General features: G+C 34.5%; 1 protein-coding gene across 4 annotated transcripts; it reads left to right on the top strand.

The window, feature by feature from the left end:
- Positions 1–13,017: 13,017 nt before the first annotated feature.
- Positions 13,018–81,407, top strand: LOC149543589 (myosin-binding protein 7-like). Of its 4 annotated transcripts, none has more exons than XM_089798378.1 (2): positions 13,018–13,706; positions 80,956–81,407. In XM_089798378.1, exons 1-2 carry the CDS (start codon positions 13,251–13,253, stop codon positions 81,010–81,012), a joined length of 513 nt encoding a protein of 170 aa, XP_089654504.1. In that variant the 5' UTR covers positions 13,018–13,250; the 3' UTR covers positions 81,013–81,407. The 4 variants fall into 4 exon arrangements, with proteins under 4 accessions (XP_089654504.1, XP_089654505.1, XP_089654503.1 ...); XM_089798379.1 differs by lacking the exon at positions 80,956–81,407 and adding an exon at positions 77,958–78,512 and having other exon boundaries at positions 13,101–13,706; XM_089798377.1 differs by having other exon boundaries at positions 13,103–13,706; positions 80,841–81,407.
- The last annotated feature ends 62,772 nt before the right edge of the window (positions 81,408–144,179 follow it).

Consider the following 144,179-nt stretch of genomic DNA (forward strand, 5'->3'; position numbering starts at 1 on the left):
TTTATCCATTCAGTCTTGAATACAGTAGGAAAATCTAGGGCATGCATCCAACCCTTCATTTCAACAATTTTGAATTATTCTTTTAAGATGTCATTTTCACATAATTTGTCATAGGATTCTCTTATCTCCATATCACCTATCCCTCCTATCTTACAATTGTAGCATTTTATGACATCTTGGACCATAATGACTTTTGCGGGAATCATGGACAATGTGCCTGAGGGATCTTGTTTGTAAGAAACATCTAGAATTGCTTTGAAATCTGGTTGTTTTACCTTGTTAGTAACTAATAGAACATTCAAGAACTCTTTTTGTTCTACATTTCTTGAGCTAGATACCATTGTGACAAACTAAGGTTTTATAAATGTAAACTGCGTAGCTCAGCTTGTGAATAAATACCTTTAAAATCTTGTAGAACTGGTGTGAAATCGTTGTTCAGATATTTGCAAATGCATTGAATGAGTTTTTGAATTGCCTTTTCGCTCTGCTTGCTCTTGCTCGAATTCAAAATGATGAGAAATGAGTAAAAATTGACCATATACCCTTTGAAAACCTAACATTTGATGCTAAGTGCTTACACAACTATAAGCTCGACATCCACCATTTCTAGATTTATCTGGCATCTATAGATATTTCCATCACTCGACAGCTACTACGAGTTTGGCATCTACTAGCCAGTTTGTTAGCTCAGCATCAACTATCATTCCACTTGGAATCTATTGAAAACATTTCATGCTTGGCAACAACATCTTGCATCTTTATTCATGCTAATGTAGTATTTTCAGTACTAACTCCTTTTTGGAATTGATGTATGATATAACACTTAAATATTAGTCCCACATACCTCTTGATTGCTTAGTTTGATGAGGTGTGATCACTTGACCCATTGGGTGAAGTGATCCCTTCTCCATTTGATGTACTGCAATCTTCTCTCTTTTTCCATGTCTTGTTCATTTCATTCCTGATATGTTCAACATCTGCCTTGCCTTTGCCTTTATCAAATTTACAACTTGGTGCCTTTGACCTAGTTGGACAATGCTTACTAATATGACCAATATTTAAATAGCTAAAGCATGTGGTTTGACTCAACCACCTTTTGTAGTTGTCTCTGAAATGAGTCCTAATGCAATTCTCAAGGATATGTCCATATTCTTGACAATAATGATAGCTATGTCTTGTGTTGTAATCCCAATTATAAAAGTATCCATGGTTTCTTACCTTAGCTAGCTTGTTTTATGACCACATGGACTTGGATCTGCATTTAAAGGTTATATGTCCATACTTCTGACAGTTGTAGCAATATCCTTCAAATCTTGGTGCATGCATGGTTCTAGTTCTGCATTCATGTGCCTAATGACATTGTTTGTTGCACTTATGACAATGAGTCATGTTCTTAGGCTTAGCATTTTGATTTGTATTCTTGCTCCTGCAGACATTAGCAGTATGTCCTTTCTTACCACAACTATGACAAGTAGGTTTAGAATTCTTACCTCTGATGTTCCTTTCTTCAACAACTTTGGATGATTCTCCTTCTTCAGTGCTTGTGTAGCCTAATCCTATTTCATCATTGTTGAATCTAGGGGATTTCAACAATTGTTCAAAGTACTTGATAGCTTCATTTGGCTTGTTGAAATTTTTAGCAATTTCTCTTTCTCTTTTCAAGTCATTCTGCAGTGGTTCATTCTGCAACTTCAACGTAGTTATTTCAATGTCTTTGACATTTAGTTCATGATGAGCATTCATCATTTGGCTTAATGTATCCAATTGCATGTTTGAGATCTTGGTTAGCTCTATTGACTTCTCTTCTAGTCTATTGCTCAAGATTCTTTTGTCTTCTTCAATCATGGTCTTGTCTTCCATGGCTTTCTTGTTTTGTTCTATTACCTCACATAGCATCATGGCTTGAGATTCCTATTCTAGCTTGAGATTTCTGATTTCCTCAACTTGTGCCTTGTTCTTTTCCATTAGATCTACACCTGCTACATCAAATTCATTGGAGTTACCATCTGCAAATAGCTTTGTGGTGTCGATTTCTTTGTATTGTATGTCAATTTTTGCTATAGCAATCTCTTTCCTTCTCTTCAAGAAACTCTTCAAAGCATATCTAGCTTCATTCAGTTGATGTAGTATGAGATGTATTTCAATCTCTTGGTTCTCAATGGTCTTTCCCAATTTGTAGAGTTCCAATTCAAGATATTTCCTCTAAGCTGCAAAGCTTCTCCTTTTGAGAGACTGGCTCTGATACCAATTGTTGGAATTACAAGTAGGAAAGGTAAAAGCAGTTAAAACATGAACCCATAAAACTTTTCACCACACATCCATCTCATGCATTCAATAGATAAACTAAAATAACTTGTAAAGCACATACATCTAAATCATGTAAACATCTAAGCAATCACACATTTGACACCATATATGATTACCCAGTAACCCTCCAAAGAGAAGGTAAAACTAGGGTGAGGATGAAACCCACAAATATTCACTACTATAGTTGTAAAGTGTAGCTAATTAAGGTCATAATGGTTTGACCATAAATCATGAACTGCCCTGTGAAAGGCCTGCCCTGTTAAAGGCTTACAAAGACTGTTAAGTCCCACCTTGTTAGAGGATTTCAACACCCTGTTAGAAGTGTGTCTGGTTAGAGGACTTCTGGTCATTTACTTGGAATGCCACCCTGTTAAAGCATTTAGTAAAGCCTATTAGGGCTACTCCACCTAGGAGATTTAACTCAAATCACCTGCTCAAATATCTCAACATAGATCTTGTAATTAGGACTTACCTACCTAATAATAGATCAACTCTACACAAAGTCCTTAATCCTTTACGATCAGATATAACAATGTTTTATCCTCTATCCTCTATTCTTTTTAAACTTATTTTGCAATTCACTCTCTATAACCTCTAAGTCTCCATGAATGCTTTGTTTGCACATGCAAACTTCTCTATTCACTTAATTCAATCCCTTGCACACTCATCATATGAAGTTTAGGGTTTCATCCTCCCTAAGAAGACTTGAAGACTTAGGGTTAGTTATGAATCAATGATTGAGATTCATCGATATTGCCACTTAAACCTTCCCTTTTAATGATTGGCTACGTGTAATTGCATAGGGAATCCACATACAGATTCGTCCTTATCTTCAAAATATTGTATTCTATACTTCGGTCGGCTTGGAAATAGTTTTAAAATAGTTGTTTGTGTAATTACAAACAAATATGTCCAATATGTGTTACTCAACATATGAAGTTACTGATGCTTAGCATATACTACAATTCTGCTTCTGACTCGACACCTGAACTGCTCGGCATCTATTGTTCACTCGGCACTTGAATCACTCGGCATGGTCTATGTTGCTTGGCACTTGAGTGACTTTGCACATGAGTGACTCAGCACTCATTGAAACTCAACATGGTCTAATATTTACATGTTGTACTTGGCATGTATTACTAGTTCGACATGAACTAAGTAAATGTGTTAAGTGTGTTTGAAACTCAATTGTCAAAACCAATTTGAGATCAACAAGAAGATATTCTTAGATTGTAAAACAAGGGCATTCTTAACAAAATTTCTTGTTTTCTTCCACAAAGTCCCATATTTAGTTTTGGAGCAAACCATCAAGTGAGTTTTTTGTAAACTTGGCAGGGATGTCCGAAGCAATGATATATTGCTATTGGAGTTGTTTAGTGGGATTTTTGGAAAACTTTTAGCAACATATTTGGTATTTCTTCTAGAGGCGGTTTCTCATCATTTTGAACATATTTTTTAAGTTATTGAAACCAAATGATTATATTTGATCCAATTTTTAGTTGAGGAGAAAGGAGATAGGCTTTGGCTTCAATGTAGATGAAGGATGAAGATGACAAGTGGCAGTTACAAATCAAATTTGACCCATCTCCATTTTTCAACTTATTCTTTCTCTTTTTCATTGTATAGGGTTGGTTTCAACACGTTGAGCAAGTTCTCAAGCTGTGATTCCACCATTCTTCAACATTTCTCTCTGTATGAACAAATAATAAGTCATAATTATAGTTCTGGTCTATTTTGTGTTTATCCTAAGTTATTACATGCATCTTGATGTATTTATTTCAGAGAAATGAATACAAGGTAGCCTTGAAAACATTTTTATTCTAAATCTTGTCTCCTATCTCTGAGTTTTACATAATTTATGTATTATGTGGGAAAATAATACATTTCTCAATTGCAACTTGTTTAGGGTTGTATGTTATTGTATCTTTTTTTGTTGATTCAAAGAATCAATTAAATGCTTAGTATATTTTGATAGGGTTGCATGTCTCGTAGAAGAATTTTGATGAGTAGAAGATGCAGTGTGAAAGTTGATATCTCATTTACAAAGTTAATGGATAGATGTCTATGATCATGATGTATGTATTGATTTGAGTAAACACCCAATGGATTATGCATTGATTTGAGCTAGGAGATCACATGTTCTTGTTGTTTCATATTTGGTTCTTGCTGATTCTATTTATAATCAAATATCCATTTCCATTTATGTTTAGGAGCTGAAAGGATAACCCTCACTTAAGCTTGTTAATGAATAGTTTTGGTAACTTGCTATTGCTAACTTTTTATTGCATAAGTATAGAAGAATTTGGGGTTTTAATCTACTTTGTTTAGATTCAGATCTATATTTTAGCACTGGTGATATGGATGAATCTAAGGTCTCCCTGCCTAGGTTTTGTAGAGCCTGGAGTGAAGGAGTATATCCTTATAGTTGGCCCATGTATTGTCCAAGTGCATCCATCATAGGAATTATCTACCCTTAGATGTATTTTGTCTTGGTTACTTGGTCATTCAAACATTGTTAAATCAGGAACCAACACCTAGGAAGCTTTCTAATAAAATTGTTGACCCTATTTAATACATTTGGCTATGAAAGTGAATAAAGTGAAGATGAGATGCCTATTTTTTACTCGATGCTTGTAATTTGTATTTCTAAACAAATTTTAAAAAAAGACACAAACCTAAACAAGGATCTGTAAACAAAGCTCACTATACAAAAAAACTCAAAGTGAATAAAACAAATGTCAATGATGAATACTACCCAAATCTAAAGTGCCCTATAATTAGGGAAGTTATAAAATCTTTGGAGAATAGAAGAGTTTGTATGCAACAACTTTATGTATAAATAAGATTATAAATAGATGTTTAACTTTTAGAACTCATTATGTGATACCAATTAAGAAGAATTAACAAAAATAAAGTTAACATGGACACAATTAAAGATATGGACATTATTGAGAAAAGTTTTGATTATAAATTGAATATTGAAAATAAGTGTCATTTACTAGTTGCTAATCATTCTTTTCATGTGATATACACTCATTACTTTTGCATGTGTTTTAAATTTTATGAATGGATTTGATGAAAAATGGTGTTGCATTACCAAAATGGGCAAAAAATGGGCTCCCATTTCTATGTATACATAAATACATTCAATTTCCCATTGTGGTTGGCAACGTTTTCAGAATTATCATTATAGTTTGGATATGAAAAAAATTCATTGGAGGGTAACACATAAAGTTGGTTCATAGATATAACCAACTCTTGTGATACCATTAGTTCATCTAGGCTACCCATTTATTATTTTATACACTATAAAACAAATGTTGGAGGAATGTTCTATAGTAGGCATATTTTACAATTATCTACTATCAATAAAATATTTCTTTCAATATTTAGTTTATAGCTAAAAATTTCTTGCATACCTTGCATTTCCTTCAACTTTGTTAGTGCTAACTTACTTTATTTTGATTCTTCTTTAATATCTATCACCTATTGAGGTTGAAAAGCTTAACAACTATTCATAACCCGATTTGTATTTTCATATCAATGGCAAGTAGCGACTTATTCTTCTTTCTATTTTCTAGTTATTTTACAACATCCATAATTATTGGGTATCTTTGATTAATTCTAATAAATTGCAATGTTTGTTTTAACATTTCATTTCTACCATTTTTTTCCTTTTTACCTATGAAACTATTGTGATGCCCATTAATGATGCCAACAATTCAACCTCTACAATTGTAGGTATAAATATATGTATGTATGTGCTCTATATAATTGTAAAGTATAATCTCCTAGGACCCTAAAAGTCTTTCTATTCAAACCATCAATCCTATTTAATACAATTGGTTGTGAAAGTTAATTTTTAACTTTGTGTTTAGGGTTTTTCATAGTGTCATCCTTAGGCAATTAGATGTTTTCCTTGGTCTATGTCTATCATTTGTCATCTTTGGTACCCATATCATTGTTTATTTGGGAGTGGTTGTGTTGTAGATGTTCAATTTGTGCACTAAATATTGGAGCCTAAACACTCTAGATTCCAACTTCCATGTAAAAATGCATGATTTTCTTTGGCTCCTTTTCAAAATTTCCAACTCATTTTAATATGTGTGTGTGTGTGTGTGTGTGGTATGAAAATTCAATTGTATGGACCAAATGTTTTCTATATCCTACTACTACTACATTTTATGTCATCTTTTCCCCAAAAAACCTTTTCCCTTAAATGTAATTAGATATAGACATAAACAAAACAAAGCTACATATCATTAACTAAGTATGGATCCCAACTGGTTTGATCCCATGGATATGAATATTTAGGTATCCTGGAAGGTGAAGCAAACCTCCATGGCACAAGAAATCAAGATATAATTTGGTTGTTTATTCTCGTGTTGGTACACTTCTTACCTTGGAAAACGTGCAAGATCCTTGCATAGCACTGAGCTTTCAATATTTGATTTAAATTTGAAACCTTCCTTAACATGTTCCATTTACTTCAACATTGTTGGTGTCAACTTCATATCGATTGATTCTTTCAAAAATCTACATTAAACATCACAATAAGATTTCTTCAAACATACACCATAACAATTTTTTTTACTATGCATTTGCACTTTCTTTATTTATCATTAGTAAAGCCTAAAAATACAAATAGATGTTACAAAATATTTCACAGGGTTTGAAGAATACAACAATTTGATTCCTACTTGTAGACACTTTACCCACATAAAAAAATACCAAAGGATATTACAATTTTTTCTATAGTGTTTGAATGCTATAAACATTTTGACACCTTTTTAAAATTACTTCATTATTTAATGTGACATTAGGAAAACCATATATTACTATAAGATAATTAAAACACAAGCATCTTCCCCTTGAACTTTTTTTTTTTTTTTTACCCTGATAGACATCTTGTTTGGTAATTTAACCTCGAAAAGTTGTCAAACATCAACCTTATTGCCATTCCCTTTATAATTTTTTGAAAAAGAAATACCAAACCATGGAATTTATTATAATAATTCAAACAAAAGTGTAAATATTCTTTCACTTGACAACAATGTGGCCAATGGCCTAAGTAATTGCCAAACAATTTCATGTAAAAAATGTATCATTTGTTTCATATGATAGTTGCAATCTTTGCTGCCAACATATTTAGTTTTACTATAGTACATTTCAAATTATAACTATCAGTTGAAACATGTGGTACCTATTCTTATTTCAATTCATTGTTTTCTTGTCGTATCAGTTTGTTGTAATGTCAAATAACATAATAACTTTTACAGATGTATTTAAGCAAAATTTAGATTGTGGTTTCTTCAATAGCACCTAGAATGGTATTACTTTTTGGTAATTATTTCCTTGTGCCTGTTTTGAAAGTATTAATAAGTGTCCAAATGATTTATAAACTCTTCCCATGTTTCTAAAAATCCCATTTTATTTATGGAAGGCACTAATTGTAGCACAAGAATATTATAAGAGTATGGCATATCATATGTTGGGAAATATTTGTAAATCATCTAGACCTATACTAATCTTCATCTTACCATAAGTACATTACCTCCTTTAGTGATAAGAATTTTAGTTTACTTTCATCAACCCAACAAATCATCACCATAACTAGTAATGACACCAATAGTACAAAAAAACACAATATTTTGAAAGAGTAATTATTGGACACTATTGAAGAACCCAAAAAAAACCTCTACAACATCCTTAAAATTTTGTAATAAATTTTAATGGAAGTATTTATAGGTAATTTTGAAAGTAATGATTTTGACTATAATCTCTTTAACCTAAAAAGTCAAAGTTTGACAAACAACTGCATCAAAACGTAACAAAAATAAAACTACATATTGAACACAGAGTGTGTCTACAATACACCTTGATCCTATGGATATGATGTGTATGTAGGCAACTTGGAATACAATCAAACTTTCCATAGAGTAGGTGCCTTGGATATTAATTACAACAAATTATATCTTATTAATCAACATTAATATTTTTGCATTTTGGTTTCCCAACTTTTCCTTACTATGCACAATCCCCCTAGCAAGTAGTAATATGATTTTCTCCTTATAGAGTATAGTCCTTATTAATCAAAGACAAACTAAGTTTGTTGTATATGCTGTCAATTGATTGTTAGGTATCTTGCTTTTGCAAGAACATTATCGTGATCAAGTAGATATTCCAATGTTTGCTTCAAACATCCCCTTTATAACAACCACAAACCTAATCCATGACCATATATTTAGTATACTTATAATAGAAAGTTGATTACTTTTGGCTAATTACTAATTGCAATATTAGATGATGACATGATTTTCACATTTTCTAACACTCTTCCTTATTACTTCAAGCAATCCTCCAAAATTGCTTGAACTCTTACGTTGTGATGCATATTTTACCAACAAATATAGTCCTTTCATACTCATACTCTCCACTATACGATGACAAAAAACATAAGAAACCTCAAAATATTTCATGTTTTTTCTTAAGGTATGCATCAAAGATTACAATCCTCTTTTAACACTAACCACTTAATGGGTTGTAAACTCTCGATCCTATCAAACTAACAATTTCTATACTTTGTACCATTGGAGCATAACAATCTCTATTTCTATGAAAAGTGCACCCAAAAATGCACAAATTCATGTTGAAAAGTATTTCAGGTAACCAACAACATTTATTCAAAATGTTTTCCATTTTAGAAGCATTTTCTTTGCTCTCATACTTGTTTACTTTCAGATATCAATATCACTCTTCTTAGCATTATGATTTTAGCTTCCAATACTAAAGGCTATGACTAATTTTGGTAGATGGCATTTAATTGCTCGTCCAAACTTAAATTTACTATCTATGAAAATATTAACACATAGAGTCCATTGGCTGCAATATTGCTCTAGGTAACATTTGCAAGTTATCTTAATACTAACATTAGTTCAACTATTTTAAAAAAATTGAATGCAAAATATGGCCAGGGTATGACCATTTACATAAATAAAATGTTTCATCAACACAACGACCTTCAATGACGAATGTAGCCAAATCCTTCAAGAGCCTTGATACAAATTTCATTTAATTGCACCTTCTTGCAATTTAACATCTATTTATGCCACCTCCTACACAATACCAAGTAACATCTACATATGGAACCTCCTCCACAACAACATTCAAATATTATAATCAATGTCGTTTTCCAATATCAAACTTCTTGCACAATATCCATACTATACCAACATTCCAATATGATAATCAAAGTTGTCTTTTTTGGTTATTGGTAAGAGATGGAAGCCATGATTAACCATTATTATTTATTAAATTTGAGTAGATTTGAACCCAAGACCTCCCAGATAGGAGGCTCACAAACTTAGCGTTGTGTTGTAGGCTCTTCCCTCAAAGTTGTCTTTTCAACATATTAGTTGGACAAAACATATTATTATAAATACAAACTTCCCCAGAAATCATTTCAAAATACAAACTTATTGAGATAGTGTAAAGTCTGTAACATAATATTCTATTTATATTGCTACATCTAATGATGTGAACAAACATAAGTGACATTTTTACCATATATCATAATTGTAATTACTCTACCAGATATGTAATCTTCCATTTGTCCATTCAATTCTACTTGACTCTTTCAAAACATTGTCTTTAGAATTTTTTAGACTCCCATTTTTATGGAGTTAAGACTATTGCAACAATTTGTTTCAATTCTTCGAAACAATCAATTACTTACTATTTCAAAACATCGTGTTAAATTTTTTCCATACATTATCATATTTATATCCTAAAATCTTCATTTTAAATGTGATTCTTCATTGTACTCTACAAAGCAATATGATTTTTCATCAACTTGTATGCTAAAAATTATATAATTATATGTTAAAAATATGTGTCTATTCTATATTTCAAAATGAATGCAATATTAGATTATAACATTGATGCCTTTATTTTAAAATGTGATATTTAAAATTTAAAATTTATACTAGATTCTAATAGTAATGCCTTCATTTTAAAATGTTTTATATAAAATTTTAAACCTTATCTCATTTATATATACTTATCTTTAAATATATTTAGCAACATTAAATGTAATACAAAACTTAAGTTAGATATACACAAATTGTACATCATATGTTTTTTTTATATATTGACAAATAATACATAACGGTAATGTTAAAATTTAGTTCTAAATGTCACTATTCACTAATCTATGCATAAGAGTATATTTTTTTCCATTACTACTATTTTTAAAGGACATTTATATTTAACAATGCAAAATATAAATATGAAATTATAATTAGATGCACACAAAATTATTTAAGATATTTAATTTTATATAATCTCAAATAAAACAAGATATTAATGTCAAAGCTTTATCTTAAATGTAATTCTTCATTTCATAATGTACACAAATACCAAATTACAATTAATATTATGTTATACATTTATTTCGATTATATATTTCAATATCATAAGAAAAAAATATTAATTCTAATATTAATGATTCATTCTTTATTTTCATTTTTTTCACATTTTATTATCTTTCACTATATTAAACATAGCAAAACATATGTTTACTTAGGAGTTGTGTTTTTGGACTAAGATTGTGTATAAAATTTTAAAATGATGGGATCATTAAGAATGCCATGAATACTTTTAAATTATATATATACTTTTTACCAAAAAAATTTAATAACTAGTAAACAATCTCTCTTAAAATTTTTTAAATTATACAAACATATAATATTATTTTATAACTTATTTTTCTTCATAAACAAATTTAACATATTTTTAAATATTATTATTATTATAAAGTACTATAAATTATCATTAAATATACCTCAACTTATATGTTTGCACTCATCCAAAAGTATACAATTGCTATTTAATAATTTCAACATATGTATATTGTAAGTGCTTCATAGACCTTGCCCACACATTATTTAGCGAATCATATTTAAGTTATATAATTTCAACAAATGATACATTATTGGTGCTTTATATAAGTTTCCCCACATACATTATTTAGTGAATCATATTTAAATTTAATAATTTTAATAAATGATACATTGTTGGTATTTTATAGACGTTTCCTCACACATTATTATTAGTTCTTGCCTTTGGCAAGAAACTAATGGAATCATGTGGTTCCATATTAGTTATATAATCTAAAATTTTCATTGATATACTAATGTTTGCAAAAATTTTATTAATTTGCATGCTTTTTTGGAATTGAAAAATATAATTTAAAAAAAATTGTATTGGCTTATGATGAAAAAGGCAATGAAAAAATTCAATTTACTTCAACAAAAATACAACTATTTTTTACACCTCTATTAATGCATGCATTAATTGCAACTTTATCTTTTCCACATTTATGACAAGTGGATAAACTTTAAAAAAAAAATCATTTTTCTAACACCTCTATTAACTCTATTAATGAATGCATTAATTTCAATTTTATCTTTTCCACATTTGTGACAATTGGATAAACTTAAAAAAAAAGGACAATCGATTTTAATTGATGTTTATTTTTGTAATTTGTAAAGTGTTATTCAAATATAGATATTTTAATCAAATAGATAGTTAAATATATTTCTTATTTTAAACACATTTATTATTTAAGATAATTAATGAGAACTCATATGAATTTAAGTGGTAGAAATTTAGTTCATACATTATTATTTATATTATTCATATGCGATATAATTAAATAAAAAATAATAATAAATATTACTTTTTAAAAAAATCTACAAATATTTATCAATTTATTGATAATTCAAAATTTTAATCATGTTATTAGACTTATCCAGTCATATAAAAAAATTCACTAATCTCATATTTTCAAATGGTTGGACATTTTTTTGAAAAATTTAACTTTAGAAATTTAAAATATCACTCCATTAGTGAAAATATAGGTAAAAGTATCAAATTCATATTATTAAACTTAAGAATACAGTTAAAAAAAACAATTGCTATCATGAAAATTAATTTTTTTGCCTTCACATCACTGCATTTAATTGTATCATTAATACCATTTAATGTTATTGAATGAGTCTGTTGTCCTTAATACCTTGATGAAATCTATTTGTTGGCATCAGTGTCACAATTTCCACTTAAACAGAGGGGTTTATTTGCAGGTTATCTGATATATCAGTGTTGAGTTTGAGCGCATTTGAATTTGGGTCTTTTGTGTTCTGATAGTTTAATCCTTTGATCTCTAGAGTTTTGTCTTTCATGTCTTACCAAACTGTAATCACAGAACATGAACTCAATAAAAACATCTATGAAAAACTCTAAGGTAATTTTATCTATATTTTATATATAATTAGTTGATAAATATCTTTGATATGATAAATGTTCTTTAGGATGTCATCTAATTTTAATTTAGCATGAAACTATAATGTTTATTTATATATTTTTTTACTGCTTTAATTAATATATATCATTGCAATTATATAATTTAATAATATACTAACTATACTCTCTAATTTAATTTAGTTTAGCACTATAATATTATATTTTTCATTACTATTTATTTGTTATATTTATTAAACTAAATACATTATATTTTAACCAAAATTTACTTTAATCAATTCATAAAGGCAAGAAGCCCCTTGTTTAATAAATCATATCTAAGATATTGTTTTTTATTGAAAATTTGTATATTTCTTTGTTATGATTTTAATATTGGTCTGTTAGATTGATGGAGTAGGAACAGAAATTGAAATACGTTTTTCAGAAATGTCCCTTCCCCTACACAGTCACAAGTCTTCAAGACAAGGTATCTTAAATTAATTGCGATGGCAGCACATGTAATAATAATAAGGAAAAGGACAAACTCCGCTCCATCGGACCGTTAGCTTTGGATAAATTCGCATTAAATGCAGATCCAAAGTTGGCAGCAAGAATGCTGGTTTTGGGAATGAGCACGATAGGAAATGGGATTTCTGGCTGCCAAAACACTGTTGGATACGTATCAGATGGAGTGCGTAAGTAAAACAACAACAATATTCACTCCAGTTCTTCAAGTCGTGCTTTCCCTCATCTTCCTTCTACAAGCTCTGATAACATTGATAACGGGCAAATTACAAAGGCGCTGCCCTTGTCACAGGCACCTTGAAGAGGAGCTTGAGAAAGAGAGAAATGCTTCAGCCATTGCAGCAGAGCAGGCCATGGCCATGATTTCTCGTCTTCAGAAGGAGAAGGCCTCTCTTGAGATGGATAGCCGCCTGTTCCGCAGAACTGCAGAGCAGAGACAACTCTATGACCTACAGAAGATCAGTTTTCTCAAGGAGCTTGTGCTCAAGCTTGAGATGGAAAGATATGCTTCTCAACGACAGATTGCTTTTACTTTTCCTTGTACTCAAGTTGAAGACCATATGCCTCTGCCCAAGGTAAACCCTCCAAAAAGTAATTAGCAGAGGATGGGATTTTTGTTTAGAATGCTTTTGATGAAATTTGCATTAATCCATGTTCAAAGTCTTCTGTCAATTTCCTTCCGTTAAGCCTTTTGTCAGTTTTTTCTGGATTGACCCATGGCTTCAACACGTCAGGCATTATCATCTTGTTAAAAATATTACAGGTTGTTGAGGCATCGAGTCGTTGTGAGATTGTAACTTTGTTTATGAAACCTGAATAAATTTACTGGTTTCTGTAAATAAAATAAGATGATCTATAATTGTGGGTTCTATTGCATTTAATGAGTATTTGTCTTTTTCTCTGGGATTTACCAAGAAGTAGTGATATTGACGTTCTTGTGTTCCAGACGTATTCTTTATAAGTTTATACCTGGTCTGGTCCATTTTTGCTAACGAGAGTAGGTTTTGTCACTTGTTTTCCAGACCTAGACGACAGAATTTGTGATATGGCTTTAATAATTTAATCTTGTACCTTATGACATTGCTATAGAAAATAAAACAATCTATGGAAACTCTGTACCCTCAATCATCTCATCACAAAAGTGATGCCCTCAAATTTAATAAAGAAATAATACTGCTAGATTGTGTTTTGATAAATGAGTTACCTAGAAAAAAAGGAAAGAAAAAAAGGAAAGGAAAGGGGGTTTTATAGTCCATGACACTATGCCATAGTTTTTGGGTTTACGTAAGGTGACAGTGATATGGGACTACCTTGTACTCTTTTTTGAGAGGCGGTTGGCGCTACAAATGAGGCGTACATACCATTTGGGATTCCATTTCCTTTGTTTTCATCTCAATTCTATTTGAATGTTTGGTGGATATGCGATTTCAGTAAATCTAGGTCAAGAATTATTGAGAGTTTGAGCAAGCAGTAGTGCATTCAAAACATTCAAGTTTTCAACCGCAGCGTGCTGGCGTGGAGCATCTCTTTGTATAACATATTTGAGTGCTACTATCAGTGCTAGCTGTGTAGCCCTCATATGTCTATGTTATGTAGTTAACAGTAGTATGTGTCATTGAGCAACGCATTTGGCCGTAAATGACAAAAGAGCATGATAGTAACCGTGACAGAATGCACATTATCAAAAGGTCTAAGAGATCCCCACTTAACACAGAGATCAGTAAGCATTGTTAATGTCAGCGAGAGGCATGATGCTAAGGCAGGGGTCCCATGGGAGGGGCTTGGGCTCTATTTTTGTGGAGCGGGTGACCCCATGATAACTCTATAAGGGGGCTGAAGGTTTATTTGGAATCTTTTCCTATAAAATAGGAGGCCTGACTTTTTAGCCCTTTCAATTCAAGGGGTGAAAATGGGGTGGGGCTGGAAATAGCCCCACCAGCTTAGGGAAGGATTTTGTCATTTGTCAAAAAGCTCGTCAACTTCCCACTAAAATGAAATAATCACTTTATTTTTATAATTTATGAGACATCCAGATTCCTTTATTTTAGGAGCTGAGATTTTTAATGAGGATTCAATATAAAATTCATGGAACCATTTCCCTTTGAATATTCCTAAAAAATCTCAGCCGCAGATGCTCTATTTTTAAGGAAGCGGGTGCCCGTGAGACCCCAGCCTAATAAGTTTGACCAACACAATTAGTGGAGTGGACCTAATTCTTTATTATGTTTATTTATGCAACTGGTATTTATGGAGTTTGCTGTCCTTGAATGTATGTATGTATGTTGACTTAGTCATTTTCTGTTTACTAGCACATTGACACTACTTTACAGAACATAATGAGAATGGATTTTGTACCATAATACCGTCATTTTCCAAACCTGGAAGGTACACCGTTAACACTGAATTCAATTAAACAATGTTAGTAGTCCAAGACTCCAAAGGTCTAATACACACCGATGCGTAGGATGCATTATTTTTTGACTGCAGGGTTCTGATATTGACTTTGTTTACCTTTACTTTCTATGATTGGGTGATGAATTTCAGAATTCTAGTCGAATAGCATTCTGGTACTAGTTCAAAAAGTTACATGAATGAGAAACTCTGTACGAGAATTTATCATAACACAGACAAAGGGGTGGCCCACTTGCCACAGAAAAGCTAATCTGGATCACAGACAAAGAGGATTCCAGAATGGTATTAATTATTAGCATTCCATTTTTTTGTTGCTTCATATGCCATGTAATAGAATCTAGATCAAGTTATGGTCATTAAGCTGTACAGTTTTATTTTTTAGTTTTGTTTGGCGAAAGATGAGAACACGTTGATAAGGAAAGAGAGAGTAGGATCTGGATCAAATATGGACGTTGATCTATACAGTTTTATACTGCATTTTTGTTTGGCCTAGTGTAAAAGTCTCAATAAGGAAAAAGAGAATGATAGCAGAATGAACCGTACAAGCAAAACTCTTTCTCAGGGATAACCTGACAAATCAGAAGATAAAATTGGAAAAATCAATAATTACAAAAAAATCCAAAAGGATGAGAAAAAAATTTCCTTAAATTTTTATTTTTGAAGATGGCAACTGATCAAGTTATCACAGCGTGCACTGCGTAGTTTGACTGTGAAGCTCAATCCTCAGTTAGAATTACAGACTACAGAATATAAATGTCAATCTACAAATTATAAGTATAGAGCAACACAAAGTGGATGGAATCCATGATGCTAGCTGCTACAATGTATGACCCACTAGTGGGCTGCACGCCATGATAATATAGGGGCCTCTTTAAAAAATGGTTAATAAGGCACAATATGTACTGAAGGTTTTGCGAATTGGGTAGCAAGCTAAGTGGGCTTGATGTTGATAAAGATTGACTCAAAATTTCACAATCGATTCTTGGTAAAGCATCAGATATTTTAAATTTTAATACTCTAAAAAACACTAAGTAAGTGTAAATAAGGCACAACACTTGCTGAAGGTCTTGCAGATGTAGCTGCAATCAAAGTGGGTTTGATCTTGGGGAAAACTCTTTGGTTAAGTGTGTTTGAGTCAAGGTAGTATTAGGATGGGTCACCTTTGGGAAGTGCTAATGCTTCACCCCGTGAGCATCTCAAGCGATGTGTTCTTGTGAAATATAACTCATGAAATATGGGCTGATAAAGATTAACATAAAATTACTTAGTTATATCTTGACAAATAGTCACAATATTTGATAAAGTTAAAAAACATGTCCTAAATGTAAATGATTTAGGGAGTTCTATAATAAAAAGTAGGCAGAACACTGTTGATGGTTTTGCAAATCGAGTAGCAATTTAAGCGTGCCTGGTTTAAAGGGAAACTCCATTGCTAAGCATGCTTGAGTTGGAGCAATATTGGTATGGGCAACTCGTTGGGAAGTCCATTGAGACTTCTCAACAAGTCACCCTTATGAGCATAACCTAGGTGCAACAAGTGCAAAATGGGCAATTCATGTGCATGAGAGATGGATTTTTTTGAATTATACTCTTGAAATTTAGGTTAATAAAGATTGACTCAAAGTTACATATATGAAAAACATCATGTGATAGGGAATAAACTAAAAACATCATGTGATAGGGAATAAACTTCTAGCTATGTCTTTAAATATGGTATTGGTGTTATCGCATGGAGTAGTGAGGAATCAATTGTTGCTATCTCCTCTATAGAAGCCAAATATAGAAGTGCAATGGAAATAGCAAAGGAATTGGTGTGGTGTAGGAGGGTGTTGGATTGGCTTTATATGGGAACTATTTAGAATACCACCTTATCGTTTGATAATGAAATTTTTATTGTTCTTGCTAAAATTCCTATTCAACATCAAAGAGAAAAGCATATTGAATCCATGCACACTTAGAGAAATGCTCTCTCTTCTTACGATAATGGTGGAGAAATGCCCAAATCGTAATGCCCTAGAAGAATCACGGACTTGGAAAACTATAAAATGGTGTTTATTCCAATTCACAAACAGTGGAATTGGAATTCATTTTCCAATTCTAGGTATTTAGATGGAAGATTTATATTTTGGATTTGAGGTGAAGATAGAATTCAGAAATTCCAATTTCCATTTTGTCTTTTTCAAAACAAACTTAGAATATGACAATTCCGGTATATGAAAATGCCAATTCTAGGAAACAGGGCCCTTTTGGTTGCCGGAATTGGACAGGAATTGGCATCAGGAAAATTTATAATGCATAGTTTGAATGCGCCAAATTGGAATTGGAATTTGGATTCGTTTGGATATGGTATCCCCATTTACCCCCCAAAATTGGAATTCAACCTTCCATCTAAATAGGTGGAATTGGACAAATTCCCATTCTAATTCCAATTCCATGAAAATGAGCATTAGAGAAAAAATCAAATGTAAGTTTTTTCAAGTCCGCCCAGTTGAAATTGCCACTTTCTACACTACTTGCTGCCAATTTTCTTGTCGACACTATGTGTTTTATATTTTCCTTTGCTAAGCATGTAACAACTTTCATTCTGGAATGTATACATTTGAAATGCCACACAAATTTTATCAATCCTCAATTTGATTGGATAGTACATAAAGATTGTGAACAATATTTATTTTATTATCAATTGGTTGGGCTTGTGTAGAACTATACTCGCAATAGGACATGATTTTGTAGATATAAATTGAAATTTATAATACAAGTGATCATAGAAAAAATATTTTATAATATAGCTAGCTCATTAAACTTGAAACCTTCACCTCAAGGTTGTTCACTCTGAGTTGTTGCCTCATCAATTCTCACGACTTCTGCTAACAAACATTTTGAATGAAAATATATTATCCAATTCCATTGGAGGGGTCTTTTCGATCCCATTGGAGATGCCATTTGTCCGATCACACAGTCCAATAGTTATAAGAACTGTAAGTAGAACAGACATTATTTTCCAATTCGCAAAACATATACCTTTAAAAGCCTCAACTGTTATGTTTGACTAGTATGTGATAGAAAAAAGTTCCATGACAGTTGAGGTAATTCATAAGTTCCTACCATTAATGACAACTGTAAATCAAGAGCGGTTCCTTCATAAAACGTTAATTTTTTTGAAGGGGTAAGCCATAAGTCACAAAAATGGCCAAAAGAATAGATACACATATAGCATGATCGGGGAAAGCACAATTTGGTTTGAGTGGTAAGAAGTTACCTCTTGTTGTTTATGGTGTTCACTAAACTAGGAAACATTGAATGAGAAAGTATGGACATAGTGATGGAAACTTAAGTAACCAGAACAACCTGCTGTAACAAGCTAAATTTCATACTAATTAAATAAATAGGAAATATCCAAAAAGAACATTTCTTTTCAAAGAAACACGAAAGATAGTTAGAACAACCTATGCATGATTATTGTTTCCTTTCTATTTTTACATAAACAAGTAAGAAATAACTGAAATAAGTACTTTAATCCAATGTAAGGAGAAACTAACCATATCTATCTAAATACTTAATTGAAAATGCAAAACACAAATATAAAGTACCCAAATTTCAAGTGATTGCATAAAGACTTTGAACTTGAGTTGTGCAAGCCTTGGCTATCGGAGGAGGGGAGAAGCATTACCATGGGCCCAACCTCTCAACCGCGGACCCTTAAGTATCCCCACACAATCTCTGTTGAGAATTAGGCCTGGGGCACCGCTATCCAGCCACAAAGCATCTTGGTGTTGTGTTGACTAAACAACCGACTAGGCTTCGTATACCTTCCATAGACCTATGTGCCAACCATTAGCACTCTGACCTCTAGTGATCATAGCAACAAGCATGCCACTAACCTACCTTGGCCAAGGATTTGTGAGGGCACTATGTATCCGATCACCCACCACTCGACTTGATAATAAGACTACACTAAGGACTATCACGAGCTGACATTGGTTTTTTAAACAAATCATATTACTTGCTTGAGTTATTTATGGTTCTTTTCTTTTTATCATGCAGGAGTAACCATAGTTCAATCATCTTGACCATGCTGGTCTTCCTGGATGATTCATCAGGTGGATGCATGAACAATTGTAATCACAACCAATGTATATGCTAAACTGGCCAAACATTATAAAGGAATCCTGAATGTTAAAGCATTTATATGCACAACCAATACATTTTCCATTCTGGCGTTGGCATTACAAAAGATATTTGAATGTTTAAGCATCCATATGCCCAACCAATACATTTGCTATTCTGGTGTTGGCAATGTAAAGATAGTTTTTAAATATCTAAGCGCTTATATTTGCAGCCATTACATCTGCCATTCTAGCTCTGTCATTATACAATGGTTTTGAATATAAAAACATATATCAATCTTGACTCACAAGGTGCATTTTTCTTATCTTAGGGAGTATATTTCAAATACCCCTGTATAAGTCGCACTTCCGTTAATTATGATTCTGAAAGAGATTTTCTTAGATGAGAGATGCCACAGTTCAGATAGATTCCTACAGTGTGTGCATAAAGAGTGAACATATATGCATTTCATGTTTGATACAATTAGCATTACATGATATTTCCAATAGCTTCTGCTAAGCCTCACGATTCATTTGAACATATATATACAAGCAAGAGAGAGATGATAACATGACCTGATTGATGGTTGTGCTTGCACAGTATGAACAACTCTTGTACGATGCTTAGAATGCCCAACTTTGAAGGTTGTAGAAGCAATGATCGGCTACTGCTGCTTTGGTTATGTATTGCAATATGGAATTATGTTTGAAGCAACGCCTATAGAAGGGTGTATAAAGATCGCAGGGATATTTGTGAAGAAAAATGAGAGTGAGAGAAGGTAGTAACTCTATTCACGGTGGTATGCTTTTGCTAGAGATGAGAATATTGTTTATGCTCAAAAGATTTAGCCTTCGCGGCTACATGCTCAGTTATAGCCTTCTTGGCTGCATGCTCAGTTATAGCATTCTTAGCTGCATGCTTAATTATGAGCGAGATGCAAAGTTGGCAAGAGTTACAAGATACAACAAGGCCATCGTTTCAATGTTGCAAATAAAATAAATATTAATGTGGCCACCCAAACAAAATTGTGCTCAGTTATGAGCAAGATGCAAAGGTGGCAAGAGTTACAAGATACAAGGCCATCGGTTCAATGTTGCAAATAAAATAAATATTAATGTGGCCACCCAAACAAAATTATATAAGGCCGATGGAAAACATTAGAGAAATATAGTTGCTCAAGATGAAAGATAAACTATTGCCAAGGAATAACATTAACCCATGATATTTACCTTAGTATAATAACATCATACACCACCTACTTATTCTTGTGTATGTATGTACACGCATATATATATTTATATATGTGTAGTATTTTAACAATGTATTTAACATATATTTCTTATGTTAAGTGGACATATACATACATCTAATTCACGCATATATACATATATATGTGTGTGTGTGTGTATATGTGCAAGCATACGTGGATAATAAGATATTATTGTCCTAAGGCATGACAAAATCACACGAAGCTCTGAGATCATCAAATTCAAAAGGTAACATATTTTAATTGAATGTATGGTGATCTTCTTTAATAATGTATATTTATTTTGATTGGGCAGCTCATGGTAGTCCTTAGTATACTCTTGCTTGCCTAGCCGTTTACCCCTTAGCCTTGGTGGTTAGAACCCATGCCTGTCGACTCATAGGTGAAGTGGTGTCCCTTGCCCAATTCCCTTCTTCGCAATGCTTCCCCCTTTCGACATGCTCTTGCAAGAAGAAATTCCCCACTATAATTTTATATTCCTCAAATAATCATAATTTAGTATCACAAGTTATTGATCATAAACCATCATAACAGCTAACTACTATTTCACTTCTCATAAAAGAATAACCAACTTTTCAATACTTCTCGATAACATCATAATGATCAACTAACATGTCATCTTCACATGAAATCATAATGATTAACCATTTAATCATTTCACATGATGATAGCTAATTTTAACTGTCAACTAATTTCATATGAAACTCAATGCCTATATGAGAAATTTCAAATTAAGCAAAAATTGGGATGTAACACCTGCAAGCTTAGATTTCCATACTCTCTTCATTCAGTTGCTACAAATGGGTATTATGAGATAGTCTCATTCTCGTACCTTGCATTGCAACAATTATCATGAAATTTCGTCCTCCAATCTTATTACTTTGGGTTAACAGTGTGGAACATTTTTCCCTGATTTTTTACTTGGTCTAATTCTAGGTGGAACAACTTAGCAGTTATGTTTGTCAAGTCATTAGAAACTAATTGAACCAATTTCAGAAATGTGCAACCAAATGCAGGAAATGTCTCCTCATTATAGATTCTTGGTGAACCAAATGGTCCCAAACCATATTCTGAAAACCACAATCTGGATTTCAAATTCCAGAATTGTTCAAATTTTGGATTTGGACAATTTTGGCGTCACTAATTTTGGCAACCAAAAGGGCCCCAAAGGAATAAAAAAGCAACTCTATTCTTTTTTGCATTATTAGGAGATACTACGATATAAATTGTGACAAAAGGATTATCGTGTAGTCTACTATGATGGTCTTCATTTTGACATATTTTTGCATGAGAGGATATTGTTTTACTTATGGGGCCATAGTTAGTGGTACTAAATAACATTTATAAGGCTCTAATATTATAAAGTTTAGCCGTACGATTTATTGATATGTCTGTTGTCATATAAAGTGGTGATAATGATGGTTATATACTGAATCTTGTTTTAATGAAGGGTATGACTCTACCTCCCTTGGATTCATCATTGATCTCCACCTTAAAGTCCATAAGCTTTCACCATTAGAGATTGTTGTACTGATTGTGTGCTAATAGTTGTTGGAAGACATAACTTTTCTTGTATATAATGGTGCCAACCAAAGAAGCATTAATTGGGAATAAATCATGATTAGTTTGCAATTAGTCACAACTTGTGGTAGATGGCAATTTTTTCTTGGTTGAAATCCAAGTAAAAATATTCTCGCGGTCAACAATTTTCCATTTTTTTGCAAAAAAGTCCCACTTAGTTGGCTTTGTGGTTCACCTATATAAATTTCCATACTCAAAGCTTGCATACAAATCCTCCTTTTTCTTGGCTCGTTATAGGCATTTTTAGCAGAATTTTAATTAGTAGAAATGCAAGCCAGAGATTTGCAATGCAGTAGCAGGAATATTTTCCACATAGCAGCAAAAGGTACGCATTGGTTTGATGGTATGAATTGGGTGATTTCCTTTTATATTCTTCTCAAATTTTCTTATAATCTTACGTAGGCAAAATAATTTGATTAGAGTCACTGTGATTTTTGCTCCATTATTAGCCATATATGCACCGTTACAAAGTATGCACAATGCAGTACAATTGAGGAAACTGCCTTATTCATTCTTTTGATGGACAGATTTTCTGGCCTCTCCAAGAATACTTACTTTTCTAATAATTGTTAATCTACAGCTGAAACTCCAAGGATGATGTAAAGAAAATAACTTCATCAAATTCACACTAGAGAGATTTTTTATAGTGAATGAGGTTTTGCAAGCGAGGAATTTTGTCACAAGTACAAATTTAAGTACTACTTCAATGAAACACAATAGTTTTTGTACTTAAGTAGTCAATACTTATCATTCTATTTAAGTATCTCTTTTAATCTGGACAGATTAAGGAGATGGATGACCATTGTATGAAACTAAAAAATAATCTTGAGGGAATTTTTGTAAGCATTTCTAGTGGAAATAGGCAAAACTGTAAAGTGCCTAGGTTTCAACAAACCTTCAAGGTTTCGCCTAAAAGCATTTCTAAGTGCTATCATTGGTAGACTACAATTTTTTTAAAAGATTAAATAATATGCATTATAAGCTGTGTGCTAGGTGTGTTGAGGGCACATGGAGTGAAGTAGGGTGGAGAAGTGCTAGTGTTGGATATAGTAGTGTCGTATAGACCTCAAGTGTCATGTCGAGTTTTAGGATTGCTCATTCTACTCCAACTTACCCATATTTTTATGTTAAACATTTCTTTTTCTAAGATGTCATATGCTAAGGAATAATAGGAGGGTTGGTTGATTCAGCTCATCCATTAAAGGTTATCCATATAGTCAAACTTTCAAAGACCATGCAGAAGTGACTGATAAGTAATTTTATTAAAGCACAGAGAGACTTCTTATATTAAATTCCCATTAGACTTTTAACCCAACCTTGCCTAAATTAGAATCTAGGAACAAGGCATTAATAACTTGTTCCCCAGTGTACCACAAGGTTCTATGGAAGCAAGAAGGCTAAAATCTCACACTAGTATCAAAACAGTTAGAGGACTATATAGTTGTAGATGTGATAATAAAAGGGCCAGTTTCTTTGTAGGATGTACTACAAAAATAGGGACACCAATGTCATAGTACATGTTTGGTTTTCTTGACCACATTGTAAGAGTGTGATGTTAGGGATGTTCAAGGAGTGCTATAGATGTAGGAACTCATATGTTAGCTAGATTGTATTTAGAGCAGTCAATATATTGGTGGACAAGTTGTGTATGGTGGTCTTCCTTGGCTTTGGTTGTACAACAACATTATCTGGGAATGCGTCCCTAGCCTAAAACCCTTGTTCCTATAGTGGAAATATTTTTGAGACTTTGGGATGGTTGGGGGACATCCCCACTCCATTCCTCCTTTTTTGAAAATTCACAGGAAATGTACCAAAAACTTGGGGACTTCTGATTTGTTTTTGGGGGTGCCTGTATGTCCCGAAGACGGTTGGGGACGATGCCTTGGAAGTCCTTCACTAGTTGTATGGTGGTGTTGCCTTGGCTTTGGTTGTACACCAAATATTATGTGACGTATGGTAGTAGTTTCTTTAGTAGAATGTATGGTGAAAATTAAAAACCTAATAATAACTTATGAAGGCCACATAATAGATTGTATGGTGGGAGTTTTCATAGTAGACTATGGTGAAAATTAAAAACTTAATAACAATTTGCGAAGGCCACACAATGAACTCAAATGTTCAAGGAGTACTATAAATGTAGGAACTCATAGTTTAGCTAGCTCATATTTAGAGTACTCAATATATTGGTGGATACATTGTATGGTGGTGTTGCCTTGGTTTTCGTTATACATCCATAATTTATGGGGACATGTTCCTAGCCTAAAACCCGTCCCCATACCAGAAATGTTTCTAGGACCCTAGGATGGCTAGGGGATTTTTGAAAATTCATAGGAAATGTCCCAAAACCTTGGGGATCAGTTTCTGACAACAATACAGTAAGAATCGTGAAATTAGGAATGTTGCTACAGTTATGCTTCATGCTCAATCATATAGCTGACTGTTTGCAAGGTGTTGTGAAAGTCTGAAAAGTGAATAACTAACCTAGAACATGTATTATTATGTCATTTTGTGGCCCTAGGTTGATTAGGGTTCTTTGTGGAAGATATGGTGAATATTGGAGGTCACATTATGGTACCATCTCACTGTAACAGACTCATATCATGATCAGAACTATATAGTAGACCTTTTTGCTAGGTTGCATGGGTATGTGTAACCACACCCTGGGATGCGTACACATGTACCCAAGTATTGGGTACACGTGCCCCAAGTGCCGGGTACATGTTCCCCAAGTATTGGGTACTTAGAGGAGAACTTCATTTCTAAGGACCTTGATTAAGATTTCTGATTTTTGTTTGTGTATCGGCTTGTTGTTTATCAAGCTTAATTTAATACTTAATCAGTTTGAAACTTTGATACGATACTGATTAACAATAAACTATCTCACTGTTTAAGTCAGAAGTTTATCATTTGGAATGTGTCATTGATATATGATTTATGATTTTCTTGTTCACGTTTAAAGTCTGCTTTCTCTGTTAAGTATCTAAACATTAATCATATATTATTACTAATGTTTACAAACATATTGCAAATCTGAAACTGAAAATAATATATTAAATCTGCAAATTTTATCATTGTTCTTGTTTTGAGAAACCATTGGCATGACTCATATTTTTAGATTTTCTATAAATATTAAATTATATTTAAAAAAAAAGTTTTCCATACTCAAGTACCCTCGTCCCCTGTTTTTGGAAAAAAGTCACCAGTACCAGAAGTACCCCCCTCCCCATGCAACCTTGCCTTATTGTATTAACCAGCCCACTTACAATGAGTTGGAGGTGTAGTTTTAGAGTTAAATGATAGTATCGTGTTTCAATTTAGAAGGTGGGTTATTATTCATGTTGCTATTGACAATGAATTCTGAATTATGTTGTTCAGTGCATTTCAATTTTTTAATTTTAATTTTGATATTACATGTACATAAATAATAATTCCAAGTTATGAACCATATTGAACATTGAGTTTGACTATTGAAATGTTGTATGTTAAGGTTCTTTGATGTTTAATTGCATGCTTTTTCCTTGTTTTCATATGAATGTATTTTATATATGTAAATTTGCCCATATATTTATATTTTCCCTTTATTTATATAGTAGTCCCCAAACTCGGCGGAAAAAATTGCCTCTAAATTATTTTGGGGGGTGCTTGTATGGCCTAGAGATGGTTGGGGAGGCCTTGGGGATGACGCCTTGGAAGTCCCTGAGACGGATGGGCATCTGGATGAGATAGACAAAAGCAGCACTTAATTTTTTTTGTTTTACAAAACTCTTTCTTTTTTAATTTTAAAGTGGGTCCCTCCTTTCAAGTTCACCCTAACATGCTTATCATTGTTTGGTAGTTAAATCCTACTCTTTGGGGTACTTTGATTAGTTTTTTACTACAATACGTTAAGAATCATGCAATTAGGAATGTTGCTACAGTCATGCTTCATGCTCAAAATATATAGCAGGTTGTTTGCAAGGTGTTGTGAAAGTGATGCAGGAGCATCTTGCATGTAAGCGCAATCTTGTATCGCCCAAAAATATTTTTGTTTTTGTCTTTTTAATAAGGGTATACATCAAGAATCATGAAATTAGGAATGTTGGTACAGTCATGCTTCACACTCAAAATTATAGTAGGCTGTTTGCAAAGTATTCTGAGAGTGATGCAAGAGCATCTAGAGTGTAAGGGTGAGTATCACCCAGAAATATTTCTGTTTTCATCTTTTTAGTAAGGGTTGTTTCAGTGCAGAGTTGCTATTTGTGCAAACTTACTATTTTTGGTAAGTTGGTCATACGGGCTCAGAGTTTTCCGATTTCACAGGTGAAGGCTTATCTTAGATATATCAACCTATTAGTTGAGTTTCATTGCCATATCATTTGTATTGGTGAAGTTACTGAGGATCTTCAGTTTAAAAATTGAGCTCAATTTTGAAGGCCTTAGAGGCTTTGAAATGAGGTCAAACACTAGCTAACGAAAGCTTGCGCTTATAGAAGTTGTAGATTAGGAGCTATCATTTTCGAAAAGTGGTTATAAGAGTCAATCAGGTCTATAGTTAAAAAACGACCTTTGAAAGTTGGGCTACTCAAAAATATAATTCGTAATTGTTTTGAGCTGAGTCTAATGTAAAAAATATGATAATTTTAGGGTTGGTCGGTCTCAAGGGTTAGGGCTAAATGTCTAGAACCTTCCTTGGTGGTGGTAATTTGCTTATATAAGGAAGGCCCATAGGGTTGTCTAGGGAAGTTCAGGGTGGTTGTCCGTGGCTTTGTCTTATAGAATATTGTAAGGAAAATGCCCACGTGGCTTTGCATATTGTATTTATGAAATTTGTAATTCCATACTTTTGGAGATAATAAGAAGTCCATTTTCTGTTCTTGCAAATTGTTGTTGTCTCTCCATTTCTGTTATGTGTTTGTGGTATTAAGGGGAGTACACTTCATCAAGTTGTATTAGAGCAAAGTTCCTGAGTGTGTAGATAGATTGCCCACTATGAGGCAGTTTGCACCAAGACCGTGGTTTAGGGTTTTAGTGATAAGCACGAAAATGCCCCCAAGAAGGGAGAGTGGCGAAAAAGCTGGAGGTGTGACACTTGAGGTTAGAGCCATGTAGAGACAAGTGTGAACATTGCAATAAGAGATTTGCAGAGGGATGAATCTTGTAATAAGAGATGAAAGTGAGGATGAATTCGAGGAAGAAGGAAATGTTGATCAGGAAGGAGAAGGCGGAGTTATGAACCAAGAAGATGAAATACTTTTTAGGGCCATTTCCAAGATTGGGAAAAGACCTAAGACTAAGGTCCCTACATTTTTTGGGAAATCTTAACCGAGAGGAATTGATTGATTGTATCAATGAATTAGAAGAATAATTTGATTATGAAGATATCGAAGATCTTGATAGGGTCAAGTTTGCGAAGGCTGGACTGAAGGATCATGCAAAAATGTGGTGGCAAGAGATTCAATTGGAGTGAAATAGAAGAGGAAATGAGAAAATCACAAGATGGGATCGGATGGTAGATAAACTGAAGCGACAATTCATTACTATTGATTATGAGCTTGATTTGCTGAAGAAAATGCAAGGGTTGAAGCAAGTGGAAAGATTTGTTTAGGAGTATACAAAAGAGTTTTATCGAGTCCTCATCAAAGTAGGCCATGCGGAAGTTGAGAAGGAGAAAGTTGCCCATTACCTTAATGGGTTGAGGCCAAGTATTCATGAAGAGTTAAGTCTAGTCAGAATGAACAACATTGAAGAGGCATACTAGTTTTCCCTAAGAGTAGAGGAAAAACTGAACAAAAAGTTTGATAACAGGCAAAGTGGAAGAGGTCGTGGTGGAAGATCTAGTGGACAGTCTTATGGAGGCCGAAATGAAGATTAGAAGAAGGATAAGGCCAGAAGTAGCTAGAATCAGAGGGGAAATAATTTCAATATTTTCCATCATCAGAATAATAGGGATAAAAGAGGAAGAGGACAGGGACATGGAAGAGGTGGTTTTCGTGGAACATGTTTTTTCTGCAGAGGTCAGAGGGCTTATGAATGTCCTCAACACCAAGAAAGGAGGGGTAGGAGAATTGAAGGCTAGGCCAGAGTTGCACATGTGAATGAAGATGCCAAGTCAACACATTTTGAAGATGTTGAAAGAGGAGAAGTTCTAGTTAACAAAAGAGACTTGTTGAGTGGTGAGAATGAACCTAGGCAAATGACGAGCTTGTTTCACACTAGGAGCAACTGTGAGGATAGTGTTGTGATGTGATTATCGATAGTGGAAACAATGACAATTTGGTGTCAGAGGAGATGGTCACAAAGTTAAAGCTCAAGAGGTAGAAACACCCACGTCCATATTGGATTGCTTGGGTTCAGAATGACCTCAAGGTCATGGTCAATGAATAATGCCTAGTGAAGTTTAATATTGGGGGCTACCATAATGAGGTACTATGTGATATCATACTTAAGGATGCATGTCATATGTTGCTGGGTAGGTTGTGGCAGTTTGAGAGGCGTGTTGTGCATGATGGTCGTGCAAATACCTATTCCCTAACAAAGGATGGAGTGAGACATAAGCTAAAGCCATTGAAGGACATAGAAGAAAAGGTATTTAATCATGCTAGAATAAGTTTTGTTGATGGAAGAAAGTTCCTAGAGGGTATGGAAATGTGTTTCGCTATAATTCCAAAAGTTGGTAAAGAAGATGCACTTGCAGAAGTAGATTTGTAGGATGAGTTTCAGGATATTGTATTTGATAATGTGCCTGTTGGATTACCATCGGTAAGGAAGATAAGTCATCAGATAGACTTGATTTTAGGAGTCAGTTTGCCAAATAAGGCAACACATAGAACGTTACTAGCAAAAAGTGAAGAGTTGAATAGACAAGTACATGAGTTATTGTAGAAGGGGTTGATTCGAGAGAGTCCGAGTCCATGTGTTGTACTAACAATATTAGCACCAAACAAGAATGGAGAATGGGGGATGTGTATTCTAGTGCTCTTAATAAAATCACAATCAAGTGCAAATTTCCTTTGTTGAGGATGGATGATATTATGGATTGTTTGAGCAGCGCTATGTATTTCATGAAGATAGATATGAAGAGCAGATATCACTAGATTCAGATCAGAGAAGAAGATGAATGGAAGGCTGCCTTTAAGACAACATAGGGATTTAATGAGTGGTTAGTCATGCCTTTTGGGCTAACTAATGCATTGAGCACTTTCGTGCGGTTCATGAATGAGGTACTGAAAGAAATTCTTGGTAAGTTTGTCATTGTTTACCTAGATGATATCTTGATCCTTAGTAAAACATTAGAGGAGCATACAACGCATATTTGTAGGGTGTTTGAGAAGTTAAGGGGAGAGAATTTATTGATTAATTTGAAGAAGTGTAGTTTTGTGAAGGAGTTACTATATTTGGGAGTTGTAGTTTTAGTAGAAGGTCTAAAAATGGACCTAGAGAAAATGAAGGTTGTCCTTGAATGGTCTACTCCAAGGAGTGTTACTGAGGTAAGATCTTTTCATGGTTTTGGCTAGCTCCTACAAAAAATTTAATCATGAGTTTTAGTAGTGTCTGTGGATCACTTTTCCGGGACTCTGCGAGTCCAAGGTAGAGGCAGCCTTTCTGAGGCAAATGGCCCCTAGACTCAGACTTAGCCGAGTCTTGGCAGAGTCCAAGGACTCACCGAGTCCCGAGCCTAGGACTCTCCGATTTTTATTTTATTTTAAAGATAGAGATTTTTGGAAGGTGTTTTTTTTTAGTGTATATTAATTCTAAAAATGATGTTGTGCGGCTGACTCCTAATATTGGTTACTACTTGTAACTATGCTGCGGATCCTTGACATAAACGATGAGATGGGATAGAAAGGAGTTTAAGTGGACTATCGGAGTAGATAAAAGTTTTGAATTGTTAAAACACAAAGTTACAAAACAACTTGTTTTAACACTTCTACATTTTAATAAGGTGTTTCAAGTAGATTGTGATGTTAGTGGTATTGCAATAGGATTTGTTTTTGAGCCAATAAGGTAGATCGATTGCTTATTTCAATTAGAAGTTAAATGATGCCGAAAGAAAATATTCTATTTTTGATCAAGAATTTTATGCTATAGTGCAGGCATTGAAGAAGTGGAGACACTATAGACATTTGAAATGGGTTGAGTTTTTGAGAGTTACAGATTTATTTTGAAACACAAAAATGGTGAACCTAACAAGGTTGCAGATGCTCTTAGCAGGAGACAACTTTTGCTAACAAAGTTGCAGATTGAGGTTGTTGGGTTTAAGGAACTCAAGAGTTTGTATCTAGAGGGTTTTGATTTTGGAGAAGCTTGGAAAGCTTGTACAGAACCTCTAACTCTAGATAGATTGAAGTGGTTGGATTTCATCATCCAGGATGGTATGCTATTGAGAGGGAGCCATTTGTGCATTCCAAGGAGTTTTATGAGGGAGAATCTCATCAAGGAGAAGCATAGTGGAGGGTTGGCTGGACATTATGGTCGAGATAAAACCATTGCTTAGGTTAATGAGAATTCGTAGTGGCCACAGTTGCAACAAGATGTCAAGAAGTTTGTAGAAAGTTGCAGTGTATGTTAGATGGCAAAAGGAGCAAAGTAGAATATAGGGCTGTATCAACCATTACATGTACTAGAGAAGCCATAGGAGGATATCAATATTGACTTTGTTCTTGGTTTACCAATGACTCAACGAGAGCATGATTCAATTTTTGTGGTGGTTGACAGGTTTTCAAAGACGACACATTTGAAGAAGACTAATGATGTTGTTCATGTGGTAGAATTGTTTTTCAAGGAAGTAGTGAGACTACATAGTCTACCAAAGAGCATAGTTTCAGAGCAAGACACCAAGTTTGTTGGTTATTATTGATGCACATTAGAAGTTTAAGACAGATTTGAAGTTCAACTCATCACATCAAATTTTACCGTAGATAGAATTTGCATATAATAATTCTATCAACACGAGCACTAGTAAATCACCATTCCATATTGTATATGGAAGTAGTTCCCTAAATGCTTCTGAATTGAGGAAGTTGGACAAGGGGGAGATAAGTAAATGCTGAAGTAGAGGATTTTGCAGAACACGTGAAAAACATCCATGTAGAGGTGAGGAAACATAGTACAAAAGGCTAAGGCAGATGAGAAAATGAGGCATAAGGACTATTAGATTGGGGATGAAGCCATGGTTCATTTGAGAAAGGAGCGATTTCCAGTAGGAACATATAATAAGTTGAGAATGAAGAAGTTTGGACCATGTAAGATACTAAAGAAGCATGATTTAGGAAATGCCTATGAAGTAGAGTTGCCCACTAAATTGAATATTTCACTAGTATTTAACATTTCATATCTAACAAAGTATCATGAAGGGGGTGTTGAAGACGAGGCCACACGTGGAGTATCCTGACAACTACTTCAACTACAAAGGAGATTGAGGATATACTGGACAATCGTGTTGACCGAAGCACAAGGAACATGACATGAAGAATATCTAGTCAAATAGGAATGACGACCTATAGAAGATTCATCATGGTTGACAAGGGAGGACGTTAACCGTATTGGTTTCCCTCTGAACACCTAAGACGTGGCAAGGTCACTTCTCAAATTATCCTGAGTGTTTGATGCAGGAGCATCCAGAGTGTAATCTTGCACCACCCAAAAATATTTTTGCTTTTGTCTTTTCAATAAGGGTTATTTCAATGTAGAGTTGCTATTTATGGAAACTTACTATTTTTAGCAAGTTGGTTATACGAGCTCAAAGTGTTTTGATTTCATAGGTGGAGGTTCATCGTAGATATATCAACCTACTAGTTGAGTTTCAGTGCTATATGATATGTAGTGGTGAAGTTATTGAGGATTTTCGGTATAAAAACTTTGAGTGAAAATTTGAAGGTCTTAGAGGCTCCAAAACAAGGTCAAACTTTGGCTGACGAATGATTGCACCATTAATTGTAGTAGATCAGGAGCTATCATTTCCAAAAAGTGGCTATAATAGCCAATTGGGTCAACGGTTAAAACATTATGGCATCTAGAAGTTGGGCTACCTATAAACATAATTTGTAATTGTTTTGAGCTGACTCTAATGTGATAAATATGATAATTTTAGAATTTGTTGGTCTCAAGGGTTAGGCCTAAATGTCTAGAACCTTCCCAGGCAGTGGAAGTTTGCCTACATAAGGAAGACCCGTAGGGTTATCTAGGGCATTTTTGAGTGGTTGTTCGTGGCTCTGTCTTACATAATATTGTAAGGAAAATGGCCATGTGGCTTTGCATATTGTGTGAAGGAATATAGATCACAAATAGAGTTTAACAGTGAACTTATTAGGATGATTATATTGTATCAATTTTATTACTTCTTGTGACTGTATTGATACAACAATCTATTACTGATATATATTCAATACTATAGATGCAAAAGACTTAGACAAATATATTACTGCACATCGCTGCTTGTACTTTGCATGAACTTGTGAATGATGATTTCCAATACCGGCAATATCAATCAATGTTTATATGCACTCCAAAAGTCTTACTCACGTAGGGGCATGACTCTATGTGGCTTATGCCACGTAGCGTCATGTCCCTACGTGGGTAATAATACAAATTAATGCCCATAATAAATCTCTTAACAACCTCGGGCAAGGGTAGGTAGGCCTAATAACATAAGTGCCTTATTTAACGTGGAACATAATGCCATGGGGATATGTAGACCCCAATTTGTATTGCAGGAGCACCTAGGCTAACTCCTAGTCCTAACTCTACTTTGGGTTTTTGGCTTGTATTGATCTTAGCCAAGTTAGTTAGGTGTGTTTGGACCTTAGAAGGTCATAGTTGGGTTTGTTCCTAGGTGGATTTGACTAGGTTCAATCCACTCTAGGTGGTTTGGTTTTCTTGCTTTATGTTGTTTGTGTTTAGTGGTTTAGGTGGCAAGATAGAGCAACGGATCATATACCCTAGGAGTGTCTATGAATGCCAAGGAAGTAAGGATTTGAGGTTACCATGTCCCCCATGATGTTTTTACTTCATCTTGCATAAGGGGGAAGGTCATAGTTATTTGGCTCAATATTGCCAAAGTTGTCAATTTATTGCAAAAGTTGTCAAATAGGTCAAAAATATGGAATTGATGCTTTGAAGGCTAAATCATGCCTAGACATCATAAGTGGACCATGTTGGACCTACGTGGAAAGTTCCAAGTGATAAATGTCCAAAAATTGCAAAAATGCAACATTTGTTTTTAACTTTGAAAAGTTGCATGACAATATTTGAGTAGGAATTGGGCATGTCAAATCTGATGTTGATGGTTACTCTAACTGTCTGAAACCTCTTGGAAAACATATAAAACCATGAAAGGAATCCATCCCAAAGGGGTTGGTAGTTGTAATAAGTGAAGTTTTTGCAAGTGGATCCACGAAATATAGCTTAGAAGTTGACAGTTTTTTTTTTTGATTGCATGTACGGATCAATGGATTGAAGGGTTCATTTTTGTGCTTGATTCTTATTGTTCAGGTTGTTACAGTACTTTTTGTTTTAGACTTCAAGTGGAATAGAGTTCATTTGTGCATAGTTAGAAAATCTTTTGTTGTTAGTCTGTTCGCTGTTTTGGCTTTCACATTTTTTGAAAAAATGGCTCCCCCATGAATCCTATCTATGGAATCATCATGGTTTTTGGGGATATGGAAGTGGAGCCCTTGTACAGTGTTCATAGCAAAATGAGAGGCCTAGAAAAACTTGGCAACTATTTTTAAAATGATGCCTTGGGCTAGCCTGCGGTGCATGGCTAGCGAATCACAGTGCTAGCAAGTGGAATGTGGTGGATTGATTGTGTCAGATACTTAAATCTGAGTGTTGTAGAAGGAGGAGGGATGTGTGAGGAAGCCACATCTGAGAGGAGAAGTGCCTATGACAAGATTTGCTAGTGTATTCACCAAACCCTTGTTGAAGCTGATAAGAAGGATTCAAAACCCTTGTTTTTAGGCACCTATATAGGAAGGACGAACAAGTTGGGAACTTGAGACTAACAAAATCTTCAAGCTCTTCCAAAAGGGTATTAAGAATGGTGGTTAGTTTGCTAGCTTATTAAGAAGAATTGGGAGTAATCATCCGAAAATCTAGTTAGGAGGCCTAATTCAACTAGGCCTAATTAGGCTAGTTTGGGTTAGTTTGAAGAAATTGTTAGAAAGACCTTTGGATTTCAAGACCAGGAGTATGGATGAGGTCTAGAATCCCTTAAATGAATCTCTCACTCCTTGTAGAAGGCAAAAAGGTCAAGATTGGTGGAAAAGTGAACTTGGCGAGTAAGTTGTAGTTTCTAAAAGGTGGAAGCAAGTAGGAAACCCATTGGTGTAACTAGATAGGGAGGTGTAGGGGATAAATTAGCAATCCCTTGAGATTAGGGTGACAAAGAGGAACCCTAGTAGGCAAAGAGTGAAGCCTAGGTAGTCCTTTTGATGAAGTCAAGGGCTAGTTAGCAATCCAACTTACATCAATTTGTTAAGAACAAATCACACATTGATCATAGGTTATGTTACATGGATTATTAACATCATATAATGTCACTCAGATTATATCCATTGACGGGCGCCATCACTAAACACAAATAGATATGTGATTAGTTGATGGTCTATTTTGACACTCTCAGTATTGTATATATATATGTCAATTAGACTTCAAGATCCGATTGATGCTATATGATCTTCAACACTCCCTCTTAGCGAGGGAGGATTTGAATAACTCAACCACCTTTGAGTTTGTTACTCAAAATAGCACCAATCTCATATTCTTCTAACATGAGCTTTAGCATCAATATGCCTATTAACAAGTATATCTTGCAAGGATATGAGTTATCTAGATTTCCAACACATTTTGGGACAATAACTGAATGTAGTCTTATCAGATAACAATCTTGATCTTAGGGACAACAACTTAATATAGTCTCCATTGTGACAAGTATGATGATCTCCGACACATTTTGGGACAACAACTTAATGTAGTCCATCATGATAATAGATCAAGAACTCTAGAACAACTTAATGTAGTATCATGATCTATAGCACATCTCGGGACACAACTTAATGTAGTCTATCATAATACGTTCATTATCATGATTTCTGACACATTTCGGCATAACAACTTTGATTAGTCTATCATGATAATGGATCAAGCCATTGTTAAGATCGCCACCTTATAATAGCGACCTTACAAATACATCAATGAAAGATTGTCATCTTTCATGACATAATCCACATATGTAAGACAATAACGCTTTTAACATTTAAAACATAAGTTAATATATATAAAATTTAACCATGATTGAGACTCAATCACAGGAATTACAATTACATTTTAGTCATACCAAGTTTACCTCTAAAGTACTCCACTTTTAATTTTGCAAGAGGTCGGGTAAATATGTCGGTAGTTTTCTCTTAAGTGCTGATATATACGAACTTGATAACATTCCTATCTACCATATCTTTGATGTAGTGGTAGGGAATTTCTATGTACTTGGATTGGTTATGAAAAACTGGATTATTGATAGTTTAATGCAGCTTGGATTATCACAATGTTAATTGTGGGATTCAAGGACTTCTCAAATAGTTTAACTAGTAACTTCCTTAACCACACTGCTTCTCGAGCGCCCATAGAGGTGGCTATGTATTCTTCTTCAATGGAACTCTGAGCAACTATTGATTGCTTCCTGCTAAACCTAGATACCATAGCAAATCCAAGGCTGAAACAATATCATGTAGTGCTTTTACAGTTGATGGAACTGCGGGCCCAGTTTGAATCTGAATACCCTTGAAGTTGAATTTCAACATTATCATATTTTAGACGAAATCCAATGGTTCCACACAAGTATCTCAAAATGTGTTTGGCTGCCATGACGTGAATTTTATTAGGTTCCCAAATGAATTGACTCAATGCTTTTGTTGCATAACAAATATCAGGTTGTGTATTCACCAAATACATTAGAGATCCAGTTATCTATCTGTAGTATGTAGGATTTGTAGATTCAGATTCAAATGCATCACTCCATTGCTGTAGATAATGGTTTACATTCCATCATTCCAAATTTGTTCAAGATGTTAATAGTATATTTGCCTTGGTTTAGGAAAATGTAGTTTTCCTTTTGTAATACTTCTAGTCCCAAAAAGTAGTGCGAGAGGCCTAAGTCTTTCATCTCAAATTCAGGTTTAACATCTTCTTTACATTTTGTAATGAGGCGATCTTCCCCTGTTATTAGAAGATCATCAACATAGAGAACACGTATTGGCATATCACCATCTGAATCCTTTTAGTATATATTTCGATCAGCATCATTCTACCCTAGTTTGGTAAGGTAGTTGTCTATCTTTTCATACTATGCCCTGGGGGCTTGTTTAAGACCATAGAGAGCTTTCTTTAGTTGTTATGAATGACAAAGCCATTTGGTTGTTCTAGATATGTTTCTTCATCAGTGACACCATTTAAAAATGTAGTCTTCACATTCATATGATGTACCATCCACCCTTTCGATACAACAATGGCAATTATAGTTTTGACAGAGGTATACCGAGCAACAGGGGCAAATTTTTCTTCATAATCAATTCCATCCTTTTGAGAGAACTCTCTGGCTAGGAACTCAGCTTTGTGTTTTTCAATACTACCATCTAGTGCTTGTTTGATTTTGAATAGCCATTTAGAGGAGACAACTGATTTGTTCTTGGGTCTAAGTACAATGTCCTACACATCATTTTTTAATATGGGTTGATATTCCTCAATCATAACATCTTTGTAGGCTTGAGATCTTAGGGCTTCTTCAACATTTGATGGTTATGATTTGATGTGCTCACTTATAGTGTAACATAGCATGAGTCGCTTCTTGTTTTCTTACTTTCCCTAAAGATTTCTTCAGGGGCTACATTATTTTCTTCAATCATTTTCATTGTCCATGGTGGCCTTTTCCCGTTGAGTGAGGTTTGAGCATTTTTAGAATTAGATGATGTGGGTCCATGATATTTTGAACAATTCTCCCTCTGAATCTCTATGGTAGAACTTACATCAAATTTTGAGTTTGGTTCATCATTTGTTTCTTCTATATTTTTTTGAGGGTTTATATGCAACATCTTCAAATATAACATCGCTGTTGATTTCAATTGATCTTTGTCCTTGCACATATAGCTTGTAGTCTTTGGAAGACTCACTATAACTGACAAGGATACCTTTCTTTCCAGAGGGTTCTAATTTAGACCTCTTATCTTTGTGAACATGGATATATACAAGGCAACCAAAGATTCTTAAATGACTTAGATCTGGTTTGTTCCCAGTGAAAATTTCTTTAGGTGTTATGTTCTCCAGGATTGAATGAGGGCATCTGTTTTGAATGTACACTATTGTATTTGAGGCTTCAAACTAGAATGTTATGTGAAGATTTTGATTGTGCATCATAGTTTTGGCTGCTTTAATAATGGTTCTATTTTTCTTTTCTGCTACTCCATTTTGTTGAGGATTATAAGGTATTGTATACTCATCTTAATCTCGACAGAGGTGCAAAATTCTTAAATTTTTTCGAAAATGTATTCACCCCCTTTATCTGATCTTAGTCTTAATTCACTTTCTAGTGTGATTTTCAACTTAGGCTTTAAACTCTTTGAATTTCAATAATACTTCATTTGATTCTTTAAGCTTTAGAAAGTAGATCCAGGTTTTTTTTGGAATAATCATCAACAAAAATGACATAATACAAGAACCCCCCTAAGGAAGGAGGGTATTGACATTGGGCTACACAAATCAGTGAGAATAAGTTCTTTGATTCATGTTCACTACGAAGAAAAGATTTTTTGGAGTTCTTCCATAGGGCATGATGGAACTCTAAAATTTTGGCAAATTTACAGTCCCAAATATCATAACAGAGGATACTTATATTGGACTCATGTAATAAAAGTGAACAGAGCAGTGAATAAAGGAATATATTCAAAACGATAAATATTAGTAGGGAGCAGCACATGAGATATAAATGGATAATGTAACTATAGAAATCTGATACTTGAAGAACTTGCTAAGGAAGTATGAACAGTGGACATGCCTCCTGTGTATTGACAACAATTAAATATGTACAGACCTAAAGAGCATAATAATTTCAAAGCTGTTCTTTGATTACCAGAGAGCATTTGTCAATACAGACAAGTGTGTGCTTCAAAGGGTTGCAGTTAACATGAGAAAATTAAGTATTCATTTTGCAATTATATGCTCGAATTTGCAAGGATTCAAAGTGATGGGCTCCTCATTGCCAGGATTTGAAGGATCTTATCATTCGACTCTGTATGTTGGCTTTCTTCTTATGACACCATCAACATTGCCTTGGAGTTTGACAAGTGAATATGTTAACACATGCCTACTGATGTCTTCAACTGATCATGATTAGCTTCAACTTTTCCACCACAATGAGAATATATATACAACTAAGCAGTTAAGGAAGCCACAAGGAAATGGATAGCATCAGGAGTACAGGAGCATCATTGACAAATAAAAACAATGACCAAGTGTAATTAGACACAACATCATCTCTGAAGCCAGGCAGATCATATTTCATGCTATATATTAGCTTGTTTGGGATATTGTCCAATTGAATATTGTTATGAGGTTCTCACACCATCGCCCCAAAAATTTGGGTACCCCCCTTTTTTTATTGCCTTGGTAAATTTTTGGATTGTCCAACAATTTTGATTTTTTTGAGAATTTTGAGTCTTCGACACCTTCAGGACCAGTGGGAGAGGCTTAGCTTATTTTCACCAGGTTCCAACTTGATTTTCCAAAGCAACCAATTTCATCCTTAGGCCGGACAAAATTCAAGAGGCAACGCTTGACAGGATAAAATTGTAAATTTTGTACTTAAACGATTTCCTTTGAGAATTTGGATATAACTGTGTGAACTTAGATAATTTTCAAAAAATGAAATTTTGTTAGATTTGAGTTTTGGAAAATCTTAAATTTTTCTTTGGTGAAAAAAATTAATTTTGTGGAGAAGAAGCCAAATTGCAAAATCGATTTTAGAGTCTAGAAGTGATTATATTTTTGTCAATTTTTTTTAATGGCATAGCAAAATCGATTTGGATGAAAATTGCAAAAAATTGGCTTTAATGGGTTAAAATTGCCTTGAAAACTTATTGCATTTTAAATTTGATAAACATAGATACTGTGAAATATTTAATTGTTTCCATATTTATTTCTAGTTTGTCTCCGGAGGAGTTAAAGTGCATCTTAGTCTAGTTTAAAATTGCATTTATATAATTGATCCGTCACGTCTGAATTGTTAAAATTGTTTATAGTTTAAATATATTGAATTTTATATAGTTGTACGTTTTAACTTATAATATTGACTCTGATTGCCCTTTGGTCTTTTACTCTTGATTCATAATCCATATGCTAGCAATTGTTTCATTTCTTTCCCTTGAGGAATTAATATATTCATTTGTTGGATTCATTCTTTATTTAAAACATTATAACATTCATACAATCATTTACTTTTATTTTTAATTCACAAATCGCAAGTCTGAAGTTTTCGGTAATTCTTGCCATTTTGGAAGCTTTCAATACATTTGCGTTCTAATCAATCTGCTATAAGCATCTTGGATCTAAGTGTTTTGTCCAAGATCAGGTACACCCGCCTTGGTTTTGCAGAGCCAGAAGTGCAAGGAACTTGGACCGCATTGTTTAGTTCCATCAAGTTGGCCATAACCAGTTGATATCCCAGTGTTGAGCAGGCAAGGTTTGTAGGATTTCAATTTGCGGTTTTGGCTATCAACAGGGCACATACCTTGCATGTTCCAACATGTTCAGATTTTAGATTAGGTAAACCTGTCACAATCTTTTCAATGGAAGGTAGAGCACGAAAATGAAGGTGTCCTAGCCTTCTGTGCCAAATTTCATTAGTTTTTGAAACATCATGATTTAATGCTAGGTTTTGAGAATTACAAAGTTTGTATAAGCTTCCATCTCTAAATCCTATGGTGACTGCATTCTTGATATTGGAATTTTGAGGGGAACATAGGACTTTATCTTTTTGAAAAGTGATGAAGGTGTCCTAGCCTTCTGTGCCAAATTTCATTAGTTTTTGAAACATCATGATTTAATGCTAGGTTTTGGGGATTACAAAGTTTGTATAAGCTTCCATCTCTAAATCCTATGGTGACTGCATTCTTGATATTGGAATTCTGAGGCCAACATAGGACTTTATCTTTTTGAAAAGTGACACGGTATCCTTGATGCGTGGTACAAATGGAGACCAAATTCCTCTTGATGCCTAGTACAAACAATACATCTTTTAGTTGCAAGGCAACTCCTGTTTTAATTTTTATTGAACAAGTCCCAATTCCCTTCACTAGATAAGTGGAGTTATCCCCTATTGTGACTTCCCCAGTTGAGTGTCCTTCAAAGGTTTCAAATTGGTCTCTAATTTAGGTTATGTGTCTAGAAGCTCGGCTATCAATTATCCATGTATTCTTATTAGTGTTTAGTTTACTTGATAGAGCTAAGAAGAATAGTGAATTTTCGGCTTCCTTGACTTCAGCTATAGAGACATGGGTTTTCTTTCTTTTTGGGCAATACAGTTGAGTGTGTCCAAATTTATCACACTTGTAGCATTGTATTTTAGACAAATCTCTTTTCTTCTAGGGTTGATTATTCTTCCCCCTTTTTCATTTGAATTGTCTTTTCTTTTTATTGTCTGCGTTTGTATATGTAGGGCTTGAATTTATTTGGAGTGATCCCACTTGTAATTAATCTTGATTCTTCCCGAGTGCAATCATTCTTAAGCTGATCAAATTTTGGTAGAATAGGTCGTGCACTAATACCTTGAATAAAGGATTCTCAAGTAGTTGGTAACCCTTTAAAGGCTATTAATGATAATTATGAAATTCTCATAAAATAAGATGTAATTGTTTCTCCTTTATTCATCTTGATATGCAGAAGTTGTTGTTTCAAGGTAAGCAATTTGCTTGTATTATTGATCTCATATGTATTTTGAATGGTCATGAACATATCATAAGTTGTTAATTTTGATATAGTTGGAAGGATATGGTCCTTTACAACATCAATAATAATTTTCATGGCTTTATTGTTATGTCTTTTCTGTATTGCTTTATTTGGTTCATTATCAAGCATCGGTTTGTTTTCTTCTACATATGATTCTAATACAAATTTTTGCAGGATGATCATTATCCGTGTTCTCTTTTGAATAGATTATGTGTAAATCTCAAGTTTGAGAGGTAATTTCACTATCTTGTTTAAATTCTACTAGTTAGGCTCTAATACCATGTGAAGGAATATAGATCACAAATAGAGTTTAACAATGAACTTGTAGTTTCAATGTAGTGTCCCCATTTTTGCCAGCATTGGAGTTTCAGGGATTAACCTATTATTGTGATCTTCGTAGGCTAATTATTGTGGATAGAGGGTCTTCTAAGGGGGTCTTCTAAGGTAGTGACTTGGCTTGGCTTGGGAGGGTCTTGTCTTCTCCACAATTTAGTATGTTACAGGTTGGTCTTCGTTAGGTTCAAATTGGACTTCGTTTGGGCTTAGTTTTGTGCACTTACTATTTTCGGTAAGTGGGGCTGATTGATATGGACCCTTTCTATTTTTGGAAAGTGCATTTGGTCACATGGAGAAATAATAGGTATGACTCCTATTTCAAATGACATATTTAAATGATGAGTATTTTGGGAGTTATTATATTTTTAATGGCCAAATTATTACTAAATAATTAAATGGCTTATTATAAAGTTATAAACTAACTTTATAATCTCACTTGAGTGTTGAGTTATCATTGGAAAGAGTCATTTATTAATGGAAGCTTCTAATTAATGTTGTGTGGTGAAGCTTCTTGAGTGAAGTTACATTTTGGCGACATGGGCCTCTGGAGCTTATAAATACAGGCCTATTTGTTGAGAAAACAATGCTTGGATAATTGATTTACTTTTGTTGCCTTTGTGGCCTTTTCTGAGTTTTGATAGTTTGTGGCCCTTGCTGAAGTATAAGGGTTGAGTATGAGAAATTCTTTTTCAATTGTGCTGAAGTATACAATTGGCCAACATCTTCTACTGTATTTGCTGTAGCTAAGGAGAATAACCTTGATTATTATATTCTTATTGAAGCATCTAGCTAAGGGTTTGGAGTTTTAGAATTGAGCATTGATCCTGCAATTGAGGTATTGTGGATTAATTTCTTGAGGTTTGCATCTTCCATTTCTGTCATTACTGTTGCTTGGAAGAAAGTGTGTGAAATTCTGAGATGTAATTTGATTCAATGCTGATGTAAATTGAATTGAGAGATAAATATGTAGTAGTTCAGTTTTTTTTAAAAGTTACATGGTATAGTAAATCAAATGCAAATCTATCATTGCCATTAAATTGAGCTTGTTCATCATCAGTGTTGTTCAAAAATTGCCTAATCTTGGTGAATGTGATTTAATCAGCCTTGGAGATCTTTTCAATAGTATTGTCTTTTTAGTAGTATTGGCATTGTATGCTAAATGTTTTGAAGTAATCTCAAAAATCAGAAATATTAGTATTTGTTACAGCTATAGCTAGGCAGGGTTATTACAGTGGTATCAGAGCGGTTTCTTGACAGATTGCAGGAATTGGGTTCAGTTTGATTGTTGCTTTGTTTTGGAGATTCGGTTTTCAACGTTATGGATGGTGACAGGAGGTTTGGTATTCATTATACCCACAAAGGGCGTACTTCTTTGCCTAGGGATGGGGATTCAAAGATATTGTGAATTAGCTGGATGTGCTAGTGAATGAGCTGAATCAAAATCACAAAAGGATCACCTAACTGATTTCAAATCCGAGATTTGAGCAGAGCATGATATTGCTTTTTCGAAGAGCGAAATGTGATGATATATTTGCGGCTATAGATGTGTGGGACATTTCTTATGAGACATCGCATGAGCTAGGCACAATTGTGGTGAAATGTGATGAGAATTCATTTAAGGTTGAGTCAGGTGATGCAATTGTTGGCATGAGTTCCCAGGATCATGTATTTGATGGCAATGCAATGATAGTGGGAGTAGGAGCATGCGAGGATATTGTCATATCAGCAACCACTTTTGTGTTGGTTGAGCCATCTAGCGAGGAGTTTAGTAGTATGCATGTAGTGGTTGTAGATGTGTGCCTTGATGATAGTACACATGTTAATGATGATGAGGTGAGTGGTGTCGAGGCAGAGTCATGATATATTTCAGATTAGCATAGTGGTGAGGATATTGTCATATCAGCAACCACTTCTATGTTGGTTGAGCCATCTAGCAAGGAGTTTAGCAGTATGAATGTAGTGGTTGTAGAGGTGTGCCCTAATGATAATATACATGTTAATGATGATGAGGTGAGTTGTGTCGAGGCAGAGTCATGTTATAGTTCAGATCAGCATAGTGGTGAGGTTCACTTCGTAGAAAATCCTATATTTGACATGGATGCAGCATTGTCTTATGACAATCCGTTGTTTGAGGTTGGTGTTGATCACTCACCTTAGTGGAGTTGGATTCAATTTTCACCATCTGCCAGTGCAGTTCAGTTTTTTGTTGCAGCAGTTAGTGATGTTCGTGAGACAACATATTTTAACGTGGCTACACCTATTGTTGATACAATTGGCATGAGTGCATATGGTTCTCTCATAGCTACGTCTTTTTCAAGGATTGTTGGTGATGATTAGGATTCCAGTCCAATTCATAGGTCTTCAGTGGAGTTGACTTTTGGTGACATTTTGACTTCTACATCATCAACACAAGTTTTGGGTGCTATGCGGCAGGGCGTGGTTGGTCCTGATGATGCTGGTTTGCAGTTGGTTCACTGTTGACAGGGATGCGACACACTTCTTCATTTGGGATCCAGGTGGAGGTTGCAGTTCACTGTGTTGCCCCAATTCTTGAGGACAAGCAATTTTGGGGAGGGGGGACTGTAATGTCCCCATTTTTGCTAGCATTGGAGTTTCAGGGATTAGCCTATTATTGTGATCCTCGTAGGCCAATTATTGTTGATAGAGGGTCTTCTGAGGTAGTGGCTTGGTTTGGGAGGGTCTTGTCTTCAACACAATTCAGTAAGCTACAGGTTGGACTTCATTAGGCTTAGATTCAACTTTGTTTGGGCTTAGTTTTGTGTACTTACTATTTGTGATAAGTGGGTGTTGATTGAGATGGACCCTTTCTAATTTGGAAAGTGCATTTGGTCACATGGAGAAATAATAGGTATGACTCCTATTTCAAGCGACATATTTAAATGATGAGTATTTTGGGAGTTATTATATTTTTAGTGGCTAAATCTTTACCAAATTATTAAATGACTTATTATAAAGTTATAATTTAACTTTATAATTTCACTGAAGTTGAGTGTTGAGTTATCATTGGAAAGAGCCATTTATTAATTAGTTAAGGCAAGTCAAGTGAATGAATCTAATGGAAGCTTCCAATTAATGTTGTGTGGTAAAGCTTCTTGAGTAAAGTTACATTTTGGCAACAAAACGGGCATTTGGAGGTTATAAATAAAAGCCCATTTGTTGAGAAAAGCACACTAGGATAATTTATTTACTTTTGTTGCCTTTATGGCTTTTTCTGAGTTTTGATATTTTGTGGTCCTTACTGAAGTATAAGGGTTGAGTTTGGGAAATTCTTGGCAGTTGTGCTGAAGTATACAATTGGCCAACATCTCCTACTGTATTTGTTGTAGCTAAGGAGAATAATCTTGATTATTATATTCTTATTGAAGCGTTTGGCTAAGGGTTTGGCGTTTTAGAATTGATCATTGATCTTGCAGCTGAGGTATTGTGGATCAATTTCTTAAGGTTTGCAACTTCCATTTCTATCATTATTGTTGCTTGGAAGAAATTGTGTGAAATTCTGAGATGTAATTTGATTCAATGCTGATGTAAATTGAATTGAGAGAAAAATATGGAGTAGCTCGGTTTTTTCTTAAGTTACATGGCATAGTAAATCAAATGCAAATCTATCATTGCCATTGAATTGAGCTTGGTCACCATCAGTGTTGTTCAGAAATTGCCTAATCTTGGTGAATGTGATTTAGTCAGCCTTGGAGGATGCTAAATGTTTTGACGTAACGTCAAAAGTCAAAAATATTAGTATTTGTTAGAGCTATAGCTAAGCAGGGTTATTACATTCAATTTAATCAAATAGGATGATAATACTTTTATTACTTCTTGTGACTATACTGATACAACAAAATATTACTGATATATATTCAATACTATAGATGTAGAAGACTTCAGACAAATATATAACTACAGAGATCACCACTTGTACTTTGCATGAACTTGTGAATGATGATTGCCAATATTGGAGATATCAATCAATGTTTATATGCAAACCAAAAGTCTTACCCACGTAAGGGCATGACTCTACGTGGCATAAGCCACGTAGGGTCATTTCCCTATGTGGGTAATAATCTAAATTAATGCGTGTAACAAATATCTTCACAACCTTGATCAAATGTAGGCAGGCCGGATAGCATAAGTGCCTTATATGCCACTTAGATTCATTCCCCTTCATGGGTAATAATCCAATTTAATGCATGTAACAAATATATTCACAACCTCAATCAAGGGTAGCTAGGCTCGATTGCGTAAGTGCCTTAGGGGATATGTAAACCCCGAGCTATCAAGAATAGATCACACATTGATCGCAGGTTATGTTACATGGATTATTAACATCATATAATGTCATTCAGATTACATCCATTGACGAGAGTGATTACTAAACACAAATATATATGTGATCAGTTGACAGTCTATATTGATGCACTTAGGAGTGTGTGTGTATATATATATATGTCAATTAGACTTCAATATCTAATTGATACTATATCTTCAACATATTGTATTTTTGAAATCTGTAAATTCCATACATTTGGGGTTAATAAGAAATCCATTTTCTATTGTTGCAAATTGTTGTTTCTCCATCTTTGTTATGTGTTTGTGGTATTAAGGGGAGTATCCTTCATTAAAAAGCTTGAAAAGTGAATTAATAACCTCGAACATGCATTCTTATATCATTTGGTGGCAATACATTAGTGCACGATTGGTTTTGGGTTGATTTGGCTTCTTTGTAAAAGATATGGTGAATATTGAAGGTTGCAATAAGGTACCATCTCACTGTAACAGACCTATATCATGATTGGAACTATATAGTAGACCTTTTTGTATTGATCGGTCTACTTACAATGAGTTGGAGGTGTAGTTTCAAAATTAAATGATAGTAGTGTGTTTTAATTTGGAAGGTGGGTTATAGTTCATGTTGCTATTGACAATGAATTCTAAATTATGTTTTTGGTTGCATTTCAAATTTTTATGTTATTATTTTAATATTACATGTACATTAATAATAATTCCAAATTATGAACCATATTGAGCATTGAGTTTGACTATTGAAATGTTGTATGTTAAGGTTCTTTGATTTTTAGATGACATGCTTTATCCATGTTTTCATATGAATTTAATGTATATATGCAAATTTTCCCATATATTTATATTTTCCCTTTATTTATATAGTTGTCCCCAAACTTGGGAAAAAAAATTGCCATCCTAGAAACTCCTCCCCTTGTCCCTTGCTGTCACTGTCTTGGAAACTCAAGGTAACACTGTTGTACAACAAATATTATGTGATGTATGGGGGAGTTTTCTTAGTAGAGGATGTTGAAAATAAAAAACCTAATAACATTTTACGAAGGCCACATGATGAACTCACATGTTTAAGGAGTACCATAAATGTAGGAACTCATATGTTTGTTAGATTGTATTTTAGAGCATACAATATATTGGTGGAAATGTTGTATGGTGGTGGTGCCTTGGCTTTAGTTGTACATCAAATAACATGTGATGTAAGTGTAGGGTGAAAATTAAAAACCTAATAATAACTTATGAAGGCCACTTAATGAAAGGGCTAACCACATAAGGTGTGCAACTAAAATAAGTCAAAGAAAGGCCATATGGTGGGTGATGGGCCAAGAAATGGCCACACAAGTTCTTTAGAGTGCCTTTTGATTAATTCTTCTTTACATGTTACAATATATGCGGCTTTAGAAGATGTTGATTTGTGTTTTCAACATGAATTTTGTGGGTGCGGCTTTAGAATCATTTTGATTTGTGTTTTCAACATGAAGTATGTGGGAAGTAGACTATTGCAATATAGGGTTATATATTCATTTTTTCTTAGACTATTGCAAGCTAGTTTTCCATTCATTTTTATTTTTATTATTTTGTGGGACCTATTGTAGTTGGTTTATGCTTTCAATTACTTCTACAACATGCATAGGGTCCTTTAAAACAATCTCAAGCAAAACATGTATCAATGGGATTGACATCAAAACTTTTAATAACATGAATATTCTTACTAATATTGTCACCCTGTTGGTTTCCAAAACCGTAGATTGGAAATCCAAGAGCCTGTCACTTCTCCAATAGGACTTCTCAATCAGTTCTGGCCAACGAATGAGAATACTTCTCAATTCCCCTACACTTTGGGCTCTGCGACACCTAGGCGGGTAGACTTTCACCTTGAACACTGACTACTCAATTCAAGGGTTTTCTATAGCGAATTTCAACTTTGTGAGTTCCTCGGCTGGCAAGGTCCTTGAACTTGATCAGAAAATTGGATGCTGAGTAATTTGGATAAAATTTTAATAATAATGAATTTGATTTTTTGTAAGAAGGATATTTTAAATCTTCTGACTTTAATAACAAAAGACCAGTGCTTTGTTAATTCGGGCGATAGAGTCAACTTCAGTGAACTTTCACGTACAACTTCATAATGTTCAATGCACTTATACTGCCAACAATTTTAATAATCCAGATGTGACGAACCAATTATAATGCAATCTTAAATTAGTCCAGATTGAATTTTAACTCCGCTGAGATGGAGACAAACTGGCTAGAGGTACGAAAACAATTTAATATTTCACAACACCTATGATGATTAAATCTAAAACGCTAATTGACCATGTCTACTTATCTGATATCAAAATCATATATAGAATTCTAAAATGTAATTACGAAGGACGATTCACCTGTAGTTTAAATCTCCATGCCATTAATGATGAACAAAGAACAAAATATTTTATTTTAAAAATAAAATAATGGAATTTACATTACAAAGCCATAATAAGCCCTTATCCCTTTGTACAAATTAAAAAAAATAAATAAAAAATGCTTCTTTTGAGAGAATATAAAGTGTTCGGATATTACAATGATTTGTATCTTCCTTCTCAAGTCATATTTATATCTTAAATGTTATAAGATATAACTTATCATAAAAAGCATGTCTCCTCATAACAAGTGACTTGACTGATAAACACAAGTCTTAATCCTTAATATGAATCACTAACTAATAATTAACTTGCACGTTAAAGGTATTTGGTCTGTAATATTTTGTCTTTTGAATAGCAAATCGACGAATGAAGAAATGTTCTGGGGCATTATCGATGTCATTTCCATCCTTCATTTAGAGCAACTTAGTCATTTGCCTGCAAAGTTCGGTCCCTTTTCTATCCATGTGGCATGTTACCTTTTCAGTAGCGTTGAATGGAAATAATATTGGGTTTGTCCCTTCTTCAGCGTTGTTACTTTGGTAGAAGTATTTCGATTTTGCGGGATAGAAAAACACTGCGCAGCCATCTCCAATATAATATTTGAGCTGCCTCTATGTAGAATATACTTATTTCTTCTAGCACAATGAATTCAGTCCCTTTTTATCGAGCTCCATATACAACCCTCAGACTTTGTCCCTCTTATCGACGATCACATCTATGTTATACTTCTTGAGTCCTGCGATATAAACTCCCGTCTCACTATGCAAGTTCGTTGTCTTTAGCCTAACGGATTTCTCGTACTCCCGCGTGGATGTGCTCATAGTGATTTGGAATGACCCAATGAGTTCTATGGTGGTTGTTCGAAGCACAGATTGATGTCTTCATTAGTGACGGCTCCAGTTTTCACATGTTACAGCCTGAATGGGGAAAAGTGCTTTGTTTCTATGGCTTGAGATGATTGATTTGGAATTTTCCTATGTGATGCCGCAAATATTGACATTTGGAATTTATTTATAATTGTTTGAACATTTGCTTGATCCGATCAAGGATTGTTTAGTAAGGCTGAAACACGTAATTGCACAGGGTGTGCCATTTTTTACAAATAAGTATTCAATTGCAAGCATAACTTCCCATGTTTACCCTTGTGGTTGCATCAGATATTTGATTGTATCTCGATTGTTCTCATTATTATTTTTAAGAGGTGACTGTGTATAGTTCCTGTGATTTATGGTGCAGATGTTTGTGAAGTGGAACTACTTATTTATTGTCACTGCTCCTCCAGCTTGGCCCTGTATCCCATCTCATTGATCCAACCAGTGGCATGAAGGCCAAAACTTGTTTCTTCCTTGGAAATGAATATGATGTCCTTGTTTCAGAACACATCACAAACTGCTCACAGACTTGACATTTCTACAACAGTGCAAAACATACAATATTTTTTATGGGAAAGTTTCTATCGTACAATCAATAAATCTTCCAACTCCCGTATTCACACAATGGTCCATTATGCAATTTTCAGCTAAAAAGCATCCCATTCTAAAGCATCGTTATTGCACATTCAAATGTATTTATGAACTGTGTTATGTCTTGGTGTAGTAATATTTTGTGTACATCTTCATGTGAGGACCCTTCATCGCTATAGAACATAGTGATTGTCATGTATACCAGAGTAGGCCTTTTCAAATTTATTGTTGTTCTAAATTCTATAATAAAGTTGTGATATAACTGAATAAGTGTACCATCAATTGTGTATAAAAGTAGGAGAAAAAGATTGAATAGAAGCCCCTATTTGCCAAAATTTAAGGCTCCATCACACCCAATAAGTTCATTTTTTAGATATCCATCCCTTGAGATAGTTGAGAATATAATTTTAATGGTGAACCATATATGCTACCTTTCATGGATGAGCCATTTAAACTTTTTGAAATCATTTGCTTCTTGTCATATTGTAGTTTTTCTCCCTCATCATTAATCTGTGTAGTGAAAATAAAACTACATTAAAATATAAATAATGTTTGGCTCCCATTTTCTAGTGGAATATGCCACAAAGGGAGCTTGTTTCATCCTTTGAACAAAATTTTCAATTCCAAGATTCCTTTGGTGTTTGGCTCCATTTGACCTTGGTCATGCTTCTTCATCCTCTCTTCTTTAGAGTCAATTGTGGTCAACTTTGGCTTGTTTGCTATCAACCAAGCCAACCTAATAAGGTATCTTATTGCATAATGAAATTTGTAAAGTGGAAAAGTTTTAGTACCAATGTAATACCCCTTCTTGGGTTCTCGAGATTTGCCCTCAAAGTGACCAAAACAACAATTCCAACTTAAGATGAGATTTCCAATAATTCTATTAAAAAATTGAAGATATTTTATTATAATATTCAATGTATAATTCTAAGAGTGATTCATAAGATAGAACTTATCTTCATTTTCTCCTTTGGATTGTCTCAACAAAGTTTAACAATAATGGGTTCAATAAATCATGGCATCATATTAGGATCAATAAATCATAACATATTCTTCATGTTACAAATCATATTGTGATTTCCTTAGAAATACTTGCAAATGACAATATTAAGCTGGGTCATCCTCTATATTGTAGAGAGCATGTAAGAGGGGCCATTCTTACAACTCCATGTTCACCTTGGAGGGGGGGAATCCTCCTTGATCAAGCTCGAGAGCATGGAAGGCTGGTCATCCATTCCATCTTTGAGTGACATACTGGATAAGAGTATGAGAGGATGGTCATCCTCTCATCTCTCATGGACTTGGAAGCGGGGCCACCCCTTCTGTAATGTCCCCATTTTCATGAGCATCAGAGTTTGAGGGATTAGCCTACTATTGTGCCCCCTTGTAGGCTAATTATTGTGGATAAAGGGACTTTTGAGGTAGAAGCTCGGTTCTCAGAGGTTTTTGTCTTCTTCACAATTCAATATGTTCCAATTTGGTTTCCGTTTGGCTCAGATTGGACTTCATTTGGGCTTAGTTTCATGTACTCACTATTTATGGTAAGTTTGGTGATGATTGAGAGGGAACAAGTGCATTTGGTCACGTGGGGAAATAATAGGTTTGACTCTTGTTTTAGATGGAATATTTTTAGGATAAGTATTTTGGGAGTTATTATTATTTTAGCGGCCAAATTATTATTAAAACATTAAATGACTTATTATAAAGTTATAATTTGACTTCATACTTTCACTTGACTTGAGGATTGATTCATCATTGGAAGGGGCCATTTATTCAATTAATTCATGGAAGCTTAAGCCAAGGTATTAATTAAAGCGATGGAGTAAATGAATGATTTAAGGGAAAAAGTGTATCTGTTTATCTCACATTGGCTGGAAAGGTGTGTGAGTTCTCCCACAAAAGTTATAAAAGATTCACATGAGTTCTTTTTCATTATGTTACTCATTATGTTACTTGTGCCTTGTGAAATTGGTGTTGTAAGTTGAAAGCCAAGGGTTTTTAGTTTTCCCTCAGCTTGTAGAGTTGTGAATTCTTCAAGTTTTAGGCACTTTGAGTTGGTGAAAGATCCAATGATATTGTGTACTTTGGCTATGGCTTCATCCAAGAGCCATGATTGGTGATATGTGCTTTAAAGTTGGTGAAGTGTGGTATAGGTTTCAATAGACATTAAAGAAGAGTTGATAGATGGTAAACATTGGATTGAGTCATAGCCTTTGTTCAAGGTATTTGTCGTATTTTATAGCAGCTGTCGTAGATATTGCAGTCACATAAGCTTTAGACATGCTGCTAAAACCTCTACATTGAACACATGGTGATTGTGATGTATTCTTTCATTTCAGATTTTGGTGCCTTTGAGTATTCTTGCATTGTGCATAGATTATGATCATTTTTTGAATCAAATTTCCGTCCTGCAATTCCATATCAGTTTCTCATAATTGTTGTTAAATAATTTGGAATTAATAATTGTAACATCCCGATTTCCTGGGTCTAAATTATCAAATACCATACTCAAAGAATACAGTTATTACTTGTTCCATAGGAAGACAGTTATATCATTCAAGTTCATGTGAATAAGATTTACTGTTAAAATTAGTTAGACAAAATTTCTTAACTAAAAATTTGAAATACTTTCAATTGAATTTACCGCAGAGGTTGAAAACCACTCGGAAAATTGAGACCGAAATCAAACTAGTGACGCTTCTACAACCACCGAGTTAGTCCACAAAATACACTATAACAATTTCATATGATGACTATCATCTACAAACCGCTATCTTAAGATCAAATGATAATTACAACTAAATACCACTATATTTTAGATTAGGGCATTAGATACCACTGGATCAATTAAGGCATTGTTTACCTTCTTTTCATTTAGGGTTTCTGATACCGCTATCCCACTTAGGGCTTCCAATACCATGGATTCAATTAGGGGTTCCGATACCACGGATTCAATTAGGGCTTCTGATACCACGGATTCAATTAGGGCTTCCAATACCTCGGATTTAAATAGGGCTTCCAATACCTCGGAATTCAATTAGGGCTTTCGATACCACTGTATCATTTAGGGTTCCAGTCATCTCTCAATCAATTAGGGCTTTAGATTCCTTTCCCTCCGATCACTTAACTGTGACAGTATCTCAAGATTAGAAATATGCTTATAATCAATATTCATATCAATGAAAAGCAATTCATGATTCTATCTCTTATATCTGGATGTAAAATAACAATAACAATGAAATTAACTCAACTTAAATCTTACCTCATAAATAAAGGTGATATTACTAGTTTTTTGATAAACAATTGAATGCATTGCTTAACTCTGTCTAATGCACGTCTGACATCTTGAGGAGAGGTGAAACATTGTTAGGGGCTTAACCACCCAACCTCGGACCACAACTTATTCCCACATACCTGGAACAGTCAGGGGTCATCTTACCGTTCACTGGGCTTCCTGGTAATTAACTCACCATACGACTTGGCAGCAAGGATTTGCATGAGCTATTAATTAATTCATATTAAAAGGATAAACATTGAATTATCATAATTGATTATTGAATCGTATTACTTCAGATTCCTCTTTTCACCTCATCACCCTTTTTCTTGGCTACATAGCTAGGTGAGTTCTAGGAGTTAGGAATTCTTAGAACAACCAGTTCTATCAATTTATTCAAGAAGACTACATGCATCTAGCATCTCACACTCTGTGATTAAAAGATTTCAAATTGAATGGTTAATTAATTAAATTAATCATAACCGATTTCTCTTTAACTCCACCTCTTCACCATCCTTAGGCCGTCAAGCCGGTGATTCCTAGGTGCTTTCAGATTATTATTCACAAGATGCTTTACACCTTCTTCACCACATACTGGCATCTCACCTGGTGAATTCCTTGGTGTTCTGGGTTCTTTATCTCATTCTCAGTTATTTATACTTATATCAGGATGTAATTGATTTTCTCTGAGATGATAACTTTCTTAAATAATTCAGAGAAATTTTAACATATTCAGATATATATACAAAAGAGAACTCAGAGCAGAGTGTAAATCATTGCAGTGAATATCATGAATGACAGTCGGCAGACTTGATAAACTTAATAAGGAAAAAGAAAGACGACATGCTTTATACACTAATCAATAGACATATTGTTTCTATGGAGACGACAAAAAGGAATATGATAGACTTTTCACAAAATAGACGGCAATTTAAATCAGAATATGGGAGGCATCAAACTTATTATTTGTATTATGTTTTTCAAATAGAAATGACAGATTAAGAGATATGATACACTTGTTATTTGAAACAGATACATAGCACCCTATGCTATTTCTATGAAACCCGATGAACATAGACGTCAGCTAAAGGAGCAATTTCATATACATTACCAGCTAGGAAAGGAATGAAAAATGGTTTGTGGAATGTATTAGAACTCTTACATGACTCTGCATGATTAATTAAGTAGCTTGGTGTGTTGGATGAGTTCGCCAACCTTAGCTGAGACCCGTGGCAAGACCATTCAGCCGTATGCACATTATCTCCGCTTTCGGGTTGTCTCTACAAGATAAATTGATTGCTAACGGGGAGGGTTCAAATGTTTGGAAGGTTGTAAGCCGTGAGCAGGGATGAATGCTCGGAGCAAGAATGAATGCCAATATATGTTTAAAGGTTTCATATTATAAACTTGAGCCAAACCTTACGACTTCCTTCAGTTACAAGATCTATTCGAATTCCCAAGAAGTTTATATGAATTCCAATTATAAAATCAACCATGAAGAGAGAAAAGGAATAAAAGAAAAATAAGAAGTTGGAAAGAAGAATTGGAAGATTAAAATTCAAAAATTATAATAATACAATTATTATAATTCGAACATAAATACAATGTACAACTATTAAATTATTAAATGATAATGGTGCCAAATCATTTTATATTTAAACTAAATTAATTTAATTAAATTATTAAATAACTCATGTGAGTCTTGCAGATGTATTCTATTTCAAATCGCTAGGTCTTTTACCCGTTTGCCCAGTGATGGTGGTGCCCTGCCTAATTCTTTTTTGACAATGCTTCCACCCCTTCGACATGCTTCCTGCATGGAAATTCTTCGTTATATATATATATATATATATATATATATATATATATATATATATATATATATATATATATAATTTAATCATAGATAATCATAACAATTAACCTTTCATCTTAATTCCATGAATTTGCGATTAGCGATCAACTAATATGTCATCTTCACTTGAAATCATAACGACCAACTATCTTACCATTTCGCCAGCTTATATCAAATTAAACTGCCAACTGATTTCATGCGAACCTCAACAGCTATATTTCAAGCTAGGTCAAAAATTGGGATGTAACAATAATAAAATTCTATAATGTCCATTAAAATAGTATTAGTTTTCAATGCTGCTATCATTTGTTAATCTGATATATTTTTCAATTTGATTGTATGTAAATCTGAAATCAAATGGTTATGAAGATTTGATATGAATATTGCCACAGTTCATCTACTAAGTTTGTAACTTCTAACGAGTAAATCCAAGTTTACAAGAGAGGAATTCTATTGTGTGAAGAGGTGGTACCCCAAGTGTTTGACGAATTTTCTCAGTGAGATAAGTGATTACTGCAGCTTGTTATGACCATACAACTGTCTGAAAAAAGTCCTCCAAGACAATTCAAGTATTTAAGGATAAAATCAGCAGGGGTTCTTACTCCTTCCTATTTGTAAAACTTCCTCAACTCCAAGACTGATTGCTCAAAAAGGTTTTTAGAGCATTGTTCATTGGTCGTTTCTCTTAATTATCATTTCTTGAAGGATCAATGAGTGGATGCTCAACTAATGCTTGAATGATTGATGTCCAAGTGATTATATTTGAATGATTTGATGCTACAATGTTTGATGCTTGAAGATATTGGAGATGATGGACGTTTGTATGTTTGAGTTATTCAATGAATTGATAACTTATGATGGGATTTTTTGATTGATTGCTTGCTTGATTTGATACTTGATTACTTCAGATGGATTCATGAGTGATGATTGAGTGTGCGCTGATTTCATGTAATGGTGAATGGTGATTGATGAGTGATCTTGCAATGCTTGAAATGAATTTCTTTTGCATGTACCTTCTTCCCTTTATATCTTCGAATGTGAGGGAGAAGTTACATCTCTTAATTTTATCTTTCTTTTGCGATGTGATGTCTGCAACCTTTCACAATGTGATGTCCTAGCCTAAATGTTGTGGCAACGTGGATTCTCGTTGGGTGTCCATGACGAAGTTGGCCTGTGCTGGCACACTTGTGTGATGAACACCCCAGTCTTACTGCTAGTGGATGCCATTCACCATTAGTCTGTGCTTTTGGCATAGTGGTTGCCTTGCTTGGTATCAGAGTTGATGTCTGGAGACTGAGCCTTGTGGAGTGTGGTGGGTTGTGATACTCCATCCTAAATGCTGTGGTGGTGCGGCTTCCCACTAAGTGTGTTTGTAAGGCTGGGACACACCCATGATCGGGCAATCCTGTGTCCACGAGCGGGCTGGCCTATGTTGGCACTCTTGTGGGATAAAAACCCCACTCTTAATGTTGGTAGATGCCATTCCCATCAGTTCACGCTTTTGGCGTAGTGGCTTTGCCTTGCTCAGTGTCAGAGTCAAGGTCTCGTGGTCGAGCCTTGTGGAGCATGGTGGGTTGTAATGTCACAACCAAACTGTTGCGGTGGTGCAAATTCCCATTGGGTCTCTGTGCAAGGCTGGGACTTGCTCACAATCGGGCAGCCGTGTGTCTACTTGGGGGCTGGCCTGCACTGTTACTTTGGCGGGTCCATTCACCATTAGGCCAAACTTTTGATGTAGTGGTTGCCTTGCTTGAGCCCAAGCAATCTCCAAGAAGGGAGGACCGTAGTGTCCCCAAATTTTGGCAAAATAAATAAGATAAATTAATTATTTTAAAGTTGTTTAGATAAATTAAATGTTAGAAGGGCAACTTTATTTTAATTAATTTGATTAAAGTTGACATGAATAGAATAAGTATTATCAAAAGTCACGTAAATAAATATAGTTCCCTAACTTGGTATCAGATTCGAGGTCGAGCCTTGTGAAGCGTGGTGGGTTGTGATGTCCCAGCCTAACTGTTTTGGTGGTGCAAATTCCCATTGGGTGTCTATGCTGAGGGGGCTGTCCTATGCTGGCACTCTAGCGGGCACCATTCACCATTAGGCCAGACTTTTAATGTAGTGGTTGCCTTGCTTGAGGCCAAGCAATCTCCAAGAAGGGAGGATTGTAGTGTCCCCGAATTTTGGCGACATAAATGAGATAAATTAATTAATTTAAAGTTGTTCAGATAAATTAAATGTTAGAAGGGCAACTTTATTTTAATTACATTAATTAAAGCTGAAATCGATAGAATAAGTATTATCAAAAGTCACTCAAGTTAATATAGTTCCCTAGCTTGTTGGAGAAGCTACATGATGAGGTGATAATTAAATATATTTGCGAAAAAGCTATGGTTGTGGTTAATGAGAATTTAATTATATAGGTATCATTAAAGGGGGCCACTTGAGTTACGATTTAATATTCTCGGCCGTTTTACATGGTGGTGAACATTTTAATGAGAAGCAAATAATATAAATGCCTAAATCGTCAAGAAACAGTGAATTAAGGATATGATCGCAGCTTTTTGAGCTGAGGGTTTTTTATAAAGAGTCATCAATGATTATTGGAAGTTATTAGGAATCATTTTGAGGTTGGTCTTTTATAACGAGGCATTTATGGGAATTGGAAATTATTAGGAATCATTTTGAGTTTGGTCTTTTACAAAGAGGCATCAATAGGAATTGGAAATTATTATGAATCGTTTGAGTTTTGTTTCTCTATGCAAGGAAATTGAATAGCGATATGATCGCAGCTTTTTGAGCTGAGGGTTTTTTATAGAGTCATCGATGATTATTGGAAGTTATTAGGAATCATTTAGAGGTTGGTCTTTTATAATGAGGCATTGATGGGAATTGGAAATTATTAGGAATCATTTTGAGTTTGGTCTTTTACAAAGAGGCATCAGTAGAAATTGGAAATTATTATGAATCGTTTGAGTTTTGTTTCTCTATGCAAGGAAATTGAATAGCTAGCATTTTCAGGTTGCAAACCCTGAGAGCTGAGAACTCCATGCTTGGATGCAACTCCTGGCATAATTGCTGCTTTAATTCATTTGCAAAGTACAGAGGTGGCCAGAGCAGGTATCTGGATCAGAATTCAATCTTAATTGAGCAGAATCAGATTGATCATCTTTAGACTATTATAATGCCTATTTAGCAATACAATTGTCAAGAAGAAATCACAGCTTTTTCATCCAGAGGTTGCAGCACATGAAGACGTCATAGATAATCAAATTGCAGGTCTCCAACTAATTGAGATAATCTCTCTTATCAAGCAATCAGGTTAGTGATTGATAGTTTCAATCTTGCAGTAAACATTTGCAAGCTCTAAATGTGTAACTTGTTTTCCCAATTTCAATGAAGGGCATATTATTATTGAACCCTTGTTGCTGTGAGATAAGTTATCCAAAAAAGTCATACATATCACAATTAGTTTCATTAAATGTGGTGAAAGGATATTTCACACAATTAATCCTTGATTCATAGGCTCCATTGTTTCTTCTTTTTACGCCATTGATCGTTCAATAATATGTCTTTTGACCATATATTTAACTTAATAGATTTTAAATTATATTATATTATACTTTTATTTAGTATGTTTAAATTTGTTGTTAAATCCCAATTCAAAAAGGGACATTATGATCCACCCTGCCCATTATTGCATGTCCTCAAGGAATGTCTCTTTTAATCTTGTCAACTTAATCTCTTGCTAATATGGAGGTCCAGACTCCAAACCACCTTTTAATTGGCTTCTGCTGCATTTCTTCGATAAAATTTATGAATCGAAGGTTTCCTTACTGGCAATGTTTCTTTAATATCTTGGTTATGACCAACTTTCTACAGCCATGACTTACTTGACTAGTGGTTAAAGTATTTACCACATGGTTAATATTAGTCTTTAATATCATAAGGTTGGCACCATCATCTAAAGTGGAAGGACAAATTTAATTTCTAGTTTTCTTCTGGCTTTTGTACTTGTATTTTCCGATAACATTTAATAATTAAATTGAGATTTGGAAACTAGCCAGGCCCATAAGTTTTCTCTTATCCTTAAAGGGACGGAACAAATCATTAATCTGAAAATAAATTTCTTTTCGTGTCAGTGATATCCCTGTCAAAATAAATATAATTAAAATATAGAGAAATGATAAACCAATAAAATAATAATACAAATAATGATATAGCTATGATTTATTATAATCATACTATAATAATATATTGCTATTAAAAAATGAGAATTAAATATTATTATAAGAATATATATCAAGTAGATATATTATGCAATGTTATTAAAATAATAATAAGAAATATAACTTATATTACTTATTAATATAATAACTTATATTTATAATTTAATAAATATTTATGAAAGGACATGACTCTTAGTATGAGAAACTATATATATAGAATATTATCATTAAGAAATGGAGAAATCAGAAATACAGAGATATGTGGAGGTATGGAGAAATACACAAAAGAAAATATTTATATCCGGTCCGTAATTGGAAAAAAATATAATAAATTACTGAAGGTCCCAATTGGGGACATTACAGTGGTATTTGAGCTATGATCCTGCCATCCTGTAAGTATGAGAAATTGATATAGGATTTCTTACCAGATGACATTCTTCAAAACGATGCAGAAAAATAAAGAGAGGATAAATTTGAAAAATCTATAAAAGTTCAGTTTTTAACTCATTGAGAAGATATAATCAAATCTAATCTTTTAGCAAATGAATTGGAGACATGGGATTTTTGACAATAGAGTATACCCAATCACGGGCTAAAGCCACAGAGATTGATAGATATGATTCTAGTTGCATCTGCACTTAATGAATAAAATGAACACAATATACTAGTAAAACAATCACTCTAGTCTGAGTGCAACAAGCATTGAAAAATTTCATATAAATGAACCACAATGACAGTTCATATATTTGCGATGTAAATAGGAATTATAATCCCAAGAGATTTTAATTTGAATTATAGACCATACACTTGACGTAAGATTCATCAGTATGTTTTGCACACTCACTATTACCGAAACCAAATAATCTAAAATGATGAGGCTATGAAATTAAAAGTCAATGTTGAACAAGGGGCTCAGCATAGAGGCAAGATCCAGAAATTAATTAGGGCAAAACACATTGATTATCAAAAGGAAAGATAATGAATAAGTATACACCTAATTCGATCCACTATTTATGGGATTTCTCATAGTTATTACAGCAAAATTCAAAGGTCATTCGTAGCAAAGAATTGTAGAAAGGTTGATCCTTCAAATTGAATGAGGAGAGTGTAAAACACACATGATATATTAACACTTTGGTATTGAGAAGAATATGGTCTATGCTAGAGGGGAATGATCTTGATGGCACAGTCAGTGATTGCATAATACAATAAGAGAATAGTTAAAAATAAACGACATGGAAATGGGGGACAGAATAGATATTCTAATGTGGAGAATGACTATGTGAAAAATAGAGTTGCATCAGGGAGAACAAAGATGATACTGTTAGAAGCTGTAGACAGAGAAAAAATGATCAGAAAAAAGAAGCATTCAGTGGGACACGGTGACTTTCCAATCAACATGATGGTCATTACACCCATAAGCACAGAGAAAAGGATTTAAAAAATGGAACTACGGACATTTAGAGAAAGAATTATCAGATAAGCTTAATGTAAAACATCAAGTAAAGATTGCATAATAAAGAGAGAAGAAAATACGGAAGGGCATCGCTTAATATTTACTTATAGTTATCTCAAATACCTATATGCCCAGGCAGATATCACATATAGTGAATAATCAGGGTGGAACGAGGAGATTCAAGGAAGGAACACATACAATGAATAATATGTCAACCAGTGATAACTGGATTACATCCTCTAGCAAACATATCAGAGTCTGATATAGTGAGAAAAGATTTATGCAAGTACTATCAAAATGAAATAGAAGCAATGTGAGTACATGGGTGATTCTATATTCACTCAAACCTGAAACACAAAGTTCTCTATCATTTGCAAGGTAGCCATAATATTATAAGTGGGAGAAGGGATTCATATCAAAGAACAAGAGGAACAATGGTTCCAATTCATATTATTCTGAGAATTTATTTCCAAGGATACCATGACCAATTACATGTGTTTGGAGAGTGAAGCAAATAGTTGTTGGACTCGTATTCATGTTCATTTAGTGTGGGTTGAATTAAAAACCCTATCCGTAATGTATCCCACCAAAGTAGACATTTTCACTAACCAAGGAGAACACTATAGACAGATTATATCAACAAATATATCATCACTCACTCAAAATTTATCTTATTAAACACTAATGGAGAATCATGAACACAAGCAATGGGCAAAAACTGAAAAGATTAAGTAATGGCAGACTACGATCATTATTCAAATTCTTTTGTTCTTAAATTTAGTGGGTAGGGAGTGTGCATAGGGGGAGGAGTAAATTGGTTGTGTTGGGGTGAAAGAATTCCAATATGGATAAAGATTTGAGGGAGCCCCAAGCTGAGCGTGTCCAACCTCGAGAAGCAATAAATCTACCATCCATATCAAAATTAAACATGTTCCTAGTGGGTAGGGAGTGTACACAGGGGGAGGAGTAAATCGGTCGCATTGGGGCAAGAGAATCCCAATATGGATTAAGATCAGAGGGAGCCCCAAGCTAAGTGTGTCCAACCTCGAGAAGCAATAAAATCTACCATCCACATCAAAATTAAACATATTCCTATTGGGTAGGGAGTGTGCACAGGGGGAGGAGTAAATCGATCGTGCTGGGGCAAGAGAATCCCAATATGGATTAAAGTCTGAGGGAGCCCCAAGCTGAGCGTGTCTAAACTCGTGCATCAGTAAATCTACCATCCACTATGGAAGTATATACCCTATTATATTACTAGCCAAAGAAAATTTATTTAAAATATGCATCTTGAAGAACTTTTGATCTCTAGATGGAGAAAGGAGCACGACATTCTCGATCAAAGTGGTAAAACATTTCCTTACATTTTCTTAATTTAAATTGTAAGCAGGATTCTAACATGTAGACTATGTGTCTACATCATGTCTTCATGCATTGATATGTTTGCTTCGTGTCTTCTTCGTGTCTTCATGCATTCATGTGTCTACCTCGTGTTTGCATTGCATCTTCATGCATTAATCTGTCTACCTTGTGTCTTCATTCATATGTTCTTGTGCATGCTATTATATACTAACATGTTTACTTTTCCAGTACCTAACACATATGCAGGAAAGAAAATTAATCCAGACTATGAATTAATGAGGATCAAATCAATTGCTTGAGGACAAGCAAATTTGAGAGGGCAGGACTGTGATATCCTCGTCAAAATAAATATAATTAAAATATAAAGAAATAATAAACCAATAAAATAATAATACAAATAATGATATAGCTATGATTTATTATAATCATACTATAATATTATATTGCTATTAAAATATGAGAATTAAATATTATTATTAAGAATATATATCAAGTAAATATATTATGCGATAGTATTAAAATAATAATAAGAAATATAACTTATATTACTTATTAATATAATAACTTATATTTATAATTTAATAATTATTTATGAAAGGACATGACTCTTAGTATGAGAAACTATATATATAGAATATTATCATTAAGAAATGGAGAAATCAGAAATACAAAGATATGTGGAGGTATGGAGAAATACACAAAAGAAAATATTTATATCTGGTCTGTAATTGGAAAAAAATATAATAAATTACTGAAGGTCTCAATTGGGGACATTACAGTGGTATCAGAGCTATGATCCTGCCATCCTATAAGTATGAGAAATTGATATAGGATTTCTTACAGATGACATTCTTCAAAACAATGCAGAAAAATAAAAAGAGGATAATTTTGAAAAATCTATAAAAGTTCAATTTTTAACTCATTGAGAAGATATAATCAAATCTTATATTTAGCAAATGAATTGGAGACATGGGATTCTTGACAATAGAGTATAGCCAATCACAGGCTAAAGCCGTAGAGATTGATAGATATGATTCTAGTTGCATTTGCATTTAATGAATAAAAAGAACACAATATACTAGTAAAACAATCACTCTAGTTTGAGTGCAACAAGCATTGAAGATTTTCATATAAATGAACCACAATGACAGTTCATATATTTGTGATGTAAATAGGAATTATAATCTCAAGAGATTTTAATTTGAATTATAGATCATACACTTGACGTAAGATTCATCAATATGGTTTGCACACTCACTAATACTGAAATCAAATAATCTAAAATGATGAGGCTATGAAATTAAAAGTCAATGTTGAACAAGGGGTTCGGCGGCATATAGAGGCAAGATCCAAAAATAAATTAGGGAACTTGTATCAAGTGCTTGGGAAGTACTTGGGTAGTGATCAACAACATAGTTGAAATTGATGTAGATGGGGCCAAGAGCCATTTGGTGAAATTAATAAAGTTACTTATTTGCCCCAAATACTGTGTTCATTGTTGTGTTAAAATATTCCGTTATGAGATATTGTGATTGTATTAACAAGTGTATGTGCAAGTGTTGAGCTTGATCTTTTGTGGAAGGCGCAGTTGGGGATCGTCCCAAGTTCCCAACTCGGGGAGATCGTCGATGTCGTACGGGGTAAAAATCTAGCCTCGTGACAGTTGGTATTAACAACATAGTTGAAATTGATGTAGACCAAGCTAGGGGCCATTTGTTGAAAACGTAAAGCTACTTTTTTGCCCCAAATACTATACTCATTGTTGTGTTCAAATATTTTGTCGTGCAAGAAGATATTGTGATTATATTGACAAGTGTATCTATAGTTGTTGAGTTCGGATCTTTGGTTGAAGGCATTCTTCGAGATCGTCCCAGCTTGGGGAGATCGTCGATGCCGCACGGGGAAAAATTTGGCCCCATGAGATTTGGTATCAAAGCGTAGTGTTCGATACTCCAAGCTTAGCACATAGTAGTGAAGTGTAGTAATGCTGGAGGAGACATCATTTGTGAAATCGTCTTTTGAATCTATGGCAGCATAGAATCAAAGGGCCAACATAAATAGAAGGCCTTGAGCTACACTAAGGCTCTATGATAGAGTTAATGACTTGGAAAGTCGAATAGAGTCCATGGAGGACCTCAATGCATTAACTTGGATTGCATCTCTTGAGGTAGAGACAAAGGGTTTAGTTGTTGAGAGCAAGGATGCATACAGAGTCTTAAATGTTTATGCAGGAGCATAATCACTCTTAGAGGATCATGATTTATTAGCGAAATCTCATAAGAAGTTAAAGGATGATCATCATATGTTGTCAGATGACAACTAGAATTTGGTAGGGGGAGCACCAAACTATGCCTGGGGATTGTCAGACGTTTGTCAGGGAAGTTCACAGATTGACTAAGGAGGTTGATTTCTTGAAGGCAGTCTTTGCTCAAGGAGGACAAATCAAGACTGGGCATAAACAGAATTCCCTAGATCCATATGATGGAAAAAGAGATGACAAGGTACTGGATAACATCATATTTAATATGGAAAGATCTTTGAAATCTCTGAAGGGATATCTTTCCATACTGATGAGGAGAAGCTTGATGAGGCAGTGTGTTGTCTATCAAGAGAGGCCAAGCTATGGTGGTGAACAAGGTTGGAAGACCAAAGGCAGGGAGGCTAGTGCTAACAGTGGACATCTAGGATGAATTGTGTTTGCAACTCAAACAGACCAAAGGCAGGGAGGCTAGTGCTAATAGTGGACATCTAGGATGAATTGTGTTTGCAACTCAAACAACAATTTAAGTTAGAGTATGCAGCCCTTGAGTTGAGATATAGAGTCAAGTTCATGAGATAGATTGGGTCCATAAGGGACTACATTTAAGAATACCAAATGCGCATGTTCTAATTGCCAAACTGGGAACCCTTGGAGAAAATGTGTTTGTTCATAGGAGGTCTAAAACCTTGGGCAATGGCTGAAGTAAGGAAAAATAAGCTACAAACCCTTGAGGATGCCATTACTATTGTGGATGCATTGAAAGATCACAAGTCTAGACCTAAAGAGTATAATAATGGTAGGTCTTTTCATCAGAAGAATGACAGAAAGCAATTCTAGACAAAGGGTGACGATAAATCTAATTGAAGCAAGTCAGCTGGAGGAGCTTCAAGTAGCATGAAATCAATCGGGACGTCGAAACCAACCTATGTAGCTTCAAGTAGCACGAAATCAATCAGGACGTCGAAACCAACCTATGTTACCAAATTCTTCCTTGGTAAGTCCAAAGTCTGGTCCTGTTCTTGCAAAAGTTTGGTCCTTATCATATTCTTGCAAAAGTCGGCCCAAATTCTGTTAGACGGGCATGGCACAAATTTTATTGTTTTTATGGCAATTTTCAAAATTTGCAATAGGACCCAACCTGAATTTTGCCAAAAAGTGGACATTTTAAACTTTATTAAAGTTTTTTGGGCTCTATATCAATCAATCCAACCCTAAAATGGATCACCAAAAAGGCCAAAAAGAGAAAAACATATGCCATATATATATGTATATGTGTGTGTGTGTGTGTGGTGGTGTATTTTGCTATGTTGCCTTACTATTAGCATAGTGGTTTATGAACTTATTTTCTATTGCAAACATATTTATATACATACATGCATGTATGTATATGTATGTAACATAAGTTTTTGTATGGATGAACCAAAACAAATTAGAACCCACCCAAGAAAAATCTTGAACGAATTTTGAACCCGAATCTTGAACTTGCATCCCAACCTGAATCCAAACCAGCAACTTAGAAACCAACAAACAAGAAGGTTTTGGGGAAGAGTAACTCAAAGGACAAGTATGAGAATGCAAAGAAGCGTGGGTGCTTTATTCATGGGAATCGAAATCATTGGCCTAAGAGTGTCCAAAGCGACAAAGACTAACTTCCACATATACAAAGACTGTAGAGAAAGATGAGTCAGCCTTAGTGATGGGTGTGATCTAAGGATTGGGTGCAGTAAAGAACTCATAACAACAACCAAAGGCTACGAGGGCCAAACTCAAAAGTTTGAATCAGTTGTGTTATGTGGAGGTTGAAATGAACAACTAAATCACCATGGGAATGGTCAATTTGGGGGCCATATACAACTACATTGTAGCCAGGAGAGCTATAGAATTGGGACTTAAGGTGCAACCAGGCACAAGTTCCTTCAAAGCGGTCCAATAACAGAGGTTCCTTATCTTTATTCCCAGCTACCTTTTTCATACTCAATGGTGAGATCACAGGAGCCTTCCGGGATTGTCATCTCTCTGATGTCTTCACCATATGTGAATTTTGTGGATCTAAGAAAAATGACTCTAGGTGAGGCATCACTGGATCTAAGAACTCTTGGCTCAATATCAACTCAACATTTCTATGACACATTAAATCCATGTGGCCTTGACAACAGTTACTTTCTTAGCGGGTGAGTTCATCGATTTGAAGGAACTTGTGCCTAGCTGCACCTTAAGTCCCAAGTCTACAGCTCTCTTGGCTGCAATGTAGTTGTGTGTGGCCCTTGATCTTGTTGTTCATTTCAACCTCCACATAACACAACCGATTCAAAATTTTGGGTCTGGTTGCCGTAGCCTTTGTTTGTTGCTGCGAGTTCTTTACTGCACCCAATCCTTGAATCATGCTCATAACTGAGGTTGACCCATCTTTCTCTGCAGTCTCTGTCTGTACAGAAGTTAGTCTTTGTTGCTATGGACACTCCTTAGAGCAATGATTTTGATTCCCATAGATAAAGCACACATGTTTCTTTGCATTCCTAGACTCATCCTCTGAGTAACTCTGACCTAAATCCTTCTTGTTTGTTGATTTCGACGTACCAGTCAATTTCATGCTACTTGAAGCTCCTTTAATTGACATGCTGCTCTTAGACTTATCATCACCCTTTTTTTTGGAATTGCTTCTTGTCATTCTTCGGATGAGAAGACCCACCGTTATTATACTCTTTAGGTCCAAACTTAAGATCTTCTAATGCGTTTGCAATAATACTGGCATCCTTAAGAGTTTGTGGCTTATTCTTCCTTCAACCATTGCCCAAGGTTTTAAACCTCTTATAAAGAAACACATTTTTGCAAAGAGTTCCCAGGTTGGCAATTCCAACATGTGTGTTCAAAATTCCTGAATGCAGTCCCTTATGTGCCCAGTCTGCCTCATGAACTTGACTCTATATATCAGCTCAAAGGCTGCACTCTCCGGCTTAAACTGTTCTCTTAGTTGCAAACACATGTTATCCAAGTGTCCATTGTTAGCATTGGCCTCCCTGCCTTTTGGTCTTCCAACTTTGTTTGCCACCATAGCTTGGCCTCTCTTGATAGATAACACACTTCCTCATTAAGTTTCTCCTCATCAGTATATCCCTTCAAAGATTTAGATATCTTTCCATATGTAATACAAAGTTGTTCAGTACCATGTCATCTCTTTTTCTATCATATGGATCTGGGGGTTTTTGTTTATGGCCAGTCCTGATCCCTCCTCCTTGAGTGAAGATTGCGTTCAAGAAATCAACCTCCTTAGTCAATCATTGAGCTTCCCCTACGAACATTTGACAATCCCTAGTCATAGTTTGGTGCTCCCCCACCAAATTCTAGTACTAATCTAATAACGTCTAATGATCTTCCCTTAACTTCTTATTAGCTTTTGCTAATAAAGCATGATCCTCCTCGAGCAATTATGCTCTTGCATAAACATGTGAAACTCTATAGGCATGCTTGCAGTCTCAACATCTAAATCCCTTGTCTCTACCTCAAGAGATGCAATCTAAGTTGCCACATCGAGGTCCTCCATGGACTCTATTCGATTTTCCAAGTCGTTAACTCTCTCATTGTGCCTTTTTGTAGCTCGGGGCCTTGTATTGATGTTGGCCGTTTGATTTTGTGTTGCCATAGATTCAGAAGACAATTCCGTAGATGACGTCTTCTCCGACATTACTACACTTCACTATTATGTGCTAAGCTTGGAGTATCGAGCATTGCACTTTGATACCAACTGTCACGGGGCTAGATTTTTACCCTGCATGACATTGCCAATCTCCCCAAGTTGGGACGACCTCGAACTACGCCTTACACCAAAGATCCAAGCTCAACATTTGCACACTCTTGTTAATACAATCACAATATCTTCTTGCACAATGGAATATTTGAACACAACAATGAACACAATAATTGGGGCAAATAAGTAGCCTTATTGATTTCAACAAATGGCCCTTGGCTCTGTCTACATCAATGCATCAATTTCAACTATGTTGTTGATAATTGCCTGAGTACTTCCCAAACACTATACAAGTTCCCACCCCTAGATATGCATCCACCTTGGAACACCGACACACACCCAACGCACCTCAACTCCCTGGTTATAGTTCCACATGTAGACTCCACACCTACAAAACCTTGTGTCGTTGGAACTTGCTGATGTAACCCTAACTCATTGTGAGCAAAGTTGGCTTGGAGTATTGAGCACTGCATTTTGATTCCAATTGTCATGGGGCTATATTTTTAACCCACTCGACACCGACGATCTCCCCAAGTTGGGATGATCCCGAACTATGACTTCCACCAAAGATCCAAGCTCGACACCTACACACACACATTAATACAGTCAAAATATCTTCTTGCATAGCGGAATATTTGAACACAACAATGAACACGGTATTTGGGGCAAATAAGTAGCTTTATTGATTTCAACAAGTAGCCCTTGGCCCAGTGTACATCAATTTCAACTATGTTGTTGATCACTACTCAAGTACTTCCTAAGCATTCTATACAAGTTCCCACCCCTAGATATGCATCCACTCTTCGAACACCGATAAATACCCAATACACCTCACCTCCTTAGTTGTAGCTTTACACGTAGACTCCACACCCGCAACACCCTGTGGCTTTGGAACTTGCCGATGCAACCCTGACTCATTGTGAACCAAGCTAGCTTACACGGATAAGATCTAGGCCCCCTTTGTGGATGGGGACTCCAAGTCACACTGCTCTTCACACCTTCACTATCACTACACCGCTTCACTTCACATTGCATTGCACTACTCTGAACACCCTGCTCGTTGAATGTTGTTTTGTGTCTCCTTGGATTTTTTCACCATGACACTTCACCTTGTGAGCAATCGATCACTATAGAATGTTCATCTTAATAATCAGTCAATCAGAAGCATCAATAAACCACACTTCGTCCTTCAACGTCGTCTTGTGCATGTGCTCAAAAGCTGAGAGCAAACATAATTCAATACAAGACCTTGAAGGATAAGTTGATAATGGAGTCAAGCATTTTATTTTAATTGTTATGATAAACAAATGCTGTTGTAGTTGTATTAAACAAAAGGAGATGAAACTCCTTATATTGATTTTCAAAGACGATGTTTCTAAAAGAAACAATTGCGAACTGAAGACAAAAATAGAAACCACCTAATAAACTAAAGACTAACTAACATGACCATTAAAGAAATATTATAATAGTCTAATACCCTTCCTCAATTGTCTTTTGTCTAGCTGTTGTCGTTTGGTCACAAACTCTTCAAGACATTTTGTTGCTGTTGAGACCTTCCCTGGATATGTAGAATGTCAATTACCAAGATTAGCCAAAGAGAATATTTTCAAGGGAAAAAAACTACGAAAAAACCATTAATAATTTAATAAGGGAAAAAATTATGAAAACCCATCAAAATTTTTTTAAGGGAAAAAATTATGAATATCCATTAGAGAAACCTTCATGTGGCAAAATAACACATGTAAGCAACATATAGAATCATGTAACTCACATGCAACCTTCGAAAATTAAAGACTTCTCCCTAAACCAAGAAATTGCTCAATCAAGATTCAAAACCCTCGACCAAACTCGTGATTCTTAGCAAAAACTTCAAAGATGACACACTTTTTCATAAAATAACTTTGACGATTTTTGTTTCAAAAATACGAAAACCAAATTTTAGGGAAAATATCCAGATCAAAAGAGGCCTGAATTTTTCTTTAAAAAAAAAATCAAATTTTATGAAATCTCGTGCACCTAATTTGATACCATATTATAGTAAATTGATGTTGTATTAAACATAGGAGATGAAAACTCCTTATATAGATTGACAAAAACAATGTTTCTAGAAGAAACAATTGTGAACTAAAGACGAAAATAGAAACTACCTAATAAAGCAAAGACTAACTAAGTTGACCATTAAAGAAACATTATAATATTCTAGTATTAATGAGAGAAGTATGACTAGAGATAGAAGAAAGTAGTCATTGTTTGTTCTTGTCGTTCCATAATGGCTTTCAATTCATTTATCCAATTTTCATCAAGATAAATCATTTAATTACGTCAACTAACTTCTACTTTTTCCTGAAGTTATTTGGCTTGGGTAAACCTAGGTGAACCCATTGGACCATGTACCTAAAAAAAACATTTTTTAACCAAAGAAAAAAATTGAAAACACCCCCATCCTATTGGTACCCTAGGCATACCCATCAACTCATGTCCCCATAAAAACATTTTTCAACCCAAAAAATTAATGTTTGAAAACAACCCCCAATGTTTCATTTCACTCTATTTTTCTTTTTTTACGTAATTGCAACTCATTTCATAAACACACAACGTTAAGAACACCATTTTTTCCCTCCAGGCTACCATTGTTGGGGTTTGAAGGCTACTTTATTTGTTTTATTGTTGAAGGCTATAAAGGAGTTAGAGGTATGCCAAAAGCTAGACGTTTTTCAACCAAAAAAATTAATATTTGAGAACAACCCCCAATGTGTTATTGCACTCTTATTCTTCTATTTGGTCATTGCAACTCATTTCATAAACACACAACATTAAGAACACCATTTTCCTCTAGGCTACCATTGTTGGGGTTTAAAGGTAATATCATATTTTTCATTGGTGAAGCCTCCTATAAAAGGAGTTAGAGGTATGCCAAAGCTTAAAAATCATTGGACAAAGAAGATCTAGGCATCAAAGGTGAGTAAGTCTTTCTTGCTTTCCAAGTTTTGAATATTTTTTTAAAGATTTTCCAAGTCTTTTAAAATTTAAAATTAGTTATTAATATATTTTTTCTTATGCATAATTAGAGGTTACATTGTCGTTATATTTTATTTTTCAGTAATGTTTTACATTATAGGGTCATACTTAATAGTTAGAACTAGAAGTTCTAGTTAAGTTTCTTGGGGACAAAATAAAGATAATACTTTTAGAATTGATACAATGTCACCTTTTTGGTGATATACAACAATGATTAATCAAATATGTGGTGGTGGGAGCTTTCTTTGGCAGGGTAACCATTGCAAGATAGAGTAGATGAACATATATATGTTGTTGAAAGCTCACTTATGTATTCTCATTGGACACAAAATAAAAGCTTTATAGGGGTAAATAAAAAAGAGCTACCATGTGATCTAATAATGTCTTATAGGTTCATACTAAATGTTTCGAACTAGAAGATCTAGTTAAGTTGCTTGTGGACAAAATAAAGATAATACTTTTGGAATTGATATACTTTTAAAAGCTATATGTTTTACATTATAAGTTCATACTTAATGGTTCGAACTAGAAGTTCTAGTTAAGTTGCTTGGAGACAACATAAAGATAATACTTTTAGAATTGATACAATGTCACCTTTTTTGGTGATATATAACAATGATTAATCAAATATGTGGTATTGGGAATTTTCTTTAGCAGGGGTAACCATTGCAACATAGAGTATATGAACATATATATGTGGTTGAAAGCTCACTTATGTGTTCTCATTGGACACAAAGTAAAAGCTTTACAAGGGTAAATAAAAAAGAGCTACAATGTGATCTAATAATGTCTTATAGGTTCATACTTAATGGTTCAAACCAGAAGTTCTAATTAAGTTGCTTGGGGACAAAATAAAGATAATACTTTTAGAATTGATATACCTTTAGAAGCTAATGTTTTACATTATAGGTTCATACTTAATGGTTCGAACTAGAAGTTCTAGTTAAGTTGCTTGGGGACAAAATAAAGATAATACTTTTAGAATTGATACAATGTCACCTTTTTGGTGATACAACAATGATTAATCAAATATGTTGTGGTGGGAGTTTTCTTTGGCGGAGTAACCATTACAACATAGAGTATATGAACATATATTTGTGGTTGAAAGCTCACTTATGTGTTCTCATTGGACACAAAATAAAAGCTTTACAGGGGTAAATAAAAAAGAGCTACCATGTGATCTAATAATGTCTTATATTAAAGAGCAGTAGGATGTCGACATGAGAAGTAAGATAATAAAGATTGATGCACATCCTCTTGTCAAGAAAAACACAAGAAACCTCCTAGTGGCCTTACACATCCAGCTAGCCCACATCCATCTCAAAGAAATATCCACTTGGCTCATATTCTTACATGCCAATGCCTCCTTTTGAACAAAAGAATGTTTTGGCTCCACAAAAAAAGGAGGCCCATTGGACAAGGCCATCAAAAATGAAATCAGAGAGGTTGCGACTTTAGTTGTATTTATGGCAATGGGATTGTTAGATCACCTTATTGGTAGGGTATATTGTGAATACCCTTCACAATATACCTCATTATGTTAGTCCTAGGTATTAAAAGATGTGTACCACTTTAGCTTTATTAGAGACGTCATTGAGAGTAATCAAATATACATGTCCCACCACAAGTTCTTCAATCATTTCTAATGGATATGGAAAGATTGCAAAAATAGAGCATTGATCAATGCTAGAGCAATGTTTCAATATCCTCATAATGATGTTGGGGCCTAAAAATGTTGTCCAAGTTGTAATGGAAAATGTAAAAAGTGTAGGGCAGTTGAGTTGATAGTGGAGGCTATGTATAGTAACATTTTTTAGACACCTTGTGCAGCCCATTCACTCAATTTAATATTGCAAAAGCTTGATGTAGAAATTGATTGGGTCAAACAAGTCTACATAAAGGTCGTGGGGATTCAAATGTTTGTAACATAACAAGTCACAACCCATATTCAAAACCTTCTCAAGTTGAAGTTGTTGAGGTAATTTAAGTCCTATTTTGTAATTTCTATTTTTTTTATAGTTGATATCTGATGGGTATTTTTTATGCCATGTACAATTTTTTGGAGTTTATACAAGCCCAAAAAGTAAAAGCACTAATCCTTGATGATGAGTAGTGGGCTCATATGGAATATGTTTTGAATTTCATTGAGCCCATCTTTAGCATGATGAGGCATTTAGATATTGATCACCCTTGTTTGGGTGAAATTTATGATGGCATGGACTCCATGGTGGAGAAAATAAGAATAATAATAAGACTAAACAAAATCATTTTTCAAAATGTGCTACAAATTATTGTTGACCCTTGGAACAGGATGGTTACATCTTGACATCTATTTAAAATTTGCTTTGTTGCCAAAGTATTTTAGCAAAGAGGTACTTTGCATTGCCGAGGAGAATGACACTAGAAGAGGGGGGGAGGTGGTTGTTAGCTACAAGGTTGCATTTAGAAAGATATATGTAGATGAAGAAATGTGAAGTATTGTCTTGAGTTGATTCACATCTTAAAAAAATCATGATGTTTCTAGAAGCTCTTCATGACAAATATAGGAATTGTGTTGATGAATGGTGGTTTGTAATGATCAAGGCTCATATTTTTTCCAACCTCATTTAAATTTTTTCTCCCTTGTATGTATATTTTTGTTCTTTTATTCTTATCAATTTTCATTTAATGCTATTATGCTACATGTTATATTAACATATAGCTTTTTGTAGAATTGAATTTCAAACTCTACCCACTTGATCAAGTGCAACCATTTGGGTGGAAAAAGTAAAGGACTTGGTTTCTGTATTCTCTAACCTTTGTTTGTTGTCACCAAAGACACTCAAATACAAGGATGATGTGACAAAGATTTGGGGCCTTGCCCTTAAGTGTGCCAATATAGACGTTGCATTTGCACAACTTGCCCAAGTCTTTGTAGACGAGGCACCTCTTGCACTTGACACAATGACAACTAGTGGGATTGACAATCTAATGGATTTTGTGGTTCAAATGAAGTTGAACCAAATATAGACCTTGATACTCTTGACAAAGAGGAATATAAATATTAAATACCAATTATAATTTGAATGAAATGACATTTTGAGACTTGAGTATTATCAATTTTGCAAATTATGAACATGATATTTTGAGCTTCACCTCTATGAGCAAGACCTAGATGCAATGAGTGCCAAGTATTTCATTCATTCTCATGAGAGATGGTTTCTTGTGAACCACAACTCATTAAGCACGGGTCAATGAGTTGGACTAAAAAAGCTACATAGTTGAATCTTGATAGCTATATCACAATTTGACTTGTTGTGGAAAATATCTCCTACTTATCAATTGATGAGCTTAAGGGGCTTTCTAATGAATGGTTCATAAGGCACAATATTTGCTAAAGGTGAGCTTGAGCTAGAGTAGTATTGGGGTGCGTGGCCTTCTGGGAAGTCCCGGTGCTTCACCTCTAAGCATCACCTAGATGCAATGAGTGCCAAGTGTTCAATTCATTCTCATGAGAGATGGGTTCTTGTGAACCGCTATTCATGAAACATGGATCAATGAGTTTGACTAAAAAGACTGCATAGTTGAATCCTAATAGCAATATTAAAATTTGACGTGTTGTTGAAAATACCTTCTACATATCTTGGATTCTATTCAATAATAAGGTGGTCTGATCATTTATTGCTGTTAATTCCCCCACAAATCCACTAGATTTGCCATTGCTATCTTCAATCCACTTTATTGCCTTATTCTCTATTACTTACCTCAATTTCATCAATTGATCCTTGTGGAAGAGTCAAAGGTGAGATGAATGAGGCCTCTCCTTTGCTGATAGGATTTATCAAATACTGTACATACTTTCTCTGTTGTTCATTATTTGTCCTCAAGTTCTCCATTTTCTATTCTTCCTTCCTCAATCTTTCCTTGATCATCCTGCCAGAATAGTCCAACTCTTGAGCCTCTAGTTGTTTTGTGGTTGGGCCTAGGTTGATGGTTATTATTTTATTCTCCTGAGGAGTGATGTCTTCCTTTGTTTTATCAACCTTTGGTACTGTTACCAAAAGTGAAGGGAAACCTGCTTCATTTCTTTTAATCATACAATAACTCCTTGCGTTCTTTTCTTTGGCTTGAGACATTCTGGCTAGGAATATATTTGTATCAACTTTCTGTTCAAGTTTAACTTGTACCTTTGTCTTCATTTTGTCCTTCAGCCAATCAAAAATTGTAAACTGCTCAATACGATTGTTTTCTGCATTAGTTTTCATTGGTCTCATTGAAGATAGCATCCTCTCTAGGAATTCTCCACCTAAGATATCAATCTTCATATTGTCCCAACCCATTGACATGGCAAAAACGTATGAAAATTTCTGTTGACTTGGACATGCACTCTGTTCTTTACAAATTCGAGAAGGAATTTCCCTCTTAACTTGTGGTTCATTTTCAGCAACTGACATCCTATCCTGATCCTAGAATAATTTCTCCTCTCATATGGATGAAGTGATGGCTGTGGAATGAGCTTGATTTGATCTTTTCTTCTTCTGAGTTGCAACTTTCCTTTCTTTGATCCTTAGTGAGCTTTCTACTATATCCTTTCTCCTCTTTGAACTTCGGCTTTCAAGTTCCTTTTCACTGTATGCTTCCTGGTAATTCTCTGTTCCCATCAAATCTTAAGTGGAAGCCAACTTCCTTTTCCCTTGGCTTCAGGAGTTGCTGATCAAGAATATTTTCCATATAGTATACCCACCATTTGGTGTACTTATTTACTGGTTTCATTAATATGGATAAGTATGTAGGTTCAGAGTGAGACCATTTGATTGGAGTAAGATACTCATCTTTTTCTTCTTCATAACATGATTGGATGCAATCTCCATCATCTTTTAATTGAGCAGGTACTTGAATAGTCGAGGTGGGAATGGTGAATGTTTTTACATTTGATTGATTGAATCAATTGATAAATAATGATGATTTTCTGATTGGTTGTTTGCTTGATTTGATACTTGATGACTACTTTTGATTCATAAATGACGATTTGAGTGCATGCTGATTTGATGTATTGATGAGTGATGATTGATAGGCGATTCCCAAACGCTTGAAATGATTTACTACATCAGTGGAAGGATCACCACATTTCATAAGACATGAGACCCTCTGTTGTTGCCTTTTGAGAATAATAAATTATTTCCAAATTTCTCTCTCTTGCATGTCTTCTCAAATGAGACTTTCCTCTATATCTTCCAATGTGATAGAGAAGTCACACCTCTTCGTCCCATCTGCCCTTTGAAAGAGACAATGTTTCACAGTTACCTCCCTTTGAAGAAAACAACTTTTCATAATTTCTGTCCTCTCAAATAGTCACTTCTGTATTTTCTTTCCATTCCACTCTACTAATCCTTCCTTGATTCATATGCTGCATTGGCTCTCTTTTCAATACATTTTATTCTTCAATAGGGGTAGATCTTTATTTCATGCCTTTCGACTATTCATTCAACTTAACTAAATTTTAATAATATTAATGTTTTATCTTTTATTTTATTGATAAATCAAAATTTATTATGAAATCCCATTTCAAAAAGGGGATATTACAAGTTGCAACTAATAATGACCTTTTACCCCATGAGGATGCCCAAGCACCTCTGATAATTTTTGATTAAATCCTATCAACTGAAAGTTGGTGGCCATATAGTTGGCTTTAGACTTCATCTGGTGCCTTTTGAAAATACATTCACGTTAGACCTGCTATTAGCCTTTTTAAAGTACATTCACGTTAGACCTGGTATTAATAATTGTACTTGTCATGTTCTTGAGAATCTCCATACGTACAACTGTTAGTTTCATTCCCCAATTCACTGTAAGAAAGGTGTGAGATCAATCACTTGATTCTATAACTATAGAGTATTAATTATCGGGTCTACATTACTTCTAGATTCTGACTGGATGATAGAATGTATTAGAAACTATCTTCTCATCTCTCTTAGAAGTATTATTTATAGCATTTCTAAGTTTGGGAATACTATGCAATAAAAAGAAGATAGAAAGTATTAGAAACTATCTTCTCATCTCTCTTAGAGGTATTATTTATAGCATTTCTAAGTTTCGGAATACTATGCAATAAATCCAATACTTTTAAATTTATATGGTATTGTGGTTTAAAGTACTTGCCCCTCGCATTGATGTTATTTGATTTGTTACCATACTCACATTTGCATCTGAGTGGTGACATTTGCTATTCTCTCTAAATCAGTTATATTGATGCTCATCTTTTCCTTCAGACATTCTACATTATGGTTTTTGATTCGATTTATATTTTTCCCCTACTTTTGACATTGTATGATTCTGTAGTATTTGACTCCTACTGCCCCTACGAGTCTTATTCAAGGATTCAATCTCTTATACGCATACCACTCTGATTCCTATAGTTTCCAGGAGACGGATTCTTGTTGTATTGCAGCTTCTATGGTGTTTTGGGTGGAGTAAACTGCTCTCCTTGGGTAATTTTAACTTGTGTACTCATTTTCCAAATCATATAAGCATTTTTTGATTGATTGGCCTGTTGGTGATTATCATAGAAGCCCTTTGTTCTACAATCAGTATGCCATAAATCTTGAGGCTCTTTGTTGGATTCTCTGTCTGTCTGCGTTGAATTCCTTTGTTCTGTGCAGCATATTTCTATATCAATTATATTGATGCTTGCCTTTTGCTTTAGACATTCTACATTATAGTTTTTGAGTCAGTTTTATTTTGCCCCAACTGTTGACATTGCATGTCGAGTCTGCCTTGAATTCCTTTATTTTGTGCAGCATATCTCTTTTGCAGTGTTAGTGGGAGACCCCCCCTCCTGAGACATGTCTCTGAGACAGACACATCTTTGAGATTTTTTTTGAGTGTCCAGAGTCTTCAAAAATGTCTGGAGACTTCAACTTCGTGTCGAAGTCTCTGAGTCTCTGGCCAAAAAATTAGAAGTTTCTTGTGCATCTCCAGAGAAAGAAACAAATTAAAAACAACATATTTTTTTGACTGTTGTTTTCAGCATTTGGGAGCCCGACTTGCCATTTGGATTGAGACAAAGCCCTAACTGGGGACAGAGTTTACTGTAGATGATACTAGCTAACTAGATAGATTTTTTATTTTTGTTTACAGTTCTGAGTTTTTTGTTTGTATATCAGCAATTTAGCATCAAACTATATATTCTTGACTTTCAAATTTCAAGATGTAATGATAATCTCAGCGATTATTAATCTGATATGATCATATGCAATGCTCAGAAATCAGATATGCAATTTGAAGTTTGAATTACTCGACTCTATATGACAGAATATTAAATGAGTAAATGACATTACTCTTAGTCTTTAGTATTTGCCTTTGGTTATAATGTTCTTTGTTCATCCTTAAAGCCTTTCATTGTTCTTGTTTTCAAAGCACTATGTTATGAATCTAGGATATTTCTTGAAAATTATTAAATTATATAAAAAAATAAAGTTTTCCGTCTCCAAGTAGCGGTACCAGCACTGGAGACCTCCAAGTCTCCCCATCTCAAGGTAATGTTGCTCTTTTGCAATGTTTATCAAAGTCATCATCATCATCAGTTTTACATTTCTTTCCTAAAGACATCTCCTGTTCACCTTTTGTGCCCATCTTGTCTCTTACTTACTATATACATGTTGTCCTCCTTACCTTTGATGAACTGATTTTCAAGAATACGGTCAACTTCTTGAGCCTTTGATTGTAAGCTCACTTTCTCATTTTTCCCTTGTTGAATGTTGTAGATTTTTACAGCACTCTTATTGACATCCTAGAGTAATTTGAATTCTTCTTCTAAAGTTTCTTGCAAATTCCTCCACATATATTAGCTCAGTGGATCAATCTTGGTGTACCAATTGATTGTTACAGCTTACACCTTTGAGGGTGGCCGGAAATGACTGTCCATTTGCTTCCCAAATGCTGCACAGGGTTTGTAATGATTGGACACTTGGATCATTTGTAAACCTAGGCAACTCCTGCTTCTCAAGACTTGAGCGTGGTGATTCCCACATATTTGAGCTAAGTGGGTCAATCTCGCCATACCAATTAATTGTTATACCTTTGAGGGTGGCTGGAAATGACGCAGCCAATATTTTTATTGTTTTGTCCATTTGCTGTCCAATGGTCTCACAGGGCTTGTAATGCCTCACTAAACACTTTGATCCCTTTTAAACTTAGGCAATTTATGCCTCTTTACATGTGAGCTTGCTAACGGAGTCACCATTGACCTTGATATGGATTTGGTACCTTGAAATTGCACCTTAGGATGTTTCAATTCAAATTTTTTGGTTCTCTCATTACACTTTTTAAGTGTGAGAATCATCGACTCTTCCATGGACTTTAGTGCTCCACACACTCATATATAACCCTCATGTTCTCATTTCTCTGCTTCAGGTCTTTGCCCTAGAGTTTCTGGCTTGGTTTCCTTTTCTTCTATCAACTTTTTGATGCCTTGGATGTTTCTCTTACATTCTTCTCTTTCCATTATGTGAAGGATTCCTTGGGTTTTGTTTCCCAACCAAGACTAACCTCGTATAAATGAGGTCTGTCGGTTCCTACTGAACTTGTTCTATGAGACCCACACGTGCTTACACCAGAATGGTAAGTTGTTTGGCAATCTTGACTACAGCTTCAGTTTACACTAGGACTTTGGTTTTCAGTTCAGATTGATGGACTTCTAGAGTTGTTTGCCATCTGCAGCCTTTGTCAGTTTTGTTCCACCAGTCAGAGGAATTGTCCAAGTCTACAATGTATTCTTTGACCATGCTTGATCTCTCCTGCTTTTGTTTGGTGTTAAAGGAATAAATTATGTTGGTGTGAGATGTAGTTGTCAATAGTTAATAACCAATGCTGACTTGATTTTGTTAAATAAAATGATGCCAAATGCATACTGCTGAATGCTAATATCGGCTTTTGTAATTAAACTAGAATTTATCAGTATATATCAGATAATTGTAGATGAAAGCCAAAGGGTATTTTATTTCAGTGTAGTGCTTTGTACAATACAAAGGTAGACCAGGGAGGACTTTGAAGCAAATTCAAAGAGCCTTTCTTGACTACAAGAAGCCTGTTAAGTACATGACTGTTGCAAAACAGAACACTACCTTCAGCTACTACTAGCAATTGTCCACTAGGAACTCCCGTAATTTAACAAGTAAATAATAAATAGCTGGATACAAGTTTAACAAAACATAACAATTTAATTGATATAATCGACACTTGCTTTTGTCTACTTTGCAAAATTATGATATGTATAGTTTTTGAAGTTCGATGACTGCTTTCATTTTGAATCTCTTGATTCACCAGATAAGAGTATAAAGTTGTAACTTTTCTCATTAGTAAAAACATAAGCAAACATAATATCACAGCTAACTTTTATTATTGTCATTTTAGATCTACAACAGGTGGATCAATTGCTCTGTTCAATTAGCTTTTGGGTTGTTAACCAAAGCCCGTTTAATTGTTTATGGTATATCTTATAATTATCTGCTAGTTGATGAGCCAATTAGGATCCTCTCATTGGTATTCTTGCAAAACTATGATATATAATGATTTTTTAAGTTTTAATATTTGCTTTTCTGGGTAATTTCTTCATTATCATGCAATAATAGGCATCTGAATTTGTTACTGTAATTGGCCAACAAGTTTATGTTCCACTTAAGGTTTTGCTACATCAAACAAAGACACATCATTGCCTGGGTGCAAGATTGTTTGAGTAAACAAGATTCAAGGAATCACCATTGCATAATTGGCTAACAAGTTAATGTTCCACTTAAGGTTTTGCTACATCAAACGAAGACACATCATTGCTTGGGTGCAAGATTGTTTGAGTAAACACGATTGAAGGAATCACCATTGCATGACACCCTTTGTGAAATCAATTGCCGCAAGCAAGGATCAACTATTTGCCATGAACTATATGGGCAATTGTATGTATATGATGAAGACCTCTAATTTTGAGGGATTTATATGAGAATTGTTACTTAATGGTCCATAACAATCCTTCTATTGGGTGAAGTCATTTTACATTTATAGGAATTGATGTCAAGTATGCATCATGCCCATAAAAAGATCTCGCAAAGCTATCAGTTGATGGCATCATTGGTGCGAGTTTGATGTTGACACAAGGTCCATCTCAACCATTATGATAAAAGCATAGAGATGGGAATGAGAATGACACAAAAATTGCTTTTTAATGGAGGTAATAAAATGAGACTTTCTTTTTGAAATTAGATGAGTTGAGTTATTGGTCGAGGAACTTTTTTTTTGATGTAAAAGCTGTTATGTTTAAAATTACTGAGCCATTAGCAATAGACTTTAACCCGCCTTTCAAAATGAAGTTAACAAGCACTTTTCTATAATGCTTGTGAAATTGTTCTATTAACTTTTTCCTCCTATCAATGTTTCCTTGGTTTTAGATACAATATTTCAGCTTGTACTTTACAACAACGAAATGGTTACCAAATTTCTTTATCTTTAGGGGACTTAAAGGATGTCTTGGCATTCTTGTATCCAATCCTTTGCTGTGGAAGGTCTTCCGTCTTTTGAACTCCACGTCCAAAAATTAGGTAATAGTTACTCAAAGTTAACCATTGCACATTCAAACACTTGTGCAATGCAATCATATTATGTTGATTGTTTCCTTTTACATATGTTTGCTTTGGTATTAGTTACAATGATCCAACTTGTATGTTAAGACTGAGTTGGATACCAATTGCCTTTGTCAAAAATTTAGGTGATAGATACCAATTGGATATCTTTGAATTACACGTCCAAATATTAGGTAATAGATACTCTAACCAAGTTAACCATTGCACGATTAAACACTTGTGCAATGCAATCATTTTATGTCGACTCTTATGTTTGCTTTGGTATTAGTTAGAATGGTTCAACTCTATACTTTAGAACACAAGAGTTCGATACCAGTTGTCTTTATTTTAGGAACCCTTGAAAGTGATAAAGCCAATAATGTCTCTACTTTTGGTGATCTTGTAGCTAGGCTAGGGAAACTTTAAATGAGCAAAATGGCATGTCCTTTGTAAACCAATGAATACATATGAATAGATGACATGTAGAAACCAAATCATGTGGACTATAAGGAGATGATACTAATTCTTGTTTGGTTACTAAGAAGATAGATACATAGTGGTGTTTGCTTAATACGTGGAGAGGTATATGGGGGGTTGCAGAAATTAAAACAGTAGAATTAAGTCATAGTATTTCATTTGGAGAACATATTGTGTTACACACAATTTCAAATGGCAAATCCACTAATAATTGATAGCAGTAGTGCATGCCATGTAGCAAGGTGAATGTTATTGCAACACGGAAATTTCCTATTTTCATATCTTCTTGCAAATTGAATATAGCTAGGCAATTCTTAAATTTTTCCATTTGAATATGATTTTGTCTAACAAATAGTATTGATAAAGTTTAATCTCAGACCATCTATATTTAGCAAAATTAATAACGTATTGCTTAGTTAAACAACATTGTAACAAAAATAGGTTATGCATGTAACAAAAAAGTTATGTATAGTAATGGGCTTGCAAAAAATCGAGTATTTGAAGTTAAAAGTTTCATGTACACTAATGTTTAACTATTAAATTTAAATTTTATAATATAGATTATAATAATAACTATGTATAGTAATGGGCTTGCAAAAAATCGAGTATTTGAAGTTAAGAAGTTTCATGTACACTAGTGTTTAACCAATAAATTTAAATTTTATAATATAGATTATAATAATAACTATGCAATTGAAGAGACAAAAAGTGTCATAATGAATTCATAAGCATTAGAAAAGAAAGAGGTCATATGGTTAAAACTAAGGATGCTACAGTAGGACAAAATAGAGAAAATAGAAGCAACTCATGCCAGGAAAAGGGTCAAAGTCAAATGGAAGTAAATCACTCAGATGCAAAAATAGATATAGAAGGGACACAAAAAGATAACTATCTCTATAGAAATAGAGATCAGCCCAAAGATCATGGACATGTGGAAAAAAGACGGGCAAAAGAAAATGAACAAAAGATTAGTATAAAAGATATCAATCCATTGTTAGTAAATGTGGAAGTAGAAAATGCAGGAAAAGAAACTCAGGAATTAGAAAGACGAATAGAAAATGAGGTGACTAATTTGATTAAGGAAAAATAAAAGTAAAAATTGGAAGATATATTAGTTTTGGCAAACACCAACATGAGGTAGACATTCACTCAAAAAAGAAAACATGCTTGGCGACCAACTAGATATAGAAGGGCAAACAAGAAAAAGTTTACTTCTAATTTGAAAAAGAATGAAACTAGAACAAAAGATGTTCAAAACCAATCAACATAAGTTGAGGAAATAACATTGAACATAGGTATCATATTAGATCGACTTGATTCCACCATACCTTTAGATGAAGCAGACTTAGTTGAAGAAGATTTCCCTAAGGATTTCAATACTGAAGAAGAAGAAGAAGAAAGTGAAGAAGTCACGAGAGAGAAGGGTAATTTATTAGTGTCCAACAAGAGACCACAAGGGTCTATGGGACTGAAAAGCATACAAGATACAAGATCATGAGTAGCAAGAGCACCAAACGGTGCCAAGGAAAGAAAGCAAACAAGAAAATAAGAGATACAAGAAGAAGCAAGGAGCACAAGATGAGGCAAGGACTAAGGGTCCTTCGGTAAAAAGAAGCCAAGCACCGAAGGGTACGAACTAGGGCGAGTAGGTGCCCTAAATTGTCACCGAGAAAAAGTTGGGAGGGTGTTGCTGACGAGTATAACAACTACGAGGTCTCACAAATCTAGAGTGATTGCCGATGGTGGCACTAGGCCGCTTTGTCCCTCGTGCAAGAGACGAGGGAGATAAGAAAGCGGTGATAAGTTGAACCAGGGTCACTCTCTGTGTGAATAAGCACTGTAAGGTGTGGTTGTAGAGTTGCATAGTCTCTTTGAGGTACAGTGCAAGGCATCTCTGGTCTATGTACCTGAAAAAGGAAGCAAGGGAGCTGTACTCCTTACATAAGCAATATAATCTCCCATAAATCTCGTATTAGGCGGGACAATGAAAAATGAAATGGATCTCCGTCTCAGCCGTGCCCAAGGAACACAAGTGACAAGTCTAGTCCTCTCTATCCATTTGGTGATGGCTAATTGAAAGAATCATGGAATTTGAGGAAGAATTTGAAGAGGGAGGCTTAGAGAATAATAAAGTAAAACACAATTTAGCAGATACCAAGGAAAATAATGAACCGATATTAGATAAAACCATAGCCTTATGAACTTCTGTTGGAATATGGGAAGATAAAAAATTGGAAACAATAATGGAATGAAAAACACAGCCTTACAAACTGTTGTTGAGAAAAGAGGAGTGCAAATATTTATCTATTGAGGTAGATACTTTTTAAAAGGAATCTGAATTGATAAATCATGAAGAGTTCTAAGAGAAATGGAGTTTGGATAATCTAGTAAGGAACAAAGTAGGAAAATTCCAAAAATGGGGGGAGTTCGGGATCTAGGAATTAGAACTTCAATAAGACATAGATAATATTAATGGTGTAAACAGTCAAATTAAGAAAATAGTATGCAAAGAAATACATGAGGATCATACAGGATTCAGTAACAAAATTATGAAAGAACAAGAAAAAGAACATTTAGATAAAGAGGAAGATGAATCTATTGCTACAAGTGTCCAGAACGCTAGTAAAAATCTATACAATCTTGGTATCATGGCAAACCTACAAAGGCTTAGAACACCATATATGTAGAAAGCAAAGTAGAAAAAGAGGAAGGAAATCCTTAGTTGAACTTAGAGCAACTATAGGGCTAGTTAGCAATTAGAAAAAGATTAATGTTCTTATGAATGTAGGGAAGTAGAAGTTCCTTCCCATGAAGCCATGAAGCTAACATGGAATTTTAGGTGCTAAATGACCCTAACAAAAAGTGCTTACTTAAGCAAAATTTAACACTATTTGAATCAAATATAGTATTAATACATGAATCAAATATAACAAAGAAGAAAATGAAAAATTTAGAAGAAAACTAGGTTCTTGGAAAATGGAACTAGTTGATTCAGTAGGGGCCTCAAGTGGGATTGGTATTATATGGGACCCAAAGAGGGTAGATTTTACTCCATTTGTATCCTATAATAATTGAATGTGGGGCTAGAGTAAAAAGTTTCAAAAGGAAAATTCAATTCCCACTTATTAATGTGTATGAGCCAACACCAATATCGAATAAGAAATAACTATGGAATGAGATTAGTAATTATTTGGAGTTAAATCCACAAGAAAATGTATTCATTGGGAAAGATTTTAATGTAGCTCTAGAGTTAGGAGAAAAAGATCGTAGATCCACAACCATTAACCAAGTAATGTTAGATTTCAAAGTATGGTTTGCAAAAGATAACCTTATTGACATTCCTACATCTAACGGGGTGTTCACATGTAATAATATACGTGATGAATTGATTTAATGGGGTGTTAACGTTCTTATGAATGTAGAGAAGCGGAAGTTCCTTCCCACGAAGCCATGAAGCTAACATGGAATGTTAGGGGCTAAATGACCCTAACAAAAAGTGCTTACTCAAGCGAAATTTAACACTATTTGAATCAGATATAGTATTAATACATGAATCAAATTTAACAAAGAAGAAAATGAAAAATTTAGAAGAAAACTAGGTTCTTGGAAAATGGAACTAGTTGATTTAGTAGGGGCCTCAAGTGGGATTGGTATTATATGGGACCCAAGGAGGGTAGATTTTACTCCACTTGTATCCTACAATAATTGAATGGCGGGCTAGAGTAAAAAATTTCAAAAGGAAAATTCAATTCCTACTTATTAATGTGTATGAGCCAACACCAATATCGTATAAGAAATAAATATGGAATGAGATTAGTAATAATCTAGAGTTAAATCCACAAGAAAATGTATTCATTGGGAAAGATTTTAATGCAACTCTAGATTTAGGAGGAAAAGACGGTAGATCCACAACTATTAACTAGGTAATGTTCGATTTCAAAGCATGGTTTTTAAAAGATAACCTTATTGACATTCCTACACCTAATGGGGTGTTCACATGTAATAATAGATGTGACGAACTGATTTATGCAAAATAGCAAAAAGATTGGACATATTTATATTTAAAGGAACTCTAATATCATTTAATCATCCTTTCAATACATTCATTCTCCCTAATGCAGGATCTAATCACCATTCGGTCATATTAGAATAGGTGAATCATGAAAACCATCAAAAAATCCATTCGTGTGTAAAAATGTGGTTTCTAGATAAATTATTTCTTAATAATATATATCAATGGTGGCACATAACGAAATTTGAAAGATTAAGGATGTTTTGTTTATAGCCAATTGAAATTATTAAAGGAGAAAATTAAAAAATAGAATAAATATCATTATAATAATATATTTAAAGAAAAATTAAAGAATGAAGAAGAATTGAAAAAATTAAATGAAGAAATCATTAGAGTAGGAAGGAATAAAGAAAAATATAGCAAAGAAAAAGAACTTCTAGGTAAATAGGAAAATAACCTAGCAAAATAAGAAATATTCTGGAAACAAAAGTCAAGAGAAGCATGGTTGTTAGAAGGTGATGGAAATACAATTTTTTTTCTTCATAATAGTACTATTAATAGAATAATAAAAATCAAAGATAGCTGCAACTTTTGTGTGAATTATTAAAGAGATATCCCTAAGAACTTTGAATTATCAAATCTCATAGCTCAGAATAAGATGTTAGGATCTATTCCAAAATTAATAATTGCAAAAGATAATAAAAACTCAAATAAGAAATTTACTATAGAAGAAATTAAAGATATCCTCTTTTAAATGAATACTAATAAATCTCTAGGCAGTAATGACTTTCAAGCCTTTTTCTTTAAAAAATGTTTGGATATCCTCGGAGATGACCTTTGGAAGGCTATTGATGTGACTATGAATCCTGGATTCCTTCTGACTAAAATAAATAGTAGATTCCTAGCTTTAATTCCAAAGAAAATTGAATATATGGGTCTAGGAGATTTTAGACCCATAGCCTTTGTAATACAATCTACATAATACTTTCAAAAGCACTAGCCAATAAACTTAAAAATGTTCTACCGAAGCTCAATTCAAAGCAACAAACGAGATTGTTCCTAATAGGTCAATTCTCAATGGTATTATCATAATCCAAGAATTAATTCATTTTGTACAAATTAATAAGGAACCTTGTATGCTAATGAAGCTAGATATCCAAAAAGTCTATGATAAAGTGGATTGAAAATTTTGATGTAAAACACTTGAAGCTTTTATGTTCTCTCGATAATAGGTCAACTTAATATATAATTGCATTTTGACACCAAAAATTCCCCTTCTCATAAATGACACCCCTGAAGGTTTTTTTAGCATATCTAGAGGTATTAGAGAATGAGATCCTATATCACCTTTTCTCTTTATTATTATGACAAAAGCTTTTGATAGAGCTATAATAAAAGCTCAAACTAAAAGGAAAATTAGAGAACTCACAGTAATTGAGGTCCTTAAAATAACACAACAACAATTTCTAGATGGTACAATTCTACTAAGAGAAAACACTTTGGAAGAAGCTCAAAATTGTAAGCAAATAATATATAATTTATATGGAAGCATCGGGTCAAAAAGTGATTGCTAACAAATAAGAGATTTTCTTTATTAATACCAAAAGGGAAGTGGAGAGAGAAATTCGTAAAATGATAGAATTCAGGAAAGGAATCTTTCCATGCAAATACCTTGGTATTCAACTTGAAAAAGGCATTAGAGGAAGTAAAGCTTGAGATACAATTTTAGAAAAATTGGATTAAAAATAGAAAGTTGGAAAGGGAAATGTTTAACTAAAGATGGTAGAATGATTATGACCAAAGAAGTACGATCAACCATCCTCACATATCATATGACATGTCATCCCTTACCCAAATGTGTAAAAAGGAAACTAGACTCTAAACTTAAAAACTTCTTCTGGCAAGAAATTGGAGACCTAGGCATAACAAATTTCAGTTGGCAAAATGAGGTGCTAGGGGAAAAACTTATTTGGAGAATTTTTAAAGAACATAATAGTAATTTGGTCAAAATCTTATATCATACATATTTAAACAATAATAATCCTCTATATTTGTTCATGACTAAAAATCCTCCAAAAGGTTCAAGAATTTGGAACTTTATGTTGAACTGTCTTGGGCTATTGGTTTAAGGTAGGATGATTTATTTAGGGAAGATTCATGGCATGGGCTCCCATCTCCGGATACCGTAAACCTACCTATAAACATCAAAAACACTCTTCAAGCTCTATGGGGTAAGAATGTGAGTGATGATAAAATTAAATTAATGATAGTGAGTATGGAAGATGATAATGGAAAACCCTAGAGGAAACTCCACTTTCATCATAGGAAATGTACATTTTAAATCAATTTTTATAAAGTAGGGAGACAAATCATAAAGATAGGAAAGGTAAATTGATTTGGGGCCTTGAAAGATGGAAATTCTAAAGTCAAACTAGGGTATGAAAAGATAATAAATTCTCAACAATGAAATAAGATTGACATCCCTCTAAATCCATGTTGGGATTCATTATGTCTTCGAAAGCAAATATCTTTCTTTGGGTTGCTCTTCAAAAGCTTCAAAAGAGAATTCTAACAATAGATAGGTTCATTAGTATGGGTTTTCAAGGACCATTTAGATGTCCACTTTGCGAAAAAGAAATCGAAACATCTGAACACTTGCTTTGTGACTATCCTTTTACTAAGAATTGCATTCCTTGATAACCTATTACACCTTTTGAAAAGTTGGCCAAAACATGGTTGTTCTAAGATTAATTGTAATTTATGGAAAATATCCCCTTCCATAATTCTATGAGAATTATGGAAAGGAAGGAATATAAGAATTTTCTGTAATGAAAAGATGGATCTAGCACCCCTTTTAATAAATTGGAGGCTTGTATTATTGAAGTAGCTAACAATAATTTCAGAAACTCATATATGGAGGAAGGTTCCTTTTTAAATTGGGATGTAGATATGTGTAAAAATTGGTTTAAACTAATTAATCCACCAATAATATACACAAAATCCAACAAGAGTGCTAGGAAAGAATGTAAATAGGAACCTCTTCCTATAGGATGGTCAAAGTCAAAGTTAAATTTAACTGGCCTTTGCCAAGGACCCTATTTCCATTTCTGACGGTGTTCGTGGGATGGCCTTCCTCCCATTGTTGGTCATGGTGTGGTGTTCACAAGATGTATGACTTCCATTTCAACTGATTTTATGGCGTGGAATGTTGATGAGTTGTCGTGACAAGTGTTTGGGATGTCATCTTCTCATGAGGGGTTTTTGTTGTGGAGCTCACTCTACTGTGGATGTGGTTATCCTACAGGAGGTTGGGGCTTGGAAGGCGATTTTTGGGGTTTCATCTGGGCCCTCTTGTGCTCAATCTCTTGTAATGGCGATGATTTTGAGACCATCACTAAGTCGAAGATCTCTAAATATTTTCCTACATGCAATTGTATTTCTATCAACATAAATAAAGATATAGCTTCTGAGATTGAGCAACACATCAAGGCTCTTGTGGTGGATGCACTCATTTTTTAATTTAGGGGATTTTGGCCATCTCTTAAGTAGCTCCACACTTGGATCTCAAAGCACTCTAGATCAATACCTTACTATGTGCAGATCTTTCCTTTGGTAAGGGTTTTTTGTAAAAAAATTGCTTGATTTGATAATGCAAATGATAAGAGAGTGATTTTATGTGATCATTTGTTTACTTGGGATAAACCTTGGCACAAGGACTTTAATTTTTCCACTAAATCTTTTTGCAAAATGCCCATCTGGGTTTGTCTTCCTAACCTCTCTCCTCATCTCCGACATGATTCAGTAGTTGATGAAGTTGGTGAGGCTTTAGGTGATTTCTTAATGTTGGATTCATAATCCTCTGATATATTGCACTCTACATGTGCATAGATACTTGTTGATATAATTGCTTCTAAAGGCCTTCCATTAGAGGTTAAACTTTGTAGCCCCATTGGATCTTGGATTCAGTTGTTAGATTATGAGGGTATCCTGTTTAGATCCAGGAAATGCTTCAATTCTAGGCAAGTTGCAACAAACTATGTGGTTGGAAAGATCAAATCCAGGAAGCCCACTTGGTGGCAAGTGGCTCTGCGACAACATTATATGGTGGTCAAAGTGTTTCATTCTAATGTGGATGATCCCCAAGATGTTGTTTCTCTTCAATGTTAGGAAGTTGGTGTTGTCCCTAGTGTTGTACAGGTTGCTAAGGTTTTCCATAGGGATGATATTGTGGCTAGTTCTTTTAGTGCAGATTCTAATATTTCTACTCCTGGTGATCATACTATGGCTAATTTTGTTTGTTCAGCCCAACAAGCAGTTGTGGTTGGTAGTTGTATTTGTTGTCACAAAAGTTTGCACCTTTGCCTAAATTTTTTATGTAAAGGCAACCTTGTGGAACATGGAAACAACCTCCAAGTTGTAGGACTTGACCAATGAGGTTATTTCCTTTTGCCACCCTACAAGGTCTTCATGAGTTTGACTGCTTTGTCATACAACCTTTGCCACCTTTTAAAACTTAACCGAAACTACTTCATGAAACCACAACTTAACTGTAATGTGACTACGATTGTTACCTTCTAAACTGGGCCCACCGGGGATGTGTTCGTCTATCATTATGTCATTAAGGGTAATGACCATGCAAATTTGCATAGCGACACAACGACAACGCCTGATTATAATCCATCCGACAGTCTCGAAGATGCATCAATCCTATCAGCACATAGACCAATAGAAAACATTGCCTTTCGCCAACTCATTTAACAACTTTCCACCTTGCTTGTGGCCCACAAGGAAGATAGGACCCACATGCCACATGTCACATTGTTGCTTTGTCGCATGAAGTAAAGTCTGCATATTTTTGCAAAGCGACAAAGTGATGATCGTCGATCCCTTTTGATCTGACGGGTAAGAAGATGTGGGCCCACTGAAGTATTTAAAACGCGAAATCACTTAAGACTTAGGAGATAAATGTATAACCAAGGTTTTTAAAAATATATTTTTTGCATGCCCTAATATTTGAATATTTAAATATATGAATGTTAACTGGCTTTAAATTCAAATCTTTCAATTTTGGCGAGAGGGCAAATATAGTTATCAATTGTTTGGTGGCTGTTGTGGACAAGAGTATTGTTGTTCGCCCTGCTAGTAGTGGTTCTATCATGGGTGGGTCCTATGCTGTTGGAGTTGCTTCTCTTGATCTTATTAGATTTGTTTCTTGTATCGATAGACCTATTGATTAGTTGGCCTAGCATTCTATGGCGGCTAAGATCAAGAAAGGACAGATCACGGTTAAAAGAAAAAATTCAAAAATATTCCCTCTCATTCTTCTTCCAATCCCCACAAGTTGGGAGTTAAGAAAAAATCTTAAATTATGTTGCCTTGGTGGGTGGTCAGATTACTAAGTGTTTATCCTATTTTGGACAACTAGATTGTTTAGTGGAGCTTGTGAATTGTTTTTCACCCCCTTTATGTCTATTTTTTGTTGTGTCTTTATCCAGTATCAATTTCTAGTGCGTAATACTTATCTTTCAAGTTTATTCGACATGTTTTTTTTTACACCTATCTGTATTCGGGTTTCAAGTTCCCTTCAAAACCTATTTTCTTAATAAAAAAACAAGTATTTTTCAAAAATATGGTAAAAATTTAACATCATTCGTGATGTCATGACACACCCTCTAATTTTGAGTGAAACAATTTGATTTGGATTTATGGATTGGTGAGGCCACATGTTCACTTGTTCAAACTTGTGAGACCAATGACCCAGGGAAAACACAAGGTGCAAGAAAAGTGACCTAGTTGATATTTGAACCTTGGTGGTTTCTTTACCAATGAACTATTTGAATTGTTACACTATATGATTGAAGACTACATAATAGTAAGTATTAATTATTCAATTGCATTTAATTTATCTACAACGTCTATTATAACTATTTGATATATATATAATTTTATAGTTTTATATATTATGAGTATTTACTAATGTTATTTAACATATAGTAGCCGATAGGCTTCCCCTTTGAGGTCGCTTACAATTGGATTTTGACTCATGTTGGGAAACTAGTGCTTAAAAATGATACAAAGAACGTGGTTTTATGATTTTTAGATAATAGTTTTACATGCTATGATGCATCATTGTGTGGGGAGAAGTCGAATTCAATGTGTTTGTCTACATATAGAGTCAAAGCTATACAATTGGTCAAAGGGACTATGCATTTCCTTTGTAGAACTAATAATGATCTAAATTTACTTACGAGGCACAAGAATGAAGTATCCATCGTGTTTGAGCTGAAATTCCTCTATTATATATCTTGATTATTTTTAGGTATACGAAGGTCCCATAGGTATGTATCAAATGCATGCCACAAAGGTGTTACAATTTTTTTTTTTTGTAATTAGTGCCAATATAGAGGATGTAACACAGATTGGATATGTGCTTGTTCAGAAAAGGAATCCTTAACACATGAGTGAGTGAATGGCACTAACAGTGGGTCACCTTTGTGATTGGCTAATCCCTAGTTGTAGGTATTGCTCTAACCTTAAAAAATAGTGTTTGGTATATATTTGTGCGTTATTCGAATTTGAGATTAATTATTTGATCGTAAATGTATAATATGAAAAATTATTTAAACTCTTCAGAATCTTGTAGGCGTCTTACATCTACATTCTTCAAGTATATTATCAAATTCTTAAATTTTTAATGCGTTAATGGATATCCATGCATTGTTTTAGAAATTACTTTCTAAAACTTTACACCTCTTTCTTGCAAATGCTTGAAGTCTTTTAAAGTCATTTTCATAAGTTCACTCTGTACCTATTGTGTTCTCTTTTGCATGTGTGAGACTTCAAAGTTACTTTCTTTAAATTTGTTTTTCTACAACCATGTCCAACATTATGCAAAAGATCTCTTAGGCCTCGTTTGGTTACATGAATTGGACATGAATAGGAAAATCTAAATACCTGCAATTGTCAATTTGATGTTTGTTTACAAAATAAAAAATTAGAATTAGAATCCGTGTATCCTAACTTGACCCCAAAATGAGAAAAGCAATATTCCTAAAAAAAGGTGGAATAAGAATAACTTATTCTTATTCCAATTCTTAATAAACCCAATTTGGTGGGTTGTCGGTTCCGTGACTTTGTCGCTTGATTTTATTTTTCTGCTCAAATGCATTTTTGGAGTATTTCCTCTATTCATCATAAGATATAAACTGTTAATAGATATGAACGTAAATCTTTTCCACAAACAAAATTTGGGCATATCCTAAAATACATGACATTCCATAAAACCGCATCTCTTTGAGGCATTTTGTCAAACAGTTCACACGCCTTGGCTATGCTTACTCATTTTGCATATTTGTCTAGAAAGGTAGTTGCAAATTTAATCTGTATGCTTTGATGTTTGTGTATAACTTGTTCCCAAGCCCATTATGGTACATGTAGAGGAGATTGATGCCAAAGGTTGTGAAATTTGGGTTTAAACCTAGAAATTGCATTTTCTTGAGGATTTTATAATCCTTTTCAACAAATCTAGTTTGTGAATACATCTCTTTTAGACTTTCAGTTACTTGGGTTATTTCCCCCGTCTATGATTCTACATTCTTTACTTGTGAAAAGAACTCATTGAGCTTACAAATCTGCATATATTTTCTTAAGAATCCTTGAATTTCAAGATTTCAAATTTTGAGTTTAAAAGATCTGGATGCGACTATTGTTGGGATTTTTTTTGGAAAGTTTTGGGCTTTGTTTGGTGGATCCTTGGTGATTTAGAGATCCATATTTGTAGAGTAGATGCCCCTTTTGGAAGCTTCTTAAAACACATTACAAAATTTTATGTTACACAATAATATACGAGGCAATTTTTATGAAGTTGGTGTGGGTGTCTTGGAAATAAAAGGATATGGAAATGTAGATTTATCTTTTTAGTTAACAACATTAATTTGTCTACAGGTTCATAATTTATTACATGCATTGTGTCGATCAAATGGGCTCCGTCTTTAGAATTAGAGTTCAATAATTTAGGTTTGAGGATTCCATTTTTGTTTTCACTTCCTCCATTGTGCATCTCAAGAAATTGTTGTTTTTGCACAAGTTTTGAGTTTGTTTTCTCTGTACTCAACTCTCTTGAGCCTGAAGGAATGTTCTAGTAGAAAAAGTTGTACAAGTATGTATATGCATTGTGGGTTTTGTGTTCTCACACATTGCTCATGTTGATGCACATCTCAAAAATATTAGAGGTATGTTCATTTCCATATATTAGATTTGTTTTACTTGTTATGAATTAGGGTCTTGAGGTTTAGATTTTCAACATTCTAAAAGTGTCATATGATTGAGTTTGAGAATTTGAATTCTCACAATTTTATAGAAAGGGTTGTGTTAATGATATGAACGCTACTACATCAAGTATTTGTTAAGGAAGGGGGCTTTTTGAATTATCATTAGATTTTTTTTTTGTATCTTAAATTTTGATTTGGTACAATTTTCTGTGAAATCCTTATTTGATATGTATGTTGTAAATATAAGAGGAGTAATTGAGAGGGGATGGGTGAATCAATTACCACTAAAATAAATCCTAGATCCCTTAGATTTCAGCACATAACATAAACTTTGCTGAAAAATAATGTTGCTCAAAAAATACACAGGTACTTGGTTAATACTGATAATATGCTGTAACGCGGTAACCACTAAAATAACAACTATAACCTGACAAATGCTTAACATGCGAATCTTAAGATATTATATATGATTAACCTTAATTAAATTAGTTGCATACACATAAAAGAAATAGCATGAGCACAAGTAACACCAAGATTTAAAGTGGAAACCCAATTTGGAAAAAACAACCAATTGCAACTAGTTATTGATTTTCACACTTCTAAAGTGAGCCCTATTAGGAGCCAACCCTATTAAAGGTTACAAAACACACTGTTAGTTGTGACCCTGTTAGTAGTGACCTTGTTAGAGGTCTTCAGACACTTCAATCTAGAAATTCTACCTTGTTAGAGGATTTATAAATAGCTGCTAAGTGAACTCTATTAAGAGATTTGGATCACTGCTACAATGGTTAAAGAGTAACAATGAGATGACTTGATTTCTTATCCAATTGTATTGCTAACTTCAGATCTCAATTTTGGCTCGAATACTTGATCCTTCCTAATCGAATGTATCTTTGTATCTCCTTAAGGATATTCTTCTTAACCTTCTAATTCGCTTCCTCTTAGCATCTTCTATTCTTCCATACACTTAATCACATTCAATCCTCAATTTGACCTTATGCTTATATCATACATATTGTCAAGCCGGCTTGAATATATCTTAGAATAATTAATATTCATCTCCTTAGTCGACTATAACCAACAAACAAATCTATTGAACTCAATATGCCAAAACAAAAAATCCTTTGTTAGCTGATCCTGCTCAGTAGACACTAACTCAAAAATGATTTTCCTGTGTTAACCAAGTGAACTCGGTTAACACTGCATCTTCACAAAGTTTCTTTGGTAACCGAGTGAGCTCGGTTAATATTGATTCCATCCAACTTTCCTTTGTTACCCGAGTGAGCTCGATTAACACTCAACTTCTACAAACATCTCTTTGATGCTTGAGTGTACTTGGTAGACACTTCCTACTAAACTTGGCAAACATTGGAATGCTTGGCAGACACAAGAAATTGTCTTCATTACCCGAGTGAGCTTCACATAAACTGACTGGTAAAGATATGACATTTTGTGTAACATCAAAGACAATACACAATTAACCAATTGTATTCAACAATCTCCCTCTTTGGCATTGGTGGCAGCACAACATGTCATAATACAATGAAGATTTTGAGCAAAATAAAGTAAGCAAAATATCCTTAGTTTCATTCTGATTCTCATTAATGAGAACTCCCTCTGCCTTCAGTTTCTCCCTCTATTAATAAATTTCGTCTTCAACATCTTTTTTTGATAGCAAACTCTCCTTTGATATCAAACAAAGTTCTTCTTCTTTGACATCTTTGCAAATTCTACCTCATTATAGAACTCTCACTCTTTATAAATTTTTTGCAAATATGACAACAAACTCTCCCTCTTTGACATCTTATTCCAAAGACAATATTTAGTGAATAAAAATGTACCTCATGTACCAATTCATATGCAATCAACCCTTTTCAATACTGCATCAACTTGACTTATCTTCAACCTACATTGGTTGATGCATCACTAAACTTCATTTAGTGAGCTGCAAATAGGGAAATAACCCCTAACTTACCTCTTAGATACAAAAATGCATCCTTAGGTAATGGTTTAGTGAATATATCTGCAATTTGTTCTTTAGTATTCACATATTCCAATCTTACCTCTTTATCTTGCACCAATTCTCTCAGAAAATGATAAATTATAGCAATGTGCTTGGTCTTGGTATGCATCACATGATTTTTTAATATATTAATTGCATTGATGTTATCACATAAGATAACCACTGGATTCTTGATCTCTACCTTCATACCTATCAACAATTGCTTGAACCAAACAATTTTTGAACAATTAACTGCTGTTACAACATACTCTGCTTCTTTTGTAGACTGAGAAATACAATTCTACTTCTTACTTGTCCAAGACACTAGTCTTTTATCAAGAAAGAACGCTCTACCATTGGTGCTCTTCCTATCATCAACACTTCCTACCCAATCAACATTTGTAAAGGCTTTCAAATCTAAAGTGCCTCCTTTCTTGTACCATAATCCATAGTCTTCAGTATCCTTCAGATACCTCATGATTCTTTTGATTGCCATCATTTTTTTTAAAGGATTTGCTAAGAATCTTTTCACCATACCAACTGCTAATGCAATATCAAGCCTTGTATGCACTACATATTGCAATTTATCAATCATTTATTTGTATATGGTCTAATCTACTTCCTTAGAATCATCATTCTTGGAAAGATTATGTCCAGTAGACATAGGTGTTCCAACTGGTACTGAATCCTCTATTCCAAATTTATTTAGTATATCTTTGATATATTTGGATTGAGTAATGTAGATACCATCTTTCTTCTATTGAATTTGCAATCCAACAAATAATTTCATCTCTCCAAAAATGGACATCTCAAATTCCTTACTCATTTCTTTTGAAAAAGCTTTGCACAAGTCATCATTTCTAATAAACAATGTGTCATCCACAAAGATTTTTGCCAACACAATCTTCTTGTCTGGACCTTCTTTGATATATAGGGTGTTGTTATCATTTGTCCTTTGCAAACCAAATTATATCAGGTAGTTATGAAGTCTTTCATAGCAAGCTTTGGGAGCTTGCTTGAGACCATACAATGCTTTGTATAGTTTACAGACCATATCCTTTTTTCTAGGATCTACAAAATCTTTAGGTTGTTCAATGTAAACTTCTTCTTCAAGAATTCCATTAAAAAATGCATATTTCACATCCATTTGATAAACTTTAATTCATCTATGTGCAACATAAGAAAGTAAAGTCCTGACACCTTCTAATCTTGTAATAGGAGCAAAAGTTTCACCATAATCAATACCTTCTTGAGAATAACCTTTGCATACTAACCTTGCTTTGTTTCTAGAAACTCCTCCATCTTCATTCAACTTATTTCTAAAAACCCACTTTGTGCCAATTACATTTTTATCTTAGGGTTTAGGAAAAAGAGTCTAGGTCTTATTCCTTTCTATTTGATCTATCTCTTCATTCATTGCTTCAATCCACCTTTCATTATACAAAAAATCTTTAATTGATCTGGGTTCAAATTCAGTAAGAAAATATGTACCTTTCAATTTGTTTCTTGTCATTGTACCATCTAACTTGTCTCCAATGATCTAATCTGGTGCATGGTGCCTTTTGACATATCTTGCCAATACAAGTAGTTTGGATATAGAATTTTTTCCACTAGCCTCGCCATGATCTTTTCTATCAAGCTTGGGTTCCCCTTTTTGTGACTTAGGTCCTTCAGACTCAGTTTGGTCTAGCTGCAACTCAGTAGCTTCTAATTGTGACTCAAGTCCTTCAGACTGTGACTTAGGATGCACTAGATGCAACTTGGAAGCTTTTGGAGATTTTGGGGACTTGAAAGGTGAAGTCTCCTGACTTCCAATTGGATTTGGCAATGTATCAAGTTTGAAGTAAACAAACTTTCTATAATCTTAAGGTTCTTTACTGCTTTCTTCTTCACTCTTTTTTGCAGACTCATTAATCTTTACATGTGCACTTTCTATGATCTTTTGAGTAGAAAAATTCAAACACTTATATGCCTTACTTCTACTGGAGTATCCAAGAAAAATGCTTTTATCACCTTTGACATCAAATTTACCTTTACTAGTCTTATTTAGAATATAACATTTTCTATCAAATACTTTCAAGTAAGTTACATTAGGTTTGTAGCCATACCATAGTTCATAAGGAGTTTGATTTGAGTATTTCTTTAGCTGTACTCTATTCAAGGTATGCACTACAATACTGATTGCTTACTTCCAATATTTGATTGCAACATTCTTTTCTACCATCGAAGTTCTTACACAATCCATGATGGATTTGTTCCTTCTTTCGACTATACCATCCTATTGTGGTGTACTAAGGGATGATACTTATCTTTTGATTCCTCTTTCAGTGCATAATTTATTGAATTCATTAGAAATGAATTCACCACCTATATCTGATCTCAAACACTTCAGCTTCTTTCCTATTTCCACCTCTATTCTTTCCAAATACCACTTAAACTTTTGAAAAGCTTCAGACTTATCTTGTAGATACATTACATTCATCATTCTAGATCAATCATCAATAAAAAGAATAAAGTACTTATCTCCACTGTAGCTTTCAATTCCAATAGGTCCACATAAGTCAGTATGAACCATCTCTAAGACATTTTCAGAATGATAGTTCTTGCTTTTGAAACTTGTCTTGCCGATCTTACCAATTTGACAATTTTTGCATAGGCCCACATCAGGTTTCCTCAAACTAGGAATACCTCTCACTCTTTTGTTTTTGCTTATCTTGATCAGACTATCAAAGAGCACATGACACAACTTTTTATACCATAACTAGCTTTCTTCTACTTGAGCAATGAAACATGAACTTTCACTAAGATCTAGGTAGAATAAGTTACCTTTGTTTGGTTTCCAAACCCAACTAGATTTCATTTTTCATCTAGCATCTTGGCCTTTCCATTCATGAATTCTATCTTGAATCCAATATTATTCAACTGTGCCACACTCAATAAATTATTCTTTAGTGTTTCAACCCAATAAGCATTGTCACATCTAAGTTCATTGATTAGTGAGATACAACCTTTTCCCTTTATGCAACATGGTTCATTTTTTCCAAATCTCACACTTCCACCATCATAATGTTTCAAATATTCAAAATTTGATTTGTCACTGGTCATATGATGTGAGCAACCACTATCAATAATCCATGTATCATTTTTGCTAACATGAGAGATAAGTGCCATTTTATCTTCTTCATCATCAGATTCATCTTTTACAACAATATAGACCATCTCATCATCATCACTACTATCTGAATCTTTAGCCATAAAACATGACTTCTTACCTTTGTCTTTGTAGTCCTTGAAGTTCTTGAAATCCTTCTTTCCTTTGAACTTGTTGTACTTGTTTTCATCTTTGTCTTCTCTATTTGGACACCTTGCAGCAATGTGACTAACTTCTTCAGAAGAAAAGAAAATTAAAGGAATTTTACCTTTATACTTTCCTTTGCCTTTGGGACACCTTCTTACAAGTAATGCTTCAATGGCTTCAAGCTCATTGTCAGAATTGTCTTCCTCTTCACTTTCAAATGGTTTTCCTTTAGACCTTTTAGCTTTCTTCTTGAGTGACCACTTGGCTTCAAATGCAGACTCAAGATTGTTAGAACTAGCAGTATAATTATCATAGTTATCTAGCTCAATTGTTGTCAATCTTCCAACTAGAGTATCCAAATTTATCTTGTTATTTGGATCACATCTCATCTCTTGAATAATAGACACTATGATTGCATAGATAGGAAGAAGGGTTCTGTGTACCTTTCTTACCACTATTACATCTTTAATTGTCCCTCCAAAGGCTTTGATTTCACTTACACTAGCTTTGATTCTCTGACCATAATTTGCAATGTTCTCATCTCTCTCATCTTCATCTTATAACTGTCCTTTCAAGCTTTTTGCTTTGACTCTTTTCACATTATCATCACCTCATATATATCCTTCAGTTTGGTCCACATGTGATGAGTAGTAACACATCCCTTGACCTTATTAAATTCAACATAGTGAAGAGTTGATGCAATGTCAATCATAATAATGTTATGATTTTTCTTTTCAATAATCTCCTCCACAGTCAATGTTCTAGTAGGAGCCTTGTAAAAAAAATTCAAATATTTTAAACTTGTACCACATGGTTGCTAGGTTCAACTTCATAATTTCTTGCCATGCCTCGAAGTTATCTCTGTTTAGCTTGGGAATCTCTCTTTTGTATGACATCTTGATCTTTAGCTTAGGTCCTTGAAACATTTTCTGCAAGCACCAAATGCTCTGATACCAATTGTTGGAAATATAAGAGGAGTAACTGAGAGGGGAGGGGTGAATCAATTACCATTGAAATAAATCCCAAATCCCTTAGATGTCAGCACAAAACATAAAATTCACTAAAAATATTGTTTCATTGTAAACCCATAGGTACTCGGTTAATATTGATAATATGTTGTAACTTGGTAACTACTGAAATAAAAACTATAACTTGAAAAATTATTAACATGTAAATCTTAAGATATTATCTGTGATTAACCTTAATTAACTTAGTTTCATACACATGAAATAAATATCATAAACACAAGTGACACCAAGATTTAACGTGGAAACCCAATTTGGAAAAAACCACCAATTGCAACTAGTTATTGATTTTCACTCTTATGAAGTGAGCCCTGTTAGGAGACAACCCTGAGGTGTAACCCTATTAGAGGATTTAATGACCTTGTTAGGAGTGGTCTTGTTAGAGGTCTTTAGACACTTAGATCTAGAAATGCCACCTTCTTAGAGGATTTACAAATAGCTGTTAAGCCAACTCTTTTAAGAGATTTAGATCACTACTATAATGGTTAGAGAGTAACAATGAGATGACCCAATTTTTGATGCAACTGTATTGCTGATTTCAGATCTCAATTTTGGCTCAAATACTTGATCCTTCTTGATTGAATATATCTTTGTAGCTCCTCAAGGATATTCTTCTTATCCTTCTAATTCACTCCCTCTTAGCATATTCTATTCTTCCATACACTTACTCACATTCAATCCTCAATTTGACCTTATACTTATTTCATACATATTTTCAAGTCGACTTGAATATATCTTAGAATAATTAATATTCAATTTCTTAGTCGGATAGAACCAACAAACAAATCCATTGAACTTAATATGTCAAAACAAGAAAGTCCTTCATTAGCTGACCTTTTTCGGTAGACACTAACTCAGAAATGATTTTCTTGCATTAACCAAGTGAAATTGGTTAACACTACATCTTCACAAAGTTTCTTTGGTAACCAAGTGAGCTTGATTAATACTGATTCCATCCAAATTTCTTTTGTTACTAGAGTGAGCTCAGTTAACACTCAACTTCTGCGAACTTCTCTTTGACTCATGAGTGAACTTGGTAGAGACTACCTTTTAAACTTGGCAAATATTGGAATGCTCAATAGACACAAGAAACTATCTTGATTGTCCAAGTGAACTCGATATACACTGACTAGTAAAGATATGAAATTTTGTGTAACATCAAAGACAATACATAACTAACCAATTGTATTCAACAATGTATGTGGCTTGCAAGTTGCATGTCTAGAGAAATTAGAAGAATAGGAAAACATGTAGGGCCTCAGAGAAATATTGGTATAACATTGGGGGAATTACAAGCATATGAGGTGTGTTAAAGTGCAATTGAATTCAAGGTTAAAAGAAGCACCTTTCATGATAGGCACCTCATTAGCATTAAGAAGGAAAAAATAAGCTTCTTAAATAGCCAATTGCCTTCAAATAGCCAATTGCCTAAGACATGTATTTAAGAGGGCATCAAAATTTCAACCAGAGGAGGACATCAAATCCATTGCATTGGAGTGCATTAGAGTTGTGAAGAAGAGTGGCCATTCCTTGCTTGAAAAGAGTGCAAGGATTCATACCAAAGGGTTTGACAATAAGGCCAACCAAACATCTTAGCAAGTTTCCCAAACTGCGATTCACAACTTATGTCTGTCCATCAGTTTGTGGATGATGTGATGAATTGAATTTCAAATTTTTCTTTAACTTCTTCCAAAATGTATGCAAGAAATACCCAACAAATTTGGTATCTCGATTTGAAACTATACACTTTGGCATACCATGTAGTCTTACCACTTCTCTGAAAAACAATTTTGCTAGATGAACAACTTCACTAGTCTTCTTGCAAAGAATAAAATGTGCTATCTTTGAGAACCTGTCAACCACCAAAAAAATAGAAACATGCCCACACTCTGTGCTTGGTAATCCAAGAACAAAATCCATACTGACATCCTCCCACAAGTTCTCTTGTACAGGTAATGGCTGATTCAACCCTGTATTTTGTTTCACTCCTTTCGCGATCTGACATACTCTGCAACTCTGTACAAAATTCTTCACATCTTGCTACAACTGTGGCCAGTAATAATTCTTAGCAACCAAAGCAATGGTTTTATCTTTGATAAAATGTCCAGCCAATCCTTCCCTATGCTTCTCTTTGATGAGATTTTCTCTCACTGAACTTCTTGGAATGCACAACTGGCTTCCTTTGAACAACAAGCTATCTTGGATCATGGAATCAAACCACTTTGTCCTATCAAGTGTAATAAGTTCTGTATAAGCCTTTCATGCTTCACCAAAATCAGGATCATCTGGATATAAAGTATCGAGTTTCTTGAACCCAACCACCTCTATCTGCATTTCTGTTAGTAAAAGTTGTCTTCTACTAAGAGCATCTGCAACTTTGTTAGACTTTCCACTCTCGTGTTTCAAAAAAAATGTAAAATTCTGTAAAAACTCAACCCACTTTAAATGCCTTTGGTTCAATTTTCCTTAAATATTTAAATATTGCAAATCTTGATGATCAATATACAAAAAAAACTCCTTAGGAAGAAGATAATGTCTCCACTTCTTCAATGCTTGAACCATAGCAAAAAATTCTTGATCATAAATAGAATATTTTTTTGCATTATTCAACTTCTTGCTAAAATAAGCAACAGATCTACCTTCTTGACTCATAACAACTCCTATTGTAGTACCTCTAGCATCATAGTCTACTTGAAACACCTTGTTAAAATTAGGAATTGCTAAAACAAGCTACTTAGTAACTTTCTATTTCAACAGATTAAAACTCTTATCTGCTCCTATAGTCCACTTAAATTCTTTCCTATCCCCTCTTGTTATTTTAGTCAGAGGTCCACAAATACTGCTAAAATATCTTATGAACTTTTTGTAAAAACTAGCTAGTCCATGAAAGATCTTATCTTTGTCCCACTCCTTGGAGTAGGCCATTCAAGAATAGGCTTCACTTTCTCTGAGTCCATTTTTAGACCTTCTTTTGAGACTACAAATCCTAGGTACATCAACTACTTCTTTACAAAACTGCACTTCTTTAGGTTTATCAACAACTTTTCTTCCCTCAACTTATCAAGCACCTTGCAAATATGGATCAAATGCTCCTCCAATGTCTTACTAAAGATTAAAATATCATCTAGGTAAATAATAACAAACTTACCTAGAAACTCCTTTAATACCTCATTCATGAACCTCATGAAAATGCTCGGTGCATTGGTTAGCCCAAAAGACATGACTAATCATTCGTACAATCCTTGTTTTATCTTGAAAGCAGTCTTGCACTCATCACTTTCTCTAATGCGAATCTAATGGTAGCCACTCTTCATATCTATCTTTGTGAAATACACAACTCCACTCAAACAATCCATAATATCATCCATTCTTGGCAATAAAAATCTGTATTTGATTGTGATCTTGTTGATAGCACGAGAATCTGTACACATCCTCCATTTTCTATTCTTTTTTGGTGCTAATACTGCTAGTACAAAACATGGACTTAGACTCTCTCGAATCAACCCCTTTTGCAACAATTCATGAACTTGTCTGTTCAACTCTTCACTTTTTACTAGTGTCATTTTGTGCGCTACCTTGTTTGGAAAATTGGCTCTTGGAACCAAATCCATCTGGTGACTAATCTCCTCATTGGGGGCAATCCATTAGGTATATTTATCAAATACAATTTCAAAAAACTCTCCCAACATATCTGCAACTTCTATAGGTACCTCATCTATTTCTTCTTTACTATATTTTGGAATTATAGAAAAACATACATGCTTATGCTTCATACCTTTGAGAAACTCTTTTCCATCAACAAAACATATTCTATTCATACATACACACATAAATCTATTCATACATATGCATGCATGCATACATCCATTCACACATTCACACATACATACACATACATCCATCCACCCATTTGCACACACACATTATCTATCCATATAGAATCATATATATCACATGCATGCATTCATCCATAACGATCCATCTATATGCACACACATATATACATTTGTGGTTACTTATATAGTACATGCATGCATCCATTCATCCATTCATCCATATAGACATGCATATATTCCACATACATGCATTCATCCATACCCATCCATCCATTCACAAATACATATACATACACACACACATACATATATATATGTACCACATATATACATATACATATACATCTATATACATATATACACACACATATATACATATATACACATATAAATACACACACACACACACACACATATTTGTGCATGCATTAATACTATATACATGCATTCATCCATACACATAAATACTACATACTTTCATATATACCACATCTATTGATATATATTTAAGCATACACCTACACATACATGCATTCATATGTACATTTATCCATACATACATCCACACATAAATATATAGATGTGTAGATACATACATGCATGTCCTACACATACTTACACATGCATAAATACTACATGAATGCATATATCCTTCCATCCATGCATATGTACTGCATATACATGCATTCATTCATACCCATCCATCCATTCACACACACACACACACACACATTTGTGTATGCATATATACTATATGCATGCATTCATCCATACACACATACATCTATTCATACATAATCATGCATGTGCATATATACTACACGCATGCATTCATCCATACACACACATGCATCTATTCATAAATATTCATACATACCCATCCATATATACGCACACACATATATACATTTGTGTATGCATATATACTACATGCACGCATTCATTCATCCACATATATACTACATCTACTCATACATATTTAAACATGCACACATTAATACATACATGTATGCATTTTATCTATACATACATACACATGCATAGATAAAACATACATGCATGCATACATCCATCCATGCGTATATACCACATACATGTATTCCTCCATACTCATCCATCCATACATATAAATATATACATTTTTGTATGCATATATACTACATGCATGCATTCATCCATACTCACATACATCTATTTATACATATTCACGCATATGGACCCATGCATACAGACACACACATATACATTAATGAAGGGCACTCTCCTTAATACCATAAACCATAACAGAAAACAAAGAAACAACAACAAATGCGAGAAAAAACTATGGACTTCTTATTTGTGCCGCAAATGCGAAATTACAAAATTCACAAGTACAATATGTTAACCCACATGGGCTTCTTGATTACAATAATCTGCAAGACAAGTTGCAAACTATCACCTAGAGCTTTCCTACACAATATTCTAGCCTTTCTTAAATAGGCAATTTTATGCTGTCCGGGAAGGTTCTAGACATTGAAACTTAATAATTAGGGCCGACAGACCCTTACAATACATATAGAGTTGGGCAAATACATCTTTGACAATTATTTTAGATACTTTGGGTAGCCCATCTTCGAGAAGCTATAACTTACAAATCGTTGCTCTAATTGGCTATTATAACCACTTTTCAAAAATGCCAACTCTTGATCTGCACACTTGGAATGCCAATAGCGTCGTTCCATTGAGTTTTCGGACCTCATCTAGGCACTCTAAGGCCTCCAACAGTGAGCTTGAAGATTTTCTGCAAAATTTTCCATCGAAAATCTGTAGTAACTTATCCGATAGTTATGCTTGAGCAATGTGATTTTTATGGTAGGCCTTCAACGCTAAAATGAACCTTCCTATAGAAAATGAGAACATTCTAAGCTCATATGAAAAACTTACTAAAAATAGAAAGTTTCCATAAATAGTAACCACCCTGTCTACTGGTCCTTATAGAAAAGATTGAAAAGAAAATATTTTTGAGTGATGCAAGATTGCTCATACAGCTAGGATGCTCTTGCATTAGACACTTGGGGTAATTTGAGAAGTGACTCCGTCACATCTCAGGTGTTAGAGGAAAACCACGATGGTTAACCTCCTCCTTTGCTAGCCATGATGAATCCTCTACTGGCCTACTTTTCCATTTGACCAGGTATTCCTCATAAGTTCTCTTTCTTGTACTTTTGCCAACATGACTTTCTAGTATCTCATCAATCTCCTTTGTAGCCAAACTAGCTATTAGAATACTCTATTGTTCTTTTCCAACTTCATCTCCATCACCTCCTTCATAATACTATGTCAAATCTGAAATAATAAATATTGGTAAAATATTCAATTCAGTAGACAACTACACTTTATAAGCATTTCCAGAATCATGCCTTTTCACTATCTTGCATGGTCCAAACTTCTTCATCTTCAACTTATTATATGTACCCACTGGAAAATGCTCCTTTCTCAAATAAACCAAGACTTCATCTCCAATCCAAAATTCCTTATACCTCCTTTTCACATTAGCCTTAGTCTTATACTCCATATTCATTTTTATAATGTGCTTCCTCACCTCCTCATGGATATTCTTCAAATGTTCAGCAAAATCTTCTGCTTTAGCACTACTTATCTCTCCTTTATCCAACTGCCTCAATTTAGAAGCATTTCAGGGACTGCTCCCATATACAATCTAGAATGGTAATTTACCAGTACTATTAATAGAATTATTATATGCCAATTCTACCTGTGGTAAAATCATATCCCATCCTTTTGGTTTATCTCCAACCAAGCATCTGAACAAATTTCCCAGACTGGGATTCACAGCTTCTATTTGTCCATTAGTCTATGGATGATGTGGTGAACTGAACTTCAAAATTATCTTCAACTTCTTTCACAATGTACACTAGAAATATCCAACAAATTTAGTATCTTAATACGAAACTATACTCTTTTGACAGACCATGTAGTCTTACCACTTCTTTGAAAAATTATTCTACTACATGAGTAACATCACTACTCTTCTTACAAGGAATAAAATGTGCCATCTTTGAAAACCTGTCAACCACCTCAAAAATAGAATCATGCTCACACTGTGTCCTTAGTAATCCAAGAACAAAATCAATGTTGACATCCTCCCACGACTTCTTTGGTATAGGTAATGGCTGATACAACCTTGTGTTCTACTTTGCTCCCTTCACCATCTGACATACTTTGCAACTTTGTACAAGCTTCTTCACATCTTGCTGCAATTGTGGCTAGTAACAATTCTTAGCAACCAAAGAAATGGTTTTATCTCTGCCAAAATGTTCAGCCAATCCTCCACTTTGCTTCTCCTTGATGAGATTCTCTCTCATTGAACTTCTAGGAATGCACAACCAGTTACCACTTGTCCTGTCAAGTGTAACAGGTTTTGTACAAGCCTTCCACGCTTCACCAAAATTAGGATCATCTAGATACAAAGTACTAAGTTCCTCATCCCAACCACCTCGATTTGTATTTCTGTTAGCAAAAGTTGTCTTCTACTAAGAGCATCTACAACTCTGTTAGACTTTTGATTCCTATGTTTCAAAATAAATGTATAAGTCTGCAAAAACTTAACCCACTTCAAATGCCTTTGGTTCAATTTTTCTTGACTATTCAAATATTACAAAGCTTGATGATCAGTATACAAAACAAACTCCTTAGGAAGAAGATAGTGTCTCCACTTCTTCAATGCTTGAACTTTAGCATAAATTTCATGATCATAAATATAATATTTTCTTTTTGCATCATTCAATTTCTCATTAAAATAAGCAACAAGTCTACCTTTTTGGCTCATAATAGCTCCTATTGTAGTACCCCCAACATCATAGTCTACTTGAAACACCTTGTTAAAATCAGGAAGTGCTAAAACAGGCTACTCAAAAACTTTCTATTTCAACAAATTAAAACTCTTATCTGCTCCTATAGTCCACTTAAATTCTTTCCTATCCCCTTTCATTGTTTCAGTCAAGGGTCCACAAATACTACTAAAACTTCTTATGGACTTTTTGTTGAAACAAGCCAATCTATGAAAATATCTTACCTCTATCACACTCCTTGGAGTAGGCCATTCAAGGATAGTCTTCACTTTTTCTGGGTCCATTTTCAGACCTTCTACTAAAACCACAAATCCCAGGTACATGAACTCCTTCTTTACAAAACTACACTTCTTTAAGTTTATCAACAAGTTTTCTTCTCTCAACTTATCAAACACCTTGTGAATATGAATCAAATGCTCCTCCAATGGCTTACTAAAGATCAATATATCATCTAGGCAAATAATAAAAAACTAACCTAGAAACTTTGTACCTCATTCATGAGCCACATGAAAGTACTCGGTGTATTTGTTAACCCAAAAGGCATGACTAACCACTTGTATGGTCCTTCCCTCTTCTTGAAAGTAGTCTCCCGCTCATTGCCTTCTTTGATATGAATTTGATGGTACCCACTCTTCAGATCTATCTTTGTGAAATGCTCAGCCCCACTCAAACAATCCATAATATCATCAATCCTTAGCAATAGAAATCTATTGATTTTGATCTTGTTGATAGCACAAGAATTTGTGCAAATCCTCCATTCTCTATTCTTCTTTGCTGCTAATATGGCTAGTACAACACATGGACTCAAACCCTCATGAATCAACCCCTTTTGCAACAACTCATGAACTTGTTTGTTCAACTCTTCACTTTCTACTAGTGTCATTCTGTGCACTACCTTATTTGGCAAACTAGCTCCTGGAACCAAATCCATCCGGTGACTAATCTTCCTCAGTGGGGGAAATTCAACACGTACATTATTTGATACAATATCAAAAAACTCTCCCAACATATCTACAAATTTTGTAGGTACGTCCTCTATTTCTTCTTTTTTATCTTTTGGAATTATAGAAAAACACACGTGCTCATGCTTCATACTTTTGAAAAACTCTTTTCCATGAACAAAACATATTATGGCAGCACTACATATCTTTTCTTGTTTACCCTTCAATGGTTTCAACTTATGTTTCACTCCATCCTTGGTCAGAGTGTAAATATTTTCTCGCCCATCATGTACAACATGCTTTCCAAACTACCATAGCCTACCCAACAACATATGACATATGTCCATATGTATGATATCACATAGTACCTCATCCTGGTAGCTTCCAATCTTAAACTTCATTGAGCAGTACTCATTGACCACAACCTTGACCTTGTGGTCATCTTGCACCCAAGAAATATGGTATGGACGCGGGTATTTCTATCTCTGCAGCTTCAACTTGGTGACCATCATTTTTGAAACCAAATTTTTAATACTCCCACCATTAATGATCACATCACAACACTTATCTTCACATCTGTGCCTTGTGCAAAACAAGTTCCTTCTTTGATCAAGTTCATTCTCACCACTTAGCAAGACTCTTTTGTTAACTAGGACTTCTCCTCTTTCAACATCTTCAGAATGTGAGGATCTAGCATTTTTATCAACATGTGCAACTCTGGCTTGGCCTTCTTTTCTTCAATCTGTCCTTCCTTGGCATTGGGTACATTCAAATTCTCTATGCTCTCCTCCACAGTGAAAATATTTTCCATAGAGTTGTTGCTTATTTTAGTGAGAAGTTGAATAGTACAAAAAGAAAATATTCTATTTATGATCAAGAATTTTTCGCTATAGTTCAAGCATTGAAGAAGTAGAGACACTATCTTCTTCCTAAGGAGTTTTTTTTGTATACTGATCATCAAGCTTTGAAATATTTGAATAGTCAAGAAAAATTTAACCAAAGACATTTAAAGTGGGTTGAGTTTTTGCAAAGCTATACATTTGTTTGAAACATAGGAGTAGGAGGTCTAACAAAGTTGCAGATGCTCTTAGTAGAAGACAACTTTTACTGACAGAAATGTAGATAGAGGTGGTTGGGTTCAAGAAACTTGGTGCTTTGTATCCAGATGATCTTGATTTTGGTGAAGCATGAAAGGCTTGTACATAACTTATTACACTTGACAAGACAAAGTGGTTGGATTTCACTATCCAAGATAGCTTGGTGTTCAAAAGAAGCTAGTTGTGCAATCCAAGAAGTTCAATGAGAGAGAATTTCATCAAGGAGAAGCATAGGGGAGGATTGGTTGGACATTTTGGTACAGATAAGACCATTGCTTTGGTTGCTAAGAATTATTACTAGCCATAGTTGTAGTAAGATATGAAGAATTTTGTATAGAGTTACAGAGTATGTCAAATGGCAAAAGGATTGAAGTAGAATATAGGGTTGAATTAGCCATTACCTATACCAGAGAAGTTGTGGGAGGATGTCAGTATGGATTTTGTTCTTGGATTACCGAAGACATAGCATGGGCATGATTCTATTTTTATGGTGGTTGATAGGTTTTCAAAGATGGCACATTTTATTCTTTGCAAGAAGACTAGTGATGTTAATCATCTAGTAGAATTATTTTTCATAGAAGTGGTGAGACTACATGGTCTGCCAAAGAATATAGTTTCAGATTGAGATACCAATTTTTTTAGGTATTTGTTGCATACATTGTGGAAGAAGTTGAAGAAAAATTTGAAGTTCAATTCATCACATCATCCATAGATTGATGTACAAACAGAAGTTGTAAATCACAATTTGGAAAACTTGCTGAGATGTTTGGTTGGAGACAAGCCAAAAGGATGGGATATGATTTTTCCACAGATAGAATTTTCATATAATAATTCTGTCAATAGGAGTACTAGTAAATCACCATTCCAGATTGTATACAGGAGTAGTCCTAGAAATGCTTCTGAATTGAGGCAGTTGGATAAAGGAGAGATAAGTAGTGCTGAACTAGAAGAATTTGTTGAGCATTTGAAGAGCACCCATGAAGGGGTGAGGAAGCACATTATAAATATGAATACACAATACAAGGCTAAGGTAGATGTGAAAAGGAGGTATAAGGAATTTTAGATTGGAGATGAAGTCATGGTTCATTTGAGAAAGGATCATTTTCCAATGGGTACAAATAATAAGTTGAAGATGACGAAGTTTTTACCGTGCAAGATAGTGCAAAAGTATGATTCTGGAAATTCTTATGAAGTGGAGTTCCCTATTGAATTGAATATTTCACCAGTATTTAATATTTTATATTTGATAGAGTATTATAAAGGAGTAGATGGAGATGAAGTTGCAGAAGCATAGTTGAGTATTCCAACAGCTATTTAGCTACAAAGGAGATTGAGGAGATACTGAACATTCATGTTGGTAAGAGTACCAGGAATAGAACTTATGAGGATTATCTAGTCAAATGGAAGGGGATTCTAGTAGAGTTTTCATCATGGCTAGTAAAGGAGGAGGTTAACCATCTTGGTTTTCTTCTAAACACTTGAGACATGATGGGGTCACTTCTCAAATTACCCCGAGTGTCTGATGCAGAAGCATCCTGGGTGTAAGAGCAATCTTGCATCACCCAAAAATATTTTCATTTCAATCTTTTCTATTTTAATAAGGACTATTTGATATGGTGGTTACTATTTATGGGAACTTGTTATTTTTAGTAAGTTTGTCATATGAGCTCAATTTTTTTTCATTTTCTATATGAAGGTTCATTTTGGAGTTATAAGCCTACCATAAAAATCTCATTGCTCCATCTTAAGTATCAGAGAAGTTATTGTGGATTTTCGGTGGAAAACTTTACAAAAAAATCTTTAGGCTCACCGTTGGAGACCTTAGAGTGCTCAATTGAGGTCCAAAAAATTGACCAACACTTTCAAGCCTTTAGATCAAGAGCTAGCATTTCCAAAAAGTGCTTATAATAGCTAATCAGAGAAACGATTCGAGAGTTGTGGCCTTTTGAAGTTGGGCTACTAAAAATTTCTAAAATAATTGTCAAAAATGTATTTGACTGACTCTATATGTTTTGCTAGGGTCTATCAATCCTAGGTATTAAGTTTAAATTTCTAGAACCTTCCCAGGTGACATAAAATTTCCTATTTAAGAAAGGCTCAAACATTGTCTAGAACAACTTTGGGGGATAGTTCACAACTTGTCTTGTAGATTACTGTAATGAAGGTGCCCATGTGGGTTACCATATTGTACTTGTGAGTTCTGTAATTCTGCATTTTAGGGGCAAATGAGAAGTCCATATTTAGTTCTCACATTTTTTGTTGTTTCTTTGTTTTTGTTATGTGTTTATGGTATTAATGGGAGCACCCTTCATTAAGTAGCATTAGAGCTAGAGTTCTTGAGTGTGTGGACAAATTGCCGACTGTGAGATAGTTCTCACTAGGACTATGTATTGGGCTAATCATATAGATAGATCATTGATTGCGAGGCTGTTGCACTAGGGTTTCAATGAAAGCACAAAATGCCTCTATGAAGAGAGCATGGTGGAAGAACTATACGTGTTAAACCTGAGGGTTTTAGAGCCATCCAAAGACAAATGCCAGCATTGGAAGAACAAATGCATAGAGAAATACATCTTCTTATAAGAGGTGAAAGCAAGGATGAGGACAAAGTAGAAGAAAATACTAAAGTAGAGGAAACTCTAAACCTAGAGGAAGAGAGGCTTTTAGGGCCATCTCCAAGATTGGAAAAAGACCTAAGTTTGAGGTTCCCACATTTTTAGAAAATCTTAACCTAGAGGAGTTGATCCATTGGATCAATGAATTGGAGGAGTACTTTGAGTATGAAGATATTAAGGATCTAGATAGGGTCAAGTTTGCAAAGGCAAAAAAGAAGGGACATGTAAAGTCTAGTAGTAGGAGGTTCTGTTGGAGCAAAATAGATAGTGAAAGGAAAAAATCACTAGATGGGATCAAATGATAGCTAAAATGAATAATCAACTAAATAAGAAAATCTAATACAGATAGAAAGGAAAAGCATGAATTAGATATACAGAAGAAGGCGAATCATCCATGCAAGGAGCTCAAAAGAATCAAAGACCTACTTGCAATCACTGTGGTAAGTTAGGTCATATATCAAACAAATGTTGGAGTAATGGTAAAGCTAAACTCAATGGAAAATGCTACAATTGCAATAATAATGGTCATAGAGCTAATGAATGTAAAGAAAAACCTAAATTTGAAGGCAAATGTCACAAATGCAAGAAACATGGGCACAAATATTTTGAATGCAAAACAAAGATATTAAATCCAATAGAACAGATTGTAAAAGCTATATTTATTTGGGACTACAATACATGGTGTAGATGTCATTACTATAAAGAAGTTGGACACATTGGAATAAATTTTGTGAAACATCACATGAGAACAAGCGACACTAGTAGAAGATGTTTTATTTGTATATAACTTGGACATCTTGCCAAGAACTGTATGAACACTAGAAGAATTGAAGATGGAAAGAAAGCCAATGCTAATAACATCAGAAAATAAATGAGACAATAGTGGATTATGGAATCTTCTTAGAATGTAAGTATGAGAAATGAAGCACATGTCAATCAAGAATTGGGTGACTCAAGCATTTCTACTTGATTTGCCACAAGGATAACTAGAACTAAGATTTTGAAGCAAACATCTTAGATTATTTCTAGTTAGCAAAGAGGAAGATCCATATCAACATTCAAGATGCAAAGGGATCACTAGGTGTCTAAGGAAATTCTAGACCTTACCGAGCTAGGTCGGGTTGCAAGACCCTACTAGGAAAGGTTGAGAGTAACTAAGTTATTGTGTGGACATCGAGTCATGAATGGCTCTGCTAAGCAATTAATTAAAACTGAGTGGAAGATAGTTTGTCATCAAGCAAGCAAATGTACCGAGCATTTATGGCAATTGGAAAGTGAAATTTGTTAAAAAGGATGAAATCAAATTCATTTGTCACTGTGAATTTTCAAGAGCTATATGCGAAGAGCAATTTCTATGCATCCAAGCAATCTATGAGATTTTTTGTTGAAGTTTTATGTGTTTTTGTAAACTCTACCGAGCAATGAAATTCTCCAGTAGTAGGACCAAGAAGGGGTCTGAGATGTTACTTCAAGGCGTTGAGTGGAAAACACCTAACTTCAAGTTGAGTCTTACAATTGCAAAAACTCTTGATCCTATTAGAGCTCAGTCACAACTTCCACCAAAGGTACTACTGGTTAACGATATTTTCTCTCATTTTTGTTGTACAATTCAAGACACAGGAAACCTAGAGATGGATGAAACTTTGGAAAAGATGTGTGTGAATGGTGTGTTACAACCCGAGCATCAACACTTGGAAACCAAGGGTTTAACCCACATCCCACATATGCCTTGAGACTTCCAGATAAAATGGATAAGGTTTATTTTTAGCCTAGTACACAATGGGCAGCTATGGTTGGAGCATCCTATTCCCATAATGAAGAAAATGATTCATTGAATCATAGGGTTCCCAGTGTTGGCCAAGTCAAAGACTACCAAAAATCTAAGTCAGGTAGAACTAGAAAAGGAAACTCTTGCTGAATGGGATATGAAGATCAACTATCTAGCTGACATGGAACTGAAGTTTGGAATTCATGTACTTGCACACAAAATATATAGCTCCAGTCGACTCAAAAAAATATCATGTGAGGCAGTGGATCTTGCTTTCAAAGTGGTAAAGAACAACATGTCCTTCGACCTTGTCGAGTTGATGTTGAACCAATTCAAAAAAAACATGAAAAGTATCATAACTTCAAAGAATAACCCATGTTACAAGTTTGGTTCACTTTTAACCTATGTATTCTTCTTTGTACAAAATTTTTCCCTTCAAAAGGTATAGTTGTATGGAGAAAAGATGTACCTATACTATATCAAATCAATGAGTATATTATAGAGATGGGTAAAAACTAAGTCAATATCATGGAAAATTATTTTGATTCATTCAAGGATAAGATGAATAACATATTTAGAATTCCAAAGAAACTTGTAGAAGACTAGAAGGATGATGTTTTTTTATGTTATATTGTGATAGAGTATACATACAAGTAGTCAAACTTAGAGTGGTATAGGTCAAGCCTCTAGGCTATGAGGTTAATATTGATGATACCAGGGACATTATTGAGGCTTTATTGAATGAAGTTATGGATCCCAAGGCCACATATTTCAATACATATGATGAAGCCAAAGCTAGAATTGAACTAGAGATTAAACTTCCTTAGGCTGTCAGCAAAGGAAAGAAAAGGATAGTAGAACTAAGACAAGCTAGTTCTACTCTCCTATTGACAGAAGATAAAGGAGATGATATGATTGAAGATGATGCAAAAGATGAGGTAGATGAGGCAAAACTAGAAGAAGAAAAGATAATCAAGAGGAAAGGTAAGGTTATTATAACCAAACCTACCAAGTCATCTATTGCAGTATTCACAAGAAGAACATCTAGAAAGAAATTGAAATTGGGTGATGAAGCAAAGGTTATTATTTTCAAATGGTCTCCACCTACATTCCAAGAAAAATCGAAAGTGATTGATTCTGGAGCTGGCATGGAAAATTTTAAATCATTGATGTATGAGACCAAAAATGCAGAGGAAAAGAAGCAAGTTGAAGACATGATTATGTCTAAGCTAGGTAAATGGAAATATTCAACAAATCAACTTGCACAACAGATTCCAAATGAACTGATGGAAAAAATCTAGCCAAGATGGGAACATGCCAAGAAAATTGCAAGGGACATATATTAACAAAATCTGAGGTAACTCATGCTAACCTTTAATGAAAAAGAAGTGAAATATTCCATGAAGGAGAATTAAGTAAAACTTACTTTGAAATTTAACACCTGCTTGATATTGGTTAATGACATTGAATATGTGGTGAAGAATGCCACTAATACATGGAAGAACATCTACAATCTTCATTAGAAGAGTGATCTTGTTGTTCATGTCAGTGATAAAGATGATGATGAAGATGACAAGGAACAAATGGATAATGATGATGAAGAAGAAACAATTGATGAGAATAAAGGTGATGAGGAGCAAGAACAGGAAGCCATCAAAGAGAATCACCCTGTGATTCAAGGCATTGAGGCAACTGAACTTGAGAAGATTTTAGCAGTGGTTATAGCCTCATTTCCTCACTCTTTGAGAAAATATTTAAAGCCATCAAGCTCAAAGAAAGCTTCTACCCAGTTGGTTGTGACAAACACTGCAAATCCAAGAACTCAACCAATCTTTGCACTCGTTCAGCTCAATACTTCATTGACTGAAGTGACTAGTACTTCATCTATCGAGTAGTAAATGCTTCCTCCTTCATCAATTTTGGCTACTCAGTTACAAGGTATTTCTATAATAAGTGCAATATCTAATTTTATTGCTAGTCCTTCCATTTCCACTATTGTTACTATTTCATGTATGCAAATAGTCAGTACAAAGATAGTTGAGAGCAAGCCTCAATTGAGTACTAAGGTTTCTAGCAAAGACAAAGATAAGGAAGAAGACATTAATCTTCATGAAGATATAGTTATTCCAAATTGGGATATCTCTACTCTAAATCTTGATCAAATGCATATAGTAGGAGAGCTTTTGTAGAATAAAGCTAAGTAGCAAAGGCTTAGAGAGGAGAGAAATAGAGAAAATCAAGTGCTAGAAGATGCAAAAAACATTCTTGTGGATGCACTCAGAACCGAGGTTGATACTTCTCAACCCATTTTGGCTCAATTAGTAGAAGTGGTTTAGAAATTTAATGAAGATCTCAATGGGAAAGAGAAATTGTTGCAAAGAGAAGAGAAGAAATTTAAAAATAAAGTATTGGAGCTAGTTGATAGAAGATTGCAATATACCAAGTAGACTTGTCTACTATTCTTAGCTTATTGGAAACCTCTGCCAAGAATGTCACTTCTCTATTTGGTAAACTATGTGATACATCTATCTTTACATAGGAAATCAAAGATAAACTCTCCAAGATAGATGAAGATCTGAAGGCAAGTGCACACTAGTTGTCACTTGATCTGAGCTACAATTTTGCTCATTACACAAAGATCAGATTTCTGATTGATATGCAAGCAAAATTATGAAGGGAAGAAACTAGGATAAGGGCCACACTTGTAAACATACAAGGAATGATTGTTCAAAACATGTATACATTTCAAAAACACATTGCACATGCAAAAACTCTCATCCATGATAACAACTTCTGCATAGTTGATCACATGATGAAATTATCAACAAAAGTTCAAATTTTATTACATGCAAGCAAGGTGTTGCAAACATGGAGATATACATGGATGACTTCACTACATTTGGTGTCACATTTGAGGAAGCTTTGGAGAACTTGGAGAAAGTGCTAATCCAATGTGAAGAGCACAACCTATCTCTCAATAGTAAGAAATTCTTTCTGATGATGCAGGAAGGTGTGGTATTGGGACATTTTATCTCTGAAGGTGGAATCTAGGTAGACCCTATGAAAGTAGAGGTAATTCTCACACTCCCCACTCCTACAAAGCAAAAAGAAGTCAAATCTTTCCTAGGACATGCTAGCTATTATAGGAGATTTATCAAGAATTTTAGTCAAATAGGTAGTCCTCTTTATACTTTGCTTAGCAAAGAGGCTAAATTTGCCTAGACAAAGGAATGTGATGACTCCTTCCAGAAGCTCAAGTCACTGTTGACAACTACACCAATACTTAGGGGTCCTAATTGGACTTTGCACTTTCACATACATACAAATGCTTCTAACTATGCCATAGGTGCGGCCCTAGGAAATAATTCTCAATTTCTTGAAAATGCAATCTACTATATCAGTAAGAGCCTTCATGGACTAGAGTTAAACTATACAATGAATGAAAAGAACTATTAGCAATTGTTTATGCTCTGAATAAATTTTGGCATCACATAACTGGTTATCCCATATTTGTTCATATTGACCATGCATCAATAAAGTATCTCATGAACAAACCTGCTATAATAGGTAGGTTAGCAAGATGGCTACTTCTTTTGCAAGAATTTGATATTACAATCATTGGCAAACCTTGGTGTAATGACCCATTTCAGGGCCATTAGAATTTAAACCTTAACTATGCATATATTTATATTTTTTCTTCTTCATGATCCTTTACTAAAGTTTTTATTCCCTCTTTATATATTTCAATGGTAAGAGTTGTGTCTTTTTATAATAATATAATAGTTGTATTAATAATATAATTATATTAATAAATATTATATTAACATATAGATTACACTATATAAGTTCAATTATTCATAACATATCTATCGTGATATCATTATTCTAATAGTATTAGTGATATAAATATTATTTATTTATATCATAATATGGATGGATATATGTATCTATTAATATTCAATATTATATTATTTAATATCTAATTACTATATATATATATATATATATATATATATATATATATATATATATATATATATATATATATATATATATATATATATATATATATATATATATTTGATAGTATTTATATTATTATGATCTACAATAATTTATATTTTAATAATATTATATTATTCATATATATTATTTATTCTTTTAATATTATAGACCCTATCTATAATACTTAATTTATTATTAAATTATATGTCAAATGGGGATATCACAGTCCTCCCCTCTAGAATTTGCTTGTCCTCAAGCAATTGATTTACTCCTCATAGTATGGATTCATTCTTTTTCCTGCATATGTGTTAGGGACTTGCAAAGTAGACATGTTAGTATATAATAGCATGTACAAGAACATATGAATGAAGACACAAAGTAGACACTTTAATGCATGAAGACGCGATGCAAATATGAGGTAGACACACAAATGCATGAAGACATGATGTAGACACATAGTATAAATGTTATAATCTAGCTTACAAATTGAAAGAAAAGAAAGAAATATTTTACCACTTTAATCATGAATGTCGTGCTCCTTTCTCTTGTCTTGAAATAAAAAGTTAGATTGAAGATGCATACTTTCTATAGCTAGTACTATAATAGGGTGTATAATTCCATAGTGGATGGTAGATTTATTGCGGCTCTAAGTTTGGACACACTCAGCTTGGGGCTCCCTCAGACCTTAGTCCATATTGGGATTCATTCTTTCAAATTCTTGTTCTCTTCTCCCATGCCAATCCTTCATGACACTTGATAGGTGTCGTGTATTGATGATGTCATGATTCAAGCCACTCGTATCTCTTTTTATGTTTATGTGTTCCAATTCTTTTGTCTTTGTGGGTAGCTAGTTAATTGATTCAACAAGATCTTGACCTTTGTGGGTAGCTAGTTGGTATTCCTCTAAACCATGCTTGTCCAATCAATTATTCTCAAGTTTACCCTTGCCTCTGCTTAGAAGATCCTTTGATTTTCCTTAAGGACTTCTTATCACAAATTTACAAACTTTGAGCTTCATGTTGTAACTATTATTGAGATGATTTTGTTATGACAGATGGTGACTGAGGGTGTTGAAGTATCATTCCTCCAAAAGTTCTATTTCATGCAGATGTCCAATCTGATACTCTTATCATCAATGAGGTGTCGTAACAAATGCACTAAGATGGAAGTTCAATCTCAGTCAATAAGACTTCCTCTGAACCATTTGTGATAATGTGTTGAACACCCCATTGAGTTGGGTAGAAGTTTTGTCTTGTGAAACTTTTGATTTACCATCAAATCTGGTCAAGCACCAACCACTATAAAACTTCATGATCAAACTCTATTTATAAGAATTTAGCTCTATTTATAGCTTCCCTACTAATGTCTTTGATAGGGTTTAAGACTTTTTCAGCTTACTCATTATTCCATTTTAATATATGATTGTCTTTATCAAAGAGGAAAATCAATGTTGTCACTCATCTTCCACTACTTTTTTGACCATGAATTAATAGAAGTGTGTCTCATTTGGTCACAATTCACAAACTTTTAGTCACATGGTTATAAAAGGGCTTCCAAATATAGCTCATCTAGTCCCTCCAATATTTTCCAGATGCTTAAATAGTTCATTAAGATAGACCTGTGTTGTAAAAAATATTAATTTACATCCTTTTCCTATATAGTATTTTGTATTTGTGCCAAACTTTTTGTGGAGAAAAAAAGAAAAAAGAAAAAGGTAAGAAATTAGGCTATGATGTGGAGAACAAAATATTCATATAGCCCTTGAAGCAATTTTTTAGGCATCACATGATTCCTGTAATGCCAATAGACTGTTGCTACTCACTCGGCTACCTGGACACATTTTTGTGGGGTTGACCTTGCTTTTATGGACTTCTTGGCATTAACAAGTATATCATGGAGCTCAAATGAGACCCAAATTCCTTGGCCATCACCCTCTTGTATTGTTATGATATATTTCTAGGAAGTATTGTATTATGCACCCGTGATTTTTATGTAATATTTTTCTCTTAACACTTGATTAATTTCGTCCAACAGTTTGCCTTCTAGTTTTATTTTATTTTATGAAATTGTTCACTGCATTCTTTTTTTGTACTATTTTCTTGCAACATTTGTCTGATACCCAATACACCATGTTGTAGGAATTAAATCATCTTCATTTCTAAAAGCTCTGTTGCTACACGTTAAATCTTAGGGAGAATAACATTTGATGGAATAGACATATAAATTTTGTTTTTAGGGCCTGAAAGAGGAGACTTTTTCTTGAATCTATGAGCCAAATACAACACAAATAAAATTTATCTATAATATCTAGTAATGATATATTCTTGATGGTTTGTTTTTGAGGACTGTAGATAGCAGGCAAGATTTTTTTCTTATGTTTTTACCACAGTAGTGCCAAACATTATATGAAGTTGACTTGTATCCAAAGTTGCTATAGTAATTCCAAGAAAATATGAATGTGACATGTAATTGCCATAGTAAGAAAATATGAATTACAGTATTGCTACAGTAATTCCCGAAGTCTCCTTGAACCACGTCTCAATAAAATCGAGCATTTGTAAGATTGATGATTTTAGAACCACCAACGTTTCCCAACATTTTTGTAATTTGAACTTTCAATCAATAGTAACAAAAGTAGAGTGGTATATTTTAGAAAGGAATTAAAAATAATTTTTTGGATGTCATCTCTGATATACTATTATTATACTTGCACTAGCTATTGCAATCACAACCTTTCTATGCTTTATACATGAGTGACTCTAAGTGATAATATGAAATCTTCTTCTCTGGTACACCTGACTGCAAGCCTTCTATTGATATTTAAGACTCAGAGTCCAAAAAAAAAAATTATAGATTTTTATTCATTAGATATATTATTTGCATTATCATTTCCAGGATGGCAAAATTGTTGCTCTGATACCAATTGTAATGACCCATTTCAGGGCCATTAGAATTAAACCTTAACTGTGCATATATTTATATTTTTTCTTCTTCACGATCTTTTACTAAAGTTTTTATTCCCTCTTTATATATTTCGATAGTAAGAGTTGTGTCTTTTTATAATAATATAAAAGTTTTATTAATAATATACTAAATATAATTATATTAATACATATTATATTAATATACATTATTAATATAATCATTATTTTACTATTTAATAGTTATATTAATAATATAATTATATTAATATATTATATTAACATATAGATTATACTATATAAGTTCAATTATTCATAACATATGTATCATGATATCATTATTCTAATAGTATTAGCGATATAAATATTATTTAGTTATATCATATTATGGATGTAAATGTATCTATTAATATTCAATAGTATATTATTTAATATCTAATTACTATATATATAATTATATGATAGTATTTATATTATTATGATCTATAATAATTTATATTTTAATATTATTATATTATTCCTATATATTATTTATTCTTTCAATATTATAGATCCTATGTATAATACTTATTTTAATATTAAATTATATGTCAAATGGGGATATCACACTGGGAAAGAAAATGTGGTAGCTAATTATCTATCCAGAATCCACCATGATGATGAAGATACTACTTTGATAGATGATACATTTCCAAATGAGCATCTATTTCATATTGCTGTCCAAACCCCACGGTATGCAGACATTGCTAATTACATTGTAACTAATAAAATACCAACACATTTCTCTTACAAGGAAAAGAGGCTTCTTGTAGAGAAAAGCTTCCATTTCTCTTGGATTGATAGCATACTATTTTACACTAGACCTGATGAAGTTATGAGGAGATGTGTGAGAGAAGATGAGACATATGACATTCTACATGCATGTCATAATGAACAATGTGGAGGGCACTTTACAGCAAAAAAGAAAAATATTGAATATTTTAACAACTAGTTACTATTGGCCTACACTTTATAAAGATGTAGCCAATTATACATGGAAGTGTGATAAATGTCAAAGGATGGGCCAACCAACAAAAACAAATGAAATGTCTCTCAATCCAAAAATGGTTTTAACACCATTTGACAAATAGGGCATGGACTTCATTGGTCCAATAGATCCTCCATCCAATGAGAAATCATATATCCTTATATGCACTGACTACCTGAAAAAATGGGTTGAAGTCAAAGCCATGAAGCATGCTTTTCATTATAAAGTTGCCAAATTTTTGTATGAAGAAATCTTTACTTGATATGGCATACCCAGAGAACTTTTTATTAACCAGGGTGCTCAATTTACTTCCAATCTAATCGCAGAGCTCATGAAGGAATATAATACCAAACACTGAATATCAAGTCCCTATCACCCTCAAACTAATAGACAAGCAGAAGTTACAACTTGGGAGATAGAGGTCATCTTGACAAAGACAGTTCATATGCACTGCAGAGACTGGAGCAACAGTACCAAAAGTTGTCTGGGCATATTGAACAACATGGAAGACCACCATAGGATTCACACCATTTGAACTGTTGTATGGAAAAGAAGCAATGGTACCCATTGAGTTTGACCACAAAACTTTAATAATAGCACTGGAGTTAAACATTGACCTTCTTGCAATATAGAGAGAGTGCCTATTGCATCTTAATTCTTTGGATGAAATGTGCAAGTATGCCTTGGAATGCATAGAAATCATACAGAAGCAAAGGAAACAATAGCATGATTCCCACATTAAGATCAAGCAATTTCAAACTAGTGACTAGGCATTGCTTTATGATTCTAGATTTAAAGACATACTAGGCAAGTTGCAGACATGATGGCTGGGACCCTATGAAATAAGCCATGTATTTAATAATGGAGCCATTCAGTTAACCATAATTGATCTAGTACACTTCAAGTTATTAGTCAATGGACATCGACTAAAGTTGTATAAATAGCCCGAAACAAAAGAAGACTTCCTGCAGCAATTTCATTAGTCAGTTTCAAATGCACAATAGGTAACACTTCTTGCAATAGAAGGTGTTGACCTCCTACCTGTAGCTCTTCAATAAGAATTCTTTCGAGCATGCCCATAATTAAAACTTTATGTCCACATAAAGTTCAAATTCTCCATTCACTTTCTAATTTCTTCTTTTTCAACTCATCTCATTTCTTTCTCTACCACCCACCCATCTTCCACATCATCATTTTACAATGCTTTCAATAACATGGTGAGTTTGCTAACATATGTTGTCATTGCTAATCTTTGACTCTCGTCACCTTCATCTGCCACATGCAATGATCAATTAGTAGGTATAAGCTTTTCAAACTTTATTCATTTTTAGTGCATAGATTTCGTTGGTTATATCTATTACTACATTAAATATATTGTTGTGATGTTATGCTAGTTCTATACCTTGTGCCAAGTATGACAAGTGAGGAAACTTGTCCATGTTTCATAGGGGGTAGGGAAGGTTACTAATTCCCAATGACATTTCTATTTATTCATTAAAAGATCCTCAAATATGTACTCTCTTTTTGTTTGATTAAAACCCAGTTGCCATGGTACGCAAGTGTCAAGTGTTGTATCCTTATTCCCAAATAATTCCTCATTGTTAGACTATGATGTGACCTAAATTTAATTTTGATGCGACTAAAATTAAATTTTGGGATGATTCTCACATATCTATGATTTATTTCCATTAAAACCACATTACTATTGCTCATGGTGTATTGTTCATGACGAAAGTTCACATAAAAGAATGTGAAAAGGGTCTGTGGTTTTCAAATAGAAAAGGAAGAGTTTGAAATTCACAAGCAAAGAAGGTAATTATGCAAATAGAGTAGAGATTGAAATTAGCAATTACAAATGGGAGGACAATCGTAGCAACAAGAACCAGTAGAATATAGTGTTTTTCTTTCTGATGTAGAAGTAGTGAGAAGATTTAATGCATCTGGCTGGTTAGGAGATTTCTTGAAACTAATAGAATTTGATGAAGAAGTAGCTACTGAATTTATATGTACATTTGAGGAAGGTGAAGCAATAGTATGGGGATTGATAGTTGTTGCCACAAAGGAGTGGATATTAGAAGTAATTGGGCTACTAGTAGTAGGAGAACACTACCCCAATGCACATGATGCTAGATCAGCTAGGCCCCAGTTTTTCATACCAACTGACCCTCCATTGGATATAACTAAGTAGGGTTGCAAAAGAATGTCTCTTACATCATTGTACAATGAGTTAGCCATACATATTGTTAGGTATTTTACCTGTGAAGGAGAATTTTCATATTTTTATGCACATCATTTTAAGATTCTTAGTTATGTAAGGCATAATTTTCCAGTGAATGTCCCGAATTTCTTGTACAATATGTTATGCATTAGTGCTAAGGAAACCTAGAAAGGGAAGGACAACTATGTTACTCACCATGCCCTAATCAAATTACTCATAGAGAGATCTCTTAGGGATGTCTCTCCCATGTCATGGATAGAATTTGTCTAGCATAAAACCCTACACCCTCAGACTGCCCCTAATGAACAACCCAGTGAAGAATTTATAGTCCCTAATATCAAAACTACTAAGCAAAGTACTCAAGGTGTAGAGATAAAAAATGTGCCTTTACCTGCTCAAAAGAGAAATATACCTACCTCTGCCCAAGAAAAGAGAAAATGGAAATTACAAGAAGAAACCTCATCTCTGGTAGCAGAAAAAAAAACCCTATAGTTTCAAAGCAAAAGAAAACAAAGTTGGTTCCTACAACAACCACTCCTATAGCAGAGACACTGAAAAGAATTAGTAGGAAAAAGGTTGTGGTGCTTGAAGAAACCCTTGTGTGAAGAAGCAGTAGAATGAAAGAGAAAACTCCTAAAGTGTCTGTAGAAACACAGTCCACTTCACCCAAACCATCTAATAAATAATCTCTAGTACAAGTTGTTTAGGATGATTCCCCCAATCAACCTAAAATTCTAGACATTCCTCAAAACCCTAATGAGGAATGTAAGATCATAATGAATGAAAGCCAAGATAATTCCTTAACAAGCGAATGGGATACTCCAGGCTATAAAGAAGAAAAAGTCTCAATAATGCATCAACTAACCTGTTCAAAAACTGCCTTAGTTCCCTACAAGCAAACATGGTTTACAAATTTCTTAGAATAGTCATGGAGGGAACAGAGAAAGATAAGTAACTATGAAGGGGAAAGTGGCCCAATTACCTTGCAAATGCTTCTTTTTTAGTTATATAATAAACATGTGTTGAAAACAGCCCTATGGAAAGAGGAGAAAAAGGAAATGAAGAAGGTAATAGTAGATCAAGGTGAAGAAATTTCCAACTTAAAAGAGCAATTGGAAAAAAAAAAACAAAATATGGATCATGCTCTTAAATTTTCCAATCAGATAATTACTTGTAGGCCACCACATAGGATCTATGTCATTTTATTAAAAGAAAAATTCCTTTTATTCCAACTCATGATGACCCTTAGAGATATAAATACAGAATTCAAGAAAACTCGAGAATTCTATGGTTTATACCAAACTCTTCCATCATGGCAGAAAAATTTACTTTGTGAATTTTATGTGCACAATTTCATTATATCCCTACATAAACTCAATGGAATCCTTTACCTTACATAGGGGATATACACCTTAGGGCCCTAATCTCTTGGATGCACAATAAGGCCAATTATGATAGAAAAATGAACAATTACAGAGATGAGGAGAGAATAGAACCCCTACCATTAAGAGTAGAGAGCACTAAACTAGAGAAAATCATTAGGGATTGGTTCGGGATGACCTATGGAGATGTTCACAAGGAGATAAGAAAGAAAATCTTTGAGGCCAGAACAAAAGTATACGCAAAATATGATAAAATGCCTTACTTTTCCATTCAGAGAGCCATGGCTAGTGTTAAAAGAAGATAGGGTAGATTACCTGAGGGAGTCAAAAGATCATAGCCACACAGTCCTATCAACCTAGAGGCAACCCTTCACTGAGCTCCAAAATACATATAGTTTGGAAGGTAGACTAGACCAAAACTTTGGTGTCCAATGCAACCATCTATGCTCCTTTGGCCCCTGTATGACATCAAATTTGAACAACTTGACAAGTTGCAAGAGGACCATAGACAGGAACTCTAGGAAAGAACACAAGGATTCTACTACACCTTCAAGAGTAGCAAGCAAGGGAAGACTGAAGTTGGAGATTTCTGATCAATGGCTAGAAGATGCAATGCTTAAGGACAAGCATTAAACTTACCAGGGGATAGATGATGATGATAATTATTGCTTCTATTTTATGTTAATTTTAATACTTTGTTTTAATACTACCAAGACATTTGTGAACTTATGCTTAGTTGAACTTATGATTAAGTCCAGATAGAATCGTTAACCAATGGGTAGATAGTTATGTCATATTTTACCAATATTATAAGTATAATGCAGTATTTCATATAACCATTGAAATGTGTGTTCTAATATTTGAATTTAATTTGTTTATGCTTATTTGCAAATATTTCTACATCATAACTAACTTGTTAGGGAAGAAGCTGGAAGATGGTCGACAACATTTAAGGAGGAGTGTTAAAGTCTAGTCATGGTGGAAGAACCATAATGGTACTAGGAGACATAGCTGCTATAAAGGAGGAGCTATTACTCCAAGAATGAAAGGATGAAGTGTTGCTATATTCCCTCTACATTTACTATCATGTCGAATTGGTTATCCAAACTTTTTTGCTTATATTGTGAGTTGTTATATTTCCTTCTTCTTCTCTAGTGAATTTGTAGTCAGTTTGTTTTCTTTCTTGTTTTAGAATAAGTGTCGATCCTCTATTTATATGGATTGGATTGATAGTTTTTGGAGGTTACAAAGTTTATGGAAAAATGTTGTTGACTCTTATAGTGAGCTATTTTGCAGCTTTATGTAGTGTTCTTATGTAAGAAGTTTTCGAATGTAAGAAGTTTTGGAATATAATGAAGCAATTCTTGGTTTACATTCTGTGTTAGTAGATAAGCAGAAGCCAACCAAGGGGGTCCACTTGGGAGGTGGATTAGACTATAGTAGTGTAGATTTTCTTCTAGCATTTACAGTATTTTAGGTAGAGGTTATAAGTTTCTTCTTGCCACATCACATTTTGTAAGTGTTCCTGCGACATTTGCAAGATCAGTTCTAGTGGATGGTTTGAGTTGAAATATAAGTTAGCATATAATTTTATTTCCAACATTCATTTCAGTAAAGAGTTAAGTGTGTTACTTTCCTACAACACTAGTGTAGGTTCTCTCTTTGTATTTTAATTTCTTGTAGCTTAAGCATAATTACTCCTTAAGAATCCTAGTGCACATACTGTGCTAACCATTTCAAGTATACGTCCCTGGATTGACAAATTAAATGGACCTAATGATTGAGGAAATAATCCTTAGATTGAATAAACTATTCCTAATTAAGGCCTAGGGCATGATTATCACATACCTATTGTGAGGCGGACCACCCACCACAAAACAATCTAGAAGATTTGGGTCTCTCACTATTAGAAATAGATTCTTTCATGAATCAACTAGGGAATGCAACCCTTGTCAATACAATCATAGACAAAAATAGAGAAACCATCATGGCTAATTTTTAGAGAGATAATATTGGTGCCTTTTGCTTTAGAAGGCTATCACCTTTGGACATATTAGATCTTGCACATCCATTGTTGAAAGACTTCCACCACTCATTGGTCCCTCTGATCCAAATGATACCTTTTTCATACCTGGAAGAGGAAATTAAACAGTGATACCAGAAATCATGGGCCCAGATATACCTTCCACCCAACTCAGTGCTCCCATCCCACAAAGTAACCAACCCACCATTCCATAGTCATTGGTCCACACATTACCACAACAATCTACCATCATACAACCTACACTCACCGCAAATTCCATCACTACTATTGTGGCCACTTTGCAACCTGAATCCATTCCACTTAACATTGTAGGACTTTCCACCTCCCAAACTAATACTTCCACTTCATATCTACTCATTAGTAGTGCACCTAACATATTCCAATTGAACACCTAATCTATAATGTAATTCACTATAGGGATATTGCCAATAGGGCCTGCCAACCAACCTCTCATCACCCCTAGTCCATTTACATCTATGCCAAACACCACTACTTCATATCCATTTGGTCCTTGGAATTTAGGGCAATCACAAGGGCAAACCACAAGTCTCCTAATTAGTACCTCATTTATGCCAACCTTCCAAGCACAACAACCACCACCTCCCATCAATCCACTACCACCCATCACCAACTATTTCTCCATGCCACCCATAGGGAGTAGCCAAACAATACCACAACAACAACCAACATTGGGGACACTTCACCACATAAACTATTAGGCACCCTTCATCACCTAATTGCCTTCTCAAATAGGAGCACAACCAACCTACATTGGTCAAAATGTGTAGCACCAAAGTGTAGCATCGACATATCCACCAGTCATCCATTAGTAACCACCACAACAGTAGTATGTGCAAACACCCATACCAAATCACCCATTTGCTCAACAATCCTACACCTTTCCACCCTAGCAACAACCGCAATACCAACAATTCACCCCACAAGTGTAAATGTCTGCCCAACCATCATCCCAACAACTAAAAAATCAAATCCACCCATCATAATACACCCATCAAAACTATCCATACTCACCTACTTCATTAGATACATACCTTGCATTGGGGGCACTAGTAATAACATCTGTCAACTTTGAGTGGGAAGAGATGGAGAATGATCCAAAGGCACTCAAAGATGGAATTGAATCCAAGAACTTCAAATTTGATGAGGTTTTTCCTTACCCATTTGATAGATCTATCACCATGACACTCGTCCCCAAACACTTTGAGATTCCAAAATTTGATAAATTTAGAGGGAAAGGAGATCCAATCACACATGTCAAAGAATTTTACATGCATTTCCAAGAAGTGGACTACAATGATGTATTTCTCATGCACCTCTTTCCCAAGAGTGTAGGAGGTCCTACTTTGGAATGGTTTTATCGAATACCTCAAGGCACAATTAACACCTTTGCTAATCTTTTAGAATCCTTTGTGGCACAATACACCCATCTAGTTGAAACTGAGTCATCCATGGTCGATCTAGTCCATACTAAACAAAAGTATGGTGATGATTATTTACAAAGATGGAAAACCCTCATAGCATGAATCTCTTGCAACATACTAGAGTATCACCTTGAAAAAATGTGCATTGACAATGCACACCTTAGACTCTCTCATGACATGGTCATAAATTACCTACAAATGTATAAAGAGATCAAGTAGAAAGGCACGGGTCTTGAGTGAGGGCTTATCAATGATGGAATCATGAAGCCCCACAAAGAAAATCACCATGAGAGAAGATACTCCAATGATAAACCACAATATTGGAACAAGAACAAGAATACAGTGATAGACAATGCCACTAATACACGATAGGTCCATGTAGTTGGTGTCGCACCCACAACATTAAACATCCCTCAACAATAGATGTTCCAACAACAACCATCACATTCACCAAACATGTTCTACCAAAAAACATACCAACAACCTTTGCAACATCAATATCAACACCACACACCAATAAATAAATATCAAGGACCAACAAATTAGACTAATGCTATCACCATTGCAGCTGGAAAAACCAAGGGTCCCAAAGAAACCTTGTGTATATACTCCCTTGGGGGAACAACTCAATGTTATCTTCAAAAAACTAGTCCATGATAATCTCATCCAATACCCACAAACATAACCACTAAACCCAAACATGGCCAAAGCACCATGGTATAGAGAGAATAAGTTCTACAAATTTCACCATGTGAAAGGACATCCCACCCTTAGATATATGCAGCTCAAAGATTTTGTGCAAGACCTAATTGATCACAAGGAAATCATTGTAGGAGCACAAGCCTCTCCAAACATAGGTCTATTGATCTATCAAAATGCCTTCCCACCACACAACAACAAAAATGCAAGCAAGGCACCTGTGCAACACAACAATACCAACAACAAAAGAATGAACAATGCCCAAGCCAAGCAAGGTGACAATTGTTAAAAATCAAAAGACTACACTTCAACATACCTTGACTATGGTAATTTTATTGGATGTATATTCCAAGATGACCTTTTGTTAATTTTCTAAATATCAAAGGCTTAGAAAATCAATGCGTAGTCACAACATGACAAACCCAACTCAATATTGTAGGGCCACCTGCACCTACACTTGCTCCTTCAACAATGTAATACAATATTTTGGAACATCTTGGAAACATGCCAGCCCAAATATCCATCCTGAATTTACTCTGCACAAGCCCACTTTATAGAGAAATCCTTAACAATGCCCTCCATGAATCCTATGTCCCCACTAATATCAATGCCATAGAATTCAAAAATCTAGTGGGACACCTCTCCGCCTCATGTGCGTTATCCTTCAAACCATCCAATGTCCTAGAAATTGAACCATATCATATCCTTCCACTTTGCATTTTTGTCATGGTCTCCAACTTTGTCGTTAAAAGGGTCATGATAGATAATGGGTATGCCTTGAACCTATTTACTTTGAGGTTCATTAAACAAGTTGGATACAGTAAGGTAGACATTTGAAATGAGGCCATCACTATCAAATCCTATGACAACTTGGAAAGAATGATAGAGGGAACTATCTTGTTGTCCATCAGAGTTGGGCCTGCCACGCAAGAAATAGTGTGCCATGTGGTTGATCTTAACCTAACCTTCAACATCCTCCTCGACCGACCATGGATTCATGCCATGAAATCTATTGCATCTACTTATCATCAGTGCATCAAATTTTTGCATCACAACATTGAGATAAGCATCCGCGCTGATCCAAAACCCTTTACATATTGCAATATGGTAGAAACATCCTATGATAATCATTGCCCTCTCATTGAGATCGACACCACCATCACCAGCTCTTCTGGTACGTACCACAACCCTGACACCATCTTAGCCTCCACAATCTCCACCATTAAGATCAACCACCAAGGTTGTGGTGGATATAGTCTCTCATATGCATTTTTTGTTGGTGTCCTGCCTCTTGACCCACATACTTGGGGGTGTCCAACATATCAAGGACCAAAAAAATACACCACTCCTCAACTCAAGTAATTTGGGCCCACCATATTTGTTGCAAATGGGATCCTTGATGGAGAAGAAATGACACCTCACAACATCACATGGCTACACAAAGATCCACCTTCGAAAGACTACTTCAAATAGAAATATCCTCGCTCACATTGACTTGCCACTAAACAATGGGATTATCAAGGACGTCACCTAGGAAAAGAAAACTCAGGCATTAGGAAACCTATAGAAGCATACAAAGAAGAAAAGAAGAAAAGCATAGGATTTGGATGCCCAACAACTGGGGCCACTAATAAAGATGGACATCCCTTCTTAAATGTCCACAATGAATTCATAGAGGTTAAACACATCCCTAAAGAAGTAGACAAGAGAGCCTATGACGATATCCATGACACTAACATTTCCCTAGGAGACTCTGTACTTTGTGAACTATCCATCAACCTCATCAACCTACCCCTCACTCATCTCGAACTCATTGATTGGGACCAACCAAATGTACTCCATGTTGACAAGTTCCCTACCAAGGAAGTGCTCCTAAGATTCATGGGGGCAGAGACACCACACAAGAAACCAAAATTGCCATCAACTTATGTCTAAAAATTAAACTCGAAGGGATACTTCAAGGAGGAAAAAATCTCTAGTTGTGAAAATTATAAGGGAAAAAGCTATAAAAATAAAAAAGGAACAAAAAAGGTATCCTTTGGTGAAAACTCCTCTAGAGCACCATCAAATCAATCAAAAAATAAAATAGAAATAAAGGTCACATTTGACAGTTGAGACCTCTCTGAGGTGCATGAAGATGGATATTTCTTGCTTCCCCCACAAGATCATAGGCCAGAAGTATCATCTATCCTAATTGAAGAAATGAGACCAATCAACATCAGTCTAACAAAGACATCCAAGATCATGTACATTGCAACATCTTTGCCACCAGACCAAGTTGAACTTCTCATTGAGGTACTTCAAGAAAACATTGGCCAATTCACATGGTCATACCAAGACATGCCAGGACTTGATCCTAATCTAGTTGTACATCATTTTGTAGTGGATCCAAAAGTCAAGCAAAAGCTCTGAAAAATACATCCCAAGGTCACCTTTCTAGTAAAGGAAGAATTAGAAAAGATGTTGGAAGCAAAGGTCATTTATCTAATCAACTAATCAGAGTGGATTTTGAACAAGGTACTAGTCACAGAACCCTCTAGTGATATCAGGATCTATATAGATTTCAGGGACCTCAATAAGGCTTGCCCCAAAGATGATTTCCCATTGCCAAATATTGACATGATTGTGGATCTCACAGCTAGCCATGAACTACTATCTCTAATGGATGACTTCTCTAGGTACAATCAAATATGGATCGCCAAAGAGGATCAACATAAGATTACATTCACCACCCCTTGAGGGACCTTTTTCTACAACATGATGCCATTTGTGTTGGTTTAAAGAATAATTTTGACAGCTGAGTGTCAATACACTTAACCATTTTTCACTATACATGCCGAGCAAAGAGTACGAGCTAAGTCACAGTCAAGTACCAAGCAATCTAGAATGATCAAGTGCCGAGTGATATCAAGTGCCGAGTAATATCAAGTGTCGAGTGATCCAGAGTGTTCAGGTGTCGAGCTATCCAAGAAACAGCATGTACCGAGCATCAGTAATGCTTCATGAGCTGAGTAACTCAGAATATCAGCATAAGAGTTTGTAATTGCACAAACTATGATGTAAACCATTTTTGTAGCTGACACAAGGTAAATCTCAAAAGATATAGAGATAAGAATGAATTCTTTACATTTCCTATGCAATTTGCATGCAGCCAATTGAAAAATTGGAAAGGCATGCAACCAATCAGCAAAAGGAAAGTATTGAGCGGGAAATTGAGATTCAATGTGGATCGTAGATCCATACTTAACCCTAAGTCTTTGAAGTCTTTTTAAGGAAGACGAAAGTCTCACTGTAACAAGGATGAGAGAGAGAGAACAATGTTAAGGGGAAAACATAGTGGAATTCAGTGAAAGGAGACATAGAGGGTAAGAGCAGCAATTCGATATTCAGTTGATCAGAACAAAGCAAAGGAGACAAACAAAAATTAGATCTCAGAGGATCGAAATCAAAGAGAGAGCCAGAACAAGTGCCTGCATTCAGCAATCAAGGATTGCAAACTATAAAGTTTATAATACTTAATACTCTCTTACCATTGTATTAGAAAGGAAACCCTATGTAGATAGGTTGGCTTAACAGCTATTTGTTGATCCTTATCAAAAGGTGATTAAATCCTTTAACAGGGTGACACTTCATGTAAAGTGTTTGTAAATCCTTTAACCAGGTCACTATTGACACAGTGTAAAGCCTTTAACAGGGTAGGCCTTTAACAGGGCAGACCATCAGAAGTGGTTGAACAATATTGCTGCAGTGATTTTGTGGGTATCATCCCCACCCCAGTTTTACCTTCTTATTTTTGGAGGGTTTCTGGGTTACCAAATTCTAGTGTTATGTGTTGTTGAAGCATGTATTAGTTTCATGTTTATTTGATGTGTTTACATGCATGCAATTTACTTTCAGATAAAAGTATTATTGGTTAAAGTGTGATGCTTCTGATTCACCCCCCTCTCATAAGTATTCTTTCCATATTTGAATATTCCAACAATTGGTATCAGAGCATCAAGGTTCTCACAAGAAGAAATCTAACAACTTGAAGAAAAAGATCTAAAGATGGAAGTCTTCAAACTTGGGAAGATTATTGACAATCAAGTGATTGATGTACAACTGGCTCTACACAAAGTAGAGGAAGCAAGGGAGGAACTGAGAAAATCCTTGAAAAGAAGAAAGGATTTAGCCATAGCTGAAAATGAGATAAACTACAAGGAGATTGATACCACAAATATATTTGCCAATAAAGATACTAAAGAGTTTGATGCAGCAATTGCAGAACTGATGGAGAAAAACAAAGTTCAAGCAGATGAGATAAGATCTCTCAAGATGGAACATGAATCACAGGCCATAATGTTATGTGAAATCACTGAACAAAAGAAAAGAGCAGTTGAGGACAAAGTCATGATGGAAGATGACAAAAGAAATCTTGCAAATAGACTGGAAGAAAAGAGTACTGAATTAACAAGGATCTCAAACATGTAGATGGATACACTTGCCCAAATGATGAACCTTCATCATGAACTCAATGTGAAAGACATTGAGATCTCTACACTGAAGATGCAGAAAGAACAATTGCAGAATGACTTGAGAAGAGAAAAAGAAATTTCAGAGAGCTTCAACAAACCCAATGAAGCCATCAAGTATTTTGAGCAGTTGCTGAAATCCCCAAGATCAACCCATGATACATCAGGACTTGGATACAACAACACTGAAGTTGGAGAATCATCAAAGAGTGCTGAACAAATAAGCGAAAAAGGTAAGGATTCAAAACCCACTTGTCATTACTATAATAAGAAGGGGCATACTGCTAATGTTTGCAGGAGTAGGAGAATCAATCAGCCAAACACACATAAAAGCAAGAGTTACTGTCACAAATGCAAAATGCAAGGACATATGACACAAGATTGCAGATCCAATGTCACAAGGACACAAAGATTTGATGGACATTGTCATAATTGCAAGAAATATGGACATAGGGCATTTGAATGCAGATCAAAGCCTATGTGGACATCAAATTAGCCAGCAAAAAAAAAAAGGGAATGAAAGTCATTGGGATTACAACACCAGGTACAGTTGTCACTATTTTCAGGAATATGGACATATAACCTAGAATTGCATAAGAACACATTTTAGGGGAAACTATAAAAGATGGTTGAGTCAAACCACATGTTTCAGTTGCTTGAAAATTGGTCATATCAGCAGGAATTGCCCAACAAGGTCAAAGGCACCAAGTTCTAAGTTCAACAATGGAAAGGGAAAGATAGATGTTGAATACATCAGAAGTTAGATGAATAAGACATGGAAGAAGAAAGATGAGTGCAGCACATCAAGTGCAAAGATCACTTCACCTAATGGGTCAAGTGATCACACTTCATCTAATTAAGCAAGAATGGATGTGTGGGATTGATATACTAAGTTATATCATACATTAGTCCCAAGACATAGAATAATTTCAAAGAAGAAATCAGCATAAGCAAAGATGCTAAGTCAAAATTGAGAGTCTTGCAAAATTTGCCGAAGTTGTCTTCAGGTGCCGAGTTGCTAACAATGACCGAGTTGATAGTTGATGCCGATGTCATGCCCAAACTACGAGGGCAAAAACACACAATTTTTTTTAAAATTATAATTATTATAATACTCACGTTTGATAAGTTTTGTGATCACAGTTTAAGTATAGGTTCTCTATGTTACGTCTTAAATTCAAAATCCTGAGGAGGAATAATATAATAAATATGCTGAGCATTTTAAATTTATAATAATTACTAACTAAAATTAAGGAAAGACATAAAAACTTATTTACTCATCCAAACTCTTAACTATAATAAAAACTTAACTAAATATACTAAATCGAATAAATAAACACTAAATAAATCTGAGTTTAGTTACCATCTAAATACATTCAAAGTAAAAAAAATCAAATCTAAATTAACGATTACATCCATAATATCTAAAATTGAATGAATCGAAATCAAACTAACTTTCATTATAAAACTTTACTAACCTAAATTAAATTTACTAATTACATTTCAAAATTGGAAACCTTCCAAAATAAATATCAATTTAACTAGCATAATCCTAAATTACGTACTATCAACAATTTTAGTAATACCAACTTACCTCTATACTTGTTAAATTATGACTAATTGAATTCTTATTATAATCATTAACTTAACTAACACTATACTTCTACTAAACAAAATTAACTAACTATTACATAAAACTATCTAACTACCCTTTAGGTTTAAACTAAATAATATTAAAAGCAACCTAAAATAACATAATATAAAAAAAACTACTTACACTTATAATTACAAAACTATATTAAATTGACAACTAACTAAAACTAAAAAAAAATAAAATTAAAATAACATAAATCAATCCTAACACTAATACTAACAACTAATATAATTAAAATGACTAACTACATTTATCTTAATTTAAACATTTACTAATCACAAAATAAAATAAATTACATTTTAAACTAACATAAATATATATATGAAACTTAAACAAAAGACTTTACATAAATTATGACTAACTAAAAAAAGGTTAAGAAATTACATTATTTAAATCAAACTAACTCAAAACTTTAAAACAACAACACATGCTAAACTAAATAATAATTAACAATTTTAATAAACTAAACTAATTTACAACTAACTAAGTTAAACTAACTACTAACACTAACACCTATACTAACTATCATATCTAACTCTATTACTAACTTTCCAAACACTCAAGGCAGCCTCTCAAGAGGTGGCACGCTGCCCAAGTCAGACATACGCTGCCCAAGGCAGCACTTTCTTGCAAGGTACACCCACTACCTCAATTCAAGGCAAATAAAAAAAGGAAAGGGAACAATAAAGGTTAACAAACATTACCCAAACAAAATTTAGCAACCCCATTCATGGCACAAGGATCTACGTACCCCTCTAAGATCCCCTCACGTGATCCAAGGTCTGCACATAGCTGACAACATGAATGACATGGAAGCCTATGTGAGAATGAGTTTCTTTTAAAGAGAATCCATAGGGCTTGTCAAATCGCTAGGGTGGAGGGAGTAGGATAGAAGTAAGTGCAAAAAGTTTTCTAGGTAAAAAAAAACAAGAGTCATGTTTTAAACTAATGTAGATAGTGTTTAAGGATATTATTTACTTGCTAATAAATAAATTTAATATTAATTAGATTAATAAATCAACTTGTATTTTTTTGAAAAGAATCCATTTAGGAATATGCTCTGTTTTAATCAAGGAAATGAGTATTTTCTCCATACAATTTCCAGCATCCCGTAGGTGGGTGATTTAAAATTTTGTTCTCTTTTTTTTTGAGAAACATAATATATTCATAGCAACTATATTTCAACAGTAGGAGTAAGAATTTTCTTATAAATTCTTGGTTAATAATTTCCATGAACCTCAAATGCTATGCATATCAATGATACCATAATACATAGTAAAATCATCTACATATTCATTTAACTATCTATTATAGTTGATGGAGCAAATAATTGAATAACATAGTAACTATACTAATTTAGGACAATTGATAAAATAAGTAGATCAGAATGATAATGTTCTATTCATTTGAAAGGAGTATCAAAACACACAAAGTTCTTGCAAATTTTACTTTCGACACAACCAACCATGAACTAAATCATTTCAAACTCAATGGAGATTACCATATATTTACATGGATTAACAACATCTCTCTCTATGGCCCATAAGAATGGAAACAACACCACATTTACACATTGAATCCTGCATAATTGAACATCCTCATTTCATCTTGTCTTTGATATACATTCATATGACGAAATAAAATACGAAAACTCCAAGAGAAGCAAAAATTACTCAATCACTTATTTTATTAACAACCTAATTCAAGGGCTCAGCTGAGAAAGAATCAGGAAGAAAATCCAGCTTCATTGCCAATCCAACAAAGTTTGAAATACAACTTACATAGGATTTCAATCCTAAATCACAACAATTTTAATTGAATTTTCTTCATGACCCTCAGCAAGGGATTCATAACAATTTTTGCATCATATTTCTAGTACCTTGGAGGGAATAGAATCTGATTGGGCGATAACCAAGCATACCCGAGAGACAATCAAACATACATATTCATACATGGTTTACACAAAGGGATTCACAATGAATCAACACTAGGGAAAGGTGGATTCTTCCAACCAGGAGAAGTCAAGCACAACACCAACAGATGCCCAATCGGGGCTATATAGCAAGAACTTCCGTTCTTTCATTTCAACTTACCATAATCATACAAGGTTTGTGCTGACAGGTAGGGGCCCATAACACCCTACCCTTTCTCCCTCTTCTCATCCTGAGAAGAGACTCTACACTGGTTGGAGTCCGACTAAACAGACCTTTCCCAAAATTGGTCACTTCTGCCCTCTCCAAGGGTGAGTAATACCAAAACACCCATCCAAGAAAAATCTCAAAATTGCAAACATGAACATGAAAGGAAATCATCCAAAAATAACATGGTTTTCAAAGCTTCCCAACATACCCACAAACATACAAACATTGAAACAACAACAAGGTAGCATAAGCATGAAACAAGAATGAAATCTGAACAAGGGAGATGGCAATTCCTACCTGCACAAAGAGGTAATGGCAATGGAAAAATTTGAGTAGAGTTTCCCTTTCCTTGCTTCAACCTTCAAGAACTCCTCTCTAAATGTAGAGATTGGGTAACCCCCTCAACTAGTCCAATGAAGGCCTCTAAATAAGCCTCCAACTCAACCACCCAAAAGGAGCAATAACTACTTCCACCCACTTAGCAATTCTAGAAACTCCTAACTCAACCTACACTATGGTTAAACCCTAAGTGGAGATGAGGTGAGGCAACTCATGGTAACCAATTGCAATTTCGCACAAAGGTAAAATGAGACTTTTTGAGTGATCTCCAAAGTCAACAAAAGGGGCTTAGGGGTTGGAAAAGACCCCTAACCCATACCCATACCCCTTGGGTATAATTATTTCATGTTTTAAAGCCTTAGGAATGGGTTTAGAGCCAAACAAAAGCTAAGAATTAATTAGGACCAACTAACAACTCTAAATTGCAAATTAAGCACTAATTCGGATTAAGGGAAGACTAACCTCGATTAAGAACCAAATTAGCAAAAGACACTTAACTAAAACCGACTTAAGTCCAAAGGTTACACAGCTAACCCTAAAAGAATGAAGAAGAACATAAACAATTCACAAGTGTCAAGCGACACTAAAAGAACATAGTTACGAACATTGACATTAACTGATCACAAAAAGGATACATACATACATCTCACAATACAATACTTGAATTACGAACAACAAGGTTTCCAAAATTAACACATAGAGATTAGTTTTGTTCCTCCGTCGGTTTCCTCGGCTAAAATATCTGCACACTCATTGCACACATCAGTAGCTCCGAAAATCACATGTACATATATACGTATCAAAAATTTACATAAATTGAAACATACATAAATCAGGGTTTCTTGCATCCTACTTATATCCTTAATCATAAAGATTCCAAAATCAATGTGTTAATCCTACATTTTACTTAATTCATCACATACATATACATAAAGCATTAAATGGCGGACATCAAATATCTGAAAATAACATCACACAACATGAAATAATATGATATGTTCAAGTATCTGATAATGTCTCGACATCTCGAGTCGTGAGTAACAAAAAGATAAAGTAACAACTAAGGCTACGAAGGGTTAGGGCGAGGCCTCACAGCCGAGCTGTGAAATATCAATGGAAGTTGAGCGAAGTAAAACACAATGGGTGCTGAGTCATGTTGAAATCGTTCAGGTGTCGAGTGGACAGTTGTCAGCACACTAAGCATTAATTGCTCTATTTTAAATGGTACAAAGGTTGATTTTCGATCATTTCTCACCATTCGAATGCGAAGTAAAGACAAAAAGAGTGCAGAAGATCAAGGGCGGCTTAGAAGCCATTTGCAAGGATTTCCATAGTGATTCATCACGAGTTTCAGCAATTTGAGGTATTTTACTTGTGTGTCGAGCTACGCAGTGCTTATAAACTTGTTTAAACTATAAACCCTAGTTTGGAAAACAATGACATCTGGGTCTAGAACCACTAAGGGCAAGGAGAGTCATGAAATACAATTGGTTAGTAATGAAGTCAAGCAACTAGAGTTCAAGCCCATTCTAGAAGTTGCATACAAGAATGATCCCGCAGGTGCATTATCTATTATTTCTGATAAAGTTGTTATGGTCCAAGATGTTCGTAGATGTTATAACTACAAAATTGGAGCCATAGGAGATCTAGAAATTTATAATGCATATGACAAGCTATGTGAGAACAAAATACTGAAAGATGAGTTGTCAATAATCGAGAGAAAGGGATTGACCAAAACCCTAGAGTTTTCAATTGTTTTCAAAGTTGAATGGGTACACATAGTTTTGAGCAAAATACATGATGGAGCCTTTTGGTTAGAAACAGGGCCAGTGAAATTTACCAAGAAAACTGTTCATAGGGTTACTGGTATTCCAACCCTAGATCAGCCAAAGACCCTGCATAGTAACAAAAAGGAAGTAATAGAGAGAAACACAGGTGCTAAATGGAACAATAGGGGAATGACTATTGATACAATCATAGAACCCCTACTAGATTTTTCTGTGAGAATCATTTCACACAAATTCTATTAGTCAAGCAGGTTAACCAATGTGCCTTGTATAGCAGTTGATGTTGCATACAAATTGGTTAAAAAGGATCATACTTATGATCTAGCAGAGCTCATGTTTCAACAGATTAATGAGAATCTGGGAGCTATAAGGAAGACCAAGGGAGTTCATTACAAATTTGGATCAGTTTTGGTGTGCATATTTCTCTATCTGATGAAAGAATTCCCTTTTGTGGGTAAGGTGAAATGGAATCCAGATAAAACAATTATTGAACAGATCAATGGATACATTGAATAGACGGGTGACAATTTTGATGCCCAAATGACTAGCTACTTTGAGGACTTCAAATAGTCCATGAAACAAAGAATGAGGATTCCATTCTCATTGACTGAGAAATATGAAAAAGACATTTTCTTTCTTGTAGATATTGATTATACTTATATACAGGCAGTCATACCTAGAGTAAGATGGCTTAGGCCACTAGGTTATGAAGTCGATATTGATCAAGCCTCTGCAACAATAACATCTCTCCTTGCAGAGGAAGTTGACAAGAATGCAAAAGCCTTTGGAACTTATGATGTTGTAAAATCAAGGGTGGTAACAGATTTGAAGACTGCCTCAGCAGTAAAGAAGAAAGAAAAATTGGTAAGGAAAATCAAAAGAAAATTTGGTGTTGAAGGAGAAGGAATAGCAGAAGAGGAAGAAGAAGACATTGAAGATGAGGGAGATGAACCTCAAGGTCTGACTCAAGGGTTAGGAGAAGATAAAGAGAAAAGTGCCAAGGAAGAAGAAGCTGAGGAAGCACAAGTTAGAACCGAGGTCACAAAAAGAAAGGCCACAACTCCTCCTGCTCCTCAACCCAAGACAAAGAAAGTAGCTGCTCCTGCACCAAAGAGACCTACTACAAGGGCTACAGCACAAAAAGCCCAAGAGGAGGCAAAAGAGAAGAAGAAAGCTTCAAAGAAGACTGCTGCCGAGCCAAAGAAGAAAAGAAAATTTGTTACCCAGCCTCAAACAGATGAAGAGAAGACTGACTCAGAGGACAACCAATTTCAAGTGGTAAGTCACAAACCTCAGAGTGCTATTGATAAATTATGCTCAAAGATTAAGAATGATGATTTGAAAAGTTTAAAGAACCTAAATTTTTCTAAGCTCACCACGGAGGAACAAAATAAATTAGAGGAATCAGTATATGCTATGATGGCTGATTATAAGCACACACCTCTAGAGTTAGATGAATCAATGCCTAAGGAATTGTACAAAATTGTAGAGGATAAATGGCATTTTTGTTTGCAAATGGAAAGGGAGATAAGGGAATCAAGATTAGCTAGGTTGTTGCCTAATTTGACTAAGGATCAAATAACAAATGCAATTAAGAGGCATAACAATAGATTCACTCCCAAACATAGAGCTTTTAGCATTTTGCAGAACAAAATTGAGGATGTAGTTACAAAGTCCACAAGATTGTGGAAGATAGTTTACAAGAAAACAGAAAATGTTTACAATGAAGAATATAAGGTAGAAGCAAGTGCCAGGAAAAAGGAGATGAAGGTATTAGGAATTAAAGAAAAAGAAAAGGAACAAGTGGAGAAGAAGGTTGAAGAAGAAAAGGAAGATGAAGAGGCACATACAGAGGAGAAAGAGGAAGAGAAAGATACAACTGAGAAAAAAGATCAAAGTGTGCAAGACACACAGCTATCACCTCCTAGTCCTCCTCATGCCATCATCACACCTACAGAGATTGTCAAAATCAAGGATGTTACAGACACTTCTAGTCCAAACATCAATCCATTAACTACAGAGGATTTACCAAAAATCCTTGACCAATCAACACTAGTAGCGAAATTGTGTTCAAGTCCTATATTGGTTAGTGTTGATGAATTGGAGAATCCAGTAGCTAAAACAAAGGCAATCAAGGTGAAAACACAAGAACCACCTTCGACCATACAATCTACTAGTATTCTATTCCTTCCTCCACCACCTCTACCAAGTGTAGTCACTGATACACTTTAGATGCCAAGTGCAGCAGTAGGGGAAGTCAAAGAAACATCTGAACAGCCAGTAAGTTCAACCCCACCTATTGATCACCAAAAGGATAAACAAGCTGAAGAAAAAGATGAGACAAGTAAGAAGGAGGAGTCTGCAATACAAATATTGGTTGCATTACCAAATTTGGTACTCCAACATAGACTCTTCAACAGCCGAGCACTGATAGGTTACCATTACAAATTAGTACACCATGCTCAAGCTCATCAAGGGCAGTCAGGAAACTTCACTATGGAGTTCCCGAGCTTGATGAAGAAATAAAGATTCCACATTATGAATCCAGTACTCTCACTGAAGAGAAGATCAATGAAATTTAGAGTGCATTGGATAGAAGAAGGAGACAAGAAGCACTAAGAAGAGAACACAAGCACAAGCATACCTTGAATGAAATCAAAGATATATTCATAGAAGCTTTCAGCTTAAAGTCTCTAGATGAGTCAAGGCTAATCATAGAGCAACTATCTGATATAGTTGACTAGGTGACTAGTGAAGACCATGATACATATGCCAAATTACTGGAATGGTCAGAGAGAAATTTCTAAGGCAAGGTAAATGAGAAAATATCTGGTGATATAGCACTATCACAAGTGGAGCTGGCTAAGAAAATTGAAACAGTCAAAACTGTACTTCGAAACATATTTTCCCTGTACAACAAGTTGTGTGATTTTTCCACATTCACATAGGACACTAGCCAAAGAATACTGAGCTTGGAGAGAAATCTAAAGATTTCTAACATGCAACTCCCTACAAATCCAGCTCAGAGTGAGAAGCATTTTGCCCAATCGCTT

The sequence above is a fragment of the Cupressus sempervirens genome, chromosome 8, assembly GCF_028749045.1.
Source record: "Cupressus sempervirens isolate cs-2001-9-10 chromosome 8, ASM2874904v1, whole genome shotgun sequence".
In the NCBI taxonomy this organism is placed as follows: domain Eukaryota; kingdom Viridiplantae; phylum Streptophyta; class Pinopsida; order Cupressales; family Cupressaceae; genus Cupressus; species Cupressus sempervirens.

Excerpts from the sequence above, each read along its gene's own strand:
- LOC149543589 (XM_089798378.1), top strand. The coding sequence starts at position 13,251 with ATGGGATTTCTGGCTGCCAAAACACTGTTGGATACGTATCAGATGGAG. Across the intron at positions 13,707-80,955 it reads ACCATATGCCTCTGCCCAAG|GTTTTGCTACATCAAACGAA; the intron begins GTAAACCCTCCA and ends GTTCCACTTAAG.